General features: G+C 44.4%; 8 protein-coding genes across 9 annotated transcripts in view; 3 read left to right on the top strand and 5 right to left on the bottom strand.

Annotated features, from left to right (window-relative positions):
- ttc7a (tetratricopeptide repeat domain 7A) overlaps positions 1-35,643 on the bottom strand; it is a 44,583-nt gene extending 8,940 nt beyond the window's left edge. The window contains exons 1-20 of the mRNA XM_070915867.1: positions 35,587-35,643; positions 34,428-34,614; positions 31,170-31,333; positions 30,809-30,977; positions 27,138-27,268; positions 26,642-26,766; positions 25,693-25,771; positions 25,115-25,284; positions 21,582-21,645; positions 21,249-21,386; positions 18,977-19,060; positions 17,885-17,989; positions 14,959-15,076; positions 14,570-14,627; positions 14,317-14,389; positions 14,054-14,214; positions 7,550-7,666; positions 6,730-6,842; positions 6,147-6,281; positions 2,834-3,036 (exon numbers count right to left, since the gene is read on the bottom strand). Coding sequence (XP_070771968.1) covers positions 2,834-3,036; positions 6,147-6,281; positions 6,730-6,842; positions 7,550-7,666; positions 14,054-14,214; positions 14,317-14,389; positions 14,570-14,627; positions 14,959-15,076; positions 17,885-17,989; positions 18,977-19,060; positions 21,249-21,386; positions 21,582-21,645; positions 25,115-25,284; positions 25,693-25,771; positions 26,642-26,766; positions 27,138-27,268; positions 30,809-30,977; positions 31,170-31,333; positions 34,428-34,614; positions 35,587-35,643 — 2,451 coding nt within the window. The remainder of the gene's footprint in view (positions 1-2,833; positions 3,037-6,146; positions 6,282-6,729; positions 6,843-7,549; positions 7,667-14,053; positions 14,215-14,316; positions 14,390-14,569; positions 14,628-14,958; positions 15,077-17,884; positions 17,990-18,976; positions 19,061-21,248; positions 21,387-21,581; positions 21,646-25,114; positions 25,285-25,692; positions 25,772-26,641; positions 26,767-27,137; positions 27,269-30,808; positions 30,978-31,169; positions 31,334-34,427; positions 34,615-35,586) is intronic.
- A 1,331-nt stretch (positions 35,644-36,974) lies between these two features.
- On the top strand, positions 36,975-38,756 carry mcfd2 (multiple coagulation factor deficiency 2, ER cargo receptor complex subunit). Its single transcript, XM_070916345.1, has 3 exons — positions 36,975-37,183; positions 37,381-37,540; positions 38,566-38,756. Exons 1-3 carry the CDS (start codon positions 36,975-36,977, stop codon positions 38,695-38,697), a joined length of 501 nt encoding a protein of 166 aa, XP_070772446.1. The 3' UTR covers positions 38,698-38,756.
- A 1,728-nt stretch (positions 38,757-40,484) lies between these two features.
- Positions 40,485-43,225, bottom strand: prop1 (PROP paired-like homeobox 1). The gene is made up of 3 exons (XM_070916662.1): positions 43,132-43,225; positions 41,990-42,219; positions 40,485-40,859 (listed from the first exon to the last, which is right to left on the bottom strand). Exons 1-3 carry the CDS (start codon positions 43,223-43,225, stop codon positions 40,485-40,487), a joined length of 699 nt encoding a protein of 232 aa, XP_070772763.1.
- Positions 43,226-68,425: 25,200 nt separating this feature from the next.
- Positions 68,426-70,117, bottom strand: socs5b (suppressor of cytokine signaling 5b). Of its 2 annotated transcripts, XM_070916036.1 has the most exons (2): positions 69,140-70,117; positions 68,426-69,079 (listed from the first exon to the last, which is right to left on the bottom strand). In XM_070916036.1, exons 1-2 carry the CDS (start codon positions 70,115-70,117, stop codon positions 68,426-68,428), a joined length of 1,632 nt encoding a protein of 543 aa, XP_070772137.1. The 2 variants fall into 2 exon arrangements, with proteins under 2 accessions (XP_070772137.1, XP_070772136.1); XM_070916035.1 differs by having other exon boundaries at positions 68,426-70,117.
- Positions 70,118-87,049: 16,932 nt separating this feature from the next.
- rhoq (ras homolog family member Q) lies at positions 87,050-99,993 on the bottom strand. Its single transcript, XM_070915940.1, has 5 exons — positions 99,852-99,993; positions 99,432-99,490; positions 91,885-92,049; positions 89,410-89,505; positions 87,050-87,211 (listed from the first exon to the last, which is right to left on the bottom strand). The coding sequence occupies exons 1-5, from the start codon at positions 99,991-99,993 to the stop codon at positions 87,050-87,052; spliced, it is 624 nt and encodes a 207-aa protein (XP_070772041.1).
- A 14,391-nt stretch (positions 99,994-114,384) lies between these two features.
- Positions 114,385-118,505, top strand: tmem254 (transmembrane protein 254). Its single transcript, XM_070916232.1, has 4 exons — positions 114,385-114,493; positions 116,371-116,474; positions 117,233-117,292; positions 117,801-118,505. The coding sequence occupies exons 1-4, from the start codon at positions 114,407-114,409 to the stop codon at positions 117,919-117,921; spliced, it is 372 nt and encodes a 123-aa protein (XP_070772333.1). The 5' UTR covers positions 114,385-114,406; the 3' UTR covers positions 117,922-118,505.
- Positions 118,506-120,857: 2,352 nt separating this feature from the next.
- On the bottom strand, positions 120,858-130,800 carry LOC139294717 (L-threonine ammonia-lyase-like). The gene is made up of 11 exons (XM_070916648.1): positions 130,685-130,800; positions 127,445-127,772; positions 126,933-127,049; positions 125,797-126,038; positions 124,714-124,879; positions 123,297-123,396; positions 123,041-123,116; positions 122,782-122,907; positions 122,224-122,391; positions 122,029-122,086; positions 120,858-120,956 (listed from the first exon to the last, which is right to left on the bottom strand). Exons 1-11 carry the CDS (start codon positions 130,798-130,800, stop codon positions 120,858-120,860), a joined length of 1,596 nt encoding a protein of 531 aa, XP_070772749.1.
- A 4,430-nt stretch (positions 130,801-135,230) lies between these two features.
- Positions 135,231-140,783, top strand: LOC139294681 (placenta-specific protein 9-like). The gene is made up of 3 exons (XM_070916604.1): positions 135,231-135,429; positions 139,892-139,983; positions 140,460-140,783. The coding sequence occupies exons 1-3, from the start codon at positions 135,366-135,368 to the stop codon at positions 140,607-140,609; spliced, it is 306 nt and encodes a 101-aa protein (XP_070772705.1). The 5' UTR covers positions 135,231-135,365; the 3' UTR covers positions 140,610-140,783.
- The last annotated feature ends 2,189 nt before the right edge of the window (positions 140,784-142,972 follow it).

The raw sequence follows: 142,972 nt of genomic DNA, 5'->3' as shown, positions 1-142,972 counted from the left end.
TGCATGGCTTAAAAAAAAATCATCACAATTGTAATAATAATCTGAATAAAATGTTTTCACACTGGTAACGCTCTCTCATAATGATACTGTGTGTCCATAAAAAATAGAAAGAGAATATGAAGAATTTCCCTGTGAGGCACCAGGAAGAGTACATCTTCTTTTAACTGTAGCCCTTATAACTTCAAAAAAAAAAAAAAAAAAAAAAAAAGCTGAAACATATCTTAAGGACATTCAAGGAAAGTACAGTATGTACTGCAGGATAATAGCTCAAGTGTAAGAATATCAACCAAGAATATCATCAGAATTCCCCTTAAGGCAGAGCAGGATAAATGGGCCACTGGCACACAAAGTGTCCACAGCAGATACAGTGTAAAAATAAATGCATGAAGCCAGAGCCACAGAGTAGCAGCAACTGTAGGTTGTATTCTGGCAGGCTGATGCAAGCCAGAAATACGGGCAGAGCTCCAAATAAAATGTCCCACACACTGTCCCACTTAGGCTCCATCATAATGTAAGGACGCAACGATTTACCACACTGCCCCATTAGCATGTCTAATATGTATAATCCACAACATACAGTGTATCTATCTCGCAGCGTTTTTGTATTTGGGTCTATTAGTGCCTACTACAGCGTGTGCCTTAATCCAAGTACATGCACACAGTTCAAGCTCCAAAAAAAAAAAAAAAAAAAAAAAAAAGCACAAATAGTCCACGTGTGCCAAATCCGTGGAAGAAGGCACAAACACAATCATGCCTAAACACACGCACATGTGCACACACTCACACTCAGACTGAGAACACATCTGCCCTGTAAGAGACCCGGAGTAGGACACTGCCAGCTGGCTTTGTGTCAACTTTTCACCCCCTGGGATTGGTTCTTCCACAGGCCAAATATGGAAGAGACACGTACCTCTGTCCCTCTGTCTACCCCAATGGGACTGCACTTCTACATACACACACACACACACACACACACACACACACACACACACACACACACACACACACAAACACACACACACACACACACTAAAGTGCACAGTAGGAGCAAAAGCATTACCCTTATGTGGTCACAAGGTGGCCAGTACTTAAATCAAAGACATATCAACCACCACATCTATGGTCACTATGGGGACCACAGACATTGTGTGTCTGTGTGTGTGAGTGTTGGATTTGAGGAATATCCCTCTCTGGTCTCTTCACCATGACAACAGAGAGAGTTCAAAGGTCAGAGCAGCAGTGGTTAATCCAGTGGATCATCTGGAAGACAGACTGGGAGAGAGACTGAGCGAGGGAGTGGGTGGAGGTGGGCGAGAGAGGATCTTTATAGTGCGGAAGTGAGAGAGAGAGAGAGAGAGAGAGAGAGAGAGAGAGAGAGAGAGAGAGAGAGAGAGGATCTGCTCAGATGAAAGAGATGTGGGGGAGTGATCAGGAGAGAGAGAAAGCCAGTCTCTGAGCAGTATTTGTCATTTGCGGGTTACGGACCAAAGTTGTTTCTATTTTCTGAAATATGAAGTTTGCCCACAACAAAACGAACACGTTTCATAATATGGCTGAGGTGTAGTGTGATAATTAAGACTACAATGATGCTGACACAGTGCAGCACTGCACACGGGAGAAAAGGGGTAATGAATGCGAGCAGGTGCCATCGCTACTGCCAACCTGCGAGCTAATATAGGCAGCGTATAGAAAAGCTCGCTTAATAACTTCTGCTGAATTACACACGGAGAAAACGCACATTTTATCTGCCACCGTCGATGTTTCTTCTCAGAAAGGGGCACACAGTATAGATGTGGCACTAAAACACTCCACAGCCTCTACAGAAGGGATTTGTTCAGTTCCCAAAGAATAATGATTATGAGCAGCTGCTATTGCTACTGCCAGCGAGCGAGCTGATAAAAACACAAATGTCATCAGCTAACATTGTTGTCTTCTCAGGGTATCTGAGGCTAAGCTAGTGCACAGCTTTTGAAAAAAAAAAAAAAAAGGTGTTGCTGTTCAACTCCACCAGCTCGCCCGATTCGGCCTAATGAGGTATTGATCGGATATTGATCACACACTCCAGGATATACATGAATGCTGTGATGAAGAATCACAAGATATTCCACCTGATATTGACTGATATTAACTCCTTTCATTGCAAAGACATTGTTATCTTTATGATTTATTCATGAACCTGTTTAGTTTGTATCGTTCTGTTTAAAATGGGGTCGAGTGTTTTGGTAGTTTCACTAGTCGTCCTCGTCAACAAATGAATATTCTGATGGAGAATATTCAATATTCAAATTTGTGAAAAATTGAACTCCAAGCTATATATATATATATATATATATAAATATATATATATATATATATATCAATTGGTACCATAATGAACATGCCATAACTTTACCAGGACGTTATACCTGTTTATTTAGCTGAAGGTCTGCATGGTTTGTGTGTGTGTGTGTGTGTGTGTGTGTGTGTGTGTGCATGCCTTCGTGTTTCTAATGTCTCTGAAGCCCTGAAACTTTTGCTGTATTTTGATGGCAATGTTTTACTGCCTTCCACATAACAGAGGAATGTCATCGATGTCTTCAGATGTACATACATACAGTGTAATGTAATTTAGTGACCTCACGTGAAGCACTTAAAATGTAAAGCAGTGGATGTGTGTGTGTGCAGTTGTATGTTAGGGTGCGTCTTACGTCAGTGGTAATTCAATAGACTCAAGTAAAGCAGTTAAAATGTGTTAGTGTATCCATGCATGTTGTGTGTGTGTGTGTGTGTGTGTCTGTATGTGCATGTTGGCAGAATGTTACATTAATTCTAATTTCTTCTCACTGTCTCTCACCATGTGCACAAGTATGCGCTCTCCCGTGGGGTGGATGGCCAGGGCCTCGTCATACAGCTGTTTGGCCTCGTCCAGTTGGCCCCGGCGCTCGGCCAGGCGGCCCCGCTGCAGCAGCACGGAGTGAGAGTTGGGGAAGAGCGAGCTGGCCTCGGCTAGGCAGAACTGGGCCTCCTTCAGCCGACCGTCCGCCATGAACAGCTCGCCTGCAGGCGGAGATGAAGAAAGAGGAGGGAGGAAGAAGGTTGAGGTGAGAGGGAACAGGGGATGGGAGGTAGGGAGTTGGATCGGAGGAGAAAGGTGGTTAAAAAAAAGAGGGAGAAATTAAAGGGGAGGTACAGGAGGACAGAGAGCAAGGAAGGAGAGGGGAGGGGAGGGGAGGGGAGTTAAAGGAAGGAAAAGAAGGTGAGAGAATGAGAGAAGAAGGAAAGATGGAGAATCAGGGAAAGAGAGAATGGAGAGAAATGTATTAATCCCATCAGTAACATGTGAGAGCGACAGAGATGACTTAACTGTGAGTTCAGCTGCATCATTTTAAAATGTAAACTGTGCAGCGCTCAAATGCAAACACAAAACACTACGCTTGGATAGACACACACACACACACACACACACACACACACACACACACAGTGTGAAGGAGAGAGTCGGAGCAACGCAGTGCCTGGGAAGTCATGAAAGCCTTGCCTAAATATGGCCATCGCATACTAAAGCTGCCTTCCTCCTTTCTTTGCTGCTGCTGGGAAGATGAGGACAAACCCCAGACACACACACACACACACACACACACACACACACACACACACACACACACACACACACAGAATCACGCCTACAAGCATGTCGTAGTCCAATAAGACTCGGACACAGAGCTGACCAGAGGGCCCACCCCCTGAGGCCGGAGCGGACCAATATCTGGGGCGGGATGCAGACGCAGGGAGCTGTCAATCATTCTCATGAGTGGACGCCGGGTCAACAACCAGAGAAACCCTGAGAAAGAAACTCTCCAGCTCTAAACACTGACAGCACTGTGTGTGTGTGTGTGTGTGTGTGTGTGTGATACAGAGAGAGATAGTGAACTGTGTTGCGCAAATATATCGTACACGCCGTCTGCTCCTGAGCGCCGTGTGAACCCATGTGTGTGCGTTTGGTAGCGGATGTTTTGTTTGTTTACCTGCATCTCATAGATGCACAGATGGGAAATACTTAGTTCATGCGTGCTACCGCTGCGAGATGAAAAAGAGCCATTTCCCAGCCTCGGAGTTCCTTTTCATAGCTTCACTTTGGGGGGAAAAAAAGGCTTCGGTGAACGCTCTCTGGTTACGTAAGGCCCTTTCCTGCTCCTCACCTGAGCTCTCAGAAAAATTAGATCAGTGCATGCATGTATACAGTCCATTTATAGGCATATGTATGCGCGTGTGTATGTAGGTTATGTACAGCGTATCCATTTTAAAAGAGCCCTCTGCATGTTTTTTCCCCTATGTGGCCGATGAGGATGTGAGATTGAGAGAGGAAGTGACCGATGAGAAGAGGAATGCTGGGAAGAGAGAGAGAGAGAGAGAGAGAGAGAGAGAGAGGGGGGATCAGGGGTACAAGTGGCTCAGCCCTGAGTTAGGCGACACACCCGTGGTCTCACACACACACACACACAGTTTTGTTCAGATCAGCAGCGAGCACGTTCTATTTTCTCAGCAGAGTTCAAAGGTCGGACGTAGAAAATAACCTTCAAAATTACAGTAGGCAACAGGGGACGTGACCCTGCGGCCCCTCCGCCCATCCCCATCCTGTATCTCTAACACACTGGTATGCCGGTTGCATCACTGCCTTCACTCGGGTGCTGTATGGATTCCCATTTTCCGTTCTCATGCTCAGGTTGTTTGTGCGGAGCGTCTCTGTGAACTTCCACAGGCAGACTGAGGCTGAAGGGGTGGAAGTAATAGCGGTATGCATCACTGCCATTCTGCCCTTAATAGAGCCGTGGCCACATGTATGCAGGTACAGTGAGCACTGCTACACAAAGTGTGCAGTCTTCAACGGGCCTGAAACAGCTCTACCCACTAAATTGTTGCAAATGTCCTGGTTTACTCTTGTTTGTCAAGGCAGACATAACAGAAAATGGCTGCAGTAATCACATTCAATTATGTAGCTTTACACAATAACAAGGTTACAAATAATATCTGTATATCTACATCCTTTATGTTATGACACGGGGCTTTCCAGCCTTTCATATATAGGCGACCCGAAGTGAATTTCTGTGACTGCAGTGCCCAAAACGTGAAAACATGCGCTCACATTGTACCAATTACGATAGAAACGATATCTCGCTCCCCAGAGAGACTGGAATCCAACTGGGCTTGAAAGCAGGTCAGCAAGTTGTGTAAGACAGACTGCGCATCATAACTCGCCATGAAGTATTGTGCCCATATTCATGGTCCCCAGAGGATGAAGACTACGCACTTTTTGCAAACCCTTGGCTTTTCTTCTAGTGCCATCAGTTGGTCAAAGTTTCCAGGTTGACACATTTGTGCAGACATTCATGGTTCCCAGAGGATGAATCCTAATGACTTTGATGATCCCCTGACTTTTCCTAGCGCCACCATGAGGTTGACATTTGTGGTTTGAGTGAATCGTCTCTATACTCCCCCCCCCCCCCCCCCCCCCATCAATATCTAATTTCTTTCAGTACTTTGGTTTATGATCAAATACCTGCAAAACTTAAGACATTCCCATCGGCCTCAACTGTACTTTGTGTTTGGCGCTAATTAGCAGGTGTTAGCGTGCCAACACCCTAAACTAAGACGGTGAACATGGTGAACATTAGACCTGCTAAAAATCAACATGTCAATGTTGTCACTGTGAGCATGTTAGCATGCTGATGTTAGCATTCAGCTCAAAACACCCCTGTCCTTGAGTTCAGCCTCATACAGCAGCTAGCAGGACTTTTAGTCTTGTTAGATATGTATTGCTGTAGTCTTTCAAATAAAAACCGGAGAATTGGAAATTGTCTGAAATGAATGTCTTTTCCATTCTGCACTTGCCAATGGGATTATAAGTCATAAAGCTTAATAACACTGGGAAACGCAAAACCATGGGATCTGATTACTGTCGAGCGCCAGTTTCTCATAACCAACTCTTTTCGGCTTACAGTCATTAAATACATGGGCAGAGTCTCAAATTAACTACGAATGAGCACACTGTGATTGCATGGTAATTGGCTGACCTGCACCCCAAACAAGAGTGAAAAGAGATTCCCTGTAAAAAACAGTCAAATCCAATTTTTTTTATCCAATTTTAATTGTGTGTGCTACTGTCATACCAGCCTGCAGCCAAATGCGTTCCAGGGTGGTCCAGATGTAGGCGGGTCCCTGGCGACGGCTGGAGCTGATGTCCGACACCTCAGAGAGCGCCGCCTCAAGACGCAGCGCTGCAACTGACGAAGGGCTCAGAGACCCTGTGTAAGGACAAGAAATACCAAATATGATTGCACCTTTCCAAGGGACAGTCGGAGACTAAATCCTGGTTGGCAAAGTGATTACACTGTAACAATGAATACTTTAATATGTTACAGATACTGAATGACGAACACACGGATCCAATGTTTTGTCCCAAATATGTAATAAAAACAGAATTTGCCAGCAGGAAATAATACATTGACAGAAGACAGTCATGCATCCGCTCCCCCAAACTGGTTTGCAGATTGGCAAACATAGTTTTAATCCACAGTAGGTCAAATTCTGGGGGGGGGGGGGTTTGGACTGATTTACGCATTCACCTTTCTCATTGGTGTTTACCCAACACCAGAGAGAAAAGGAGGATGTGTTAACTTAAAACAATCAAATTCAGGATGTTGCAGTCCAAATATGGATACAGTGGCAGTCCCCTATTAGAAAGGCTTTAACCAGTGGAGGCGTCCTGGAAGTCGGGCAGGGTGAGGTGGATGGAGGGTTTCCTGGCTCCAGGGCTGACCTCCGTCCTCTCTGCCATCGGTATGCTGCTGCTGTCATCTGTCTCACTGCGGCACACATCCACACACCAATGAAGACACGCACAGCACAGTGCGAACATAATGAACGAATGCTCATGCAAACGCAAGCATATACGTAACGTTTACTGAGCTTAGAACGATGTGGTCCTAGGAGTTATTCACATCAAACTATTCTTTGACAAGTTATCAACACGTGTGCAGGTTTACTTTTAGATTTATACATCGATGGCCATATTATGTGAAAAATGAAAAGGTTCTATCCCCAAAGCCAATCGCTAACTTGGTTCTATAAGGGTACATCCGTGTAGCCAATCAGTGCTCGGGATGTAAAAAGGAGAACCCATCAACCTCTGCCTCAGTACTGTAACTGACTTTAAAGAAGAACTCCACATTAAATGAAATCCAAACGTAATCATTTTTTCTTTTCGGTGCCGTACATGAACGCATAGATTCTTGTTGGGGTATTCTCTTAATACAGGGTGTTTTTTTCCGATAATATACATATTTTCTGTAAAAAAAAAAACCAAACTCTGTGGCCCCTTTTCAGCCAGTACAAATAAAGATGGGCTCCTCCTCGTGTGATTATGTTACTCTCCACAGGTGACAGCAATTACGGCCATGTGTAAGAATCTTGAGGCGAATTAAGTTTTTTCGCTGCGAGTCTCTAAACATTTTAGTGATGCCACGCTAACTGGAAAAGCAAAGGAGCACAAAGGCACATCTCGCACGCGCACCTGGAGCGACTGACATCGTAGCGGCTTTGCCAGTGCTGCAGCATCTCTTCACAGGTCTGCAGGGCTGCAGCCGGGCCAAAGAGGGCCTCTTCAAGCTTCACCTTTGTGAACAGCAGACTGGAAAGAACACACACATACACACACACACACATTACTCATCTTTGTTTAATCTCACGCTGCCTGTAAAGGGTGTCTGCTGTTTTTGTACCCGTATGGAAAAAAGTAAATTAGCCTACAGGAATGTTTAGTTGGATCCAAACCCAGTCAGACTAGTTCCTATTGTCACTGATCACATTAGCTACAGTATGAACGCACAACATGGTGTTCGCAGAGAAGAAGAACAATTGTAGATTTGCGGCGAGCTTCAAGACTTGCCAGTGTCTACTACTGACATGCATCTAAACCTTCAAACTGGACAGTGGCTGATATCATCCCATGCTACTTACAGTTGCTTATTTAGTTATAAAGATCAAGACGCATGTAAATATGTGTACATGTGCACAGTCATGTCCCGTAAGTGCTCGAGCTTCTGCAGCAGCTGGGTGAGTGCTTAGGACCCATCAACATCTCACTGATGCGTGCGGGCTGAGGCACACATGGATCAATAGAAACAGAGAGGGGGTAAAGATAGTCATCAACAACAAGCTCTAAGAGTGTGTGTACGTGTGTGTGTGTGTCTGTGTGTGTGTGTGTCTGTGTGTGTGTGTGTGTGTGTCTATGTTGCGGTGTGTTCAGAGGTTGATGAGTAGAGACCATAGAGTGTTTCCGCTCGGCCCTTTTAGTTGAAGACAACTGGTTAAGTGATGTGGGAGTCTCTGATGAGAGTGTGCGTGTGTGTGTGTGTCTTTGTGTGTATGTGTGTGTGTGTGTGTGTAGTAATTGCCAGAAGGGGCTCTCAGAGGATGCAGTCTGTCATGGGCATCACTCATCCATGAGTGTGAGGAGAGAGAGAGAGAGAGAGACAGAGAGACTACAGTGTTCGCCACATCTGACGCCCGCCTGCCTAGCTGTCCACTGCCTCCATGTTGTTGAAGGCTTCTCTAGTTATTCTGTACTCTCCTGTCAGAGGGGGTGGATGGGTGGGGGGGGGCAATAGAGGGAAGGAGAAAGGGAAGGATGAAAAAAAATGGACGAAGGGAAGGTGGGAGGGTGAGGATCAATAGCAGAGAGTCAGGGGAGAAAACTCTCGATGAAATGCTCCTTGTTACCGATTCACGGTTCGGTGGACGATTGGGGGAAGGGTGTGTGTGTGTGTGTGTATGTGTGTGTGTGTGGGGAGAAGATGGAGGGATGGTGGAAAAGAAAAAGAATTTTAAGTGTATGTGTGTGGGAGGAAGAGGGTTGGATTTTCTGACGTGCAGATGACAAGTGCTGCCAAGGGACGCTGTGTTAAGGATACGCCTGCCAGTAGGGGTCCACCAGAGTGTGTGTGTGTGTGTGTGTGTGTGTGTGTCTCTAGGCTCCCCATTACCAGTGTGGCAAAACATTTAGAAGGACTGCGATGGTGTAAACCCATCCTAGTGTTGCCAGAAATGTGACAAGGTACAAAGAACTGACTTCTGACTGTACGTACGAGTCTCAAAAAAACATACATATTTGTTTCTGTTTAACACAAATACTGGTCTTATTCACAAATTAATTCCAATCGCTTCAGCTTTGCCGTTCTCTCTCTGTCAGCTGAAGCTCTCCCTGCTGATATTTCACATTAAAGAGCAGCGACTCGTGCCATACCCCTCTCTCTCGCCCATTTCCTGTTCCAATTTTAAATTAAATTCACAAAGGAAGAGAAGAGGCTATCTGTCTTTCTCTTTTTCTTCTGTCCTTTCTTTGAGGCATCACGTGCTTTTCACGTAAACAGCGCATTGTCTTGGATAATGGGGTGTTATTTTATATCTCTCTATTTGTAAGTGGAGCTCTCATTTCTTATCTGCACGTTCGCCTGACGAAGGCCTTGTAGGTCAAAACATTGACATCAACTTTGGGGTTGGATGTGCACCACCCACTTTCTTCACTTTAAAAGTCTACCAAGAAAGGGAGGGATTAAGCCCCTTTTCAAGCCACTGGAAGACTTTTAATGTGAAATATTTGTGTTGAGTTTCATTGACAGTAGCCTGTTTAAACTAAAGCCCTTATTCTCACTGCGAGTGAGGCCACTATTTGAGAATTTACACCCACTTCTTTGCAATTAAGTCACATATGTACACCTACTTGAGCCTTTGCAACATGATTTTACTGTGCGCATCATAGACAGCAATATCAAAGGGATCTAAGTCATCCAAGGATAGAATAGGAGTATTTTCCACCTTGTTATTCACCACTCGATCACAGCCAGTGTTTCCCTCGCAGCTCCAGAAAAGATAGATTTCATCAAGATTACAGCACTCAAAACTACACATCAGATTACAAAGGCTGTCATTTTCCAGCCTCCTGGGAGCGAGCGTGTGCGGAGCGTGGTGCGTTTGAGGACGGACGGCAGCGAGCAGTGCAGCTCAGAGTAAACGCGGTGGCCAGCTAAGAGCGGTGAGTGCCAGCGTAAACGGCATATAAAAATAGCTAATAATGTTCCCTTGAAAAAGTGGTACATCTACAGTATTACTCATGCTGCACTCCCACAGATCAGAGTGTGTATTCTCTCCGGGCACATGGGTGCATGCAGACACACAAGTGCACACACACAAATCATACTCAAGTATATATATATATATATATATATATATATATATATATATATATATATATATATGTATATATGTATATATATATATACAGTCCATGCATAGAGATTAACACACACAAGCCTGTGCAGACATGCTTGCTTTGTGTAGCACAGCATAAGCCAGGCATGCATGTGCACGCTAATACACACACTCGTACTGATGCACACACATGCACGCGCACAAACACACTTGTTCATGCTGCAACATCCCGTTGGATGAATGCAGAATCAAAGGCTGGGATTAATCATTCTCTTTAGTACAAACTGCGAGACCACGATCACTCTCTCTCTCTCTCTCTCTCTCACACACACACAACCCTCCCCCTCTCTCCCTCTCTCCCTCTCTCGCCTCAGCTCTCTCAATCTGTAGCAGAATCCCATTTCACATTGAAATGCATGCCTGTTTACTGGGTGATTAAAATTTCAAAGAAAAGGGAGAAACGGAGACGGAGAGATAAAAAAGATGAGAGGCAAGGAGAGAGAGAGAGAGAGAGAGAGAGAGAGAGGAAGACAGAAGCCGGGGGTAGAGGATGTGGGAGAAGAGGAGGAAGGAGAAATTCAGTGTGCTACAGTGAGCTGACAGTTTGCTGTGGTGCAGAAAAGCAGTGGCTAACAAGAATCACACACATGCATGCACACACACACACACACACACACACACACACACACACACACACACCACAAACACACATGCCAGATTACGATCTTGTGCACACGTACACCCATACCCCCCCACAACACACACACACACACACACACACACACACACACGGCATGTTGCGGCATGCCCAGCACCACGCACGATGCAAGCTTTGATCTCTGATGCTCGCTCACACATCCAAAGCAAATGATATTCAATGAGCTTGTTACTGAGAAAACACCTCCTTTCACCATCTCTCTCTCTCTCTCTCTCTCTCTCCCCCCCCATCTTCCTCTCCGACTCGATCTCTCTTCTCTGACTCGGAGGTCTGCAACTGGGCCTCAGCCTCGACGGGTCCCAAGGGCACTGATACACTCTGGCCTCCGGTTTGGATTCATTTTCATGTGCATGCTGCAGGTTTGAGTTGGGCTCAGGGCTTAAATACTGTTGATAATTAGATGTTATAATCTAAGTACTAACTTCACCATCACAGTTTCACTGGTACATTGTTTGCAGGGCATTCTGATAATCTTGTCCTTTTCTCATTTGGAACATTCTCGCGCGTTTTGGAGACAATCACGTGGCAGTTTTGTCCGATACTTTTGCACAGATGTTGGGTTTAGTGTTTAACATATCCGTTTCAAACTTGCGATTCGGGGGGGGGGGGGGGTGCTCGTTAGACATGGTTAAATAACGCTGTTCTGCACAAATGTTAACTTGAATCTTCGCTGAAGAGTGATTTCCACTTTAATCAAAACCAGACCGCTCCACGTCAAGCCAGCAGCTCCCAGTTTGCCAGCTAGCTGACAATGTTGACTGTGCGTCATGGAGAGTATACAAGGCAGAGCTGTGGTTCAGGGTTTGTAAAAGCTGCATTAATTGCTAATGTGTTAGCGTTAACATTTGCCTATTTACACAAACGGCAGACACGGACCGGCATTAGCATCGATTTAGAGTTGTGCCTCGGGTCTCGCTCTGTTTGGGTGTCCACCAACTCCTGCGGGAAATATCTGGATCCATTATGATTGACTTTAGAGTACGCTTGCAATGTATTCAGCGAGGAGAGATGTTGGCTGATTAAGTTTCCATATTATACACGACACTACATGATGTTTCACAGCTAGTTACTCAATCATTCTGGACAGACTGATAAGGCAGCAGACTGGACCATGTGTTTGTTTACGCCGCTCGCACTCAAGCCGGCGCTCTTACTTTGAGGGAGAGACCGAGGGATGAAAAAAAAATGTTCTTAGCTGCTGGTCCCAGGCCAGTTGGGCCCAAATGAATTGGGCCAGGTCATGCTGGGGCTAACATTTCAGGCCTGTGCAGAACTCCACTGTCTGTATATCATCACTGGCAAGACAGACCGTGCTGCCAAACCAGTACAATTATTTTTAGAAACAGATCAATAAATGTTAGAGGTACAGTTAATGGACATTCAATAAAAAATCATTTGAATCCAGCTGCTCCATTCAGTAAACTACCAGTGTATAGATCTGTATCTCTCTCTCTCTCCCTCTCTCGCTCTCTCTGACTCAATGTCTCTCCACCGCTCCATAACAACAGTTTGGGAACAACAACTGATGCTGCCGGCTCTACCCATATGACCTCATGGTTACCGGGGCGATGGGGATTCCTGGCGCAGAAAGCGATGTGATTGGCTGAGCCCGGAAAAGAGCTCTTAAATGGGTCAAAGCAGTCAAGTGTCTCTACGGTGGATGTGTGTGTGTGTGTGTGTGTGTGTGTGTGTGTGTGTGTGTGAGTGTTTGATTGTGCACAGATTTCATCTTCAACATACAGCACTGATCAGTAAAGCTTGTGTAATTATAAAGCCGTCTTTCCTGCTTCCGCCCACTCTGTCTCTGTGTTTTCTGCTTCCTGCCAGGCTCTCTTTTACATCTCTCTTCCTTCCCTTCGTTATTTCATCAGTTTTCTTGTTTTTCTGCATCTCCTCTCTCTTCCTCTCCCTCCTGATGTATGGATGCACCCCATCTGTCTCTGCTGAGGCCGTGGAGGCCAACACTGACCCCAAATGGCTGCATTATGAAATGCTGTACTGGGCTTTGAAACGGAGAGGAAAACACATCAGAAAGATGATGCAACATGCTTCCATATTACGGTTAGTGTGAAATAACTGGCCTGGATAGGAATGTTATCCGCCTATGATACGATGGAGCGTCATCCACTGCCGTTAATGACTGGATGACTTCCTGTGAGATAATGGGACAATGTTTTGGGACTATATTGCTGCATAACCTGCACTGAAGTTAATTTACTTCTTTGAGTCGTTTCAACATAGACAAGAATACAGTTTGGGGAAAAAAACTGAATCATTTCACCGTCTTTGTAATTATTTTGTTATGAAATTATGACAATTACGACAAGATAATAACATATTACAGCAAAATATTAGCGTGATCATTACACACAAGCCTACATTCCATATCCTTTTCAGTACCTCTGACATATTCTAAAAGCTATTTGATATTATGCAATGATGTAACATATAACATGTATGTGTATATGAGACCTTGGTCAAGGTGTGACACAGAGGTGAAAATGTTGGTGAAATGGTGAATGAATGGTTAAAGATGCCCACCCATATCCAAAAGGTCACAGGTTCAATCCCAAGGTGTCCCAAAGTGAATCACTAAATCCTCCCCCTCCCCCAAAGTGAAGTCAGTTTTTGCTGTTTTAACCTGTTTAGTGTTGAGACAGACGGGTTCATTTTCCTCATGAACTCAGTTCTGTCAGGAGCGCAGCACTCGGCCTCGGGTCAGAGCTGCAATGTTAAAAGGGCATAGGTACCGCAATGCAGGCCTCCACTCCGGCACGTCTAAATAAGGCGTCAAGTGTGTGTGTGTGTGTGTGTGTGTGTGTGTGTGTGTGTGTGTGTGTGCTTGGCCTCCAACACAGTGGAGCTGAGACACCCTATCCCTACGGCGAGGACTAGAGTTAGGACAGGGCCTCGCTGCACCACTCACTGGAGCTACTCTTACACACACACACACACACACACACACACACACATAAAAAAAACACCATACAAAAAGTGCAGCTGTCAATTGGCGCCTTATCCTCAATTCACCACCACTTTCACCAATATTTTCTGCTGCCTGTGTGAGTGGGATGGTATAGTGGGCTTTACTTGAAGTTGCTGGGGTGCTGGCTGAGGGCCAGGCCCAGGGTGTCCACAGCATGACGGTGGTGTTTCTGGGCACTTAGCAGCAGGGTCAGCAGGTGGAGGGAGTGTAAGTCGTCCCCGCGGAGAGATAACGCCGCCTGCAGGGGCTCGATGGCTGCTGACACCTGCCAGACACACACCCATTCTCAGGTGTAACTTACAATCGGCAATATTTTCCAATAATTAATGGCGTACATGTAATATCTTTGCCATTTGTTGGCTTATACCTGGCGTACAAGTGCCAGCTGCAGAGCCAGATACATAGCGATCTGTGAGTCCAGGGGGTCTAATGAATGAGCCCTGGGGAGGAGAGAGAGAGAGAGAGAGAGAGGGACAGCCCTTGTGGTTGGATGGACTGCTAGTATGGCTAAAGACTAAAATGCTACATATATGTATGATGTGAGCAAAAGTACAACAACTGATCAACAGGGAGACGTGCTGAACAGCATGTGACGGAGAATGGAAGAACCGGAAACCTACTTGCTCAAAGCTTGAAGTGCTTTCTTGTTGAATTCATTGCGATCAGCTTTCAGAGTGGCTGGAGAGAGAGGACAGAACCAAAAGTTCACTCGGCGCAGCGTTGCTGTATTTCAGCAGTAAAAGTACATGTTACACAGAATATATGTTCAACTAGTTCTCTCACCTAGATAAAAAAAAAAAAAAAGGCTGTTTCAAAATGACCCTTGACCATACAAAGGAACAGTTTTTACAAGATTAATACCACTCTCGTGTATATGTAGATATGAAGCTATTGCCAGGAGACAGTTAGCTTAGCTTAGCATAAAGAGTGGTAGCAGGCAGAAACAGCGAGCCACTGAACTCAAATTCGCACCGCAAATTTGTCTCTTTGTTGGTTTGTGTGTCCTTACCGTCGGAGGCCTGTAAACTGCAGCAGAGTCCCAGAGCCAGGTAGGCCCTGGGTAGAAATTCTCCGGCTTCTTCGCCCATAGACACCACACTCTGCGACAGAGCCTCGGCCTCCTCGAACTGGACACACACACACACACATAAACACACACTCAGTTAGCCTCTGAAGGGTGTCAGTGTTATATGAAACAAATAAATCTCTTAGGAGCCTTGTGAGGTTCTGTGCCACTTCCCCTCGTACAAACTCTGCAGCACGTAAATATGGCAGGGAATGGAGTATTGATGGCTGAGCCTGGTGTGAGGATAGTTTGAGGACAGTCTGAGTAGATTCAGCTGAAGGACAACGCAGAGTTTGCTGAAGGACACACACACACACACACACACACACACACACACACACACATGCTCGCCCACACACGCAGCAGTAGACTGCAGGCGGTGTGTGGCCGAGCTGAGGTGCTCTGAGACGAGGAAAAAGTGTGTCACTATGCGTGAGGTATGGCTGGTGGTGGGCGGGCAGGCGGGCGGGCAGGTGGGTAGGTGGGTGTATGGGGGGGGGGGGGGTAATGCCTTTGACAGCACGCCAGCGCAACAGCAAGCCAACTGCTCTGACACCCCCCTCCTCCTCCTCCTCTTCCTCCCTTCATCCTCCTCCTCCTCTGCTCTCTCTCTCTCTCTCTCTGTCGCTTTCTCTGAATCCAGTCCTTGCGAGTTCAAAGCCTTGCACACAATAGCCAGTCATTTAAACACACAGCCCGTCCATGCACATCTTAGGAGGATTACATTTTTCTTTTTTCTCTCTCTCCACTGTGAATGTGTGTGAAAGACGAACATGTCGCTGCTGTCGGGCGAAAACCTTGCATCTGCAAAAACTGCTCTTCAGGAATTTATAAAAGCAGCTTTGCTCTCGGAACGCCAATTTGTCATGATGTCATGGGTTTGGAGAGGGTTTCATGGGCCCTAAGACCCTTTACTGATCCATATGCATGTACAGGCGCACTGTGAAAACCTGAAAAAATATTATGAAGTTCGGGTCTGGTCTGTGGGCTAGTGGGCCGAAGCAATGAGCAAAAAAGAAGAAAAAAAAACGTTGCTGGCTAGATAATAGTCCAGGCCGTCCAGTGGAGCTGATGGTGGATAATGGTGGCCCATTTATGTAATGCCCCACTGCACTATGGCCATAGTGTCCCATTGTGATTAAGGCTGTAAGCTCCTTAGTGTCTCCGGCCTGCCATGATCTCCAGCCACTGACAGATGTGCTCTCTCCATTCGCCCCTGTTAGCTCCTCTTTTCTAATCTCTGACCCCTTTCTCTCTCTCTCTCTGTCTAACTCACTCTCTCTCTCCCCCTCCACCCTAAATACCACTGTTGATGTGACTTTCTCCCTCCTGCCCAGATCACGAACAGCAGGACTAACAGCCGAGCTGGCCGGGGCTTCACGTTGATGCGTATCTGCCCGGTGACCCCGGTGTCAATCCCAAAACATTAGCGACACAGTGCGGCTGTGTGATGCGATGAACATTCCATGAGGCCGCCGTCTATGTGGTGCGGAATTCTATGGCGCAACTTCACCTTTTGGCTTATCATCTTACGAGTGTTCGCTGGAGCTCAGGGTGCAGGTCTAACTAAAGGCAAATGAACATGCATGGATTACAAAACTGATCGTAATACTGCGTTCACATGCAGATTTGCGATACCTCATTAGTAACAGATGGAGAATGGATCCTTGCTCCTATGTTTGTAATCCTGTGAAATTTGAACCTTTACATTTATTGCAGTTCGGCTTTGTGACAGGTCCATATTCTACTTTACGTCAGCAACCTTTTTCGCATGTGACCTCAGAGCAGGGGCTGCATTTGAGCCCTTAACACGGATCATGTGCAGCTGATTTTCCCCTCATAGACTTCCATTTGAACCGGCCGAAAGAGGTGGTCCTTAGCCACAGTGGGGCTTTCAGCTAAATGCTAATGTGCTCACAAATGACAATGCAAACATGCTGATGTTTAGCAGTTTACTGCGTTCACCATATCTTAGTTTAGCATGTTAGCATGCTAACATTTAGCATTAGCTCTAAGCACAAAGTACAGCTGAGGCTGCTGGGGATTTTGACCTGATGATGGTGCTAGGTGAAAAAGTCAGAGGATCATCAAAGTTATTGCAATTAACCTGAGGGGGACATGAATGTGTGTGCCAGATTCCACGGGAAGTATTCCAACAGTTGTTGAGATGTTTCAGTCTGGACTGAACGACAGACAGGTAACCGACAGATGCCAACATTGCCATCCATGGAGCCATAGAGCTGCTAGCATGGCTAAAAATGAGCAAATATTAGTTACATTAAATGAACTTTACATTTGTACCACAGTAATCATCTCAGGACCCCTTGTGGGGTTCCTGGCCCTCAGGTTTGGAACCACTGCATTAAGGGTTGATGAACATGACTTGTCGTGAGCAGTTTAAGTAAAGAGGGATTTTTCCTGTCTCAGATCGTTTAATTTGAGGGATTTTTAGAGGGATGAAGAGGCTGAAGTGTCCAAGAAAAAAGCAAAACGTTAGAGAAAAGTCAGAAGTGAACCTAAATTTGTAATGCAGTTTTATCATTTTACGGGGATGTAAACATCTGCTGCTCTGTGTCTACTGTGTCTACCCTCTACATAGACGAGCTAGTCAGAGCAGCAAAAGCCACCACGTGGCTGAGCAGACAAGGAAAAACAGCTCCACCTACAGAAACTCATCCACAGGTATCACAGCAACAAGTATCTCTGGGAAATGTAGAGCAAAAACATCACAGCAAGAGCACTGTCTGTGCATGGATGGCTCGGGCTCACAGGCCTGACCCACCCTGTGTGTGTGTGTGTGTGTGTGTGTGTGTGTGTGTATTTGAGTGTGAGCATGTAATATGTATGTGAACGTTGTGTGTGTATTCACCCAGTGCAGTTCACCAATGCAGACTTTAGCAGCCAATAGGGGCAATGAAGGGTCCTCTGGTCTCATCCTGGCACACTCTTTAAATACAGACACAGCACCGACCCCCTGTAACATAGACACACACACACACACACACACACATGTCACTGACAAATTGTGATTCATGCGCACGAAGCAGCCAGTTATCCTGCAGCCACAGATGACATGGATCGCCTTCAAGCGAGTGTATCAAACACACATCAAACCGTCCTTACACAGCCCTAATAGACCCATTTAGACACACAGTCACTTAATACATGTAGGTCAATCATTAATGGACCACGTGCACGCACACATGCGCTCACACACATGCACACACACACACACATACACACGCCCGGCTGGCCCTAAATAGAAGCGGATCTGACGACACTGAGGCGGGCCCTTCTCCTTCTAGGGAGCAGCCTATTTCTAGAGCTCTCCATTGATCTGCAGTGTCACTTTATCCTGCAACCCAGATCAATTTTTCTGTCACATACATGTACGCACGCACACACACACACACACACACACACACACACACACACACACACTGAGAGACAGAAGGAGAGAGAGAGAGAGGTTTGTAAGCTATTCCAGCTCCTTCTGAGGACTCCCATAGGAAGAATGTCCCGCTTTTTTTACAACAATGTTTCACTTTATTTTGCAGCAAATGAATTCAATAGTACTATATTTCTATTATTAACTATTTTTTTGGAGTGGCAGATGGGGGTGGGGATTGCCATGAAGGACAATACAAACGAGATGGTTTGGGCTAATAAGGTAGTTGAATGCCCTTTTAGCGTATGTTTTTAGGAAGCAATTTGCTTTTGCAATATTTGAAATGTCCAGATGGAGTAGAATTCCACTCATCCGCCGGACGCTTACCTGTGAGTGCTGTTTGTTGCACGTCTGGACGTGAGGGGGAGTCAGGAGCGCGGCAGTGTCCAGGACAGAGGTATGGCAGAAGATGGATGTCTCCTTTGGGTGTGGCGTGGTGTGTGTGTGTGTGTGTATGTGTGTGTGTGTGTGTGTGAGGGTCTGTTGCTGGTATATAAGGAGAAATGAGCTCACCTTCCCGGCCGCCATGAGTGACAGGCCCAGCTGGTGCCAGAGGTGGAACTCGTTGAATGAAAACTTCATGGCTCGCTCCAGACACTGCGAGGAGAGACACACAAATGTGTATTAGTGATAGTGGGAAGCGTGAGTGCAGGTTCAGGCCAAGTAAACAAGAAAGAGATGTGAAACGCATGGAGAAGTCGTGCTCAAACGAACACGAAGCCATTAGGAAGTGAGGAAAGCCAGAGTTTTAATCTCATTTAAATAGTCACTAAAGTGAACGGCCACCCTTCTTGCCTCCATTTTTCTAGCTTGAAATGACTGTCAGTCACCACTCACCACCCACTCAGCACTGTTTCCGTACATAATGATGTGATTGATGTGTGTGTGTGGACGAGCAGAGGATGGCGTGGAGCGCCACTCAGTCACATGTTGCCAGTCATGCAGGAGTGAGCTAAACCGGGAAAAAAAAAGCTCTGCGCCTTAATATTCTGATTAAATAATGTGCAGTCATTAGAAAAGCCGCTGACCATTTGACACGCAGACAAAGGTGTCCTGCTGCGAAGAGCTCAACACATCAACCAGTGTGGGATCTGATTAACTGAGCGAGTGTGGACTACGCAGCTAATTGTACTGCCGAATACACTGCGGGTATTTCCTAAACGATAAAATGAATGAGATAAGCTGAGGATCAGTTAAAGTTACAGTAATGCTTGTAAAGTCTGCTATTATGAAACTGCAACTGTCACTGCTGCCGCTGCTGCTACATACGTAATGGTGCTGACCCTTGTAAACCCTGCTAAATCAGGCCCCCCACACATACCAAATCCCAATTTAACCTCTGGTTAAGGGGTTAACATGCAGAGCTGGAACTGGTTGGGATGCAGGAGACAGAAAAGTGGTGGAAAACAACTCCACATACTCCACATTTACCTGACAGCTATACTACCACTATACTACTTCCTTTGCAGATTCAAATTTTAAAATATAATGCATTTGTAAAGATAAACTACCCACTAGTATACAAATACAAAGAGTCTACACCTTGTTGATATTTCACTCAACAGCAAATATTTCAACCTCAGGGTGGCACTAGATGAAAAGTCAAGGGATCACCAACGTTATTCGGGTGTCATTCACTGGGGACCTCGAATAGCTTCACCAAACTTCATGGCATTAACAGTCTGGACCGAAGCGGTGGGCCGACTGACCGGCACTGCCGTCTCTGGAGCCATGCTGCCAAGTGTATCTAAAATTGTCTCTCTGCCTCCACCAGCTACTTATACATTAATGCATCGGTAATATTAATCCAGTAATCTAACATATATAATAATACATGACTCTGGAAGTACTAGTAGAATGTACTTTTATTAAATACATTTTTGAATGCAGGACTTTTGCCTGTAATGGAATATTCTTACACTGTGGTGTACTTCTTCCATCATTGCCATTAGCTGATTTTATCCTGCAGAGATTTTCAAACCGTTGATTTACAAGCCTCCAGCATTTTCCAATTACACTCTTACAGGGATGTAAAAATGTAAGCAAATGTTGCATAATCTAGCTTTATAATAACACCAATACATACTTGTGTATCCCCCGAGTGACATGTGATGTTAGAATCAGAACTCGCTGCAGACACCGCATGGACTGATTAATGCTTCAGTAAGTCTGTAATCAATCAATGTGAATCTTATTCATCACATCAGAGATGGATGGCACTGACTGGCTGACATCTAATTTTTAATAAATGGCCCATACCGGCCTCATATATCAGCAAACTGATCCACTGGTCCAGGCGGAATTACCTCAGCGCGTGCGAGTGTGTGTGTGGTCCTCCTTATAAGATGACTGATGCTATCTATGAATCAGCCAGACAGGTGGACAAACCTAATTTGAGATGACCCCTCTAACCTCCGCCTCCCCAACCTCCCACATCTGGGGGGGGGGGGGCATAACAGAGGTTAAAATAAAAAAAAAAATTGGAGTAACATAGTGAAAGAAAAAAGGCAGGAAGATGTAGAAAAAGACAGACAGTGAGGGGGGTGCTGAGAGATGGGGAAAGACTGGGAGACAGAGAGAGAAAAAGACACATAATCCCCTTGCTCAAAGTGATAAGGACATTCATTAAAAAGTTTTGGGAAAGGCAAAGCTCTCACTAACACATCTCATCTCTCACTCTTTTGCTCTCCTCCCCTCAGACCTCCAGCATAGAGTGTGTGTGTGTGTGTGTGTGTGTGTGCGTGTGTGTCTCTGTTTATATGTGTGTGTGTGTGTGTCACTACACCTCAGAAAGCATGGCGTACTGCCCCCTCCTGGCCATGCCGATGGTGAGCAGGTCGTAGACGGAGGTGGCATCCTGCAGGCTGGCCTGGCGAGCCTCGGCCTGGTCTGGCAGACGACTGATCACCGCCTCGCCGCTGGCCTGGGCGAACAGGGCGAGGAAGAGGATGAGGAGGGAGGAAGAGGAGGGACACTAAGGAAGGGAAAGACTGACGGTGTTGGCAGTAAAGGAGCGTCTATTTCTTGTTTGTGTTTTGAAAGCAAGAAGGCAGAGAAGGTGGAGTGTGAGGGGAATGCTAGAGCAGGCACAGTGTGTGTGTGTGTGTGTGTGTCTCACCATGGACTCTGTGATGAGCAGCAGCAACACAGCCTCCTCCACCACGTCCTGAGGACAGAAGCAACTGCCAGGACACAGGAAACAGGAAATAGCACCAATAACAGGAAGTCTATCCCTCACACACACACACAGACACACACACATGAGGTAGATTGCCAGATTGCTGGGAGTATCCAGTTTCTGTCTCAATTGTGGTGCTGTAACACAACACGGACCACCATGGGTGTATCACTACACAGCCCTATCTCAAATGTCACACACACACACACACACACACACACACACACACTGGCTCCTTCATTTCTTTCACCTCTACCTCTCCCATCCCTCTCATTCATCACTTTCTTTGCTTCTCCTCCCTCTCTGGTCGGCTCTGTGTCCTATCAAAGGACACATTTACCAGACACCGTCGCGGCCTTTAGAAGAGAGGTAACTGATGACAAAAGCCATGAACAATGCAGCTAGTACAGCTTTTCCTCAGGGTGAAGTCTCCTGTTCCCCCTCTCCTTCTAATCTCAGACATGGATTTAGATCTTCTCTTATGATAGTGTGGGCAGGATTAGTCATGTGGCGGTGACTAAGAATGGCTTGCAGGGGCCTGAGCATCGAGCTCAGGATCCCTGCAAAGAGGGAGATGCAGAAACGAGGCAACAAAACGTTGATACAGTTTAGTGTGCTGACGCAGGTAACCAGTTTGTCATGTCAGGACTGTGAGATGCATTTTCATCGCTTGTGAATATTATGTTACTTTAAGTTATATTATGTCCCTATGTGTTATGTCATGTTAGGCTGTTGTTATGTTTATCATGTCATGTTATGTTGTCATATTATTCTCATGCTGTTACGCTGCAATGTCATATCATGTCATGACATGTCATATCATGTCATTTCATGTTATGTAGTGTAATGTTTTGTCATATCAAATCATGTTACGTTGTTTCATGTCATGTTGTGTCGTGTCATGTTATGTTGTGTTATGTCATGTTATGTCATGTAATGTGTCATATTATGTTATGTTGTGTCATATTATGTCATGTCGTGTCATGTTATGTTGTGTCATGTCGTGTCATGTTATGTTATGTCATGTTATGTCATGTAATGTGTCATATTATGTTATGTCGTGTCATGTTATGTTATGTCATGTAATGTGTCATATTATGTCATGTCGTGTCATGTTATGTTATGTCGTGTCATGTTATGTTATTTTGTGTCATATTTTGCTATTTTATGTCATGTACTGTGTCATATTATGTCATGTAATGTGTCATATCATGTTATGTTGTCATATTCTCATGCTGTTACGCTGCAATGTCATATCATGTCATGACATGTCATATCATGTCATTTCATGTTATGTAGTGTAATGTTTTGTCATGTCAAATCATGTTACGTTGTGTTATGTCATGTAATGTGTCATATTATGTTATGTTGTGTCATATTATGTCATGTCGTGTCATGTTATGTTGTGTCATGTCATGTCATGTTATGTTATGTCATGTAATGTGTCATATTATGTTATGTTGTGTCATATCGTGTCATGTTATGTTGTGTCATGTCGTGTCATGTTATGTTATGTCATGTAATGTGTCATATTATGTCATGTCGTGTCATGTTATGTTTTGTCGTGTCATGTTATGTTATTTTGTGTCATATTTTGCTATGTTATGTCATGTACTGTGTCATATTATGTCATGTAATGTGTCATATTATGTTATGTTGTGTCATATTATGTTGTGTTATGCTGTCATGTTATGTTGTGTCATGTTATGTTATTTTGTGTCATATTTTGCTATGTTATGCTGTTATGTCATGTTATGTCGTGTCATGTTATGTTATGTCATGTCATGTCACAACACATGGTATGACGTGACATGACATGACATAACATAACATGACACGACATAACATGACATAACAGCATAACATAGCAAAATATGACACAAAATAACATAACATGACACAACATAACATGACAGCATAACACAACATAATATCCATGTGTTGTGTCATGTTGTGTGGTGTCATGTTGTTATTTTGTGTCATATTATGTTATGTCACGTTATGTTGTCTCATGTTATGTTGTGTCATGTTATGTTGTATCGTGTCATGTTATGTTATTTTGTGTCATATTTTGCTATGTTATGCTGTTATGTCATGTTATGTCATGTCGTGCCATGTTATGTCGTGTCATGTTATGCCGTGTTATGCTGTTATGTCATGTCATGTAAAGTTATGTTTTGTCCTATTCTGTTATTTTATGTCATATTATGTTTTCCAGTTTCAGCATGAGAAAAGACACAGCTCAGCTGGGTCCAGCTCGTCCAGAACTTTCAGGGGTTTAAAACGCAGCTGCGTGCTAAGTTGCTCGGCCCCACACAGGTGATTAAAGGGTAATTGGTTTTAGCTTTTGAGATTTCTGTTGTCCCAGTTCAGCTGACCATATCACTAACTACCGAGCTAAGAATATAAGAAAACCACTGGAACAATCTTCAGCATGCGCTTTACCATTTATAGTTTAGTTGCAGTCTAAACATTTATTTTCTTATCTAACCTTTATTTATACAGGGTGTGTCGGCTGAGCATACTTGCTCTTCTACATGCTCGTTTAATATAATGCACAGGCTTAAACCTGTCTTAAACCTTAAACCACTGCTTTTGTTTCGTTACACTGTTAGTATTTCGCACAGTATTCTTTGTCAAAGTTGTACTTTAGGCACATGTGCTATAAGGTCTGTCCTTGTCCATTCTTTTTTTTCTGTCACATTTAAGTCCTCTGTGAATCTGTTGTAATAGCCTAAATATGAACCACAATGACGGAGGATACATAATCATGTGTTTGTCGGACCATGATTGAAAAACTCAGTTCATTGACTTATGAACCTATTCACAGGTAATGTAGGTGTGCAGTGTTTGTTTTCCTCTTCTTCATACGAGAACAGTTCCAGACCGCACTGATGAGAGGAGGAGAGGTGTGTGAAATAGTTTGGCATGTGGGCTGTGGGATGCCTCACCTTGAAAGACCCAGTGTAAACAAGTAGCCTATGGGCTCTCTCCAGGAGGGCTCTGTTACCTGACTTTCCCTGTGAAAGTCCTTTTACTTCGTAGAGATGTGGCTCAGATGCACGCCTCCCTGATGATGACTCATGGTCTTTAGCACAAAAAACACTGGGACAAAGAGAATCGGCGGCAACTGCCAAGCGCTACGGTTGTTGGTAGGATAGCATCTCGGACAAAACCTGCATGGGCTGAAAGTGCAACTTTGGCAAAGGAAACCGACGCCTGGAGATAACTGCTGTGGGCACAACAGTGAGTTGACACAATGGGGTGAATCTTGTCAAATCCCCCCCCCCCCCCCCCCCCCCCCCGGGGATCAATAAAGTATTTCTGATTCTGATTCTGAACAAAAAACAATTACAGGAGGCATCACCCTTCTTAAATGCTGAACTTAGGTAAAGCACTGGCACTGTAAGACATGTAGAATGAAACAAAACAAACAGGCAGTGGCATAGGAATGAAACAGAGACAACACAGACCAGTCAGAGCTGTAACGTTGCGGTGGTTTAACAGTGGGATAGATGGCGTCTTTGGAGGCGGCGGCTCCCTCCCTGTGGAGCCAGGCTGACGGAGGGGGGCCCAGCGGGGGCCAGTAGCTGTCCTCGCTCACGGAGCTCAGCAGCACCTCCGCTAGCTTCTTCGCTGCAGACTAAACCACAATGCATTACTGGAATACTGCGAATCCTGGGTCGGTGAGCGTGCAGATGAGAGTAGGTATTAAGTTATAATAATGTACACAGCAACACGATGAGAAACAAAACATTTTCATCCGTCGCCACATCCATCATCTGTACTTCACGTGGAACCAGGGAGATTAGTCCTCAGTGTTCAAAGCAGTGTATCATTATTTTCTCATTATATATTATTATTATTTAATCGCCTGCTGGGTTAACTTGTTTAAAGAGTTAGCAAACAGCTACTGGTCTACTCTAGAATACGCTGATACTCTATAGAATAATAATGAATGCTTGGTAGCTAGCAATGCAAACTGCAGCAACTATTTGTGTGTGTGTGTGTGTTTGTGTGTGTGTGTGTGTGTGTGTGTGAGACACCTCACCTTCCTGAAGCTTTGAGACCCCCGTGACTCCATCACCCTGAGCACCCTACGCAGTTGGTGAGCACCCTGCGCAAGATGACTAACACACACACACACACACACACACAGACAGTAGGCGTATATCAGTGTGATGTATAGGTTGCGAAGGTGTAACACTGAAAAAATAAACATGCAGAAAAAGAAGCCGACAGACAGAAGAGGCCCCGGTGAACAACAGCACCGACGCTGTGACTGGATGCTGCTTCACACAGCCAGACTCACAGCCTGTCGTATAAACAATACAGACGACTGGAGCAATACACCCGGCCGCCGGTGTTTCTAATATTTTGTCCACCTTATTTACATCAGTGATGGCAGAAGTAGAAGTACAACCTCTCAGTATGAAGCTATTCACTGCTGGACTGTATTAGACTGCAATAGTTCCAGCTAGGTGCACCTATTCGACTGGACACAGCCTGTACGTCCCAACGCTTGTTCAAACGCCTCTTTGCTTTTTTTTCTGACTCCCAGAGCAAGACTGACACCTGCTGGTCGCACACGCTCATGTAAACGCATCTCTGCTGCACTGCAGTCAGGTGGCGCCCGGAAGCTTTTCCTTGACTTCTCCTCCTCCTCCTCCTCACTTTCTAAAAGAGGAACTGGGATGAAAAAAGCCCCAAGGTTCCCTCCGTTACAGACCAGCATGAATAAGCAAAGGCCGCAGCCGATGTTATGTGAACGCAGGAAGAGAAGCGATGACTTCCAGTAGGTAATTATATTAAGGCCGAGGGATCAAGGATTAAAGAGGCCATTATATTTGGTAGACTCACCTGACATCTTTTAATTCTTGAAGGTTCTTAAGTCAAAATAATAAAAATATATATCACATTAAACAGAACAGGTGAGTGGTTTACATACACTGTGTGTGTGTGTGTGTGTGTGTGTGTGTGTGTAGGGTTGGTAGACTCACCCCCTCTGCAGCAGACAGAGGTAAGCGCTCTGCAACGCCGCCTGCAGGAAGTAGCCCAGGTCGATGTCCGCAGGTGGAAGGAGCAGACTGGCTTTGGCTGTCTTCGTGTGGGGAGTTGTTACTACCTGAAAACACACGCACAACAACGTTTAAACCTTTATGTAGTCTTAAATGCTTCTGGTTTTTATCTTTGGACTGCCAGTGAAGAAGTACTCAATATGCAGAATGGCCCCCATCATTATTTTATTGGATCATTATTATTGATGCATTAACATGTGAGCAGCAGCAGCACTCGCATGTTACTGAGGTGGAACTGAGTACAACTACTCTACATTCTTTTGTGCAGTTAAATCTGTAGCAAAGCACCATATTTCATAAACTGATCATGTGTTTTATATGTCAAGTCCTAATGTGAAAAGTAACCAGCAACTATAGCTAAATATATAACGTACATACACTTATATATAAGTGGGGGTAGAAGCATGAAGTACTCCACCTTATCGAGCTCCTGCAGGAAGGACAGGGCAGCGTCGCAGGCTCTGAGGAAACAGGACAGACTCTCCTCCTCCCTCTCCGACAGACGGACGCGGGACACCGCAGACACTGTCTGGTGGTCCAGAGAAAGACCTGAAACGCAAAGTGGAGACTGTGGGTATGAAAATAAATGCTGCAGTTGTGTAAACGATAAATAAATAAGATATATCGTCATCACATGCTACTTAAGGGTTTCTTAAACAGCCGTCTTCTTCTAAACTTGATTGTATTCTTAATAATGGGATGGAAAGAATGTATCCAAAACGAATATGGTATTTATAACAAATACATCAGAAAAGACCTCGTTGTTTACATAATTACCTACTAAAGATATTTTTCTTGAGTAGAAGCTGCATATGATGTGTTATGCCCCAGAGAAGACGCATTAGGTGAACGGTGAAATGTCCGTTTTATGTTGTGTGTATGTTATAAGAAGCAAAGGGGGTTGTTTTTTTTTGTTGTTGCACGTTTTGGTTCTGTGACCTTCTGACCTCATTTTGGAAATCTACTATGACATATTACTGAATCCTCATTTGCTTATTGGGTACAAACAGACAAGACAGGTGGAGTTCACATGATAAAACAGATAGTGTCAGACACTGTCATATATACTACCTCACTATTTATTCTTTAAATTTCACAAGTGCAATACATACATGCACATATTATATTATGTATATATATATATATATATATATATACACATACATATACTTTGTTATTGTATATATATATATTTTTTTGTCACTCAAAGATTGTAAATGTATATATTTAATTTTTTAATTTTTATGTATTTATTTGCTACTTTTCTAGTCTTGAATGGGAGCACCGGTAACTTGTGCAATTTCCCCCCCCGGGGATCAATAAAATATTTCTGATACTGATTCTGAGGAGGCTTATTATGTCATCAAAATGTGTTCATTTTTTAGATGAATTTTGATTTCGAAAACATTTGGAGGCTATTTTCAACAGAAACAAAAGAAATAATCTGAAACTTGACATACAGACCGAATAATATTTATAATATTTTTGTACGTGTGTGCATCTGTGTATAGTTTTGTTTTTGTTCTTTACGCTCTTATGGATTCCCTTGCCAGATGGGAATGCTTTGGTTTGGATGGTTCCACGTAGATGTATGAGCCTAGTAAGCTAAATGATGGGTGGGCATTGCACTCTATATGCTGTATGTTTATGATAAAGACAAGGAAAAGAAAAAGAAAGGAAACAAATCACAGACGGAGTGAATGAATGTCTTTAATGAAGTAAAATATTAGTGAAGTAGAGTAGTCGTTTGGGTCGTGTCCATGTTCCCTATATTTACCGCATCGTGACACCTACATTTCTTTCCCCATCACATACAGAGGAAGAAGTGAGCAGGGCAGATCTCGGTCCAGATGCCAGGTCTGATGTTCGTTACTTATTGGTACAAATAAACGGGGCGAGCGGGAACGTTTCTAGACCGCAGGAAGCCTGTGTGCCTCGGGCCAGACGCCAGGCCTAATCAAATAAGCAGACAGCTGCCAACGGACAAGACACCATCGTCCAAATATTCACATCTGACTCCGTTCCCACAGCAATATGCAATATGTACACGCACAAGAAAAACCATGGGAAGGAGCTCCGCAAACCCCCAAAGGATACGATCTGTTTTCTCGTGTAGTTGCGTGTAAGAGTCAACGATCTACTGTAGATGTCTTTCACTGGGCTTCAAAACAATCAAAGGAAATCAGAATCTAACCGTCACTGTAATAAAATTCTCTTCGGTTTCATGAGCATGAGGTCATGTCCGATCATCAGGAAACAGGGAGTGTAATGACATGATGATGATGAGTGTAACAAGGTTATCCAGAGCTCTGAGAACTGTGGACAGTGTAATGTTCGGTGGATGTGACCTTTGACCTTTTAATAACGCTGGAATTCAATGTGTCAAAATAGACACACACACACACACACACACACACACACACACACACACACAAAAACAGACTGTATCTGACTGGAAAAAAAGCTTTTAAAGTGATCCCAAAATAACGAAATAGCATTTTTGGACTTCAGACAGCTTGTGTGCATGTGTGGCTGTGAGTAACCGTACATGCTCCCTTTACATATGACTCACAATCATCAGGTTTTTAAAAGCAGCATCTGCACAGGAATCTGCCAGCTGCAGTAAGTCCGTTCCCTGAAGGGCTTTACGTTGTCGTTTTACTCGGAGTACTTGTTATTACTTAAGGTGTCTTCAGGAGAGGCAGCTAGAGAGAAGGCACAAAGGTCGTTTTTCACATTTCCGCCCGTCGCATCATCAGCGTCATCCACAAGCTGAGGTCAAGGCTCCAACAAACACACACAGAGACTACTGACGTTAACTATCTGTCCAATCGGGCTGATGTTTTCCAGCCGCGTCTCGCATTCATTTCCACAGATTGGATTTCGTCAGGCCGCAACCCCTCCCTACCACTTCCACTTCCACAACCCCCGTACAAGGTCATTGTGATTTTAGGGCTGAAACGACTCTTAGCAACAGGATTAGGAATGGGATCGTCAAGGAAATGTACGCGGGGAGCTGTTCAGTCTTGACTGTGTGGGTTTTTCAGGGCCAGCCCTCGGCGCTGCCTCGGCTTACTTAAGGCCCAGGCTGACAGGTGGGAGATCTGCTGTAAATGTAAAGTGTACAGCACTGTGGGGGATAGTCTGACCCCCCCCCCCCCTTTATACGCACTGTAGACTGTAGAAGTTTGTGGGAGACTGTAATGTATAACTTGAAAGCTTATACTGTCACTGTAACACAATTAGCTTGACTTTCAGTGTTTCTCAATGATATGCAATGTGTATTCTAGGCCTAACAAACATTTGCAGAGCTGATATTTGAATAATGTGAAACCTGCATTGCATGGTATTGTTTATGCTAGTCTTTCTCTCTTTTCTCTCTCTGAAAATTAAAACTTCATTTCCAGTGAAAGCTGCTGCTTCCTGTCTTTGCTACTTTGTGCCCTCTCTTTCCCCAGCATTGGTGTGTGTGTGTGTGTGTGTGTGTGTGTGTGTGCGTGCGTGCGTGTGTGTTTGTTGTTCTGTGACTTTATGATTCACCTTTGAATTACTTATAAACATGTGAACTAAATTTTTGCTGAAAGAAAACAGTGGCAGGATAAAATGATTCCTATTTCTTTAAACCTGCATCAGCTGATTTCTTTTTTTTTTGGCCACTTGGGGGCAGCGAAAACAAGCTGTAAACACAACGCCGACATATTATCGCCTCACGAGTTGATATGGCTACCTTTCACACACAAGTAGTCATGTGATCCATCGTTGATGTAAAGATAGCGATTATAGCAGCTTTAAAGGAAAATAAGGACTTACAGGTTATGACGTATAATCGCAGTTTTGACCATCGATATGCAAACTGGCAAGAAGTGGTCAGACGATCAGACAGGTTGTTTAGCTGGACCAGGAAGTTGGTCCGCAAACAGTGACGAGTATTTCTGACTGACAGTTTGGGTAATAATTTTAACGGTCGCCTTTGTTTTTTCCTCCAGATAAGTACAATGTACAATGAGTACAATGTTTTTATTGCTGCTTGTAATTTTGGAAAAAAACTACAAACCCCCCCCCCAAAAAAAAATTTTTAAAAATACCTACCTTTAATGACAAACGCCTCGGCCAGCAGGCGGAGGTGGTAGGTCGGCTGGTCATCCTGCGTCAGCTCCTCCAGTCCCACCCTGGCACACATCCCCTGGGCGTCCCGGTAGCGACCCTGCACATAGTGCACTTTGGCCATCAGCAGCAGAGCCTCGTTCAAGTATCTGGGCTGGAGGACAAGAGGACATAAACGGTTTGGCAATAACAAAGGAAGAGATTTGTATAAAAAGCTGTCCGTGCTCTGTGCCATAATAGATTCAGTACTTCCTTTATTTGTATGAATGAAGAGAATAAGCTTTAAAGAGGCAGAGAGGAATCTACAAGTATAGGATTGAGCTGAAGGAACCCAGATTACACTGACTGTGAGGCGGCCTCGGCTGAGGATGCTGTTCAGGTGGCCTTTAGCCTTGCTCAGTCTGGGCTGGGTCTTGTCCATCAGAGGCGTGGAGCTCCGTAGCAGGTTTATGTTTTCCTGCAGGCACTCCTCCAGCAGCGCCTCGGCCATCAGCAGCGTCCCGTAGTCATCTGGGGGGCGGGGGGCGGGATCGAATAAAGACAAAAGTGAACTGAGTTTGTTGGAGTAGGTCTGAGCTCAGGGTCGCAGGTCACTTATTTCTGTAGCCAAAGCAAACCTCAGTCGGTCCATTAAAAACAGCATTTCCCACCGGCTCGGGGGAGAGGAGTTCAAAAACGCCGGAGTCCTGAAGTCTATTTAGAAGCTACAGTTTCCATTTCCCTCATCCTCTCCTTAAATAGCCTGAAGATTGTAATCATATGATATGCACTCCACGTCCACCTACACTGAATCCAGATACTCAAGTTTACTCACACTGTAAACCAACTCTGCTCTGACTGAGCCTTCAGTGTCCAGTAGTGAACCTCTAGTTTTTGTGTACACACACGCTCGATTAAAGCCTTCCTGTTTAGCTTTTACAGTCCGCGAGCGTGTGTCTGTGTGTTCCGACGCCAGCTCTGCGAGCGGTGTTTACGTCCCGCTACACTCGACACATTTGCCAGTAGGCTTTATCAGCACAGCCAAGGCCGAACCTGCCAGTGAGGGGAAGGTGAGGGATAAACAGCAGGACGAGTCTCAGCCCATAACTACAGAGAGAGCTATTTAATGATTTCACACAAGCCGGAGCCCAGACTTTGGAGAGAGCCAGTGTTGCAATAAAGTAACCAAGAGGTCTGAGATCAAATCTACCCTTGAGTTCACTCACACTTCGGTTTTCTAAAACATTCTTTCATCTCTGATTCTATCTGTTTCAGTCCATTTGTGACGCGCCGCTGTAATTTCGCCTTGCCACTTCCTCGCTTCTCACAAATTACAGTTGAGCTCCCCAGAGAATAGATGGGGCGAACTTGTTGCTATCGGTGATGAGCTTATTTCTCATCAACTTCTGCAGCTGTTTTTGAGAAAAAGCCGTAAAACCCACAGTACACTTCCTGCTCAGCACAATTTAAAGGTAATTCAGAGGTCCCCTGTGGAGTTGTAGCTGTGGTGGAGGCACAGTCGGTGGAGGTAACGTGAAGAAACGTACGCGCGGGGGTAGGCTGCTAGGCTGGGTAGCTAGTTCCAACATGCAATCTATATAGCTTCTAGTTCAACATAATACAGACGTTTGGCATGAGATGATTTCGAAGACAACACTTCCATCCACTTCGTTTAATACTGACTGGTAGTGTTATAGTTATAATAGTTTATGAAACTGCCTCAACGGCGCTTGAACCGGCCCCATATTAGATAAAGGGTTGTGATTGGCCCGACCTGATTCAGGCTGGATGGAAATCTGTCTGAACGGAGGGGGGGCGCGGGAGGGGGGGGGGGGGCTAACGCATAACGTGAGCTCAATGATTCCACCGGTTCCCAGGCTAACACACAACACATTTCTGAAAAGAAACGCTGGATCCAAACTTACATTTTTGTTTACAAGAAAACTCCACAGGGTGCCCTTAACCTCCTAAGACCTGGCATCCACATGCGTGGACATCACATTTTGGGTTATACCATAATATCACCACATCATGTCAACAGATGATGCTTAATTTTTATACTTATCAGGTCCCAATAAGCCCAAATAGCAAAGAGAAATTAAGATAGAGCTTGGGTCTTAGGAGGTTAAACACATTTGAGTCTAAAAATGCTGGAATCGGCCCATAAAATAGCCGGTTGACCAGTTGATAACAGTTGAGCGTAATTCTCCCCAGGTTGCTAAAAAAAAAAAAAAAAAAAAATTCCCAGAACTGAGGTATGACCTCAGTATCCTAAAATGGCAGCTACTGCTGTGAAATGGTGTCTTTGCCACCACAAACATTTGATTGCTCCCTGTGAGATTGTTGTGAATAGTGGTGCACAATGTCAGCTTTCGGTGACGGTCCTCGCTCTTTGAGTTTGACTCACATCAAATTAGACTGTCACGTTATCCATTTATCCAAAGTACAATACTTCGGACAACAAGAGACCTGAGAATGCAGAGTACCCCAGCAGTGGCTGATTTTTTACAGTTTTACACTACAGTGGATTTTACCACTTCACTTTAATTCCTTATCACTTTGCCCGCCACGACGTTCCTCTCTCTCTTTAATCTCCAAAACCAACTCCAGTGGCCCACCTTGCCGTCCGTGCACACTCATCCTGTCAGATCGGCCAATGTGAGCCGTGCGTGCACACAGCAATACCACATTGATGTTTAACGCTTCAGTGCGTGTGCAGGCAGGGAGAAGCTGCTGGCCTGCGCTATCGGCCAGTCATGGGCACAATAACAGCGGACTTGCGGTCAAGTCACCTAGAACCCGTATTTACTCTGCTATGGTGGGAGGTGGGGGCAGGTGCATTAGCGCCTTGCCGGAGCAATGCTTTATGAGGCACACAATGATAAGTGTGTTTGCATGTGGGTGAAGGCAGGCAGTGAATGGTCCACTGGAAAATCTTGTTTTGCATGAGATACAGCAGGTGGTACTGCCTCTCCTGAGGGCCGTGCAATGCCTTTGATCGCGAGCACACTCTTTCATTGTGTGTGCTGCAAACTTCCTTGTTGTTGGAGCCATCCGGCAGCCCCTCTCTGACCCCTGGTCTGACCCACTGGGACTGATGTAAGCAACTTATTATGTCCTTATTATCTGTGGAATGCATTCGTCGTGGAGACCTTTAAGTACAGTCTGTCCGGTTGAGAGTCCAAAGTCCAACTTGTGTACAAGTGCAACCCATGAACTGCAAAAAAAAAAAAAAAAAAAAACAACCATCCATCCTTGGCCAACACTTTAGATTCTTACCGAGTCTTAGAATCACACTTTTTTTTTTTTTTTTTTTTTACAAATAAGTTCAAGAAATCTGCGAATGGAGATTGGGAACAATCAACTCATTTCAAAGCATGTTTTATCAAGAACTTTCTGTGACACTTCCTCTGGAAACAACTTCCTGAAACTTCCCGACAAACAAGTGGAATTTAAACATCTTTGTGTCAGAATCCTAAACCTGATTATGGAGCCCTGCGAGTTTGTTTTGGACGATTATTATTATTATTATTATTATTATTACTTATTTTTTGCAGTGTGCAGATCAGTGAACCGGTCGGGAGACACCCCAGCCTGTAAACCCTCCCAGGTGTAGGCAACTCACCGTCCTCGTGGAAGCGCGCAGCCTGCATCTGGTCGATGATCGCCGGCATCTTGTCCCACTGGCACTCGGCCCGGTAGCGCTCCAGCTCCGCTTCCAGGCGGACTTGGGTGAAGGAGACCCGGGATGTCATCGCGGCTCTGTCCCGGTGGTGACTGTACTCCCCGGACACGATGGGAGTAACTGCGGACTACCAGGAGAAATAAATGTGTAATCTTTGAGTGCGGAGGGGTGGGGTGGGTGTGTGCGTGTGTGTGCGTGCGTGTGTGTGTGTGTGTGTGTGTGTGTGGGGGGGGGGGGGGGGGGTTACTACAAGCGCACAAGGTCATCAAACAAAAATCCAGAGCGCGAAAGTAAATATACACGTGGGAATATGTTTCATTGTTTGGATGTTCTTGTTACTATGGAAACTAATTCTTTCATTTGTAATATAATCTAGTGTTCAGTAGCCACTCAATCTTCATTAAACAAGGGAGATACCGAGAAATTACTTTTCAACATGAACCCCTTTTAACTTGTTATTTCTTTACTGTCATCTTGCAGTAAGATTTTTTTTTTTGCCTTTCTTGAAATGAGTGTGGCATTTTTTTGTTGTTGAGAGGGCTTGATCTGAAGCTGTCGGAAGTAAAAGGAAGCGTGCCCTCCTCCGAGCAGCCACGTCCTTAATCTTTTCCCCGTTAACACTTTAACTGGATCAGGTGAGGGCTTAGGAAGCGGCGATGCGAAGAAAGCCGCAGCAAAGTGTGCAGCCCATAAAGGTGCGTGCATGGGTGCTGTTTTCTTCTTTTAATGGTGTTCATTTCATTAATGAGTTCACTGGGGAAAACAAACTAACAAACAAAAACAAAAAAAAAAAATCAATTTGTAATTGCTTGGCTTGCTCCCTGATCTGGGTTCAGCAGCATTGGCGGGCTGACCCCGGCTGACCTCCTGGCTCAGTTACAAAAGAATACATCTGCCAGCTATTGCACTGTGACATGTCATCTGCACCGCGTCGAGCAACGGGGTGTGTACACACCAAGGGACGCGCTAGGCAGAGAAAACTAACATCTTCTACATGTATCCTATCAACCACAGCACACGGTGGGAGGGGGGGAGGTCACTGACTACTGAGGGGTTTTACTGAGAGTCTATGTCAGCTACTTTAGGACATTAAAACAACCTCGAGCCTCCTGAACAGAGATTTAGCGGCGTCATTCTCTCTCTGGAAACTTGACATTTGCTTGACACAAGTCGGCGCCTCTCCTTCCCCTCAGTACACTCCTCCACACGGCGCGCTCCGGAGCAGTGTCCAGCTCTCAGCTGAGCGCCCCCCCACCCCCCACCAAGCTGACGTATTGACACCGCCAACTCAGAGGTGTTTTTTCTATGCCAAGATAGGTAACGTCGTGAACTACTTTGTCCGCTGGAAAGTGCCGTATGTAAAGTGCTCACATATTACAACGCGAGAATGCCAATATTTTGTCAAATAACCCAAACGTTAGCTTGCGTCGGTATGTGTCAGTATATATGAAACCGGAAGCATGCATTTGTTAACTACTTAAATACATTTCTATGTGTTATAACGTTGACTGCATCAACGTCTTACTTTAAGCTTAAACATTATGTTGGAACATATAATAAACGTATCGTAAAATTGTAATTCTGTCGTGAGCAGCTAAAAGTAACAATGTAGTCTGTCTAGCGGGATTCTACTGAATACGGACGTTGGTGCAGTGAGTTCTCTCGCTTCAGTTGTATACTCTCCGATAGCCCTGACCAATCACAATGAGCTGTCGTGTCCAAGCGGGGCTACGGCAAGCCACTTGGTCCTCAAACGCTGTGACTAATCATTGTTGCCAGCCAACTAAGAAAACAACATAACTGTCCACGGAGTCTAGCGGAGATACGACTTATTCTCAAGTAAGTATTAAAATGGCCTTTTTTAACTAATGACGCCATTGGACGTGTTGCGCGGTTTGTGGACTAAACTAAGGCCGTGGCATTTTAACGCAGACCTGAAATGAAGCTTCATGTTAGCAATATCAACGTTGCTGACAGCCTTTTTTTTTTTTGCTAACGTTCATGTTGCACCTGAATTTGTGGTCTTGGTTATGTAACCTCATAGTACCTACAGCATGTGGCTCCATCGGGTATTCTCACAGCTATGTAGCCCATTGTTTTCCTGTGGTAACTGGTTAAAGTTACCTCTCAACAACGCATTCGTATGACTTTGAATGTATCTACACAATTTTTAGTTACAGCCGTGACTGAGAGGCCAGCTCTTTAAAATGTATCTAAAAGTGATTTGGCTCTAATAAGGCGTCAATAGGGAAAACAGCAAGATGAGCTCCCTATGATTAAGAATCCATAAATTGGGGTATTTAGTGACAAACTGGGATATATGAATGAAAAGTGAGGGGGGAAACTGAATTACTGAATGTTGAAAACAAATATGCACAATTGGTGTATAAACAGGATACGCTAAATGTGATATCCACTATAGATGCATTGAATGCAGCGCATTAAAGTCTTCATTTCACTTGCTTTTCTGTCTGTGTGCCCAGCAGCATGAGTCGCGGCAGGTGTAGTGTGCAGTGGGGGGGTCTGCTCCTCCTCCTGTCCTCCTCTCTGCTGTGTGTTCAGTCTCAGGTGGATCCACACCAACACCAGCAGCAGCAGCAGCAGCAGCAGCAGCAGCCCCCGGCCGTGGAGAGCGCAGCTCACATATCCGGCCACGGTCACGGCCGCCTGGACAAGAACATGGTCCAGGACAAAGAGTGAGTGATGTCTCCACAGTCAACGCATGTTCTCCACCGGTACTGTAGATGAGCGATCCAGCGCTTATCTGCACAGAATGGCGAACTTTGGACACAGTCGGCTGCAGCAAAAGCAGCACACAAACACACACACACACACACACACACACTCTGTGAAGTCGCGGGCGGTGGTGTTTGACTCCTCTTTTGTCTTCCAGCCACATCATGGAGCATTTAGAGGGAGTGATAGACAAACCAGAGAAAGACATGACTCCCCAGGAGCTTCAGCTGCACTACTTCAAGATGCATGATTACGATGGCAACAACCTGCTGGATGGGCTGGAGCTAGCCACAGCTATCACACACGTACACAGAGAGGTAGGTATATATATGTGTGTGTGTGTGTGTGTGTGTGTGTGTGTGTGCGCGTATCTGTTCTTGCCCTCTAAGGTGTGAACCACCAGGGATCTGCCACAAATAAGTTGCTTTTACTACCCTGGAGAACACATTTTAGTGGTTACTTTATTGTAATTTATTTTTAAACATCCCCCAGTGACCCTCCCATCATGGAATCTCGCTCTCCAAAACCCTGTTTGCTTTAAATTACTCCGGTTGGTTCCCAGCAGTTGGGATTCATTTGTTCTGAAGAGTCTCAAATTTGTGAAAGTGAAAGATTTCAGCCCTTTGCTAGATGTCACGCCCCAAGTTAACCCCTTGAGTCAGTGTGCTCGATCCCCTTTGTCTGAAAACTCCACACCTTTCTTTCTCCCCCAAAAGGAACATTTCATGACGGCAGCAACTCACTTCATTAAGAGTGGCCCTCTGTTCTTAAAGCTGCGGGAAATTGAAAAGGAAGCACTGAAGCAGTTAACTCATTTCCAGTTGGAGCTGTACTTTTAGTTTGCCAGGTTTTTAAGACCTAAAACACATCACACGCAGATTTAATGAAAACCACTGCACAAGTGGTGAGCGACAGTTCTGACGTAGGGTCACACATTACAAACTGCACTCCGTTCCAATGTCTTTCTCCCTATTTGTGCGAACCAAAGCCTCACGACCTCTTTTTTTTTTTTACAGATTAAACTCCGAGCAGCACTCGTGTAGTGGCCACACAGCAGATTTCATGTAGTGCTGAATGCTGATCCGAGACGCATCGCAAATATCGAGCATGTTTAATCTTGCGGTATTGTGTCCCGAGGCAGGGAACAGGACAGCGGGTGTGGATTCTGTCCGGCCCCGCTGGGCCTTTCACAAAGCGGGAGGCCCCTGATGAGTTGTCATAGTGACACAGTTTTTATATGAACAGTGTAGCGTCAATGTCCCAGTGAATAGTGTCCTGTTGTCGTTGTTACACATGCACAATACACCTCCTTGAAAGTTTCCCCGTCTCGCTTCCTCCCCAGGAGAGAGGAGAGAACAGCCAGCCGATGAAAGAGGAGGACCTTATGACCCTCATCGATGACGTCCTGAGGGACGATGACAAAAACAATGACGGCTACATAGATTACGCAGAGTTTGCCAAATCGCTGGAGTAGGACGTCACCGGAGCACTGACGTTCTCTCATGTCCACGACAGCAACAGCAAGGAACCTGCAGAGACGAGAAGTCAAGCTGAGAAGCTGCCGCCAAGCTGTCGTTCAATCTCTCCATCAGGGTTATTGGTCATTTAGGACGTTTTGGAAATTGCTGTACTCTCTAAGCTTGTCAGAAGAGGGAAACTAAATGCCCCCCCCCCCCCCTTTTCTTTTTTTTTTTTTTTTTTAGCTTGACACTGGTGTATGCTTACACAGTGGCATTTCTGCACCTTCTGCTTTTGTAGGTTCCTTGCAGTCATACCATTTGTGAAGGGTCAGTTCACCCTGTGTCACGTCCCAAACAAAATTCACCTCCGCTGTATTGCCGTGGTAGCAGAGACCAAATGATTGAATCCGTTTCGCTCGCTGTCTGTGATGAGGAGGAGACAAACCGCTCGCTCTCATCACATTAGAAAGTGGCCTTGACTTTGCTCAGACGTACAGCATATAGCCGTGACGTAATGTGTGTGTGTGTGTGTGTGTGTGTTTGTGTGTACAGAGTAGAAAACCTTTGCTGAACTGATGAGGTGACTTTGGAGTTTATTTTGGAGGGGAGCTCAAGGTTACAGGCAGAACAACACGACATTGAATGCAGCATGGTGGCTTGTCAGCGCCTACATGCCTGCTGAAGATGGCCACAGTCCCTGCGAGCCAGTCACCGCCATCTTCACTGTGGTCCGTCAGCCAGCAGATACTTGACATATATGTAACGTCGGAGTGAATGTACAGCAGCTCCACACTGCTGATTCTTCATCACTGGATAAGCTAGACTCTAAGCACACTGGGTGACGCCGCGGCCGCTGCACTCGTTCAAGGCTCAGTTTCATGGGGCTTTGCAGGAAAGCACTTTTATAAACCATTGAACACAACACACGTTTGCTTCAAATCATCAGCTGCCTTTAAAACAGATGTGGATCAAACATGTCAGGTCTCTCTCGCTGTGTGTGTGTGTGTGTGTGTGTGTCCAATCCATGTGTGATTCCTTGTAAAGTATGATTTCGTATGGATGAACTCTATATTTTTGCCATCCAGTGTTGATTCTCCGATCATTTCAGGTTATTTAAACAACCGAGAGCATAACAGACGCAACCGTGTTGTCTCTGGAATGTGAAATATTAAAAACTGTAATCTACAGACTTGGATTTGTGATGTTTTTTGTGTGTGTGTGTGTGTGTGTGGTTTTTTTTTTAAAGAATAGTAGTGTGGAGTCCCACCACATTGCATTCATGAAATCACATTTAAAACGCTCTGCAAAAAAAAGGTTTAAAATGTTTATTTGTTAGATGTGCTCGAAGGTTTTTAGACAACCAGGTTTCATCTTCAGTCCTGTAAATGCTCCAGAAATTGTGTAGATCAACATTTCACAGTACAACACACAACACAGCAGATACAAAACCCCAAGACGTGAACTAAACTGCAGTGAAGACCCACCCACCGTGCACTCAATATTGGCAGTGGATGTTGAAGACGTGAAAAAGTATCAAAAAGAGGCGCTTTTGTGAACTCTTCAGTGCAGATTTCAAAACAGAAAACTGTGTGGGGAAAGTTAGCGCTCAAAGTTCCCACAGTGTGTATGACACTGAAGTTACTTTTCCAGCCAAAATCAGGGCCTGAAGCACTTTAAACTCGAAATGTGTGTTTGTGTACTCACAGTGTGGTGGAGGAAAAGGAGCATGCATGCAGCTGAACAGAGATTAAAAATAATTAGCATGTAACATTTGACTTTTAAAGATGGCCTCTGTCACTTCTTAGCTCCAGGGAGAGGCCGGGTCCAGGGGCTGCATGGAGGCCAGTGAGAACATGGGCGAGGTGAGGTTGCCCCTCAGCGGGCTGTACCAGTCTTCATGCTGCCGCTGGGCGGCCGGCGGTGGTGGTGGGACGCTGGGGCAGGGGCACTGGCTGACCGGACCCAGGTGGCGGGAGTACGCCCCAGAGTGCAGCACGGGGGAGAGGCGGGGGATGTGGCCCACGGGCGGGGCGTAGTACTGTCGAGCCATGCCGGGCGGCTGGACGTGCAAGCCCCCCAGCAGCGCCCTGTGGCCAGGCATCACACCCACTGGGAGAGCTTTCTGCGAGGCCCGCTCCTGCTTCCGCTGTTTGGCTCTTCTGTTCTGAAACCAAACCTGCTGGGACAAGGACAGGTTAGAGATGAGGACAGGTTAGAGATGAGGACAGGTTAGAGACAGGGACAGGTTAGAGGCAGGGACAGGTTAGAGGCAGGGACAGGTTAGAGATGAGGACAGGTTAGAGACAGGGACAGGTTAGAGGCAGGGCCAGGGTAGAGACAAGGACAGGTTAGAGGCAGGGACAGGGCAGAGACAAGGACAGGTTAGAGACAGGGACAGGTTAGAGGCAGGGACAGGGCAGAGACAAGGACAGGTTAGAGACAGGGACAGGTTAGAGGCAGGGACAGGGCAGAGACAAGGACAGGTTAGAGGCAGGGACAGGGCAGAGACAAGGACAGGTTAGAGGCAGGGACAGGGCAGAGGCAAGGACAGGTTAGAGACAGGGACAGGTTAGAGGCAGGGACAGGTTAGAGACGAGGACAGGTTAGAGACAGGGACAGGTTAGAGGCAGGGACAGGTTAGAGATGAGGACAGGTAAGAGACAGGGACAGGGTAGAGACAAGGACAGGTTAGAGACAGGGACAGGTTAGAGATGAGGACAGGTTAGAGACGAGGACAGGTTAGAGGCAGGGACAGGTTAGAGATGAGGACAGGTTAGAGACAGGGACAGGGTAGAGACAGGGACAGGTTAGAGGCAGGGACAGGGCAGAGACAAGGACAGGTTAGAGACAGGGACAGGTTAGAGGCAGGGACAGGGCAGAGACAAGGACAGGTTAGAGACAGGGACAGGGTAGAGACAGGGACAGGTTAGAGACAGGGACAGGTTAGAGACGAGGACAGGTTAGAGACAGGGACAGGGTAGAGACAAGGACAGGTTAGAGGCGAGGACAGGTCAAGACAAAGGATGGCATCGTGTTGCCTGGTGTGTTAACATTTTCTGGGGCCTTTTCATTGGACAGTAAATGCAACATGCAGACTACACTGTTTGAAAACGAACATCTATCTGTTTTATTGCACTACAGTCATTCGTTTTGTGTCCCATGAGGTTATGGGGCTGATTGAAAATGGACTCCTCAGTTGCACTTTCTCTAAATGTGATGAATGAATAATAACAAACAGTGCTGACAGTCCCTGGGAGGCAGAAATCACACTTCTTTGATTTCCGAGTGGTTTGAAGAGCGTCCCACCTGTATGCGAGCCTCGTTGAGCTTGGTGATGCGGGCCAGCTCCTCTCTGTAGTAGATGTCAGGATACTGATTTTGTCCAAAGGCCACTTCCAGCTGCTCCAGCTGCTTGTGGCTGAAGGTGGTGCGGTGGCGCCTCCTGGCCGGGGAGGGGTAGGCCCTGCTCCGCCTGCCGAGGCCGGCGGTCATGGAGGTCTCGCACAACGACCCCTTCCTCACCGACACTCCTATATCTGTTTTCAGGAGGAGGAAAAAAGAGTTTGAGGCTTTGCGAGGATGCCGAAAAAACACAACAACCAATTCTCCAGCTCCTGTTTCTTGACCTCCTCGGCGTGATACAAAAAAAAAAAAAAAAAAAAAGCCTAAACTTGTAAGGGCGCATTTCGCCGATGACTGTCTCAACAAAGAGGGATTACACTGACTTTCTGGTTCCCACTGCCATCAGGCAACCTGAGAGCCGCAGAGCTTTAGCTGCTAAAGACAAGCTCGTGAGAAAAAGATACCAGAAACTGGGGGATTTGACCAAGATTATTACCACAGTCACTGACAAAGTGACTAATCTGACTAAATGGTGGTCTGAGCTGACCTTGCCTGCTCACATCGTGGAGGAGGCTGATTTGAGGATGGGTATTAAAATTGTGTTCTTACTGACAAAGAGTCTTTTTGCTTGATTTACCGGGGAAAACACATTTTGAAATTAGATAAATTAGCGAAACTAAGCACTGAACACTGTTAGCGAAGTAGACATTTTATTTTGCTAACTGACAACTCTGTGACTAATGCACTACAAGGATCAGGCCAATAGGAAGTACAGTTGTTTTTAAGGGTTCAGGGACCTTTAAAAGGTTCAAGGTTCAAGGAATCATTTTTGCTGGCATTTAATGTCGCAACCCAACACTGGTAAATTGAACAGTTTAGAAGTTAAAGAAACTCCGTATGTTTTTAATTCTGAAAATATCATTCATCTAAAAAGCCTCCATCATGCAACCCTCTAACTCTCTATCGGTCGAATGGCACACAATGAAAATAGCAACATTAAAAGTGATAATACCACATAACGCTAATAAATACACTAGGAGGACAAATGACAACATTAAAACAAATGTAATAACGAATATATAGACTAATATATCATATTGACTCACCTGCGCTGGAGCTGACAGTAGCCATGTCAGAGTAAACCTCTGCACAGTCCTGGTGGCTCCTCGCTGCGTCTCCTGCTGCCTTCACCTGGGCCATCACTGCAGCTCTGCTCACTGACAGGACCATCTGCACCGGGACCATCTGACCCCCCCCCCCCACACACACACACAACATGCCCATGTCCCACCCACCTGGTCTACCTTTACCTGCATGAGTGAGGCTACTGGGACCTACATACATTCCCATGGTTCTTACACATGTTCTTTTTTCTTCTTCTTCATGTTGTGTTGATATTAGATAGAATTCTACTGTCTGATAAGATGTAACTATCTTTTTGGTGTACCCACCTCCCTTTATTCCCTGTTTCTGCCTTAGTGGATATCCTACATTGAAATACCAAGAAAGGGGAACCAAACCTGCTGCTTTCAGACTAAGCCGGGGGTATACACACAGCAGCACATTTACCTGGACACGTTTATGAAGCATTGGGGTGTGTCCCGTACCTTAGTTTTATCCATGTTCCATATAAAAATGGATAATGTCCTATACAACAACAACAACAACAAGACTTTCTCTGTTTTAATCAGAGATGCAGATACTCAAAACTTGTATGTTCCATTGTTTTTGTTGTTACTTTAAAAGAGACAGATTTGCATCCGCTGTCCCTGAAATTCAGCTTAAAAGCAACAAATGAATAAAAAGGATTTAGGCTAAAAAATAAAAACTTAACTAGACAAAGCGGCCTGTAGGATGTATGTGTCTGTGTATATATACGGTACATTTTGCTGAAAACACTTTTAGTTGCAATGGAGTATTTTCGCACGAGGGCCTGATCAGCCTACTCCTTGCACCACTGTCTGTACGCGTCTCCGTTTGCATTGACACATGGGTGTAGAGCAGACGTGTGTGTGTGAGAGTGTGTATGTTGTGTTCGCAAACACGCACGTGACCATAAACATAATAACCGAGGGATAACTTGGTCTTTGCGTTGGATATTTTTTAATCAGTTTATAGATTTCTCTTTCTGGTGAGATGCAACTGCCTGTGTGGCCACCAGGTGGCTCTGTTACGCCAGGCTGTGTCACAGAGACAAAACTGGGAACTGCATGACAGAGCCTTGCATGTGCAAAGGGAAGAATCCTCATCAGTCTGTATTTTAACAAAGGGGGTGAGTGTGGAAACCACCCAGCTGAGCCCCCCCTGCCCCCCCCAAGTCTTACACCCACACACACACACAGCCCCTCTCAGGTTGGTTTCCTCATTTGGTGCCCTGCGTCTTGACTGACAGGGGCACCCCGTCGGCTGGATCAACTCAGCTGAACTCCTGCGTAACCTCCCGGGACCCCAGCTGCTCTCAGCACTTCCCATAATGCTAAGCTCATCCCAGGGCCAACGCAGAGAGAGGAATGACCCTCTCACTCGGCGTTGGACGCTAGGAAGAGACCCACTAATGTCACGCTCAGCACTGAGTCATGACGGGGCACCGAGGAAGGCAGGCCACATAGTTGGAGAGCAGCAGCTGGCTTTTTTATCAGGGCTCAAACAAGACAGTCATTCATCATGGACTATATTTGTTGAACAATGCTATTTGCTTGAGTGTCTGTGTGTGTGTGTGTGTGTGTGTGTGTGTGTGTGTGTGTGTGTATATCCATTTAGCGGCAGTAATGTGTACATGGAAAACTGCACGTGTTGGGCACATGCAGCTTATGCAAGGAGGCCAGCTTCTAGATCAGATTAGTATGTCTTATAGTAGTGTGTGTTTGATAGTGCTGAATTCTGAGTAGCCCCTCTCCTCATTTGACCCGAGCGATACGTGTGACTCCCAAGAACCAGTACATGAGCAGTTCAGGCTGGAAATGTGTCACACTGATACTGTAGGTTGCCCCCCCCCCCCCCCCCCCCCCCCCCCGCCCCCCTTCCCACCTCGGTCCAGTATCCTCGCCAGAGTGTGTGTAGCAGACAAAATGCAGTGATTGAATGACCCGCTGTGGAGGCAGTCCTGCAGGAGCCTCTTTTACATATCAGTTCTCTGGTAGGGTTTGCAAATGACGAGATTGAACCAACTTTCCTGTAGGTTCCTTGAGAAGAGTCCCTGGCCTTGTTCTGGCCGCTCCACGCAGCAACATCTAATTTGATTCGCTGTGACACGTCGTGTGCGAGGGCCAAGTCCTGTGTGTCCTGGAAGAGCTTCCATCTTTCCTGCATTGTGTGTGTGTGTGTGTGTGTGTGTTTTATTTGTGCTGCCAAGTCCTCCACGGATCCCACATTCAGCTCACATGTTTCCTGTCCCAGACAACGATCCAGCCTACCTCCACTTCTCTCCCTAATAAACACTATATATGGCAAAAGTCTTCATATTCACATTCATTTTCAGTATAAAGGTTTGGAGGAGCCTGAAGTGATCTCATCTCACTGGGAACATTTTGCACTTGCTTGGAGAGAAAAAAACAAAACAAGGGTGGGTAAATGTATAGAATTTTTATATCTCAAAATCAAGACCACACTTTTCACACGAAGCCCAGACTTCCTGTCTCAAAGAGGATGTTACCATATGTCTTCTTCTTTTGTCCCAGATGTCGGTCCATAGGAATTTGGTTGAAGGCATAAGATGAACATTTGCCATAAGAGTAGTGGAACTAGGAAGTAGGAATTTTTGGATTGGTGGCTGAGTAAAAGACGTCTCTGCCGTTGAATGATTCTACTTTGTGCCATAAAGCAGCTTCTCCTGTGAGAACCTAGTGGCACAATAGAATGCAGCTGTGTGTCACAGCAACCCCCCTGTCTCAAAATGTACCTGGTAATCATATGTGGCACACCGTTCGGTCGTTGTGGAGACACATCAGCCTGGACCAAAGTGACGGATCGACAGACAGGCATTGCTAGCGTGGTGAGATGTTGAGAGATATCCAACAGGCCACTCCAAAAATCTGGGTTGAGATCTGGTGATTGTATGCTACACCATTCACATATCTTCCATACTTTGCGTCGAAGCGCTGCGTTCCTCCAATCATTCGTTCAGGCGTCGCCCCCATTTGTACAACCCTCACACTCACCCTTTCGACTGCGCTCGGTTTCCATAAACTGCAAATGCCGGTTTCTTTAATTGGTATCGCACAAATTAGGATCGACAACTCGTTTGCCCGGGCTCTTTACACCTTCACTGCCTTTAAAAATCCCTGCTTTATCAGCTGCAGGGGAGTAGAGGATCCTCAGTGGGCTTTACTTTGGAACATTCAAGAACAGTGGACTGCACTGAGTTGCGCATTACGGTGCAATACGTGGGGAAAGGGAGTGAAGGCAACACAGTCATGCTACGTCGTACACGCAGGTGCAGATATTCAGGAATTACAGTCGTGTTTGCTGCACCATCTGACTTCTTTTCATAGGAAAGTACAATAAACATACAGTGTTTTGTCGTCGGCGACGCGAATAAGTCATTAGAGGTCACAGGTTTGATCAGTGCAGCAAGTCGGTGTGTCTTGCTGAAGGTCTTATTGAGCTCTGCACTAATATCTGCCCGCGCGTTGCAATGCAATCTCTGAGTAAGGGTCAGTTGAATGTTAAAATTTTGTAGATACAGATCAAGAACTTTGGCGGGAAGAAACTTCCATATCTCAGTTTCACTTTCTGTCTCGCACACGTACACAGTGCACACATGCCCACACCATTTGATACAGCACATACAACCCCACCTCCCTTACAATGTACCCGTAAGAAAATAACATGCAAGTCATATTACACCGGGTGCCCAGTTTCAAACATCATGCACACACACACACACACACATATGTGCCCGGGGTGTACACAGGCCTCTGTGTGGTTGTGGCCGTGTCCAGTATGGACACATAGAGGAAATTCTTCCCTCCCAATTTCCCGGGACTGAACTGGGAGTGACCTGGTTGGCAGACACACAGCCCCGATGGAAGGAATGTAACTCAACTCCCCCCGCCTCACCCTCAGCAACCCCCCCCTCATCCATCCAGCAGTCTGCTGGCCCAGCTGTGTGAGGACAGAGACAGAAGCATACAGTACTGCAGGACGAGAAGGATGTCTTTTATCTCCATACTTTGGTGAATATTCACCTTCGAGGAGTCTGGCGTTCGTTGTGTAAAAGATTCGTCACTGAAGCACCAACAGACTGATACATATGGGTTTTTTTCTTTTTCTTGTGCAACTCAGAAAGTACTTCCAGTCCCACCAAAAACAATAACCATAAGAGCAGCAACAACTGAAAGAGGAACAACAGAGAAAAAAGCAGCAACGAGAGCTGAAAAAGTGAAAACAGAGACGGTGACAACAAAAGGCAAGAAAAGAAACGGCGAAAATACGGAGAAACAAAAGCCACCACATAATCGTTCATAACTCCTAACACCAATAAACAACAACAGGAATAGCATGTTAAGTTTAGCACTGAGCTCACAACGGAGCCTATGTTAATGTTGGAGCCTAATGTCGCAATCACATCAAATGAAAGTTACCGTGTAAAACACTTGACTTGTAAATCACATCATCATCCAAGTGGTAATTACGAGTGGAAAAAGAGTGGGGAAACATATCAAATGCAGATGCTTCCAGGGCTCGCTGAATACTTCGGCGAGTATGAAAGTATGGTGCGACTCCATACTCCATACTGAGACACTTCATGTCGGGTGTTTCCTTTAGTTTATCACCCCTCTGCAGCTTTAATTAGCTCTAAACTAGGTACCAATGTCCCCATTTGAGGACACTTTTTCTACCAACACATGACCAACTATCCATGACGTGTGTTACCCCCCCCCCCCCCCCGTCACGTTCCAGCTCCGTCACGGCTGCCGAAGATGATCCACTGCATTTCTACCTGCTGCGCCAATGTCAACAGGTCATGTGTAGCATAGCTCGTGTCTCTGAGCCTGCAATTAACTCGGGAATGGATATTCAATGGATAATCAGATTTATTGACAAGTTGAAAGATGTACCAATCAATCATTTTATATATTCAATGCATCAAATGACTGACGTGTGGTCACTCGTAGCGACGAACCCCCCAATGAATTATCCCCGCAGTTCCCCTCAGCTCGATGGATCGCCTTTCAGCTTCATGTTTTGCTTTTATGGCCCACAACTTTACTGTTTTGGTTCACTCTCACGGCTCTCATCAGCGTCTTTTCCAGCTGTTTTCTGAGAAAAAACAAAAAGCCCCTCTGATAAACCCACTAAAGAGCCAGATATTTCCCACGGGGGTTGGTGGAGGCGTAAACAGAGCGGAAACAGGAGTGAATATTGAGCTTAGTGGCCAGAAACACGACATTCCGAAAAAGAAATGTTAAAGGTCCTAAAAAATGTTTTTCTCAATCAGCTGCTGTGACGGGATCCTTCAAACAATTCCCTGCAAAAGTTTGAAAAGCCACAAGATTTCTGAAGTTCTTTTTTCCTCTGAGCTCTCCTTTCAAGTTTGAAGTGGGCTGATATGAAGATATTGAGGTAACAACATGGCCTCTCTCTTTGGCACCACCCTCAGGACAAACCTTTTTCAGTCTTTTTTGCCTCCCAAGTGGATTCTAAGTCTAGTTATGTCTCAGTTTTGTTTTCTGATCTTTACGGCTTCGCACATGAAATTGTCTTTACTTTCCATTTTATTCAGGCCGATTTACAGTTTGTTACACTTGGATAATACACGTGGTTCCTGAAGCAAAGTACGGCTGTTCATCTCAATACAGCTACAACCTGAATCATTCCCTTACCATACGTCTGTCTGTCTGTCTGTCTGTCTGTCTGACCACTGGGCCAGTCTGCAGGGTGAAGTGGGAACCACTGTGCCCATTATGACTCAGCAGATGGTGCAGCGTGCAGCACCACCCTCTCAGGGCCCATGTGCCTGCAGCAGTACTCTGTGTTCCCTAAAGACATTTAACTCAACTAGGCCGTCATATTAGCCTGCGCTGTGGGAATCTCATCTTTCCCAGCTACGGATATAAAGCCAAGAACGGCAGGTTAGTACAGGACGGGTTGTCCCGGACACCGCAAAGACGGCCCGTTCTATTCTGTGAAAACGAAGCACTTCTTGACTGTAGCTTTAAAAGTAATTCTACGAATAAACGTTTGCTGTTTCTGTCGCACTTCCATGAAAACGTCAACTTTGTTGTAGAGTGATTGAGATAATGGTGGCGTGTGGCATCTTGCCCTGCGTGAGGTTTTCGAGGTTCAGCTGTTTTGGCAGGGAGGGCCAGTGGATTTGCAGAGCTGCTGTCTGGATGCCTCCTCCTGCTCCAGACTCCCTTGGTGGTGTCCTCTTCCCCCCCCCCCCTCCCGCCCCACCTCTGACACGGGCCTCCTGTGGTCCTCAAAGGCACTCCCCAAACTCAAGCATGGTACTCGATGCTCAACCCTGCTCCTTAACCAGAATCTGCTTATATCAAATTATCTGATATTATATGACTGATTTGCAGGATATTATTACTTAGTTGCTGTTATAATTTGTTATTGTTTGCTAAGCCTTAGCTACAGTTTCTACACCTGTCAGGCCTTTCCTTGCCTCTCAAAATCCATAGTCACTTTTGAAATAATGGGTTCTTGATTTCAGACATAGGTACCACAAGCAGGGGTCTCATTTCCACCTGGCGTCTGCCGATTTTGCTGACCGAAATGAAGTGAACATAAGACTCAGAAAACCTCCTACAGTACCTACAAATGACCACTGTAGGTACTAAGCTAGTTAGCATTTGCAGAGCAGATAAACAATGTCCTGCACTTTTGCTCTTGTAATTTGGGTTTTGTAAAGACAAAAAAAAAACGATGGCTGAGCTAAATGAATCATTAAAAAGTCATCAAATACAAGATCACGTTGGACTCTCTGCATCCTCAATAACATTCCGTCACAGCCCTCCGGTTATGTCTTTTTTCGCTTGCGCAACCTTGTTTATGAGCATCTATTTGCACTGATTGTTAAGCACTTCCTCTTGTGCAACGGCTCGCTTTTCGTGGCGGGGTGTGTCAGCGTCTCGTAAAAAAGCCGCTCGCTGCCTCTCCTGCATGTCTGTACTGCACTCTTGCCGTTACATCCACCGTCATCTGCGCTAAGCCCTACTCTTATCCCCCCCCAGCAGCCTGCGCTACCCTCGCAGAGCAGGCGCCCGTTCATCACCAGCCAATCGCATGCTGTAAGGACACATGCGCACATACTGATACTCATGTAGACATGCGTGCTCCCCGACTTAACGCACATGTAGGCTATATTTTCTCATGTGCGCTCTCTCAACTCAGATCAGCGCTTGCATTCACACCGTATGACCTCGAGACTGGTATAGGGTTTCTACTGCTATTACAGTGCATATTGTAGTCTCGTCTGCAGGCTATTCTTAGCACCGCTATGAGTGAAAACATGAGGAGGAAAGCTGGAAGGTTTTTAAAGGCTGTCGGTCAGATATATACGCTGCGTGCTTCGGCCAATCGTCGACTTAAATGTCTGACGCACCAGGGCGGGAATATTCTCGCGCCGTGTTATTCTGTTTCCTATTCGTGTTTTTTTTTGTCAAAGAAGTTGAGGGTTTGCAGCTTCAAAGGCAGATATAACTTTGTCGCTCGGAAAAGTAGCAGATCTGGAAGTGTGCAGTATGAGAGGAATTGGCCATTACCAAGCTGGGACACCCATTAATGCCATTTATTTGACCCTGTATCAAAACTGACGGCAAACCGTGCCACTATTCAACTTGCAACTCTTGTTCTGCCAGAGGAGAACCATATAAAACTGAATGCCGCTGGATAGCCTCTAGCATTCTGGACTCAATTTGATTCCCAATTTGACCACCCAATGCGCGGTGAACTAATTCAAAGCAGCTTTGCGATTGGTCAGCAGTATGCATTCACCATAGTTGAACTGGACATGAAAGCAATCCTCCAGCTCCGTTCAAATGATTGAATCTGGCGTGAAATATTGCCGTCATAAATACCGGTGTGATGGGTCCTAAATATAATCTGCTGCCCCCACGTAGCATGCAGCTACTGTGCGTGTTTGGCGTTCACGTGAGAAAACAACGATCACTTGCAATCACATCAAGTAGGGCTGGATATCGAAACTTCAGTACTTTAGTTACCAACCAAACTTCTGTCTGTAGAAACCGAGAACCCAAAACTTGTCAAGCACTGAAAGTTGGTGTCTCTGATTGGATGTTTCTGCAAATTCTGAGGCAAATAAACAGGTAAAAAAAAAAGGGTTTGTACGAAACTTTAAATACATTCATCCTTGTTTGATACGTGATGCTTAAATTTTTATTGCTGTATTGTTATCACCCTCTACCTTGCAGCGGTAGGTCACAATCTAAAGTTCACACGAGCTTCCTGACCTAATCATTGTGTGAGCATGCAGCGTGCCTATACGTCTATCTGCAGCATGCCTCTCCTCCCCTGAGTTTGTGGAGGTTTCTCATGGTGCCAGCAGCGGCCACGCCCGAACAGCTGGAACGAGGACAGAAGCACACAGCTGGGAGGGAGGGAGAGAGAGAGAGAGACCGGTGTCAATGCAGCTCGACGCTGCCAACCCCACCAGCAGGAAGACGGGGAGAGGGACTAGAAAACAACGAGTTGAGTAGCTGAAAATGCAGCGTAAATGCCCTGTGCGACTGAGTGTGCACTTTAACAGGAGATTTGAGGGCACATTACAAGTGATTCAGAATAGTTATGGCATAAAAAAAAAAAAAAAAGCCTCAGTGTATGCGCGAGTGTGTGCGTGAACGGGAACAATGCGGCCATTTATGAGGTGAATACCGCAAGTCTTTAACAAGGGCCCTTAACATATTAAGCATGTGACCCGCTTGAGCTCAGAGAACGTCTCGTAACAAAAACCCCCGGCTCACCCGAAAAGATATGTATCTTTTTTTTGTGTGTCTTTGTCCACGTACAGCTAATACAATCAAAAACAAAAACAAAAAGTTCCTAACATGTGTTCCAGGACATGTGATTCAGGCAAACTTAATTACCCCATGCAAAAGGGTCTCATTAACATTACACCAGATCTCGGCGTAATGCTAGTGGCATATAGGGGTTAAGTGTGTGTGAAGGGGTGGGAGCAGCCCGCGACCTCTGACCCGCGGAGTACGGAGCCGGGCCCGCCTTTGCCCCATTGAGGCCGTGATGTCACCCCCGAGTACAGAACAGGCAGTGCTGGAGAAGGAGCCCTGAAAAAAGAACTGAGAAACACGGTCCAGCAGAATAATTATATGAGAGAGGGAGTGAATCAGGAAATAGCTTTTGGTTTGGGAAACTCAAGAGTTTGAGGGAGCGCTGCCATGTGCTAAATGAAAACAGGATTTGAAAAAAAAGAAAAGGGGGGGGTGGGGGGCAAGAGAGGAGAGAGAACGCCAAAGCAGCCAAAATGTGCTCTTTTTTTTCATGCAGAGGGGTGGCAGGGTATCCAGTGGTCAGCGAGGAGAATATCCCTCCACCTCCCCTCCTTTATCCCCCTCTTCCTCTAACACTTTTCTCTACAAGACTCCCCCCTTTCCAGCAACCTCTCCCGCCCTCCTCCTCTTCTTCGCTCTCCCGTTCTTCGTTGGCTGGCAGGCTCTCGGCTCTTTCCTCTTTACTCACACATTTTAATGGGTATCTTCCCAATCACGTTTTTTATTGCAGGAAATTTCAGCACACCACATTGCGTGAGCCGAAGGAGTGCTCCATTCTTAGCTCGGCACCGCTGAGTGCCAGGGTGTGTTGAGCTTGCCAGTGTGTATGCATGTGTGTGTGTGTGTGTGTGTGTGTGTGTGTGTGTGTGTATGTGAGTGAGGGTTTAGGAAAGGGGGAGGTGAACTGGAGTGGCGTTAGTGTCAGTTTGATGCCAGCATTACACCCTCCTCCTCCCCCTCCTCCTCCTCCTCCTCCTCCTCCTCCTCTTGGTAACAATAGTGAAGTCAGGGAAAGAGGTGGTGGAAGCCATTGCGAAAAAAGGCCCCAAATAAAACGCATGTTGTCCTCCGTGAGTCAGTGCACTGTGGCATAACTTCACAGGAATTTTACTCAGAAACCCCCCTCACCCCGCCCATCCCCATCACCAACACCCAACCTCTGACTCCATTTGCGAGAGCTTCAACTCCTCACCTCTCCCTCTCCTCTCCTCACTTTATTTTTTCCCCTGGCAGCCACCTGGGTTTTTCTCTGAAAAGAAGGCCGTGGTTTTGGGCCTGCGATTTAATTGAAATAATATTTGCTGTACTCCGCTGCCTCCCCGGCTCTATTCTCCCTTAACAACGGGCATTATTTTTAGCCTCTGCGCTGGGTTCTGTCATTTCCTGTTGCAGGGCTCGCTGCGCACTCTTGACCACAAGCAGGCTCAAACACTCTGCGCTTTGCTTCCACCGTCACACCATTCCTCGCACACCCGAGCGCAGCAGGCCCCCGGTGAGCTGTCCGCATCTTCTTCACGCGACATCCACTGCAGATTACCCAAAAGACACTTAGGGCTGTGATTCACCACTGCAGTTAATTTACAGCTGACATCTAGAATCCACTTGTCAAGCGAGCGAAAAAAAAAGCTGGTTAAATAATTTCACATGTTCCTAATGCGAATCAGCATTTCAGCCAAACAAAGAAACACTGTTTTGATTACTTTGACAAAGAATTTGACTTTCCTCTACGAACCATTTAATTTTTCCTTGACAAACAAATTACACTCAGTCCCCTTTGCCGTCATGTTTTTTTTTGTTTTGTTTTCTGTTTTTTTTTTTTTTTTACAGCCGTTTCAGATTCAGAACCAGCTTCATAAATGTGCAGAAATCTATCATGGCACTGTTGCAGAGATGTCATTCGTGGTGTATACTACGCTGCGCCCATATGGCACAAAGACGCGAGGACCTCACATGCAGTGCAAAGACACAGTGCAAGACAAAGTTTGGACAGTAGACTATACAGATCTCTCTACAAATATACATTCAACAGGCTGTGTGTGTTCAAGCAGTGTGTCTCACAGCATGGCGGCAGCTGCAGAGGTGCAGCGACTGACCTGTGCACTGATCCATCAGATCATCAGGGGCCGAACGCAATACAGTGGGGCTACACCTGAAGTGTACTGTATACATGGTTATGTTATAATACTTGTGACAGAGAACAATGTGGGGAGAGCTGGAGCAGCTCATCCAAATTAATGTTCTCCACTCCACTTATCTGATTCCTTCAATTTAAGGTCATTTCAGTATTTTTAAAACCTGGGCCCTATTTCTATTTTTACATATTTTGGGGTCTAAATGAGTAATAGGTACAAGTTTTGGAATTGGTCCAGTGGATAAAGAGTAAGTCTCACTCAAGGAAAGGTCTCACTCTGAAATCTCGCGAGAGATGAGGGATGACTTACTCTATGTCGATCTCCTTTCCATAATGTTGTCAGAACAATCTGAGCCTGTCACTGGCAAAAACAGGCACTTTTAGTGGTCGTATTTCTATTTGGGGGTAAAAGTGTGAGACTGCCCATAATGTCTGTAATTACCCTGCATTGCACAGGAAAACTGTAAGTATGCACAATTATGGTAAGTCCGGAAGGTCAAATTTGAACCATGAAGTCGGTCTGTAAGCTGTGATGGATGTTTACAAAGGACAGTTTGGGTAATAATGGTACTGTTAGCCACCAAATTAGCTTGTTTGGCTAATTTGGAGCCCATTTATTCCTACTGAAGATGCACACATACAAATAACACAAATATATCATTTCATGCTAAAAAAAAAAGAGGGCTAAATGATTTCGATAAACAGCTGGCAGCTGTTGTTTTTCGCTAACATTACTCAAACAGGAGGAAACAGTGCATTTATTGGGGACTAATTTCAGTGGTGGATTAATACACATTTGGTCATCTAGTGAGTATTTGGGGCAGCAGGACGGTGAATGTGGGACTGAGTCAAAGTAAACTACAGTGTGTGTGTTCATGGTAATGTAGGAACATCACCCAGTGCGACAGTGTGGCTCATGTGTTTTTAATGGTGACTCTGGCACAGAGGAATAAGATATACCAGTCTTTGGATACACAGACAATACTTAGTTAGTAGGATGAATTCATTGATAATAAGAAAAAGTTTAGAATATCACCAGACTTATTCTTTAATTTCTTGCCCCATTGGACTTAGCAGTAGCAATGTCCACATGTTCCCAAATTTCAGAAATTACAGTAACTTGGGGAGTACCGAGTTATTATTAGGAATAACAACAATGCCATTATAACCATGGGCAAAACTGCAAAAATAAGACCCAATGGCAATAACACAGAATTATCCCTAAAATTTTCAAGCTCGAGAGAAACAACATGACGCCTGGAAAGTTCTTTACAACATTGAACAAAGCGAATGTTTGAGTCAGATTACTTTGGAAAAGTTGTGACCAGAGGCCACAGGTTCAGACCCGCGGAAGCCCTTGAGCATGTTATTCAACCAGCAACAGCTCCAGCGGAGTTGCTCAATGACCTGTGGTTGTTTTGGGCAGCTCCCATGCAGGATGAGAAACCGAGCTTTGCTGAGAAAAGAGCAGGGAGCTCCAAGAACCTTTTCTAGTGAAGCAAGGATTACAAGAAACAGAAGCTAAAATTACTTAAACATTTCCAGCGAACTATTGCCACGCTTGATAATAAAGGTTCTGTCTAAAGCAAAAGTGCTGAATGTGGTCTACAGGACATCCTGGTAGAGGCCGTCGGTTGGAGGCCAATTGTCTTGAAAACAAACAGCATTTAGAGAATTTGGATGAGAATGAGGTGCATGTTGTAGAGAAGGGCATAGAGCATAAAACTGCAGTTACGCACAGTGCTTGACTTAAAGTAATGTAAACATTCCTTTACAACCTCCCTTCAACATCTATAGTATGTCAAAGACCATTCAACACCTCAGAAGCTCATATACTATGTTTACATCCCCGGAGCAGAGTTACATGTGTCATAGTTGCCAGACAAAATAAAACATGTCAGCAGCATGTAAACAGCAGATGGGGACTTGGGACCAGATCTGCCAGAGAAAATATGTCAACACGTTAACAAAACAAGTGAACCCTCCACAACCTGGGTGGGTTGTGGTCGTATAGCTGGTGCCTGGTGGTGTGACAACAGCTGTGTGAGTCACTGGGAAACAGAGAGAGGGGCCAGTGTGACAGTTAAGTGCTAAGTCCCCCCAGCTCGTCCTAGAAGAGACCCTGGGGCCTGGATGAAAAGCCTCTGGACTCCTTTGTGGTCACCCTTAGCTGATTACTCTTCTGGGAAAGCCGGCTCGGAGAGGAAACCGCCAAACAGTCTCGTTTCTCACTGTCTTGTCTGTCTTGACCCCCCCCCCCACCCGGTTCTCTTTTTCTTTCTTCTTTCTTGAACTTGCTTTTCATTGTTCAGGACACAGGACACTCACAGGGTTTTGTTTTTCGCATTGCATCAGTGTGGTTACACTTATTAACTGATGATTAATTACTTTCCAGCACTGCCACATAATTCAGGCTTTGAATGCCAGGGCCACTTGGTTATTCTGTTGGTTTTAAAGCTGCTCTAGTCAATGTTTTCATATAATGAGTCAGTTGACGGTGAGTAATGTGAAAGGTATCGACGAAGCCACAGACAATTATCTGACTCTGTAGTTCCCCTCAGCTCTACAGAGCTTTTTTTTTTTAGCATCTTTCAGCTCATTGTTTTGGATTTTACGGCCCCCAACTTTACCGTTTTGGTTCACTCTCGCCAGCTCTGATAAACCCAGTGCACACTGCCAGCTCCAACAGCAGGTTAGCGACTAGCCGGTGAACATAGTGGAGCATTTAGCAGCTAAAGAGCCAGATATTTCCCTCAGGAGTTGGAGGGAATCAAAACTGAGCTAAAAGGAGAGTGAACATTGGACTGACTTTCAGACAGGCGTCCAGAAACACGACTCCAAATGAATTCTAATGTTGCTTCATGTCTGCTGAATGTGTAAATACGCAGCTGCTTGCGAATACGTTCTCCCTATCAACTTTATGTCAGTGTTGTGTTTACAGCTTGTTGCGCTGCGCGAGAATGGTCAAAATGGTAAAAGTCAATCATTGCAGGTTTAAACCGCTTGCGAATGGTAAAGGCTGCTAGCATGGCCTTAAACTCAAGGTCTCAGTATGCTTCAAGCAAACTAGGTTGTATGATGCTGGTTGTTGGACCATGTCTGAAGGCAAACGTACTTATACCCGTTTCAAATGTCCGTACTTGAAGGTGGGCCGAAACACCTGCAGCCATGGCTCCCTCTTGGCTGCATCCCATTCTATCTTTTGTTTGTAGTCTTGATGTGATGAAGGGTGCAAATGAGGATAGTTTTACGTGGTTATGTGAGAAATCAAAGCAACAGAGCTTGAGAGAGAAGTGCAAGCACTCACACCTCGTGGGCGTGCTTGTCGGATTTTGTTTGATTTGGAAAGTTACACTTCCGATGCGGCTGCAGCAGAATACGCCATCAGAAATGGGGGTTTAGGTGCTGTTACACGATCCATCAAGCATGCTGAGGCCTGTAGTCTTGTTTCAAACTCCAGATAGGTGGGGCGCAGCCGAGATCCAGAGAGGTTTAATTAACATTTAAAACTCAATTTAACTTATTTTGCTGCATGTCAGAAGTCATGTGACATCTCTGAATCAACCCAACATGGTAAACTGCCGCTCACAATGTTGCTTTGCAACTGTAATTTGACCCCCAGGCAGGCGGCAAAACTGTCTACTACTATGCATTTTTATGTTTTACTTTAGTCGACCAGTTAACACAAAAGCAGGAACAGCCCCAGTTGGTTTTTCAAAATCTACTGCAGAACCTAATACTCAGTGGATTGGAGCAGTTTATTCATAATTCAATTAATTAAAGAGCGACCAGTATTCCCAAAGCCAATGGCCCAGGCAGTACCCCGCCATAAGAAAATACAGCTCCACCACATATCCCATAGCTCTACCACAAGGCCTATCTGAACCCATCGCTCGCCTGTCCTGCTGCCTCCATAATGGTGCACCCGCCACCACAGAGGCCATAGCTCCAGCTCCAGGCCCCATAGCTCCTCCACCACACTGCCCCTGCCTGCACGGGGAATGAGGGATTAAATATAATGCTTGCATGTCAAGTCTGCGACGCAAGAGAGGGAGCGAGGAGGAAGGAATTTGTCAGAACTCCATAAACACATACATGGATTCGGCTCCCGATGCCAGCGCTCCGAGCTCCGAGAACTTTCCGGAGGCTCGCGGAGCGACGGGGAGGCCCGAGGGTGAGAGTAAGCAGGGCTGCTGAATGAGCCCAGGGTTTACGCAGAGGCCAGCCAAGCAGCAATGATACACTGCGCTGGAGGAGAAGGACACGGCGGAATGGGAGAGAAGAAAAGTGGTGGAAATGCGAGCAGAGGACCAGAAAGAAACGGAAAGAAGAGGATAGATAGGACATGGTACTCTCCTGCATTCTGAACTGGGTATGTTCAGAATCAAAACATTCCCCTAATATGTATGTATCTACATATATACATGCATATAGGAAGAGACTGAGATAGAATCAGGGAGGGAGACGGTAATGGAGAAAGAGTGAAGGGGGGGGGGGGGGCAGAGGAATTAACAGGACATGCCCACTGAAATTTTCCAGCGTCTCTGCCAGAGAACAACAACAAAAAAAAGAGGTCAGTCCAGATGCCGTTCACTGACTGTTCACATGTGGTCCAACTTCTCTGGAGCAGAGGGGGGTGGGGGGGGGTGGAGGGATTGACGAAGAAAAGGGGTGTCGAAGAAGGAGGAGTGGGGGGATATAAATGGGGGTTTGGCTTTAATCAGATTATGTGAGGCAGAACCTGGACTTCATTTGGCTAGCAGATGTTGGACAGGTGGGGAGTCAAGCTTTCCAGGAGGTCCAAAGGGGGCAGAGGTCACGAAGGTGAATCTGCCACTTACTGTAACCTGTTCAGAGGCTTTCGTGATAGCAGCTGCGTCAGATCCAGTCAGAGCTGAGTTATTGAACAATAAATGTGACAAGCAGTAAGGCAAGACAAAGCTGGAAAGCGGACTGATGGATCTTTGAGCCCCTGTACTGTAGCTGCCTCCAGATGATTGTGCGATTGGCCGTGTTGCTCTTGGCTCGGGCCGGGTGGAAGAGGAGCAGCCTCCAGGCCCGGCCCTCCTCGGCCCTCTCAGCCACTTGGAGGTGAGCTCCGCGGTGGGTGTAAAATACAGTCGGGCGGATATATTTCTGCAATGAAATACGGATGCGAGCCTTGTGTGAGCACGCGCCTGTCCGCGTACGTGCGTTCCGCGCGAGGTTAACCGGAGGTCAACGCTCACTTTGCCGCCACAGACTTGCAGCTCTCCAACGCCGGGGGGGGGGAGGGAAGCAGCAGCAGTGTCTCTCTGGCCCGTCCCTCTCCCTGCGCTCTTCCTCCTCATCCTCTTCTTCCTGCCGGTGTTACTGTGGTTCGCGTGCAGATAACACGCATGGGAGCCATGTGGTGTGTATCTGCGTTGAGCTCCGGGCTTAGCACTGCGGGAGTTTGGGAGAAATGTGGGCTCGGAGCACGAGAAGTGAAGGAAATGAAAAGCCTTCACAAGTGAGACGGGAGTCAGAGGAGAAAATGCAACAGGAGGAAACTTTCCCCCACACGCTGCCAATGACTTCAGAAAATGGGGCTGTAAAACGGGCCTCGCAGGTATTACTGGTATAGTAAACACTAGAAATACGACATAATACTGACCTCGTTACCAAATATGTTGCCACTTAAAGAAATAGTTTGGCATATTTGGGAAATGCGCTTATTTGCTTTCTTGCTGAGAGTTAGATGAGGAGATCAGTACCACTCTACATGAAGCTTTAGATGCCTACCAGCACCTTGAAACTCTCACTAACTCTCACCCCTCTCTTAATACTTTTGTGCAACCTGTATGAAACCCTGCAAACCCCCCCCCCCCCCCCCTCCACGTGTAAATTATTGCGCTTCAGAGACACTGGTAGGTGGATTTTGTTATCTGAGAGCCAGGCTAGATGTTTCCCCTTGTTTCCTGTCTTTGTGCTAAGCTAAGCTAACCGGCTGCTGGTTCCAGCTTTTTTATAAGAGGGTCAAAGGGGCATGCCTCGGCTCCACTGGCTTCTGTAACTCACTGACATTTCTCATAAATCATCCTCTTCTTCTTGGAGCCGGAAGCGGCCGCTGAAAACTCAAACTCCAGTCTTTGTGCTAAGCTAAGCTAAAAGGCTGCTGGCTGTAGCTTCATATTCAGCGGTATCGACCTTCTCATCTAAACTCTCGGCAAGAAAGCAAGCGCATTTTTCCAAAATGTCCAACTATTGCTGTAATAACTGCAGCATTTGACATTCATGAAATATTTCACTGCGCCAAAACGCCGTGCACTCTCCCACACAAAAGAATAAAGCACGGCAGGCACACTGCATCCGAGGCCACTTGCACGGAATCAGGCTCCTTAAGTGTGTTGAATGAGTGTGTCTCAACCAAATAAGCACTGAATTTTTGTGTGAACCCTCATTATCAAATGACATAAAAACACACAATAACGTTCTTGGCAAGGAGCAACACACACACACACACACACACTTTTATCTTGATAGCAGTATGATAGTTCTCACCCTTGACTGTGTCTTTTGATGCTGCTGCCAACAACAACCGCTTATTGCAGCTCAATGTGCCAAACAGAGATAGAGCGGAGCGTACAGCGGAGGCCGGCACACCGGCCCGATAAGGAGGCGTCTCAGACAGCGAGAGAGAGAGACTGGGCCACGCTGAGATGAAATCTGGAGGGTTCGGCCTGCTGATAATCTGACAAGACCTTCATCATCCTCCTCCTCCTCCACATCCAACTCTAAGATTCCACAACTTATTGCTGGAGAGTTATTGCTTTGGTTTCTGTTGTGGTTTTTTGGCCAGAGAGTTGAGAGCATGGAGCGTACTTCAGTAAGTTTATATGAGTTTGTCACTCCGTTTTGTTGGTTTCGTGTCCTCTGTTTGAGCCCACAGAAAGTTTCCTGCCCTGTATGGTAGCTTACCCTTGCCCTCACCCTCCTCCCGGGTGAGCGTCAATTATTCATAAGCCTTGGGTAGCTAACTTGAAACCGATAACCCACATGCTATTTATACTTCATTTGAAATGAACAAATACTTAACTGTGAAGTTCCGGGCAGCTTGGTCGTGTCTGCCTGCGTAGCTGCTGCTGGGCTTACAGCCTACAGCTGAGGGGGCAGCTGGGAGGAATTGGGGGGGGGGGGGGGGGGGTCATCTGTCTATTGGGGAGAAAGGCTGTGCACTATAGGTGAGACTACAAGGCAGGACTCATGAGATATTGTACCACCTGTAACTACATACTTCTCCATTTGCTATACTGTTGGTTACTGATGCAAAGCCTCAGTTTGTCCATCGGAATCACGCAATTCAATTCAAATTTGGACCTAAAACAACTTCATTTGTAGACAGAAATAAATAGAAGAACAAGGAAGAACATTTATTTCAATTTTAGTACTTTTTACCCATTTGCAGTTGTTTTTTTAAAGGCTTTAAAATCGCAGGCAGTGGAGTAGTGCGTCCCATGGCCCCCCATTCAGGCAGGAGGCACGGTATCATCCAGAGATCCACGTTCCCAGTGAGACCTGCAGTCCAGGGATTCAACTTGTAACAACCACTGTACATAGACTTTTATTTTGGTAGCTGTAGTTAAGCGGGCTCATAGCTTGAAAGCCACGACTCAGACCTGCAGCAGCGTGTTTTGCGCTGACTTTGCATCGTCTTTTTTTAATTTTAGCTGCAGAATGAGTGTGAGCGTGTGTATAACGACCCATTGCTAAATGCTTGTTAAGGTCACACTTCAGAGGACATTCATTGGATTATTTGTGAAATTTAGGTAACTTTTAAGAAAATCCTTTTGGTATTTAAATTGAAAACCTCATATGTGTGGTTTCAGATTCAGATTTTAAAAGAGGTAAAAGTACTTTATGACATTATGGTTTCACTGTATTGACAGTATGTTGTATTGTGTCATGTTTGATTTTATGAACTTAAATTGCTTTTTTGTAAATGGCCAAAGGGAACAGAAGTTTGTTATTGCATCAACGTTTCACTGCCACGAGCCAATAAAATGATGATTTAAGTGCGATGTTATCAACATGTTAGGTGGGGGGCGAATGCACTGGCTGGAGAGGTGCAGTGCAGAAAAAGATATTTGGTATGTACTGAATGCTCAGCCTTTGGTTTCAGTGATCCACCACCATTGTCTCCTGAACATTAACTGAAATAAAACCCCCCCCACATGTCACCCTAAACTCTGACCAATTCCCACCCTGACTCACTGCAAGGACAGGGTGCACTACGGCACGATAAAGAAAAAAGAAAAACATACTCAGTATTATATCATGGGCCAGTGTGGATTACACTTAACAGTTTTATTTGGAATATTAAGACAATGAAGCATAAGCCAAGCACCAAGAGTGACAGCTACAAGTGTCGCATCATACGGCTCTTAAAAATGAACAGGTTATACTGGAAAACGACTGTTTTTTTTTTTCATATTTGAATGGTGAAGCAGATACACAGAGCAGACAGTGAAATGTGAACATGATTATGCCATTTACACGCTCCAAATCCTACCTGACAGCAGAAGAAAAAAAGAAACAGAAAAGAAAAGAAAAGAAAAAAAAAAAAAAAAAAGCGAGGAAAAGCAGAAGAAAATAGAACAGCGATATTCGTCTGACGACAGCTTGGTCAGCCTGTGGCAGTGGCTGCGGCCCGGGATTTAAAAAGGGCTCTTGTGATTGGTCAGAACGAATGAGGCAGTCTGGGAACACGGCGCTGCTGCAGAGTGACAACCATTAGTTCCCATCATTGTCAAGTCCTGTTGCCTCGGCACCCACATCCACACAGCAACCAATGTGCACATACAGCATTAAAGTGACAGAGGATTGCAACCATTGTTACACTACACTCCATTGCATATTAGGGAGAAGTAATAATGAAAAATAATAATTCTTTCATACATCTTTTTCTGTTTGCATATAGCACTTAACCCAGCGTTCTAAAATATATATGGGAACATGAAAGAAAAAATGTTTAAAATATCTGTTTGTCCTCTAAGAGCTGAAACCATGAGTCGTACCGAGGGGGGGGGGGGGGTCCTTTATTCAGGGGTGTTGCTGTAGTTTTATGGGACAGCTAGCGACACAACCAGCCTGTCTCTCATCCAGACCAGACTCAGTGGTTTCTTGCCACGAACGAGGCTCTCATAGTGCAGCTACATAGTGTCATGGGCAACATAAGGTCAAAATAGTTCCATTCACGGCATTTTGATTTTCTTATGAACATAATATACACGTAAACACCCATCTTTGCTTTCCCTTTTCCGGGGGGGGGTTAACACAGAAAGGTGGTGCTGGCTAAATGTGGTCCATGTTTACGCATCCCTGGCTTAGGGTGGGGGGTGGTGGGAGGGTGTGTGGATATGTGTCAATACCTGGGGTAGTGCAGGTGTCAGAAGGTGTGATAGCAAGTGTGTGCAAATTTTACGTGTGTTCCAGGCAGTCAATGCACCACAGAAGAATAAAACGTCTTTTCATCAGGCTCTTACTACAGAACTCCATCATTCATCATACATACAATGTTTTCTTTTTCTACTAAATCTACAGGTTATATGGCAAACATGTGCTACGGTTAATGTCAGATATTTCCCATGGGGAAAACTGGGTTGAGAGGGTCCGGGGACTCTCCTTGCAATGGGCCTGCCTGAGAATAAGGGGCGGGGGGGAGGGGGGGGGCAGAGAGGCATTGTTCATAGGAGTCACTGTCATCGCCCCTCACAGTCGACTCTGCATTCCCCTCCACTGGAACCCTCCATGTGGCTCTGTCCATACACTAATATACTCCCACACAGCACACACGCATGCACAGCATCGTCTGCAGCATGGCGGCGAATACGACTCCATCGACACAGCTTACAACGCCTGAATATAATTGAAATATTTTAGGACCGCCGGATTTCTCTTAACACTCACACAAGTCTCGCCATCTTGAGCTAAAACACAAACAGTGTTGTCCAGACATATTTGGACAGTAGGACATTTTCAGATGTTTTGGCTCTGTAGTGCAGCATATTGACGATGAAACAATGACTATTATAAAAGGTTAAAGTGCTAACTCTCAGCTTTTAGTATGTTTGAGTGTTCAAATCCATACTGGATGGATTAGAGTGGGAATTGTAGCTCTTTTCATATGCAATCACTCAATTTTAGGCAAAAGCAGGTGAACAATGATCTGTAACATACAGACCAGGCAACCAATCAGGGCCAAGTCACCTGACCTCAGTCCAACTGAGGATGTTTTACTTTCTTAAGACCAGACTGCAGGAAAGAAAAATGCCAAAACAAGCAAGAATAAAGATGCCAGCAAGCCTCACAGAACACCACCATAGACAAAGTGGCTGCTCATATGTGTATGCTGTTCAACCAACTACTAAATAAGACTTAAGCTTGTTAAAATTGTACACTTTCTAAAAGTGGGGGCCTTTGAACAAAAGATTGTTAAGTTGTCACTAAGCCAAACTTTCAAATCCAATATGCTGGAGTAAAGAGCCAACACAACGAAAAAAACATGTCACGGTCCTAATACTTGCAGACTGCACTGTAGAACACAAATACACAATTAAAGTGCTATTTACTTCAACAAATCCCTCGCCCTCTCTGTGAGCACGCCGTTGCCACAACAGGAAGCCAGGGCTCTCAGTGAGCCAGCTCCATCTCTCCTCCTCCTCCTCCTCCTTAGCTTCAGCCTAACAGGGTTGGATAGAGAGTGGAGGGTCGGACAAACGGGCCTTAGTTCACTCTGCACCACAGTCACCTCCACATCAGCACGGTGATGTTAGGGATGTGGCCAGATGGAGAGAGAGAGCAGTTGGATATAATAATAAAAAAAGAAAAAAAAAAGAAAAAAGGCCTCCCTCAGCCACACAGCAGCCATAAAGGCAACACAGAGCGGCCCTTTTAGTACCCAGTAAATTTATATCCCAACATGGTAAAATTAGCCTGTGATTAGTGCCTGCAAGTGGGGTGGGGCACTGTAAGGAGTGGTGCGCTATTGCTTGGCAGTAGCATGATAGACAGGTGACAGTGAGCAAGATCGTATGAGGTGTGTGGGTTTTCAAATAGACACACATTACTTCTCTTTGACTGTGTGGATGTTAAAAATCCTGAAACATAAACGTGCGCATACAAGCAGCTCATATGTCAACCTCACCCCCTCCCTCCCTCCCTGCTTAACACTCACTCCTGGCACTAACACATATAGGTGATTAACATGCGGTATTCAAGCTTTCTGAGAACAAAGTGCCGGGCAGTGGAAAATGTCTGGGACTTTTATGTGAGGAAATGTTCGGTAAATTCTCATCAATTCTGAGTGCAGTACAGATATAAAAATTCAACCCTTATACCTACACCAATTATCTTTTACCAGCTGCATAAAAAGTGTCTTGTTGCCTGCCTGACACCGCCTGGTTCTCCCCTATGAATATATTAACAAAGAAGAGCAGTCCAATATACTGTAGTATGGAGCCAACTTTCTCTTGTTTGTAAATCTGAAATATAATTTAGCTTAATCTTAATTGCATTAATAAACTTCAGCCTACTAGGTATTACACATAGCTGTGTGCGAGAGCTTTGGTCACAGACTCAGATATTCAAGGGCAAAGAAACACACGACATTTGTTCAGGATTCATCCTAACTGATGAGCACTACAATGACCTTTGACGGGCTGATAGACACATGATACACACAAACTAAAACGTGAACTAGTTTGAGAACTTTTCCAGTGATCATGATCTCATGCGTGTTTCAGCTTTAATATTTTAGTTTTACACATTACCTGTGTGTGTGTGTGTGTGTGTGTGTGGGGGGGGGGGGTCACCTACAATGTTAATAACATTTATGTTAGAAATTGTTTTCTCTAAATGCCTTAAGGGAACCACTCTGCTACTCTCCACCCATCTCAACCTCCCACAGTCATTTGGACACGTGTTCTATTAAAAGTTCAACTAATTTAATTAAAAAGCCAGGTAATGTGTATTTACTACGAAGGGTTAGAACAAACAGTGTTGCTAATGAATTAGTTGAAACACTGTTGCTGATGGCGAACTTGGGCCAACTCATCAGAAGTCGGATTATTCAGATCAAAATGCTCACAGTGAAGAGTTAACCTCCGCACCCTCTCATTAGGATCTGTATGTCAAGTTGCAGACTGCATGTGAGGGCTGCTTTGATAACTTGCACTGAAATGTGTTACAGCAGGGCTGGCATTGGACCCACTAACAACCTAATACTACCATACAGGCCATAATGTGGCGAGAGACTAATGCATGCAGTGAATGAGAACAGATGTAACGAATGTACAACTTATTTCAATAATCTGTCATAGCTTAACCAACGTAGCACCACTAAAATTGTATCCATTACAAAAACTTTGATGTGCACCATAAGTAAGTGAGCTTGGAGCTCATGCACCTCTTCATTGTTATTCTCGTCAGTCTCATTTGATGGCATCCGAGAGGACCGGGTTGAAGCACCTCCTGCTCCAGGTTTGGACTACAAAGCAACTGATTATGGAACAAGATGGATGGTTCTCTAAAAAGGCACATAGGTTACACTTATTTTCTCTTCACAATGACACACACAACAGAAATGACCGGCTAGCCAGCAGTGTTTTTGTCCCAAGTCACACAACTGAAATCATTCAAATTACACCTCTTACAGATATGCCGACCTCTCCAGAGTTAAGTGTGGCCTGCACATGTTATAACTATGACTATAAATGCAACGGGAAATTACGGGATTTGCTGGGGTTGAGACTTTATAGTAATATGTTGTAAACATACAACTCCCAAGAAAAGGCTACATCACCGCTACCTCTTTCCATTGGTAACACAGTTCATAAAAACAGCTCAACACATTTTAACATGGTTTCATAAAAGAAATATAAATTATGGAGGAAAAGGGTACTGCAGTCTCATCGTGGGAGTTGTAGTTCACAATTTTAAAATGAGCAGATTCTTGTTGAGTCTTTGAAGTATAATGTGAGGTTAGCTATCCTCCCCATTCATGATCTTTGACTTCTGACTCTTTAGTTAAAAGGGACACTGGCACTGCCAATTTTCATCATTTGTCTTCACCTACCACTTGTCACAAGTGCCCTCAAGCATAAGACTTGTTAGCATTTCTTAATGTAGCCAAAGTGCAAAGCTATCTGCACCAATGGTAAAAGTGTCTGGTGAAAAGAAAAAAAACAAACTAACTAGGATACACAGGGTTGAAGGTTTCTGTATGCCAGATGCCACCAAAAGATGCTAACTGAAGGAAACAGGTGTAAACACTATAAAGCCATAACACAATTCGATAAAGACACCAGGCTGCTCAAATGTTACTCTAGGAGCTAAGTTTCATACAGGAAGAAATTACCGGTGTGCATATATGCACAACAGTGTGCGCAGAGCTGAAGTGCCTGTGGCCAGTGAAGAAGTAACGGACTGCTGTGACAACTGTAACAATGGAAAGAATTGTCAGAATATTTCCTTACAATCTGTCCCTCCTGTTTTGAAAGCAATGTCGCACAGTGAGAATAAAGTTTAGCTTGCTCACTAAATCATTCCCCATTACTGCTTGAGAAGAAACTATAGCACTTCATTTCCCTGATGTGCCGTCCTGAACTCTATGGACCCTCTCAGAATCTGTCCCCGCCTCTGGCTTAGCTGATGCTCATGCGTGCAAAGAGATGGCAAAGGATGTGCCTTACGGAGCTCTATCCATGGGACAAGCTCTGACTGCAATATACCAATAGCACCTCCAGAAGCCCTCTCAACCCACACACACCTTAAAAACCCTCTTGGGAAGGTGCTCCACAAGGTGCTTTGACAACCTAAGGAAGAAAAAAAAAAATAGGGAAAGCACAAAGTGAACTGTACAATGAAGCCATGTGGGCCTAAATAGCAAATCGGGATGAACAAGGGAGGCATGCAGGCAGGTCTACAGGCAGGGTGATGTTGTGAGATCAGGCAGACTTTTAGCACAAAGCAGGAGAGAAAAGACACAAAAGCATTGATATTTGTGCCTCCCCTCCCTGTCAAAACAACCTGTTCAACACAAAAACATGTGCTTGCCAGACAGCGTTATACTGAATATAATCATATGTATTTTCTGTGATGTAAGTAATAACTAAACCAAAGATTAGAATGAATCTTGTATAGCTTGTTACATTTAAATTCCATCCCCCACCAGAAAGAGAGCCATGTCAGTATAGCCTCTAATTGGCTGATGAGGAATTTCTCAAGTTCTGTAATCCTCCTGCAGTGTGTGTACAGGCAATGGAGAAGCCCACCCTATTTGACCTTGAGTGGCGGTTCCCTCTCCAGCCAGCGAACTCGTACTTTCTGTTTATAGTGATACTCCTTGAGGAAGTCCTGCAGGGCAGGGGGAAGCGGCAGAGAGCCTATACCATCGTAAGTGGTCCAGCGGCAGATGGCGGCTCGTGCCAGGTGCTGCAGGCCAAAAGGAAAGGTCCGATGGAGAGGTGCTGTAAGCAGCGGTTCAAAAAACATGCAGGCGCTGGGGTCCTTGTAGTGCTCCAGCAGTCCTGTGACGGTGGAAGAGTGGAAAACACAAGGGTCATGAGCATCAAAGCTGAAGTTGTGGTTCCACTGCTCGATGCGGGCGTGCAGTGAGCGGTTGTAACGGCGGAAGCTAACGGAGAAGAGGTAGTCCTCTTGGGCTGAGTCGCGCAGCAGGAAGGTGCCCTCTGGCCGTCCATCCAGCAACGCCTCAGCCTCGTAGCGGTCCATCACACCCCAGTAGCAGGGCAGAGCTGTGATCTGCAAAAGGTCCGGCACCAGGCAGTGGATGTAGTCTATCTGGGTGTGAACCTTCCAGGGCCCAGGTTGCTGCCGGCTCAGGTGACCTTCCCCAGAGGCGTGCCTCTGCTTGGGCCTCCTGGCCTGCAGACAAAGGGTGGTCGAATCCTCCTCAGAGTCACAGTCCTGGGCTGGTGCAGCAGCCCCCAACACCTGCCCACAGGCCCCTGATGATCCAGCGCCCACTGAGCTGCCGGCTCCTGAGGCCCGGCCTTCCCCAGAGGCCTCTCCCATGCCAGGAGCCATCTTTGGTCCCAGTTTATAGAGAGAGGAGCCCGGCACTGAGGCCTCCAGGGTGTGGATCTGTGCATTAGGTGGTGGGTCCACACCTTCCTCGATGCTAAGTCTGCGGCGCTCACGCAGACGTTCCTCCTCATCCTCAGGAGAGGGGTGGGCTGGGTCAAAGGCATCCAGAAGGGCAGTGGAGGAATGCGGGCTGACCGGTGCTGTGTGTTGCTTGATCAAGTGCCACTTGTGAGCTAGGTCTGAGCCTGGTGGGAAGGGACAGGTCTCCAGCATGAGCTCTGTCAGGTGAATCTTTCGTTTGGAGGTTACAGGGTTCTTAGATGAGCGGGAGCGTCTGCGAGCGGGTAGGGGTAAGCACAGCCCTACTGTATCACTAAGTCGCTGGCGCAAAGACCGAGCATTCAGACTGCGTCCTCCAGATACAGAGTCGCTCATCTCCTGGATGGAGCTGACTCCATAACGTCTGTCCCTACGGTTCCCGCTCCCCCGTAAGCGCCCGGACCGCCTATCTGCCTCCAGAGAGCTCTGCGTTTTGGTGGAACACGAGTGTTTTTTCTTGCCCCCCCACGGAGCATGACGGGAATAGGAGTCCCTCCGGGCCAGTGGAACACCCCCTGATCCCCCCCGCACATCCTCAGTGTCCTTGTCGATAGTGATCTCTACTATCTGAGGGATGTCTGACACACAGTTATGATGGCGGCGTCCTGCTGTTACCATCGGCACTGGCAGGAGGCTCCGTGATGGGCTGGAGGCTCCTGATGCCTGAGCCTCACCTGAGCTGCCACCTTGGCCAAGATCCACCACACAGTGGACGGCATCGGCCTCAACCCTGCTTTCACTGGGAACTGAACTGTTGTTGTGAAAGAGTGTCTGACATTTGTTCTTCAGGTTGCTCCACATGTTGCACACTTTCTTCATCAATAGGAGCCCCTGGGACCTGAAGATAACGGGAGATAAAACTGATTAAGACACAGGTGGAGAAATCTCGCAACAGCAATGGCGCCCACATTTAACACCGAGGTACAGGCTACATAAAGAATGTCCTACATTTAAATTCCCCAGACTACTGTGTATCCAGTAATTAATTAGACATGGTGACAGTATAACGGGGCCAAAGTGTCTGAGAGGTGGGTGAGCTTGAGCAGTTGGAACAGCAGAGTTAGGAGTTGCCAGGCAGACATGCAGGGACACAAGGCCACAGCTATAAATGAACCCAGGATCTGCTCACAGCTGATCTGCTGGTATGTACTGTATTACAGAGCCAGTCTAGACCTGACCAAAAACTTTCCCTGTAACAGCAGCAGACAGGGCACATGTACATGCACATACACACTCACATATGCCGCTGATTTATCGCTCTACAGAATTTGACAGGGATTTGGAAGTTGTAGCACCATACTGCGTTTAAATTATGCAAACTTAACAGCGAGTCACCACAGATAGGTGGTCTGCAAAACCTTGAAGGATCCCATAATGCAGCATTTCCTTCCCTGTTTCACACACACTGTTTCTCGAATGTCTTTCTTTGGGTACATCTTTTGGTGTCAGTGAGACACTTGAATAACTTGCCACTATGTAAAATATCCAAAACCAAATACTTCTGCAAGTTTTTTAGCTCTTTATTTCTAAAAGTGAATTACAACACTGGTTGGACATTTATCACTTGAACAGGTTTTATTCCATTCTTAATCGACGTTGAAGGAAACATGACATATACTGTAAATGATAACATTATCCAACACTGACTTTATCCATGAGTACAAGCTGCATCACACAGTACTTATAAAGAACATGGACTCCAATTATGCAAGTTCTTGTTGAAAATTTCAATCCCTAACCTTGTTAGCATTAATTGCATGTGCTATATTCTAAGATGCCGGCACATAACGGAGGATGTTAGTCCCCCTGTAGCTAGTCTTCCTCCCAATTCTTTTCCTTTCTATTTGCTTGTGGGCTAAAAACGGCGATCCAACTACCAGGCATCATGACGACCTGCGTGCAGAGAGAAGTTTGTCTCTTAGTATACGGTATTGATAAAGACACTATGGATTTGCACAGTCAGCTGTGATAGACAAGGGTTCTGTGATGCACAGGAAACCAGACTGGTCTTCAGCTCATGACTGATTAAGTTGATTTGCTGAGGGAAGTTCCAAGGCCATCACAAACAGACTCTTGACGTCAGTGTCATCCTCCTCATTGACTTGCTTTGTACTCGCACAAGATGACAACGACTCTCCACTTGACAGTCATTAGATGTTTGCGATACATTTGCCCACAAAACAGCCTGCAATAAATTTGTAGCTATGACAAAAAACTCTTATTCACACAGCTAAGCTACATCACCAAATGTGAAATGACTCATTTGCTGTGGTTTATTTCCTAATCTGTGTTCCCTGTGCATCCGCACAATAGGCCTGAGTAAGTGTTGTGCATTGTCTGGTCTGTTGGACGTCTGTCTTCCTTTCATTCTCTTAACGGGTAACACCAGTACAAAAATCCACAGCAACTGACCATATACTCCTAATCTGATCACCACTGGCATGAGACAGAGCTCCAGTGATAAACTAGACATGATGTATAAACAAACTATATCAACACCAAATGCCAATTCAGCAGACTCATAATTGTTAAGAATAATTGTGCATTTAATCGTAGTAACATCTGTACGGTGTAAAACTACATTTAAAAATATGCTGCGTGCGAATTACAATCACTAAACTTGTTTTGAAATGATCATTTCAAAGCTATGTTTAAAACTTCATCTGTTATAAAACAATGACGCCTATGTTACCACTGCAGCTCACACACTCAGAATAATCCTTAGCAAGTTGTTCAGTGCTGCCAGCTGTGGCCAGGAGTTATTTTGCAACTAGATTTGATAACAAAATTATCAACATTTTTGATGCATCTGAATTTGATTTTCATACTTTCTTCTAAAATATGGCCACATTCATAATATCATGATAATTTCTATCAAGTATGAAAAATGTCAGATGAATGTACTTATATTTTAAATGTTCCTAATTCTAGATGGTGAGCATTGCTGATGGTATGCCGAATCTAATCTTCAAGACCTACAACATTTGGCAAAAACGCGTTTGCAATGATGCTATGTCGCCGGAGATCTTTAGTAACAAAACTTGTGAGACCTATATATCAATTGGGTTTATCATTATGTTTCTATTATTGTAGTGTTAAGTAAAATAATGACATTTTCTTGCAATCTTAGCATGCACAATTAAACAATTTAATTTACAATTTAAATACCAAAACACAAAATAATTACGTGAATGACATGATGCAGTCACTCAAGATTGCTATTCCTGTTTCCGCAAATCTTTACACATGTGGCCTTACTGAATTCAAAAGATCTTTATTTCCCTTTTTTATATTAGGGTTATGTTTTTGTTTTTTTTTAAGAATGTCAAAAATCATTGTACACTGTGACCCATAGATGAATAAAAAAAAATTGTGGGATACTGAGCAGTAGCCACTGTGAACTGGCTAGATAAAGCACAACAGGTAAGAGGAGCTGACACCAGTTTGGGTGAACTCAAACCTGCAACACGTCATCAAGGTAAGCAACACCTTTCATTGTGCCATTCATTTATTGTATGGAAAACCACTGGCACTGTGCCCACACCACAGTCTCTGATTATAGTTTCTCACGTTATGGCAAGTACCCACACTGTATGGAACTTTCCGGGAATGCACAAATAATGTTGCACCAAGTGAGTGCCTCTTGAATAAGCTAATCCTTAACTACAGCTGCAACGATTCATCAATGAATCGATTAGTCAATTGAAAGAAAATGAACCGCCAAATATTTTGAAAATGTGAAAAAATGTGCCGTTTTTCTTGGTCTTACATGATAGTAAACAGAATATTTTAGGGTTTTGAACTGTGGTCACACACAACATCCGTTTTCACTGTTACCATTACTTGTAAACTCCTAAATAATCACTCAGACAGTCTGAGTTTACATTTATGTTATTTATAAAACTGTATATAAACCGATACAGACCTTCTGTAGACGGCTCAAGTATCAGCCAGACATGACTGATGCACGATAAATAATGCTTCTTAGTCATTGTAATTATGTGTAATAATATAATTTCATAAACCATTTATAACAATATAACTACAATCTGCTAAACTAAAATTAAAATAGTGCATCTCTACTTACAATACCACACGATGCATATTAACTGCAGTGTTACATCAGTTATTTAAGTATGATTTATGTATGGTGGCTCAATAGCACACAAATCGTCTCGACAATTCCTTCTAAAATCCTTTGGGCTAAAACTTAAACAGGCTATCAAAGGTTTAATCAAAGGAGAAACATTGCTCAAAATGTACTTGAACTATCTGTCCAGCCAATTTGATTTTAGAAAGCAAAACGTGCAAACAACCATCTCTCAAAAGGACAAAGTTTTTGTTGGCGCACAAAATCTTACACAGCCACAACTTCAATTTGCAAGCATTTGTCTTGATTCTGTAGTTGTATGGCCAACATATAAACTAAAACTGCCTGTTCACACCCTGCTGTCTTCCCTCCAAGATGAACTGGAATTGTGAGGCTAATGTTATATCAGCTTCATCTTGAGAAGCTGGATTTTCCATCCGGGTTGGTGTGTTTTATCCCTTAGCTTGCTAAGCCTGCTTCAAAAAAACAAAACAATGAAAAGTTCCAGTGACCAAGACACATGGCTAAAAAAGGGGCCAGACTCTCCAAAACTTTGTTAATTGTGCCTATGTGTGATTAAAACACATATAAAACTGTAGTCTGACTGTTGCCACAATTTCATAACAAACCCATTACGTATAGGCATTAATGGAAGTCCCAAAACTGGAAAAGACATGCTACCCTTATCAGCCACACACATTACAAAAAATAAAACATGTATTTGTTAGTCTGTTCATTTCAGCCATGTTCACTTTGACACATATAGATGGCTTCACTGTAAACTGATAATAAATGGCAAGCATTCAGAAGTTTAACCTGACAGAATGCTGTGCCGTGAAAACAAGCATTTCTGAATTACTACAAATGTGGATGACCACTGAGAACCACAAACTCTTCCAGTGTGTGCCACAATGTTAGTTAGCTAATCTGCCCTGTGTCCTCATTAGCATGGCTCCATTCTTATTAGACATCAAAGCAACTCTTGGAGCTATCCAAAACAGACAGCGCTAATTGTATTCTAGTAATCAGACTTTTAACAGCAAAGCACTAAAAAGGAACAGGCAACCATGTAGTTATAATCAAGTTTAAATCTTACTCTAATCATTTCTAAACAAATATATATATGTCTACAGCAGGACAACCAAAGCTCTGCCATATCGCAGATTTATGCCTAGAATTATCTCTGCTCTGCTAATTCGAGATTGATTATTTCAACAAACAAAATCGTCCAATATAATTCTCTATGACTGTCGCCATTGATAACAATGGCCTCAGCAATAGTGCAACCCAGTCCACAACCATTTAAAGCCGCCCTGAAACAGAACTGGGCTACTTCTGCTCTCTAGCAGCCCAACACACCCATTCTCCTGGGATCATACTGATCTAAGAGAGGGCTGGAGAGAGGACAAGATTAAGGGAGGACGCCTTCTCTGCTCAGACCAGACCGGAGTTAATGAGATATTTGCAGCGTCCTGCATTCTGAAAGATATGTGTGATGGCAGAAAGCCATGCAGGGTCTGTAAATGACTGATAAATCACACTGCTTCTTCCTATCATTTTAATCTGAAGAAATAAAACTTTTAATAGAAAGGCTGATGTGGCAATCCATTCAGGTACCCCCTCCACAAAAAAAAAAAAAGGTGCAGAATTTATTTTTAGCTGAGAATAAACCTTTCAAATAAAAACAGAATATGCACAGTTAAACATGTTCCTGCAACTTGATATTGCATTGTTGTTCAGCAGTGCATCAACACAGTGTTTGCATAATAATTAGTCTGCCATTGTGTAGCTTTGTTGGTAGTTTGCACTGAGTAATTAATTCAAAAACATTCACGTCAGGCAGAAAAATAAGTAACTAACATTAGTCAAGCCAAATTAACTGGGGGGGAAAAAATACCTAAACTTGTATTTTAAGACAAACGCTCTGTAGAGTTCATGCTAACTACCTTAAGTTATACCTATAATACCAAAACTGCCCTCGTTTGAATATGATCTTGTTATACAGATTAACGTGGACAGTAAAGTGTCGTTATACTAACGTCAGCTACCTTGACACATTATAGCTATGTTTTACCACTAATGTCAATAGAAGACACGCAACTATCGAGCTATAACGTTATTATAGCTGGTATATAGAAATGGTTGGAAGGCCTTTAGGTTTTGGAGGCCCCACTTCTCCCTGGTCCCAGCCAAGTTAGCGGACTTGCTAACTATACACCGCTAAATGTGGCTCCAGGCACGAATGTAATGTTAACCAAGATGGCTTGGTGACTACAGTCAGATGTATCATATTTTACAGAAATACAGATTAAACTGCTTGGCAACATATATAGCTTACATGTAGGCTGCTTAGCTAACTAGCGGTCCGGGCTTACGAGATGAAAATGTCAAAAATGCTAACTGTTAGCATTCCCTAGAGTGGGTGTTTCTAGCGTTTTAGTTAGCGTTGGCTAGCCAGGAAGCTAGCGGGGTTAGCGTGTTAGCTTGTGAAAAATCGACACAAAAAATGACACAAATAAACCAAGAGGTGCTGTGTTGCTTCAGGATGCTGAGTAGTCAAATGTGACAAGCTTGACAAGTAATAGGTTGTTTCTAGAAATCATATCTTACCCGTGTGCCTCTTGAAAGCCCTATTCAAAAGCTCTCTTTGTCTGCAAAAAACGGCTATTAAGAGAAGTCAGGCATATATCCCCCTTGCGGACCACGGTGTCGGATGAAAGCACTAAAGGTACTTGGACACTTGATGGTATCATCCCGAATATTTTAAAACGACTTATTTAAATACTGTTCAAAAAAGATTTAAAAAGCTAAATGATTCTTTAAGTGCCGCGAAACCCCGTTCTTCATCATGGTGGGGGTCTTCTTTTTCTGCCGTGGTCGCTGCCGCTTCTAGCAGCCAATATGACAGCGGTCTCAGCAGACAGAGAGCCGGAGAGGCGGACGGTGTTCAGCGTGAGCAGACCGACTGACAGTGAATCAGTCCAATGGAGTAAAAGGAAAAGAGGGCCATTTCCGACGGAGCACGCGGATAGGGAATGCCCCGGAGCTGGCTCCGAGTGATGGGCGTCTAGTGTCACCAATGAACGGGGAGAGGAGGACGAGGCTCTCCACTGGCAGCTACTTGGAAACGTGGAGAGGTGAAGGGATGCTGGTGGCGTTCAGGCCGGGCCGGACTCACCGACTCGCTGATGTCATCCAGGTATGAAGGCCAGCAGCAGGGGCCTCGCATCAGCCTCGCGAGTGAGGGGAACCCCGGAACAAAAGAGGAGCAGTTTTATTTCACAAACATCTTATTCTCTGGAGATTCAAAAGTTGTATAAGAATAATTACGATAATCATTTTACTTTCTCTCTCTCTCTCTCTCCAAAACTCTGTGGCCCCTGAAAGCTCCAGGCTCACTGTTTGTAGTTTTGATTGGGTTGCACCATTGATGCACAATATGCTTCAACCACGGCAAATTCCTTGTAATGTATGTTACTTGGCAATAAATAGTTTCTGATTCTGATTCTGACATGCACAATGTTTCATATTTCCAAAATGATTTGTATTTAATCACATTACCTCACAGCAAACGTGGGGCCAGGTACACACAGTGGGGTTTAGATGGGACCCAGTAGCTAATTGCTTCAGGGCCCCCACCCCCGAGCATGATCATACCTGTAAACTTTCCTGGCAATGTCAAGGAAATTTTAGAATACAGAACAAAGTCATTTATCTTTACACAAAGTAAACAATACATGTATTTATTTGTGGAAATGGCATGATGGTAAAAGCTAGTGTCCCCCTAAATGAAATCTAGTCAAACACTTCACACTTAAGGCCCCAAGTGCTGTAGAATTAGATTTGGCATTATGTAGCCCAGACCAGTGGATATGTGTCATAGCTTGTACCAAAGTAAACCTTAGAACAATCAAAACGTCTCAAAGGAGCATTCATAGTCACTCGCACCCACACATGAGGTCATCTCCTGGAGTCGGCTCATTCACGAGCACATGATGCGAGGCGCAATGGGAAGTGGAAGTGGTGTGAGTAATGTAGTAGTGAGCTGGAGCTATGGTTGAGTTCAGGGGGAAATCACCGGCGGTCCGAAAACGTTAGCTTTTACATCTCCGAGATGCTGATCTAGTTTGTGCTCCTGAAAGGAAATGAAAGACAATTGCATTAGCGCCGATTCTTCTGCCAGTGGTGATTCACACTATTTTACTGGAGATCTCCTACCAGGCCTGTGCTGTGTCATCTGCAAGCAATCCGCAATGAGGACATGATAACTTACTACTGTGTCCCGGGCGAATGAGTGTGATGCACTTGGCTCTGAAAGAGAGAGGTCTGATGAGAATACCATAGTCTCACATCAGCTCTGCTATAAATGATGAAACGTGTCTTTCACTAAACAGAACAAAGTGTCCCAGGCTCCACTCTGGTCGATAATAATAATAAGGAGTGTCTACATTTTTATAATGTTAGACTACTTGCACATAGTTGGTTCTACTAGGATCTCATTTTGAAAGTTTCAGGTGAGGTGTCAATCACTGCTTAAAGTGCTTTAAGTGTATAGTAACCTTTAATTTATTGCAGCAAGCTACTCGTCTGACATCCAAATAAACAAGAATAAATCATCAGTGCTGCGGACAGATAATGTTTTGGGCATGGGTAGTCCCGCAGTGCAGAAATAGATTTGGATGCAGATCAGTCGTGGTTGTATTGAATAGTATTAGAGTTAGTATTTCATTTCTTTGTAAAGGGATTAAGAAAAGTACATGCGGATCATTTTGTGTGGCGTGCAGGTCATATTTCATATTCAAATCATTATTTAACTTACGTCTACGTACCCGTACCTCAAAAGTGTACTTATACAGTACAGCAAATGTTGTGGTGGTCTGGTGGTTCATGTCAAAAGAAATGATGGCAACCGTTTAGCTAATTATGTTGGATTACAGTTGGATCAAGGTATTGTTTGGTCCAAGGTCTCTACATCTCTACATCCCCTAAAACTGAAGGTACAAAATAACTGAATAACTGACAGTTTATTTAACCTTGTAATTACTATTTTAATTCGTATTATCTCATCACCTTTTGCTTTTTAATCTGAACTCATCCTGAATTATTGTAAGAGTGTTGCTCATAGTCAGTTTGCCCATTTGTTTCCCGGCTATGAGAGATAATGCATATATCCAGTCTTTTTAATCAGGGAGGCAGTGTATTGTAATAGTCACTCATTTTGTTGCTCGGTTTGGATATCAGAATTACATTGGTGATATTATTCAGTAGTTACGGTAGAAGATATATTCAGAGGACATTTAAAGAAAGACATTATTCAAATACAAGACGCGTTCACAGATATGTTCTGTTTTGAATGTATTGTATGAATCTTGACGTACAGGATCTAGGAGTTGTTCTTGTAGACAGAGGCAAGGTTGCCATCTTGTGGCAGCAGGGTGGAAACAACGCATCAACAGGCAAATTGCATTTACTGATCACTGGTAAGTGTCTCAAAACCCGTTGTTGTAATTATCATTAATATCTTCATACTGGTCATCAGGTATAATTTTATCCAGTACTGTTGCAGTGTTTTTGTGATCTAAACACTGGGCGATTGTCGTCAGTGATATACAGTTCGCCTACAGAGCCAACAGGTCTGTAGACGACGCCATCAACCTGGCTCTACACTTCATCCTCCAGCACCTGGACTCCGCAGGATCCTATGCCAGGATCCTGTTTGTGGACTTCAGCTCTGCCTTCAACACCATCGTCCCGGCTCTTCTTCAGGACAAGCTCTCCCAGCTGAACGTGCCTGACCCCACCTGCAGGTGGATCACAGATTTCCTGTCTGACAGGAAGCAGCACGTGAAGCTGGGGAAACACGTCTCAGACTCGCGGACGATCAGCACCGGCTCCCCTCAAGGCTGCGTTCTTTCTCCACTACTCTTCTCCCTGTACACCAACAGCTGCACCTCCAGTCACCAGTCCGTCAAGCTCCTGAAGTTCGCGGACGACACCACCCTCATCGGACTCATCTCTGGAGAGGATGAGTCTGCCTACAGGTGGGAGATTGACCACCTGGTGACCTGGTGCAACAGCAACAACCTGGAGCTTAACGCTTCAAAGACAGTGGAGATGGTTGTTGACTTTAGGAAGAGCGCAGCCCCACCCGCCCCCATCACCCTGTGTGACTCTCCAGTGGACACTGTGGAGTCCTTCCGTTTCCTGGGCTCCATCATCAGCCAGGACCTCCGGTGGGAGCTGAACATCAGCTCCCTCATCAAGAAAGCCCAACAGAGGATGTACTTCCTGAGGCAGCTGAGGAAGTTTAACCTGCCACAAAAAATGCTGGTTCACTTCTACACCGCCATCATAGAGTCCATCCTCACCTCCTCCATCACCGTCTGGTACGCTGCTGCCTCCACCAAGGACAGACGCAGACTGCAGCGTATCATCCGCTCTGCAGAGAGGGTGATCGGCTGCAACCTTCCATCTCTTCAGGACCTGTACTCCTCCAGGACCCTGAGGAGAGCAGGGAAGATCGCTGCTGACCCCTCCCACCCCGGACACCATCTGTTCGACCCCCTCCCCTCTGGCAGGAGGCTGCGGTCCATCAGGACCAAAACCTCCCGCCACAAAAACAGTTTCTTCCCCTCTGCAGTCAACCTGACAAACTCTCACTGACACCCCCCCGAACACTACCGCAAGCTATACGTTATATTAACGTACATCACCCCTGTCCCCACTGCGTTACATTAACGCAACCACCCCCTACTGGACACTTTATCTGGACACTTTACTTTACTTTATTCTGGTCACTGCACTGTTGTTATTTATCTTATCTTATTTTTATTTTTATTCTTATTGTTATTTTAGCTTTTATATTCTACTTATTTGTTATCAAAACAATAGCACCTTCAGACCACAGCAAATTCCTTGTAATGTATGTTACTTGGCAATAAACAGTTTCTGATTCTGATTCTGATTCTGATTCTGACAGTAACATATAGGTCCTTTCACAAGTATGTCTGTGCTTTTAAAAGTGTGCCTTTAAAAATCAGTACAGATTGTGAACAACCAGACAATGTTTGTAGAATTGGCAAACACAAGAGTGAGAAAGCAGATCAAGAAAAATGAGTAAGTGTTGAGGACTCAAAAGGACACGGTAGCTTCCAACATTAGCAGGAGAGAGAGAAAAAATGAAATGAACTACAGTCTCCCAACTCTACCCACAGGAAATCACAGTCAGTGCAGCACCTCATGCATTTGGGTTGAAGGCCAGAGGGAAGTCACTGGAGGAAGGCGCATGACAACAGCCTGGAGCCTGGAAAAAAAGCCCCGCAAAAGACTCCAAAAGTACTAAAGATTCTGTGGTCTGATACATCAAAACATGTGTTAGGCCCTGCTTGGCCCTTAATATAGAACAGAAAGCTATATGGTATGTGCAAAATGGGATTTCTGTCGGTGTAAATGACAGCTAAGCTACTTAATTAAAGATTCCTTTGTCAGTTTCCCATTTGTATCCCTACATCTCTCACAGGCGTACAGTGTGTCTGATGGCACAATTAACACCAGGCAAATAATAGACCACAATGACAGCGTCAATGCATTATTAGGTTATTTTGTTATGTTTATGGCTTTTTATGATTGTCCCAATTTATTTTTTATAGATTTTCCCTTCCAGTAGAAGTACCTTTTAAATAAGCAAATATAGTACATGCATGAGCAGAATTTACTGGATTTACTTTATTTAGTCGTGGCAGCATTGTGACGGTCAGCACACCAGCCCTTAATGGTGCCTTCACGGTCATGCCTCTCAAGATAAAATCATGAAAACTTGGTCTCCTTTTTAAGTGTGATGAATGTACTGTACATGCACCCAGACGTGATGTGCGTAGACACCAGATCCCCTTTGAAGCACAAGACAGTCAGCAGGGCGAGGTTTGATCTCGTGCTGAATAGGATGCATAATCTGAATTTGATGCACTGGCTTTCACCACCTGAGGCTAAAGACTGGACAGCCAAGTAACACGCAGTCACATCAAGCAAGTAAAGTCGACATTAATTATCAGGTAAGCTTGTCCCGGTCCGGTGAGCCTACTTTCTCCAGTGTTGCTCCAGTGAGTCTTTATTGATTCCAGTACCACAAATCTCAACATTACAGCATACAGTGTAGCTTGTAATATCGAATGTTTCTGATCAACCTCTAGATTGTGGATTGCTTTGTCATTGTTCTACAGTCAGCTTAATCTAATTTTTTAAATTCAAAGGCTGGTTTAGCCATTTTCTTTTCATTTACATGCTAAATATATGACATTCTGACATGAAGTCACACGCTTAAAGTTTAGAGTTAGAGTTCAGAAATGCCAGATATACGCATGGAATACTTTTTGCAGTAAGTGATTCGGTTAATCAGTTTAAGAGGGAGGCAATAGGAGGGTTACACAATTCTTTGGACACACTTATTTCATTTATTCATTCATTTCTACGCTGAGAAGTGAGGGACCTAAACATCAAAAAGGAAAGAAAGTTGTTAGAGAAAGAAAAAATGAGAAACTTCTTTGAAAAGTGAGTAACTGAATGTTTCTCGTCCACGGCACACGAAGTCTCAGGTATGGTTGAAAGCAAAGCAAATGTTTTGACCAGAAAACAAAACTACATACACGCATAAGATGAACGGGAACACAGCAGTCATCAGTGCGGGCCGCCATGCAAGCAGCCACGGCTTTGAATGGACTGATAGCCACGGTGTGTTTTATGAGGAGATACTGGAATCAATATGCTGGACCAATGTGTACAACCTCACCACCACGGGATGCTGGCGGATTCCCTTTGAGTGTTGTCGTCTGGTTCAGTGTGACCGCACTGACACACACAGTGCTGTAACGACTGGGACTGGTGTTATCGCTTATTGGAGGCTAATGTTAATTATATGACATTATCCTGTGAGGTGTTTCCAACACTGTCCAGTGAGGACAGACTAAATATTAGAAACACCTCTCAGTATAATACAAAACAGCTGTCGTTACTTTACCAATCAAGTTATGTGTGTTTAGTTCAGTCATTTATGTTTCCTGTTTTATTTTGTTACTTTACTCTCCTCTCAGGCAGTTTCACCTGCCCCTCATTGTCCCCACCTTACTTCTGGTTCAACATTAATGCATGAGTAATAACAATATAACAATGTACTATATGAAAGAAAGAAAGAGAGAAAGAAAATCTTAGGTGTACTATATACACTCACAGGGGCCATTTCTCTGCATTGAGTAATTTTACTTTTGATACTTGAAGTACATTCCCTTATTATTTTTTTTACAGCGTGGTATTGGTACTTTTACTTAAGAAAACAATTTGAATACTTCCTCCAGCAGTTTATGTGATATCATGCCTAATTTATTGGTTTATTTGGTCAAATGAACCAGAAAACAAAGACTTTCCCAGCATTGGGATGATCTGTGTGCATAGGTCTCTCATACAGCTCCTCTAGTGTGTGTATAAGACATATAAGACATGCATGTAATAGTGACTGGGGTTGATTATTTACACTGTCACAGGATCAGTTGGTGCTTGGCATCATTTGTAATGGTGTTTTTCATGTTGATTAGATGCCTCTGTGGGGGAGCTGCAGGGTTATTGTCACTATCCAAGCTCTTTGTCGGCCTGAACAGTTGGACTGGGACAGTCTCAGGGATGTATGAGCATCTTGATTTAAACACAGATAAAGTGTGCAATGCTGCTGCATTTGGCCTGCCCAATAAACGCAGGTAGGTCAGGTATTACAGGATTTTCTCTTCAAACACAGTTTCTCAGGGGGGCGGGGGAGCTCGGAGAGAACACTGAGCGGGAGGGGCTTTTAAGCACACCGTTACGCGCAGCCAAAGCCATGCAGTTCTTTACTAAGGGCCACCGGGAGACGACCCAAGGTGAGTGTGCATGGAGGATACATATTTTTGCATGACAAAAATGCAGACATGTCCTAATGTCCTATTAATGTTGTTTTTGTAAAAGCGAGTTGAGGACGTGTGTCACATGTTTATCCTGATTTGCTCCAACAAGCGAGAAGCTATAACTGTCATTTCATCTTTGTTTCGTTGTCAGGCTCACATAGCATACCTCCCCAACAAGAGAGTGGTTGGTCTGTTGACAATAGACATACATACACACACACACCCAAAACAAAACACAAAAACCCACTTTAATTTTCTTCTACTCTGACAGGATTGTTGAGATCTTCAGCAGGAGGCTTCAAGGTAAAATCCGTGTGATTCCAGTCTTCTATGTCAGTCTTTCCTGACTTTAAAAAACAACAACAACAACAACAAAAAGAAAACATGCAACACTCTAGGATCTCATGTGTGCTGTAGCTAATTAGCTCTGTAAGACATTTGAAGTCTCGGATACAAGGAATTCATCTAAAACGGCACTGGAATATGAAGTCTGTTAATATGACGTAATGGATAGAACGTGCTTCAGGAACACTTCGCAATGTAACTATAAAGAGTTATCTTAAAAATTGACATGAAAGGAGGTTATTTTTCCTTTATTCTTAATTGAAACATAATCTTTCTGTTATTCCAGAATATGAATATACATTTTTACAGACAATATGTTGCTAAACTGGATGTTTGAATTAAACTGTGAAACAAGGGCATTAACCCCCAATAGTAACAGTGTATGTCCAATAGTGGACATACCTCTCCTATGGGAAACTATACAGCAGAGTAAGAGTTGTGTGCCTGTTGAAGTGCTCTCATATCAGAGTAAAACGCAGTAAGGCGAGGGATATTCTATCCCAAAAAGTAGCCAGCAAGTGGCGCTCATGCTACAGAGATCAACACAACTCATCCTTGTGCAGACTGAGTAGTGGCATAAAGAGTAAATCAATGAAATGTCACCAACTTCAAGGGGCTGAAAATAAAAAGGAGACTTTCTTCACAAAGCGTATCAAAGCATACTTAATGAACGTTTGAGTGTATTAATCCGAACCCGCCTCCGTTTAATTCTGTTGACCTGCTTATCAAGTCAACCCAGTGATGTCTGACCCATGATGAACATGAGCGCCCTTAGTTCCAGGAACAAACACGGCAGAAAGTTAATTTCACAAATGCGTTCCACAGCAACATGTGACGCTCTCCAAGTTAAACCCTCCAAGCCGGTTTATTAACACAGTAAACACATTTATTGAGAAGAGAGGAGCATCAATGGGAGAATGCATTGGTGGCTGCGGCACTTAGGTCCTGGATCCTGAGGGTGGACCTTCACACAATGAAAGAAAGCAAAACTGTCCGCGAGAGGGAAGGCTGTTCACCTTGCAGCCCACTCTGCTGCTCGAAGAGACGGTTTATACAACGCAGGCTGAGACAGAGAGGAGAAGCACCGTTTACATTAAAGCTTTAATCAATCAACATATCTGACTCTGAACAGAAAATGAACAGAAGTCATTTTGCAAGAGTTGGCACCTTTGATTAATATCTTTAAAAAAAGAAAAAGTTAGAAAAAGCCAAGAGGAGCTGATATTTTGAATGTTTGGCTTGCGAGAAAAGTTCAGTCACAACCTCACGTTATTACCTACAGTATTATAGTCATGTAGGCTTGACACCTTTGTTGCATACAATTATTTTGGGGGGGGTTCATAGATATTTAAACTATTCTCTAAATCCTGGTAAACGTCACATATTATCTCAATTTCGATCTGAAATGTTGAAGAATGTGTCTTTAACACACAGATCAAGGAATTCTTATGGGGTAACCTGTTTCTACAGTGTTGCTAAAAATTGGTGTATGGGTGGGGGTCAAACTAATGTTGTTTCCATACATTATATAAAACCCTTCACAGCTGTCATGTGAGGACCTCATGACCTCGAATTTGGAAATAATTTTGATTCAAACTCTATTGACTGGGTTGCACCAGCTATTCGTAAATCCATCACTAAGTTATGTCCTTTTTAAGTTCTTAGCGACCACTTGCTAGTTTCAAATCACTGATTTACTAAATTGGGTTGCGCCATTAAAACGGAAGAAATGTCTTGGCGGGTAAAGGGAAAACTAGGGAACATCTGTAGAAAGTCACAGTAATAGCATCCATGGCTGAAACATAACTTCCAAAAATAACCGTTTTAGGGGGCCAGGTGATATATTAAACTTAAGCGTTGATACTTGTAAATGTATAGCAATATTTAGTAACAACTGGTGCAACCCGTTGAAATTTAGTGATGTGTAAATCTCACGTTGAAACTTGGTCAAGTTTGAACTTGCGAACAGCTGGTGCTAACAGCTACAAACCCGCCATTTTGACTCGGTGTCTTTCCCCTACATCATGAAAAGCTAATATTTGTAAGTATTTTAGAGACTTGATGGTCTATGATTGTGCGTGGTAAGATGGTGTGCTATTCTCATACAGTGTGCATCTTCTGTGCTTCTATGAGCCTTTTGTGTTTGGTGGAGTGACAGTGTTTAAAAGCAGAGGAATGTGCTTTGCTGTGCCAGGAAATGAAGCGAGGCGCTGACTGTGCTTCATGTTGTGCATTAGATGTACAGTATTGGGTCACCTTAGCCATGATGAAAGTGTGCATTTGATTATTTGGACACTGGATATGAATCAAGAGTTTCATTTCTAAAATGAGATCCCTCTTCTTCTTCTTCTTCTTCTTCTCTCCTCTAAACCTTCTTAAAGGTGATGAAAGGATAACACGTTATTGCAGGATAACAAAATGAAAACAAAAAAAGTTTCAGTTGACAAAATAATATTTGCACTACACTAGATCATCTCTATTTTAGAGATATAGAATCATAAACTCTGGATAATATATATTTTAAAATGGATAATAGACCTCTTCCGTTCCTGATGAAGACCTCAGCCCCGGTACTAACTTGCAGTATGTTTTGGCATGCCACACTGGAAAATAATGGGCTTTTCATAAGGCAAAAACAAGACTCTCAAACCTTAAAATAATACAGTTCAAGGTCCAAAATGTGTTGACTGAAGAGTATTTCACTCATTTGTGTTATCTCCCACACAACGCAAAGCACCTCGTGTGGTTTAATTTGCAGGTCCTCAGTTGACAAATAATTGGAGACAGACTTTGTGGGCCAGAAGATTCTTTGTAGCACAAGTTTTACATTGAAAAAAACAACTGGGCCCTTGTGTCCAGAAATACGTTCTGGCCACTGTCACAGTGTCACTTAAGTCAGTCTCTCATTATTTACCAGCTGCAGGTTTTCTCTCCTGATTTGGACATCTGCTCTTATCATTGAGAAATTCACGAATCAATAAACTAGCTTCCAAAAGGCATAGCAACAATATGAACTCATTAAAATGTAGCATTTCTCTTGAAACTGAAAGACTGTCTTTTTGTGTTTTTTTTTTGTATGACAGCTTATGACAATTTTGTACAGGAAAAATGATTAAAAATGGTTATAAAAGAAGGTACTTTTGAGGCAAAGAGTCTTTATGAAGAAGAGACTGACTTGGGTTTTGTGCTCCTTTGGTAGTCAACTGCATCCTCAACCCGTGTTGGACAGCAGGAGAGAGTTATGGCCTTTCAAGAGCCCTGCAGCTTAAAAGTAGCTCTTGTTTTGTCCTTTTCAGTCCCCTCTTTTGTGCATTTTTCTTTTGTCTGTCTTTTGCCTTCAGTCTGGGTTTGGTTTACGGTTGGTTGCTGAAGGATCTCCGTGTTTATGTATCACGTGATCAGGCAGCAGTTGATGCAGCGGGGTCCCAGTCTTCTCTTCAGAGCTCCCTTCTTTTTCTTGGGAGTCAGGATTGCAATGATGGCCTCGTCGAACACCGTCTTCAGGCCCTTCTGGGTCAAAGCTGAACATTCCACGTAGCAACATGCCCCAATCTGATGAGAAGAAAAGAAAGGACGGACCGTCAGTCAAAAAATATAATATGACATGATGTCAACTAGCAAGCTATTGTATTTAAAGTGAAAGGATTGTCTTTCTTGCTGAGAGTTATACGAGAAGATTGATACCACTCATGTCTGGACGGTAAATGTGAAGAGGGAGCCGGCAGCCTATTAGCTTAGCTTAGCATAAAGACCAGTCCTATCAGCAACACTAAAGCTTACCAATTAACACCTCATATCTTGTTTGTTTAATCCATACAAAAACTGAAGTGTAAAAACACATATTTGCCGTTTTACAGGGGGTTACACGTGCTGGACTATTTCTTGTCCGGGAGCTGTTGTCAGGCAACCAACAGAAGCTCCAGGAAGTTACTGATCCCTGCCAAGAAATAGTCAAACAACAGCTTTTGCACTTTGTACGGATTAAACAAATTATATATAATGTGTTAAGTAATGAGCTTTGGAGTTGCTGGTAGGCTCATTTTGTTACCTTTGGACAGAGCCAGGCTAACTGTTTCCTCGCTTCCTGTCTTTATGCTAAGCTAAGCTAATAGGCTGCTGGCTCCTGCTTCACATCTACCGTGCAGAAATGAGAGTGATATCAATCTTCTCATGTAACTCTCGGCAAGAAGGACAATCTATTCCCTTAACTTTAGCTACAATAGCTGCTAGTTGACAATCATATTAAGACGGCTTGCAAATTACTTTGCATTATATACAGTTAGTTTAGAGGACGTTATGGATGACTTGACATTTTTCATCAATCAGATTCATAGCACACAACGCTGTTCTCCACCGCTGAGGAAATGCAACGAAGAGAAGCGGAGGCTCAGGCAGCACCACCGCTAGCTTGGAATACTGAGTGTGTTTCTGTAACCTAATGCTATGATTGTACACGGCCAGCAGTGTAATAATATATCATTTGCTTTGGTTATGGCTGATATTATTGGGTAACTTTAGCTGCTAAGGGTGAGTAGTGAGCAGAGCTAAAATAGTTTTTACGGAGCCTTCTCAACCGCAGAAAAACTAGCCGTTGTTGTGTGTTGTAACGGTACCTGAAATGCCTCTTGTGTATCTGCAGCCAATAAGAATTGACCTTATGTATGCCTATAGATCCTTTTTACATGGTAATCTCATGTCTAAAATAAGCACCCGAGTGAGTCGCTGTTGTGTACAGGTCACGATGGCCATCTTACTGGCTGGGACATTACTTTGACACTTCCAAGATGGTGCAAGTCTGAATTGAAGGGAAAAAAAAACCCTCATACAACAACAATAATCATCAGTCTCCCTCTGTAAACTTTTTTAGCGTACAGATATGACAGTGGTATTGATGTTTTCATCTAACTCTCAGCAAGAACGCAAATAATCATATTTCCTAAAATGTTTTTTTATCATGCAGCAGACATATTTTTTTCATCCAGATTGTTAGGAGTGAGTTCCATCACAACAGTGTTGTTAAACGACCCTCTGGGGTTGCCACGATGCTTATCTCGCGTGACTCGAATGTAATGGTAATACATGTGAGGCTAAAAACAGGGGCCGGTCACATTTCATGATTCAAATCTAGTACATTTATATATATATATATATATATATAAAAAATTTTTTTAAGGATTGCTAATCCTGGCATGGACTTTTATGGAAGACAGGTGATCTACGATGTTGTAGGTAATAATGTCCAAGGTAAAATACTGCTCACATTGAAGGAAATAGCTAGTCATTTCCAAATATCATCAAACTATCTTACATGGACACTTACGGCCTCAGAAAACTTCATGACTCTCACAAGACATGAATCCAATCTAAATCCTATCTTGCGTTGCCAAAACCACATGGATATCAACTTTTAAATCAGTCTAGACTGTAATTTCTGAACGTTGGACTTTTATGGCGCCTGACAGGAGCGATTCATCACAGACCGCATTTGGTATCTACGTCCTTCAGCCTCCAACTCCTCTGGACATCGACGTTGACCCAGAATGTATTCCTGGATTCTGGAGGTCTGATTCCAGGCATTTTACTGAAGAAATGACATTCCTACGGAGACATTCCTGGGTCGAATCAACACACAGGAATCTAACTGGACCTGACAGCTGACTTCTACGACACTGAAAGTGAAAATGTGAGCTTCCACTCTCTTTCACCGGCTACATATTACTTCACTTCTTCAGCAGGACAAACGTACAAACCTCCTTCGCTAGTTTCTGTCCTTGCTCAGTGGGGATGGGCTTCTCCTTCATGTCATTCAGTTTGGCAATGGTCTTGGGGTCATCACGAAGGTCAATCTGTAAGAGATAAGGGACACTTCCTCTGAGCTGAGTCCACACTACTATTAAAATGGATATTGCTTGTTACTAGTTTCTTATTGACTTTCTGTCTGATTTGTCAACATCAAATCAGGCATTACGGCACTTTTCTCCATGCTTCTAAACATATCCAAGAGAGCTAAGCTGCACAACTGTGTGTGTGTGTGTGTGTGTGTGTGTGCGAGCGCGCGCCCGTTTACTCATTTTGAAACAAAGCCATGTTAGCCCACACTTCCTGCTCTTGTGCAAAGCGATTTCACAGCCAACCACAAGGTTCCTCACTCTTCTTTTATTCATTGCAATGCTCCGCACGCGCGACTCATCACCCGCCTCAGTAATAACCAATTATGATTAAATGCATCCACCTGCACAATCTCACTGGGAGCAACCTTCATTAACCCTTGTCTTTACTGGTGTGGTTTGTGGCAGCGTGGCTCACTGTTGTGAAGCTCAAAGGGGACATGTCGGCATCCGGCCGAAGAGCAGCGAGCGACTTATGACGGGAACTGATAAAGGGGCTAGTAAACATCAGCTGACACGAGATAAATCAGACACCCACTCCCTCCTCCTCCTCGTCACCGCTGGGCCTTGGCTGCACTGGCATTTGGTTGCCAGGGAACACGGACCGAAAAAAAAAAAATCACCCACAAGTCAGCGCTCATTTTTAAGAGGACATATGGTATTGGCAATGGGTTTTAAGGCTTAAGAAATAAGCTAATGCTTCGGATTAGTGTCATCTCTTCACATCTACATGAGTTTACTGATGTCTCTATTGAAGATCACAAGACATTAGCCCGGCTTTACCATCTTTACAAGTTAATTGCTGGTTTAAAAATGTCTGATTTAATGATTAGCTTTAAGGCACTGATGTCTTCTGTATCAAGCAACAGACCTTTTAAACCCATATGAGCTCCACACTCAGGTTGGTCCTGGCTGTAGCAAAACTCCTCTTTGCCAAGGCTCAGGTTCAGGGCTCCCAGGATGCATTAAGAGGTGGCTCAATCAGCATTAACATTTTTACATTAACAACGGAAAACATGGCTAGGTATGATTTGAAAAGGTCACGAACTCTCAGAAAAGGACCGCCTGACTCTGCAGTTCCCCTCAGCTCTACAAAACAGCTCTTCTTTCAGCTCGTTGTTTTGATTTTACGGCCCAGAACTTGACAGTTTTTGGTTCAGTCAAACCAATGCAGACATTCAGCAAAAAGAAAAGGAAAGGAAATCTAGTCTCAGATGTACAGTTGGTGAGCTATTACAGACTAGAATGCTAATATCCTCCATCTTTTTCTTTCCTGAACAGGTTTTGTAGGTTTTTCTTTTATGACAGAATAAAACCAAACCAGCCATTTCATCGCTGTTTACTGTCCACTGGGCCTGTTTTAGAATTCTATTGCCACCTTAAATCAGCGGTGGTGCTCATGGTGCTTTTAGATGCGACAGTTCTGGCCCCCGCCCAGTTCATAGTGTAGTTCTCCATCTTGAGTTTTGGCGTGAAAGAATACAGGCTCTGTTGCATGAATGTTTGCTCCAGAAATCTCATTTTTCTCAGAACACGCAGCTTTTATGCTCTCCAAAGTACGTTGTATTACAAGAGAGATGTGGGAATTTATTAATTCTTTTCTCCTCAATGTCAGTTTTGTGTCGCGGGATGGACAACTGGCGCAGTTTGATGTGCATCTTTATTGGCGTCCTTAAGTGACTCATCATGACCTGCGTGGTGTTCTCAGTGGAACCTCAGCGAAGGGAGAGTGACCTTAGCTACGTTCTGGCCTCATTTGGAACTCAACTTTTATTTGTGGCTCTTGTAGGATATTGACAATGTCTGAGAGGACGTCTCGGCATCTGTGACCATGCTGGCTCTATCAAACAGCACTCTGTGGGTGTCAGTGTCAGTGGGCCATACAATAAGAAAGAGCTCTCAACGTTGGCAAAGCAAGGTTGTATTCACATGATAATCCAGATATTAATGTTTGATGTCTTTAATTACATCTATGCACTGAGCGATGGCCTGAAATGGCATGAAAAGAGTGCAGTAATTAAAAGATTTCAAGACAAGACAGTTCTAACCAGAAGAGCTTTTATCAATGTGCAGGAAAACGTATAGTTTTGGACACACATGTTCCTTTGGCACCGCAGCATGGGTGGATTCAATGTACAGTATATTTGACCATGAATTTAACAGATGTAATTGAATGCCTCGTCACTGATTCAAACCAGCTGAATGTGTCTGACGCAGTTTGCAGATGAGACAGATTTTGTTATTGTATCCCAGAATATCCAGGCATGTATATGAATAAAAACCATATAAGCTGAGAGCGAAGTTCCTGTGGAGTGACCAGAGCGTCAGAGCACTAACCTGGGTGCCGATGAGCAGGTAGGGGACACTGGGTGCATACTCCTGCAACTCCGGCACCCATTCTTCACGCACATTCTGGAAGCTGGCAGGGTTAACCACGGAAAAGCAGATGAGGAAGACATCGGTCATGGGGTAGGACAGCGGCCTGAGGCGGTCGTAGTCCTCCTGGAAGAGGATGGGACGGTAATGGTTAACATTCGTGGGTCAGTGGGGGGGACGAGAGGTCAGGATGGTGGGGGTTAAAGGATCAGACATGATTCATTTCCGTTTCTTAACATCTGAGAAATGATTATGCATGAATTATTAAAGTGTAAAAGAAAAAGAGCTCTACACGCAGACACACTTTTACCCCTCACTGGAGCCAGGAGAGCTAACTGTACGCCGTGCTTGGCTATCTCCTTTGTACGAATGATGTGGAATATTATGAGATAGATAGATACGCATGAAAAAAAACTGCACTTGGAATTGAGTTATGAAGAGAAAAGAAGATGACCTTCACATGAGGGCTGCTTTCTCTCGCTGACAGAGACAATTAGGGATTATTTTACATTTGCAATCCTTTAATGCGAGCTGAGCACAAGGCGTCGGCACAAGACACCGAAAACCAGACACACTGCCCTCTCCCATATTTGTGTGGTGTAAATGGCTAATTCACTGGCGCAAGACTGTCCTTTGTGCGCCAGCTCAAGCGCTCCCTTGTCCTCACCAACGATAAACCCTTTTGACAGAGTGTCCGACTTGCGCACACATGACTATTCATGACCCATCTCACTTCTGACGCCACCCATCGGGTAGGGTTTTCTGAAGCTAGCTCGAAGACACAGGCACTCAATGGATCTCCAGTAATTAGATAAGACTCAACCAGACCAACTCGGACCAAGTGAATCAATCTCACTATCTGGACCGGGGAATTTGTTGCCCACATCCCTGAAATCAAAGCAAATTGGACGCAACGTCCCGCTGTGCCAGAGATAGCTGCCATCGGGACAACCGAGCGCTGGCGTGACATGTTTTTCATCCTGATGCCTTCAGCGAGTCCCATTCTCTGCCAGACACACGCGGCACAGTCCAAAACGATCAAACTTTCCTTCTTCTCACACAAAAGCATTAAGGGGAATGGTTATGCAAATGAGCTGAATGCCAGAGGATTCTCCAAACAGCCGTAGGATCAGCCGGGCAAGTGCGTCATCTTCTGTTGCCTGTGTGAGGAATCCAAGATATACTGACTTTATATGAGATCGGAGTAGATGATGAAAACAGCGTGCACATTTTCACGCCTGTGCTCGTATTTGTAGGTGACTCAACTGGAGTGGGTCATGTGGGTATAATTCAGAAAATATACGAGTTGTTCCTGCTCTGCTCTGTTCCAAATGATTACAGTGCAAATTTCAAATCATTCTTAGTGGCTGCTGTTTTTTTAACTTCTTCAGAGTGCCAGAGGGTTGGGGGTTGTTGATTGACGATTGAGTGTCATCTGTGTAACTCAAGTGTGACTGACAGCTTTCCTGACACCATCTGAGCCATGAAGACAAACCATCTGATGCTCCACGCAAGCTGAGACAAACAATAAGGACGATTGGCCGACACCAGGAGATTTATAGTCGTACAGTTTGAAATAAGGTGAAAGTCCAACATAAAGATATAGGGACCTCAAATTGTCTAAAATGATCTGATACACAGGGTGTGTGATATGGATAAAATTAGATAGGCAATAAGATGACATATACAGTGAGGTGATGTAAATTTGTCACAGATCTTGCCATAGACGTGGTGTCTATCCCTTTAATATGTCGGGGTAGTTGGCCATGGTGGGCACTGATGCACATCAATGAGCAGGACCGCTTTATGGATTTTTTACCAGATGATTGCATCAATATGATGAAGTATGACTTGTCCAGCATTTAATTCACTGGATGAGGCAAAAACATTCTTATCTAGTTATTCTATCCATTAACAGTTACTCAATTGATTTTCCATGAAAAAAGGATTATATTGTGGTGTATACGCTGATTGTGATAAAAAAAATGTATATATATATATACATATAGCCTGACAGAGGGTTTTATGTCTATCCCACCCATCAATAAAATATTCTGTCAATGGCATATGTAATGTCCTGATATAGCATCTTTCCTGAAAATTCAATTGAAGCAAACAGCAAACATATTGACGCTGGTGATCTCTTGACTTTTTCCTTTAGTGCCACCGCGAGGTTGGCATTTTTGGTCCTTAGTCTCGACAGCTGGATTGCCATGAAATTTAGTACAGACTTTCATGTTCCTCTCAGGCTGAATTGTAATCACTTTAGTGATCCCTTTAACTTTTGCCAACATCAGGTCAAATCAATTCAATTCAAAAGGCTTTATTCGCATGAAAGGTTTGAGAACAATGTTGCCAAAGCATCAAAATAAAAGTTGTCTAAATATTTGGACAGTACGCTAAAGCACCGCTATGGCTAAAGCACAGCGTCGCAGAGACGCTAGAATGGCTGTAGACTGTTTTTCCTGTCTCGTGTGAAAATGAAAAGCACTGGAAAAAGCTAGTAAGTGGATCTTTAGTTCAGCACATATTGCTTTTGCATCCACACACATCCTGTGCTTTCCTCTGCTCCCATAGATACACTATATCTGCCACATGGGATCGGGTACACTGTGTGTGTTTATGTGCCTCTGTGAGCTCGTGACCTTTGCTTCCCACCCCCCCGTGAGCCACAGACATAAAGGCACACAGTGTGAGTTTACTGTAAACAGGCCCGGAGCTTCTCTGAGACCCATCTCTGCCTCTCGCACTGTTTCCTCAGCACACCCCTGACACATTACCAAAGGCAGCGTGCCTGCTCGCCTCGCAGAGTGTATATAGTGAGACACAGGCAGAGTGTACACTCCTACGTAGCTCCACCGCTCAATCTTAAGTTGAAGATCAGCGCTCGGTCCAGAAATGTTTACACTCATGCTGCTGTCAGGCTGCTCTGGATGAACGTTTCCTCCAGAAGTATGTCATACAGTTTTATTAGCGGGCTGCAGTTCAACAGTTCATGGGTACAGCACTGACACATTGCATAACAGTCTTTCTAAGGTAGTCAGGAGTGTACAGTAAATATTATGATCAGTGGGAAGGCAGGAAAGGGATGACAGAAGTAAAAGGAAGTGAGAGTGGCTTAGTGTGTGCATGATCTATAAGCACTCTCTCCATACATGTCCATACATTTCCATCAGGGCAAGACTCTGTGTCCTCTTTTGGCCAGCGTGTGCGCTCCACTGTGGGGCTCTGTTGACTCAGTGACATATGAGTGCAATGATATCAGTGAGTCATTCCCTCCTCCATCAACCCCCCCCCACCTTTCTCCTTTTTCTACTCATATCGCCTCCTTGGGGCTCTATAAACTGGCGGTGTCAACAGAGTCAGAGACGCCTGATCTAACATGGCCGCCGGGTGGGAACGCAAGCCCAGACACAGACATTTCTATTCACAAAGTTCTGTCTCTGATCTGCAAATCTGCACATTTTGCAGAACTGGCTTTAACCTCAGGGGGGAAAAAAAGGTTTTTATGCTTGTTTCTATTTTACTGGTCCTTTAATGGTGATTAATGACCATGAATCATAGCTTGAGTGCTGATGCACATCTATTCACTGGCAGTGGCACATGAACTGTGCATGCTACAACATAAATTAACCTAAAGACCCTTTATGAATCATTTGAAGGAACTCCTTTTATATACATCCTTTTAACACGGGCCCACCTTTCTTTCCTAAAATGTTACAAAATCAAAATATATTTAAAGAAAGATTTAAAGGGGGTTTCCACGGATTTTACATATAAAGCGTTAGTTTACTCGCTATGTAGGTAAGCTAACCCTCAGCCAGTGAAAACAGCTGTGTAATGTCTTCTGTGACCCTGAAGGAGCTTTGGCACGTCCCTTGTGATGTCTTTTGGGGTTGTCTCAGCTCCAGCTTGGATACTACAAAACTGTTGGAGGATAAGGCTCTATGAATTGACCCTACCAACAAGTATTGTCTGGGTAGCTACAGCCATACTCCTTCAATACCATGAACACACACTGTAGTTTATTTGGACTCAATCCCACATTCACCGCCCTGCTGAAAGAAATACTTAGAAGAGGGCCACATGTGTATAAATCTGCAGCAGAAAATAGTACCCAACAAATGCACAATTGACCCTTGTATGAGTAATGTTAATGTATATTTTGCAATTACATATGGCAGAATACCATTTGGTTCCAGGTCTGCTGTGTGCCACTTAGTTTGTGGTAAATTTGATTAAGTACATTTCACTCAGGAATATGCACAATAACGATGATATCAACTGAAATAAGAAAGGCGTTAAAATGTTTATATTGTGTTTTTGGTACATATTACCAAACAAACGTGCAATAACTTCAAAATAATTCCCACAAACTTAAACTGGAGCCTTTGACCTCTGGCCCCCTGAGGATCTGGGGCCCTGGGGCATTTGCACGGTTTGAATTACTGTTGGTAATTCCTTCAGTATTTCACCTTGGGCTCTTGGACAGAGTGACGTAAGAAAGAGTGGTGGGCGCCCCCCCCTTACAAGAGAACAGCAAGTCGTAGGGCTACTCTAAAGTGTCAAATCCCAAGTTGAAAGTGTGAGCTGAGGCGCATCTACAGTATTCCTGTTTCTCTGTGTCGAAGCAGCTGAGTGGTGACAGGCTCCCAGCTGGGCAAAACCATTTCCAGTACCCCCACCCCCAACCCTCATCCCAATCCCCAAGTGCCTCCCTCCCACCCCTGCGTATGAGGGTCACTAGGCCACTTGGCGTTGCTGAGTCAGAAAAGACTCATCAGACTGTACTAAACAGTCAGGAGAGAGGGGGTAATGGGTGAAGTGAAGTGGTAAAAGTGATTACAGGATGTGCAGTTGAGTGTGAAAACATTTGAAGGGCTGATTAAATGAGGAACAGTCCAACAACAAAGTAGGGGGTTAATAGGGCAGCAGAACACGGATCCCACAGGGTCGCAACTCCTGGGTTCCTCTCCCTAAAGCGTTTCCATGGGTACCACAGCACTTAGCATCCACTTCCTGTTTCCTCCTCCTTCTCAGGCAGCAATGCTAGATTTTCTTGAGTGCAGCAGCAGCAGCGGGAGAAGGAATGAATAAGTAAAGACTCTCCCCTCTGTTCCCTCGTCACATTCAGCAAAACAGACTTCGCAGACCTTCCATATGGAATAATTCAATAGGTAGCGGCTGGGTTGGGGGGGGGGGGGTATGTGGCAGAGCGCAGACAATAGCAGGCAGAGAGGTAGTATCAACAGCAGACAGAGCAGAGCGGCACTCAACTCAATGCCGAGCCGTGATTATGAGGCCCTGACATGACACACACCGACGTGGCAGCGTGGAAAATCGCATCCGATGAGGGCATACATCTGTAAGGCTGCTGATACCCTCGTGGAACAGCAAAGCATTGTGGGAGCTCCAGCCGTGCCGGAAATATAAACATTACGGGGAGCTTGAAGCTAATCGAACATGTGTAGCAGAGGCCAGAGGTGGAGATGATGAAGGGAGAGTTTTAAATTGGAGAGAGAGAGAGGAAAATGAAACTGAGAGGACTGAGTTTATCCACTTTCTGAGTAATTCCTCCTCCTCCTATTTGCCCCCCCCCCCCATCTGTCTCTCTTCCTCTTTCTGTCTTCCTTTCACTCTCTCTCTCTCTCTCTCTCTCTTTCTTTGGGGCGCCGGGTCTTTGATCAGACGTTGAAGCTATAAACATTACCAGCTGGCCTTGTGCTCCACATGAAGAGGTCAGCAGAGTCGAGGGGCGGACGGGGGCGCGTTTTGAAGAGCAGTAATTCTACTCTCGGTGGGCCGGCAGCACCCACGGCAGACATCTGGGGGAACTTCTCCATTTCAGAGACACTCTGAATCAGCTAAAAACAAACCCTCCTCTGACACACACACACACACACACACACACACCCTATCAAACACGCCAGAATAGACAATAAGGTTGTGTTCCTCTTTTTACAACCGAGTAGTAACACTTCTACCATCTGTTTTCTCGAGGCACAAATATAACGCAGCCACAGGTAGCTGTCTGGGTGGGGAAGACGGAGGGAGGGTGGCTGTGATTTGCTATTCCCAGATTTGTGCTTTTTGCATTCATGAATGAACAGAACAGAGAAATTGGCTGAACGTTCCCCCGCTTGACCTTCCTTCTTTCCCATGAACGGATCGGATTTCAGATTGTGACTCATTCCGGCTTCACACAGTTAAATCCGGCCCTGAGGAAAGCGTTAACTATTCAACATTTGACTTGTGTGTACAGTTTTAGGTGGCTGGGATGACAGGGGGTTAAAGGTCTTGGGGCAGAGAATGGGTGCACCACCGTTGGCAAGTCTCGCAGTATAGCTGAAGGGAGTCCAAACTTAAAGGCGCCCTGTGGAGTTCCTCGTAAACAAACAAAAGTTGTGTTTATATTCAGTGTTTCTCGCCCAAACACATTGTGTGTATGCGCACTGCTGCCAGTACTGTATACCGGCCGAATAACGTGAAAACCAGCCCCTCACGCCGATCACATGCGCGATACAAAGAAATCGGGGGGGGGGGGGGGCCCACTTGTAAAAACATTGCTCCATGGCACTTCTAGTGGTCAAAAACTCCACGGGGTACCCTTAATACTTCTGCTTTTAAAATATGCCCTCTAATATGTGTGTATTAATGATTTATAAATGGTTTCATGTCCAATCCACGGCTGCAACTAACAATTATTTTCACTGTCAATTAGTCTTTGAAACTTTTTCACAACAGTTCATGGATGATCAAACTTGTTGCGGATTAATTTGTGTCAACTAACCGATTACTTGACTAATGATTTCAGCTCTAGTCTGATCATCTAAGTTATCATACAGACCAAATACAGTATTTTTTTGCCCTCAAACTTAAGTCTTTCCTGGTGGCAAATAATGCAGGTCTTTTCCCGTATCTTGTGCTGATGCCCTCAATGAGCCTGTGTCTGTCGCGTGTGTTCACATGGCTTCCTCAGTCTTTGTGTCTTTGTGTGTGTGTGTGTGTGTGTGTGTGTACACTGGCTCTTCTGCTGAGTGGAAACATTATTGTGTGTGTGTGTGTGTGTGTGTGTGTGTGTATAGGCCAGCACATTTTCAGTACAGTTTTAACTCCTGCCCACTGAATGGCACATTGTAAAGAAAAAGCCCAGGCATTAGGCAGCCCTATTAACAAACCTGTGACATCACTACTGGACATAGGAGCCCTGTTCTCCGCATAATAGAACTATTGAAACCCCCTTCACTCCCATCACTGTCCATGGCACACCAGACTCTGGCAGTAAACCCCATGTGCGAAAGCCGTCACCTGTTGCAGCTTAGTGTCTGGCCTGAATATGAAGCCCGTGGGCGTGTTGGAAGCACCGCCGGACAGTTATTGGTCCCAGGAGCACACGGGGAGGCCGGGATAGAGATAGAGTGAGAGACAGGGAGAGTACATGCGAGTGTGTGTGTGTGTCCTTGACATGCTTGGCACCGGGCCAGAGGGGGGGGGGAAATAAACTGTACCTGGCCAGCTGTGTCGTACAGTCCCAACAAGTACTGCTTTCCACCAACGTTGACACTCACTGCAAGAAAATGACAAAGAGCAGTTGAGAGGAGGAAGGAGAGAGGGTGAGGGGGGGGGGGCAGAGAGGGAGGGAGGGAGGGAAGGAGGAGGGGGGGCTCAGGGTCCCCAGCCCCTCTCTGCTGTGAAGGAGGCAAACAAGTGGTTTTGATTATAGCAACAGATGCAAGCCAATGCAGTTGGAGAAAGAGTGGCAGAGGAAGCAGAGAATTCACTCTTATTAGATTTTAATCTGAGAAACGAAACAAAACACAGAGCGGCAGCAGTTCGGCAGGTCATGACGTTATAATTAGACGCTCATAATAATATTATTAATAATAATAATAATAATAATAATAATAATAGGGAGACTGTATTCCTACCTGCATAATGATCAAAGACTGTGGGCACATACTCCTCTGGAAAGGCGTCATTGGCATAGCTCATCAGAAGACACGTTTTGCCCACCGCACCGTCTCCGACCACGACGCATTTTAACATGATGGTGCCGGTTCCGTTAGCCATGATCCCGACCTTACCATCATCACCATCGGCGGCCCCCCGACGCCCTGTTGTCCTGACCTCCTCCTCCCTCTGCTGCTGCTGCTGCTGCTGCTGGGCGGTGATGGTCCCCGCGCGGCGGGCATCACCAGCGTCGGAGGCGGACTGCGCGGCGCACCAAGTCGGACTGGAACCGCATCTTTCCTCCCTTCCTCCCCACCACCGGCTGAGGGTACTCCCAGATTTGGCCGTGAAGGAGTTCTCTTTTTCCACGGCAAACAAAATGAACACGTCTCCTCAGTCCTAATAGGTCTTAAACGCCCCCCCCCACGCCCCTCCTCCTTAACTAAGAAACGATCTGTCTTTTCTCCGAGAAGCCACTCCGTGCCGCTGCCTGCTGCTCCGTCGTGCCCGCTCCCCGGTGAGCCCCACGCCTGAGCTCTCGCTGCCTGGCGCACTGTGCCGCTGGTGGACAAGGTGGGTGCGCTCGCTCGCTGGAGAGGCGGGGCTTGGATTTGAAACCAAGGGGCTCTGGATAAAGTGCACTCCGCCTGGTGGGGACGTGTGGACCAAGGACTTAAAGAAATGACATCATAAACATTTGGAAGATTATACACATAAACACATACATCATTTCAGTCCATGTAGAGACTAACAGGAGTATTAGAGGGAAATAAACAACAATATCCTGAAGTACTCATCGTCATAAACTGGCCAATGAGTGGGACCAGCACACACAACATAGTGCTCTATGGGACTTTTAGCCTTTTCTGATACTGGTACAGTGTTCAACAGCATACATACAATAAGTCCATACAGCAATATCCTATAGGAGCATATTAAAAGCGTGGCAGCGACATCATCTTAAGCCCACTGTAAGTATCACTCAGTCCCAAAATAAAGACGATATCATATTGATTTCCCTTGGGCTAGACGTGCATCTGTCCTCCCGTACAGTCCAGCACAACATGTAAGAATATACCCACCTGCACCGAAGCGCTGTAACTCAAGTCTAACTCTCAAGTCATAAACATCCAGGCTCTAAATTTAGGGAAGTCTCTGTCTGCTTTTCACATGACTTTGTGGTTGAGGAGATGAATAGACGATCCACTCATACTGTGCTACCGTGTGTGTGTGTGTGTGTGTGTGTGTGTGCGGGTGTGTGTGTGTGTGGGATGGTTGGGATATGTGAGATGGGCACAGCTCGCTGCAGATGGAGACGCCACAGGAGGAGGTATGTGTTTGTGAAAGAAGGAGGGGAGATACAGAGATTTGACCTCTGTGGTGCAGTTGGCCAGGTGTGGGCTGTCTCCTTGAATTAGTGCACTCATAACCGTCTTAGTAAAGCACGTCTCTCTACAAATGGAACACAATGAGCATGTACACACACACACACACACACACACACACACACGCATATCATTTTTCCTTCTCTCTTAATCTCTCCGATCTCCAGGCCAAATGTTCCTGAAGTGTGGGCCTGGAACTCCAGGGGTCCCAAAGTAAGACAACGAATGACAGCATTTAACAGGAATGAGTCAGCTTGTTAATACATCCTCTTTTACATTTGGATCACACAGCTGTCTGACTCAGTAAGATGTATTGATAACAACTTGATGTATGATGTTACACGTTTCACTGAAATACAAACTGCATGATAACGAACTGAGTCACAGCTGACAGGAAACTGGGCGTCCTCTCATTACTGATAACTGATTCTGTGGAAGAAGTAAAAAAAAAGAAACCAGTTACAGCAAATGAGGACTTATCAAAAATACTAAAACAACAGCAGCTGAATTTACACACAATACAACTTGACACATTTAGAAAGTTAAATAAAATGCCATAAAAGCTATTAACATACATTTTTACGCATGCTGAATGCTGCTGTTAATTCAATCACATTTTGCTTCTCTTTTTCACCCCTGCTCTCCGTTTCCTGGTTGAAACTCAGCTCTGTGTCCCTCTACAGGCCGGTCTCTTGGTTGACGGTCCCTAGACGGATGTGAGCCGCCCAATCAGCTGCAGGGGGCGGGGCCGAGGATTCGCCTGCTATCATCACATTTGACAGCTGCTGCAGCAGCTCACATGACCAAACAACAATTACCTCATACATGTAGTACTCCTGCTGAAGGTGTTGCATCGGAGACACCGCTCCCTGCACCGGGCTGGGCGGGCCAGCAACAAGGGGGCCCTCAGCTGAAGTGGACAAAACTCTGATGGATGCAGCTCACACTGACAGCCTACTGTCAGACTCCTACCACCAATCACTATGACATCACTCCCATAGTGGGGTGTTGTTAGAATAAAATGGTTTGTAAGCAATCAGTGGTGATGAACATCCCCGCAGACAGAGACTTTATCTGTAATACTGTTTGACTGCCCGTCATAACATGCACATATGTTTGATACTTTTCCCTCTTACTCTGGTGTATACCATGAATCTGTGTCAGTGTCAACCACTACATGCGGTGTTTGACGTTTGGCACGTCCATCACTGTGGCCATGCTGTGTAAAAAAGGCATTATGCAAACATAAAGAGCTTCACTTTAAATTCTAGGTCTAATGTCAAAGTTATATATCGGTTCCGTATTTGATATCCCTGTGGAATCGTCCTGCTTTTGTCATCTGATGTGAAGATGCATCCACAGGAAATGTATCGAGGAGTGTGATAGAGGAATGCCTCTCTTTTGTCAGTTTTGCACTAAAATATGTTTTCCAGTATTCAGACGTTACGTTATATTTCTACAGGGATTTATAGTGTATCTATGTTGGTTAACGCAAAGGGACTTATGAGACACCAAAAATACAGTTGCAGTGGGGAAACTTCTTACATATAATAGTACAGTTCAAAGAAAGAACGTTGACTCCGTGCCAAGCTCAAGTTTTAAGCCCAAATGGAAGTTTTTAGCTGTCCGCATGGCTCCAGGGATGGCACCGCCTTACTCCAGACTGAAATATCTCAACATCCATGAGATGGATTGGCGCAAATCCTGGTGCAGACATTCGTGGTCCCCAGAGGGTTAATCCTGATGACTTTGGTGATCCCCTGACTTTTTTTCCTCTAGCGCCACCACGAGGCTGACATTTGTGGTTGAGAGTGAAATATCTCGACAGCTGTCGGACGGATTGCCGTACAATTCGGCGCAGACATTCATGGTCTTCATGAACTACAGTGATCCCCTGACTTTTCATCCTAGCGCCATCATCGGGTCAAATTGTCGGTATTATCTACCCGACAGCTTGGTATTCTTTCCCGTGAGCTTTTGCAGCCTCCCATACCTGCTTGCATGGCTCTTAGTCTTGTTAATGAAGAACATTTTACAGGAAAGTGCAGGTTTGGTTCATCATTAAACAATGAGCAATAAACCGTGAAATGGGCTTTGTCTTCGACTTCACCTAAATCACATAACAAACAAAGCCTTTTCTCTTCAGGGAGACCATTACACCTACCTGTTTCTCGTGAATGTACCGAAACGTACCTGTGCTGTGTGAACACAGAGATCTTTACCTTTTTGTTAAATTGTGTCTCACATGAGGCTTTAATGAGATAATATGGTTATACTTGTGATCCTATATTTTATGTTGTTGTTTTTTTAATCTCCCTGTGTTAACACTGTAAGTTGACACAGTGTGATATAGTATATCTGTGGTCCTTAATAATGAGTTTCTGATGTCACCTTACCCAGCATGGTTTTTTTTTTTTATCTCCTAGCTAGGACAACAATATTCCCATTATATTCTTGTAGGGAGTTATCCATGTAAAACTATAAACCCAATTATTTTTAAGGCGATTTTTTTGAAGGGCACACATTGTGTTCATGCAGTGTACCAGCTCTATTAGCTTGTATAGTGTAGGTTAGCGCTGGCAGGTACCAGAAGACGCTGCTGCCCGGAGTTCATTAGTGAGCGGCTGACCTTATTTCCCACGTGGATGACATTTAATATCAAATGTCTATTTCTGTATGAAGCTAAGTTTGAAGGTGGAGGCTTCAATAACACATATATATATATATATATATATATATATATATATATATATATATATATATATATATATATATATTCGTCTGCAGCATTCTGCATCTCAGCATATTCGCCTCTCAACAACAAATGTAAACACAAGACATGTCGGCTCACTTGGTGTATTCCTAACAGAGACAGTGATGTTTGAATGGATAATGAAATTGTGTTTATGTGTATTTTATGCACACTGAGTGGATTTGAATGAAAATAAACATATTCAATGCTATAGTATTACATCAGGATATCTGCAGAGGACTGCAGCCTGGCCAGCAAGTGGTTTGCTGCTCTATTTTTGGAAAGGCAAACAAATGCAAGAGCTCCTCACTCCCATGTCTCCTATCCAGTTTCCAGATACTATCGGCTAGATCGTATAGTACGTGCGTATGAGCATGCGGGCAGACGCGCACACACACACACACACACACACACACACACACACACACACACACTTCCTCCCTGTCACTGACCAACATCAATCACAGTCTGGACGTGCAGACTGAGGAAGAGGCGGTAGACAGAGAGAGTGGCGCAGTGCAATCGCAAAGCGCTCAGATGAGCTCCTAAATTAGAGCACGTGGCCGGCCTGGACACCCTGGGAGGGTTTGGTTAAATTACAGGCCATATTTTTAGTGAAGGCCAGGCTTCATCCCTGGAACTGCCGGCAGCTGAGGACCATCACTCACACGCCTGTCTGCCCCCAGTTTGTTCAAGACTAGAGTTGTTAACACTTGTGTGTGTGTGTGTGTGTGTGTGTGTGGGTGTGAGTTTGGTGAGCAGGAGTTAAATGAGACCATTTCTTAGAAATGCTGTACTGTTTTATTGCTTTGTGTGTGTTTCAGAATGTGTGTATACTTGCATGTAATTACAAATAATAATTCGCCCTGCGCCCTGGCTAAGTTCAGTCATTCTTTGGACCGTGTGTGTGTGTGTGTGTGTGTGTGTGTGTGTTATAGAGAGAGAGAGAGAGAGACAAGCTAACAGGCAGAACATATGTATGTATATCATCAGGAGAATGTGGGCCATGTCAGACATGTTGGGCATGGCAAAACGTCACTAGACACCTCCAACCACACACACACACACACACACACACACACACACACACACACACACACAAAACCCTCATCACATGAAATACTCAGCTGATTACAAGTGGACGACAACATGTCTGGAAGTAGGCTAACCCACGAAACACATGATAAACCTCATGATGTACGCTACATGTTGAATGCTGGATTTGCCGTAATTGAGAGGCGATTTCGAGGAAATGTTTCCATCCAAGGTCAAGATGAGGAGACACAGGCGAAACCGTTCTACCGCAGACAGAGACAGCTGATTAGCACCATAAATGTTTCTTTCAAGCACGCATAAAGGGGAAGGTCCCATTTACACGACATCTGAAGGTCTGATGGATAATAATGTTTCTCACGGTTGACTCGTACACTTATTCAGTGCGGGAGCTGTCAAAGGATCACATAATGACAGCCATTACATATTTCCAAAGTGAATGTGAAGGCATGTCAATACTAGAAATGATTGCCTCTAATGTGACATAATGGGGATGACCTTTTAGACACACACTGTTGAATGGATAACGGTGAAATCTGGCACAGATACTCACAGTCCCTAATGACTTTACTGATCCCCCTAACTTTTCATCTAGCGCCATCATCCGTTCAAAATGTCCAATACTGCACTCACATCAACCTTAGCTGTAATTCTGGCACTAAGATGGTGAACATGGTAAACAGTATACCTGCTAAACATCAGCGTGTCAGAGCAGCTGGCATCTATAGCCTACAGCAACTGAATGTTCGGCCACCAATTGTTTGGCCCACACACCCAGCAAACCCGCAGCAAAGTGGGCATTCATTGGGAGTCGTCTTTGTCTCCCCCTGATGAACGTAAGTCCAATATTCACTCTTCTTTCAGCTCTGTTTCAGTCTCCACCACCTTCTGAGGGAAACATCTGCTTTCTAAATGCTCCCGCTGTATTCACCAGGTAGTAAAATCAGTCAGTCTGAGTCTGAGTTTTTAGAGCTTTTTTTTTTTTTCAGCTGCCTGCTCCGCTCCCCCCCCCCCCCAAAAAAAGCTGAAGCAGATGAGACCGGAGAGAGTGAACCAAAACAGTGAGGTTAAGAGCTGAGCTGCAGAGTCGGGTGATAATTCTCTGCGAGTTTGTTATTAACAACAAGTCGACTCCTTAAATGAATATCCTCTTAATAGAGAGGCTGCTGCTGCATTTACAGATATAGATAGTACCCCCCCCCCCCCCCCCCCCCCCCCGTTACTTTGTAGTATTTTGAGCTTTCGAGCAGCCTTCAAAAGGGCTTTGCTAGATTCTATATGCCCCAGACGTTTCAAATGATAAGACTTCATGAAATGACAGCTGAAATAGGCTGAGTTCATTGGGAGGTTTCCATCTCACAACCAGAATGTTTTGCTGCTATTAATCCTGCCAACAAAACTCTGCTCTAAAAATAGGTTTAGGGTCGATTCATCCTTTAGTAACAAGATTTGTGGAAGACAGGGTACAGAACTATTTCATATGTCAGAGAGGATGGCAGCAACTTGAGCCAAAGAGGAACACATGTGCATGTAAGACGCATTTTTCGAAAAAAAAAAAAAATGTCAGTTATTGGCAGCTTAAGTCCGTGAAATGACTGATATCACTGTTAGTTCTTGGAAATTCCTAATCAATCAAATTCTCCAGTATTGTTTACGCTCAGCTGTCTGCATCTTGTTTATTGAGCATCATGTGCTGGTGAACACCTGCCCAACAGACGTCAGACGCCAACAGTCTGTGACATTTCCTCTGCTGATCTATCTTTAGTGAGCGCAGGAGGCTGAAGAACCACCTTCCCTCCTGCATCTGTTGTGTGTGTTTTTTTTTCTGGGGACAGGAAGCCACGCCAGACACTAACAAAAGGACAGCACCCTTCCTCTCATCTTGAGGATGAAGGCAGGAGGCCAAAACAGTCCAAACAACAAAAGCACATTTCACTGTTGTGGGAAACAGTGTCAAAGCCTCAGTCTAACATCCTGTGTACTATCTTGGGCTTTTTCCATTTCATGTTTGATAAAGAAATACGTGTTGGGGTCGTCAGGTCAGGGGAAAAGCGGGGCTGATACACGCAGGAGGCTGTTGGCAGATGGTAAAAAGATGAGATTTCTGTCATCTTTAACCCTCGGTACCTGACGGGGGTCTGACTGAGGTTCAGTAAAAAGCCAGTGGCCCTTTCTACAAGTGCAAATATTGAAATAAAGCACTACAAAATAGTTTGTGGAGCCCTGGTTGTGGCAAAATGTAGTAAAAGGTATCAGACAAGTAAAATATGTGTGTGTGTATGTGTATGTGTGTGTGTGTGTGTGTCTTCTGACATCAGTGGAACAATCAAGAGGACTGTTGCGAGCTAGCATAACTGAAAACAAAACACTGGACTGTATAAAAAAAGTGGACGTAGCCACCGTGACGTCACCCATTGTTTTGTTGAGTTCCGTTCCGAAGCCTCAAGTTTAACATTTTGGCCGTCAACATTTTTTTTGGAACCAGAAGTGACCATATTTGGATGAGAGGGTGGAGCTGGGGATCTGAGACCCCTGAAGGCAATATGCACGCCCACCTATACCGGCAACCTGGCTGCACCTGGCTCCCGGCTACACCGTGCAAAGTAGCTTCTGACAAAGTTAACTTGCAAATGTACGTAAAAGTAAAAAAATGAACAGCGGACTCCTAGAACGCCTCTATCCTGACAGGTTGCCATGGTAGCAACTTCTCCATCGCAAAGTAGCCATGCCCTAAAGCACACCCTGCTTTATCGTCTATTTTCCTCTAAATGGGGCCAAAATTTACTAAATGAACATCTTGCTGTATTGGAGAAGACTTGAAACTTGCAATTGAGACCATAAACAAATGTTTACTGAGGTAATAATCAGAGAGAAGCAGGGTCATTTTCTCATGGACTTCTATACAATGTGACTGCTTTTTGCAACAAGTGCTGGCCATTAGAAAGAATGCAGGTTTAAGGCATTGGCTTCACTTTTCAGACCCTGAGGCAACTGAAACTACACCAGCGAGTACACGCAATGTTAATCATTCATATACTGTATTGTATTCTGCTGTAGCATCACTGTGTAAACTCTCGTGACAGTAGCTAAAGTAGCTTGTGTAATTAACCCCCGGGGATCAATAAAGTATTTCTCATTCAGATTCTGATTCTGATCAAAGCATTTTAGCCGGCAAGCTAAAGCTAACAAGGTTAGCTGGCTAACACTACTTGGAAGTTGACATACACCATCGTCTTCATCAAGAACTACAATTTATTTGGGTCTATAGCGTTTTGTCAGGGTCAGGGCTTCATAAATGTCAAATCTCAACATATGAAACCCCTAAAATGCTTTTGCTCATGGGGAAAAAAAAACATTCTGATGGCCATTGTTTCAGATCTAAACTATGTACTGTGAAAGTTTCTGTTTATATGAAAAGAGATAAAAGTGCCAAAGGTTTTCTGTCATTTCATCCTGGGCGAAGAGGAGAAGAAAAGGCCTTCATTTTAAACCTCGTATTCCCACAGAAAGAGGTTTAGGTCGGAAAGAAATCTGTCCCTCTTATCCGTCTCCCAACTCACAGGCACCATCTGCTGGTTGTAAGTGCCTCGCCTACTTTTTCTCCCAGCTGCACAGCAAATCTGTCACATCTGGATGCCAGAGGAATTCATGTAACGGATCTAGCTCTCTTGTCATTAACAGAGCCAAATCTTACTGGTTGTAAATTCACCGAAAGTAAATTCTTGGATAACAAAACAAAGAAAAAACGATTTCATGGTTATTACTCGTGATTTATTTGTATAAAAGTGCAGAAAATTATAAATAGTGGTTATAAATAGTGAATAAATGAATAAATACATTAACCTAAAGAAACTGTAGTCAATATGGAATAAATAGAAATAATGTAGGATTGTAGGATTTTTGTAAACATGGATCCCATTTCCAACAGTTCCGCAGAGTTTTTGGACTTCTTATATGTACACATCTCAGAAGCAATAGAAAAATGACTCAAGTCAAAATAATACGTATGATTTCTAATTGTCCATCATAAATCCTTATCACAGAGTCATTAGCAGAAAGCCATTTTATCCCCAGTAGCATGACTGTCCAGTCCCTCTCCTCCCAACCAGTCCTCATCCAGCTCCCCCAGAATCTCCTGCAGGGACAGCTCAGGTAGGGGGGCGTGCTGGACCAGCGTTGCATGTCCAGACTCCCCGCAGCCTTCCAGAGCAGCCCCGCTCCACGAATCCTCCAGCTGCGAGTAGTGACCTTCTGGTGGTGGGCTGTTCTCCAGACCGGCATCCCAGTATCCAGAGTCAGGGGTGTCTGGAGTTGAGGAGTGGGAGGTGGAGCAGGGCATGTACATCTGCTGCTCTGCTGATCCTGGATACATGAACGCTGCCTGGTTTCTCATCTCCAGGGGAGAGTGGCACCACAGAGGCGGGACCGGGGAGGTTTGGCTGCCTGGCTGGGACCAGAAGCCCCTCAATGGTGGACTGGAGCTGCTCCCCAACGCCCTGCTCTGTTGGAGCCCATACGTGGGGCCATAGTGCCCATGCTCCTCAATGGTGGAGTAGACTGAAGGACACTGTCCATAGTAGCAGGCTTCATCCATCTCCTCCTTCACTGGGGTTGGGTAAGCCGGTGGAGGGCACTGAGGCGGCAGATGGACCGAGCCAACCTGCGGGCCCCTGCTTGCTACAGCGTGAGGGGGGGGTGGAGCATCGTGGACCGGGCTATCAGACTGCCACAGTGCTTTCTTGGCTCCTTTGCACTTCAGGGTGCGAGCTCTTCTGTTCTGAAACCACACCTGGACAGGAAAGAAAGAAGAAAAGGAGCTTAGATTCGATTCAGGACAGATAAACAACACATTCTGTTCTGTTAATCATTTTCTGGGCTAACAGGCACCAGTGGATTCGGGGGAGAGCAGATCTAGTAGAGTTGTCAGCTGTCAGAGCCTGTTGCACAGTCTATCTGTCAGCTCAAACACGATCCTGATAAAAACAGCTTGTGTCATCTTTAAAGATAAAGAAATAAAGTGATAGAGTGATAGCAGTATCTACAATTCTATGCAGGATGCATTTGAAAACAGAGCCTTTTTGTGATAAGAAAAAAGCCTTACAACACAACTATACATCTTTGTGTGTGTGTTTGTGCCTACTGTATGTGCTCATGTGAAAAGCATGCATGTGTGTATTTAATCTTGGAATGACACCAGTTTCCAATTCCCCACAAATAAAGATATTTCCAAAACATATCTGAACTGACAATTTCACCCTAAACAACTCATTTGTTCATCATATCTCTTCCCCGGATTTAAGGATTTTGCTGTATGAGGTAGCCCGGGCGACTGTGTACCTGGATGCGTGACTCCGGCAGGCCCGTGGTCTGGGACAGGCTCTCTCTGAGGCTGATGCCGGGGTACGGGTCGGTCTCGAAGGTGGCTCGCAGGAGCTCCACATGTTCTTTGGAGAAGCTGGTCCTCTTCCTGCGACTGGCGCTGCGAGAGGAGCCGCCGCTGGAGGCCACGGCCCGGGCATCATCTGAGGGGAGGAGGAGAGAGCAGGTTCCACATCAGACAGGATCCATAAGAGTTCTTCTTTTCTTATTTCTTCATATGTTTTTGTTACTCAACACGCTAGCTTCTGCAGTAAAGCATCACTAATTTGATGTAAAGATACAGAATGTTGAACGTGGAAAGTGACACATATAATTAACTGCCTAGCCTTTTCTGTTTGCTGTCTAAACTAATATATACAGTGATATAGTGAAAGTGATGCTGTATTCCACCTTACCAACTCATTTCTGGTTATTATTTCTACTATTTCTACTGCCACACCGTTTTTTTCACTGGTTAAACCAAACTTGGATCTAATATTTGCTAATTCTTGAAGAGGTTTCAGCCCATTGGTGCAGTACAGCCCATTCACCAGGCACGTTAAACAAACACTGAACTACATTTTATCCAGTGCTAGATCATACAGTTTACAAAAACTAAAACAAGGCTGCAGATCATGAATAAATAAAGCAAGCCAACTCCCTTTAAAGATTAGAAAGCATTCCTTACCATTGCCGGAGTCCTTCCACATAGCAGCAGTTAAACAAATGGAGCTCTGGAAAGAGATGGATTCCTAATGGACTTCTGAAGTGACAGAGTTCAGTATGACAGTGTGCTCCTTCACAGAGAATCTCTGACTGTGTCTCCTGCTTGTGTCAGGGTACCTTTTATATTGATCACCTCAGACCCCAGAAGGCCATGGTAGTGTTGTTTGGGGTGGGGTGTCGTTTTACTTTGAGGATGGGTGGTTAACAGGAGTACTCTGACCAGAGTAGCCCTTCAACCAACCCCCTCCCTTACCCCCGTTATCACCTAATCCCTATCATAGTGGTGGCAAGGTCAATGGCAAATATGACACACTGCAGAATGAGACAAAAGAAAGTCCCTCTGTGATTGTCAGCCTCATCGATACCACTTAAATTAAAGACGACAACATGTGATTGCTTGTGTTTTTGGGGTGCTTTGTGCTGCTGAATATGTGACATATCAAATAATATACATACAAAGCGAGACAGAAGGCAGATGGTAATGACAGACAGAAATGATTTATTGTATCTTTCTCATCCATGATTTGTCTTTTTTTTGCCACTATCTTAATGAATGTGTGCTGGGGTTTTGTGGTGGTTAACAAGTGTGTATATTGGAAATGTATATTATGCATACAAATACATATTCTGCCAGTATTTTTCACGGCACAGATGCTCTGATGATGTGAAATTCTTAATATTTCAGGGGTACCTTTCAATTCAAATTTGGCTACTGGGAGTCATCTGATTAGTGTTAAGCACAAACACGGGCGGCTTTGCAAACCGTTACAAACACTGATCAACTGACAATAGCCTTGAAGAAATGTTTAACTCACAGACCTTAGCAAGATGCAAAACGGCATTCTGAGCTGGAACCTATCAGCGGCTCCTGTTTTCCTTTCATATGCGGAGCAGCTCCCTGCTATCACGGGAGGGGAAAGACAAAGGTGGGTAATTATTCAGTGATGAATTGGACAGTTACACGGCGGCCTCGTTACACTGAATAGGTGCATCAAAGTGGCAAGCTTGTCAAATTGTTTAACATGTCCAGGCCTTGACCGAGTCGTATGCAGGTGCTGTCACCTTTAACCTCAATATGTCAAGTCTGTCTTCTGTGCTCTGACATGCTGCTGGAGAACAGCCATGTAATCACTTAAATGAATTACCATGTTTCATATATATTTACACATGCATTACGTGTCTCCTCCGATGCTTATTCACTTACAGTCTTGACCTTTGACCCTTTTGCTGTTGCATGTAATGCTTCTCCAAGCATCAGCTGTATGTCAAATGCAGTGAAAATGTAAATGCTAACATACTGAATCTAAAGTCAAATAGTACAAAAGGGCAAAGTGCAGAAACGGATTTACTGTATTTGTAGGTGTATTAGAAAAACAATGCAGCTTGAAGTCTACCGGAGTTATCTAATGCAACAAAACAGGCCAGGGGCATTTCTTTTTATCTTTATCTGGACAACTTGCAGAATCAATGTCTCCATGTGTGGAGACGGCTCCTGAAAGTCCCACCAACTCTCTCTCTATGCTCTGTCCAAATCCTATCAGACGTTTTGCACAACGCTCTGCACTACTGTCGAAGCTGCCAAACTCGCTGATGTGAAATTGTGTGATTTAAATGACTTCTGGATATTCATATTATAAAAACAAACTCGTACCATGTATTTCAGTATCTAAATTGAGTCTGACCAGTAATAAAATGGGAAAGAGTCTTATCAATAAACCATTTCAGCAGATTAAACACTTGCTAGGCCCAAGTTTACATACAGTGATCAAGTGATTAAAGATAAACAAACACTGGTTCAGCATATGGGCTATTCAGCTAATGCAAAATCACTATAAAGAGCTCTGTTTAGTTTGATCCTGCCACTGTAGAGATCTGTATATTTAAAAAAGCAAAAAAAAAAAAGTCACCTGATCAGCTTATCTCTTCATGTAAATTTCCAAAGCATAATCCCCCAAACAGGAAGACTGCTGCGCTGCCAGTGCATGGCTGTGAACCACAGGGATGCAGATACAAATACATCGCCGTTTGGAAGCAATGCTGTAGCTTGATTAAGCTGCACTTGGATGGGGTGTCATTTTCATGTTTGCCGTTTGTTGGGGACGTGCATTTGAAATACAACTATAATAATTTGTCACTTTTCAATCAGGTAGTGGTGGAAAATCATTACAAGGTGAGAGCAAGGTATGTCCCCTTTAAACTGATAATATGAAACAAAGAATTATTCTGCTATTACCCTTGGCATTTGGTCATTTTAATAATAGTTAATAATAGTTTGCTTCTGTGTAGCAGGAGACATGATTAAAACACTCAAATATTAGAAATAAAATAAAATAAATGTAGTAAGGCCTCAGGTAACAGTATAAAATACACATATATATTATATAATCTTAATTTTATTAAGAGCATCCTCTCCAAATCCAATATCTTGATGTTTTTGTTCATGCAGCTGCATTCCTCCTTATCCAAAATTAGATTCTTGTCATTGTTTATGTAGGAGCAGTCAAAACACTATAGGGGTTGAAAGTCTGCTGTTTTTATTATTCATTTTTTAATAAATAAATGAAGCGTTGGACACTGGTCCAATATAATTTCTGTCCTAAATTGCAGCATTTCTGGCAATTCACAGGTCTTCAGTGGGGCAACAGGACAAAGTATTTAAAAGACAGGGGTCTGTTACTTAATGCATCTCCCCACAAAACAAACAATTAAGTATCAAATGCTTACAAAGGCATTTCGTTCCATCTGTCTGAACATTTTGAAATTGGCGATAGGTTTCTAAAATGACCTTCTGTAAACATTGTATCATGTCCTACAGTATTGAAAAGTGAATGTGTTCTATAGCTATCTGCCTCAACAAATAGGCAAAATAAATACAGAATATTTTCAACAATCTGGCAACTGAAAATATTAGTACATTACGAACTCTTTTAACGTATTTTTAATCTTTTTCCCTTCCCACAAAAACAGCTACATGGTAAAAGCTCAACAAAGAAGCAGCAATGCAATTCAATGTTGTTATTATACTGTATGCTACAGTTTATTGTATATTTTAAATGCATTTATAGCAATAAGAAAACTCAACAGTGGTACTAATTGACAATTTCTTATCAAAGGGTGGTTTATTGTGTATTTTTTTTTTTATCATACTCCCTATGAAAAAAGACAACCACCCTGCCCTGCGGTCCCGTCAGTTTTCCTCTCGTCGCTGTTCTCACACGGTCACATTTGACAGCGGGACGAGCGCAGAACAGCAGCAGCTATGGCTAAAAGTGATGGATGCGATTACTTTAGAAGGACCAGCCTGTTTTGGATTGTCACCGTGACACTGGCGGTGGGATATTTCACGGTAAGTTCATTAAATCAACTATAATCGAAGTGAAATAGAATGAAGACAAGACAAGTGTTTGACATTTATTTCCTCCCGGCGCTGTAAATGCCACCGTGTTGTGTTTCGTAAAGTGGCTTCCGGGGCGCGCAGTAAATTATTCTGAAAATCGCTAACGTTACTGTCGTGAACTCCTGGGAAATTCTGTGACTTATTATTTATTTTATTGTTTTCGCTATAACGCGTTGTACGCCATTTAACACGTTATAATTTGTGAAAATGTTTTCATGTCGGTAAAGCAGCCTTCGAGGTCATTGCCAAGTCACTGTTCTGTTGATAGCTTATCTTATCGGGATTCATTCAGAGCACAGGTCAAACACACTTCTGTGCAAAGTCCATTGGACAAGTTAGTTGTCTACTGTAACTTCGCAGCTAACTCTAGCGTTTGCTAATGTTTGCTCCGGTACCGTCTGTTGTCTTATAGGAGCAAACACCATACAAAATATGAGACCGTTAGTTTAATGTTCCTTTATTCTCTGGCAAATGTTCACATATCGACGATAAACTATTCCCTCAGAAAAAATACACCGCGGGGACAGTGACGTTAAAGCTAAGCTAACGTAACATTAACGGGTAGTCAATAGATATTGGGGTTTCGTTGTAAGCTAGCTAATGCGCTAGTGCTTGGTCAATAAAATGTATGTCGAAATGACAAATTGACAAAGCGTAATTGTGAAATGTCTGCAGGGTTGTCCGCAATGTGTTGCTGTGCTGGGCAGAAAGACAACGTGCAACCTTTTTAAATGAAATTCGGTGTAATTCTCCATACAAATGGTCAAATATCGCGAGGTTCGAGTTAACGTTACATGTACCACAACTTGCCACGTACGTAGTAACGTAGACAGGGAGCTTTCCTGTAGTGAGAAAATGACAAATACACAACAATGGGGATTGGTTATAAGATATGTCATAATCAGTAATAGCTGAAGAAACATAGTTCAGCCTTTAGGTGCGTGTTTGACGTCCAAACCATAAACGAACTGCAGCCTCTGGGCAGTGGGGCCCTTCCAACAATGTCCCTTTGTCATAGTCCACATGGACACATACCTGACATGTCACAGGTGGACAGAAGAGGACAATAGCAGCACGGCACAATGCCACATTATGACATTTAGATTCGTGGTCTGTTGTGTGAGACTTCATACTCACTTCATGTGTTTCTTTATGCTATATTTGGGGTGCTGAGCACATTTTTTTTGAGGGGTATAAAAGTGTAATTAGGCAAAAATAAAGTAAGTAAGTGAGTATGGCTTGAACATAAAGGGTGTACTGATTATTGATTGTTGCAGAACTGATTCTCTGAACTATGTCAAATAAAATTTCAGGGGTACTTCTCACAACAAGGCTGCCCTGTGCCGTACAAACAGCCGTTACACTCATGATCCAAACTGCTGCAAAGAGCCATTCCACTAACATGAAACCTAGCACAATGCGGTTTATTATTGCCACTGTGTATCTTCTAATTAAAACTGCAACTCACTGCCCAAGAGCACACAGATGCTATTTAGTGTCGACCAGCCCTGGACTTCCCGCTATCAGAATCCAAATGGAGCAGCACATCGGGCACCGCAGAGTCTGCTCAAAGGAAAGAACGCCTCTTTAGGTCAGCTGTATGCCATGAAATGCCGTGCCAAATCATTGTACAGTCATCGTCAACATAAACAGTCCTTTGACTTAAATGTGTCTCTGAAATTCGGAGTTGTGCGCTCTGGGTTAAAGAAGGAGTGAGAAGGTCATGAGTTAGATTATTAAACAGCTAACAGAAGACAACTTCTTTGATTACAGCACATGTGTGTGGTTTATATGGGGTTCATGCTGAACCACTCTGTGTTTTGCAGTGCACCGTGTTTGTGCCCGAAAAAATCCCATTTCAGTACCTCGGTCCGTTTGGCAGCTTCTGCAGATACCTTGTGGATAACTATGCTGGCATTATGTACAAAGGGTAAGTGATTATAAGTGATTTGAAATACTGTGCTTCCGGAGAAATATTCCCGTTGATTACTCCCTTATAGTAAATGGGACACACACTGAAATGTGGTAGTTCCCCTGGAAAGCATTGTTACTGTACCTACAGTTTGACCATTCAGAATACAAAAAAACGCTAATTCTCTTGTTCTCACATGCTCATCAGTGACAATCAAATGATGTGCAAAATACCCTCACAAGGCTGGAATACACTGCTTAATCAGCTACTGCCTTAATGTTTTTCCCCATTTGCAGGTCGTTACCAGCACCTCCACTGGTAGAGCACTTTGCTAATTAGCCGTTTAAGTCACATGACTGCTATAGCACCAGTAGAGTATTAAGAGAGCAATCAAAAGCTAATGTTTTGTTGTTGTTTAAGTCATGTGACATACAGGACTGTATGTCTGAGAGTGTTTTCTAAGAAGAAAAGCTAAGCTGGAAGGTGTCATTCAGTCTGTGGTGGTTTGATATATGTGAAGTGGTAGATTTTTTTTTTTTTTTAGGTTGTCATGTGACTCTTCTTAATTCAGCACTCTGCGAAGTGGCTTCAGCGGGCTCATCTTTGTATGAGGAAGAACAAAACGTGGTGTGGCGGTTACACCATGTTCTCAGACCGCACGGCCGTCTGAATTTAGAACTAAAGGCTGTAATTACTTCTCAGGGCTAACGTGTAAAGTATCATTGTTGAATTGAATAGAAGGTCTGCGGAGTTTAACGCATTTCTCTCTGTTACAGGTGGTGGGCCACGCTTGCCATCCATGTTTTTGAGGCCTTTGTTGCGTTGAAGGTGTGCAGGTGAGAATGTCAAGAGCCTCTTTGTCCACTAGATGGTGCTGTAATAACATTTTTACAAACCTCAACTTCCCTTCAGAAATTGGGCCTCCTCAAATGTTTCATATCCAGAAGCCTTAAACACACTATTCACACTATATTTCGGTATAAAAAACATCCAAGAGCTGCCTTTCTCATGTGTTTTTACTTCATGCCTCAACTTGCCATCGGGGACACGTTATTATTATTTTGTGGCAACAATAAATAAGCTGTTCTCGAATGGTATTTGCCCAAATTTGATCTTGTATTTTTATTATACGGAGAGTAAATATAAACCAAAACTTTCCACAAGAGTCTTTGGAAGCACAATCTACATTAGAAACACATTTGTCTGTAGGAATTGAGATTTCAAGGCAAAGTGGCAAATAATACAAAATTGAGGGCCGTGGGGATGAGTAACCACTGTTTGGACACAATGAAACAGCTGTTAGCTTGACCTTTTGTTCCTGGTTTCTTCTCTGTGCTTCTGCAGTAACAAAGGTATCGACAACATGGCCACCCGCTGCCTGTGGTTTGTCCAGACCTTTTTTTTCGGCATGGCCTCCCTCGGCCTGCTCATCAAGTACGACCCCAAGCGCCCCAAACAGCACTGATGCGGGCAGGAGAAGCCCACCGAACAACACTGCATAAGCTGAGTCCCGAAGATCAATCGCTTCCTTGTGCCTTTTCTTCTTCCACTGTTTTTCTCTTTGGTGTGAAGTCCTGCTGAGGGGGCAAGTGGAGGAAGACGGCTGAGCCTTTTCCATGATCCGATTTCTTTCAACGTACAAGTATTGAGGTGAACACTACGTTACAATTTTTCTTACTTAGTTTGTACTACTTCTGGTGATGGACATGCATCTCTGTTTCATTCCATAGATTTTTTATTACCAAATCAAAGAAAGACCAGTTGTACCTTTTTTGTAAATAATAATTTAAAGTTTGTATTGATACTAATATTAACAGAAATGATTCCTTATCAGAGTTATCTTGATGATATTTAGTGCAATACAAGGGGAATTATCTATGAAATCGGTTTTTGTACTATCACGATGTTGACATTCATCCTGGGTGATGGCAGTAGGGATATTTTCTCAGCTGCTGCGATGAACGTAACGTCAGACAGGTTGGCTGCAGATGGTACGCTGCCATCAGCCTCTAAAGTCAAAATAAAGAGAGCTGCTGTATGCATTTGAAATTCCCATTTTCCTTTCTTACACTGAAGTGCTTTTTCAACTTTTTGAAATACTGACTGGAAGATTTTATTTTGTTAACCCTGCAAAATAAAGAGTGACTTACAAACTGCATGAAATGTGTTTTGCTGCATCATTTTTATTCCCCCGACGATGATCAAGATGCTCTGAAACAAAATGAGAAAGAGGCTGCAGAAAGTAAAGCTGTACCGAGGCACAGCAGTGCTTTGAGCTAAATGCTAATGTCAGCACGCAAACAATTTCAATGCTAGCACAATTAGTTTAGCATGTTAGCCTGCTAGCATTTACTAGTTTTTGTTTTGTTTATTGATTTAATTATTCATTTATTCAATTTTTTTCCTTCCTTTTAAATTTTCCTCATGATTTCATGCTGTGTGTTCATTATGAAAAATTGTTAACAAGGACCGGGAAAAAAAAAAAAAAAATAGCACTGAACACAAAGTATAGCCGTAGCTGTAGTTTTGCAGGTATTTGCTCATAAACCAAAGTGTTGGTCAAACTAAAACTTTGAACTGATGATGGCGCTAGATATAAAAAAAATTAAGAGATCACCAAAGTGATTACTGTTCATCCTGTGGGAACATGAGTATTTGTACCACATTTTGTAGCAATATTATGTTGAAATATTTCAATCAAAACCGCAAATGCCAACCTCATGTTGGTGGTTAGGATTCATCCTCTGAGGACATGAATGTCTACAAAATATCATGCAGATCCATCCAATAGTTGTTGAGATATTTCACTCTGGACCAAAGCAGTGCACCAGCAGACAGACACTGCCATCCCTAGAGCCACGCTGCTAGCTTGGCTAAAAACATGAAAATAACATGAATTCCATTCATCCAATTTAAACCTGTGAAGTAATTTTTTTTTTTTTTTTGGCCACTCTGGAGCAGCAGAAAGAAGCTTTTAGCAAAATGTTAGAAGTGTTGCTAAATGTGATTGACATATCCAGCAGGCACAGAGCAACAAATGGCATTCATTTGAAGTCGTGTTTCAAGAAAACCGACAAATGTAAATCCAATATTCACTCTGTCTCCACCAACTCCTGAGGGAAATGCCTGGCTCTTTAGCTGCTAAATGCTCCACTATGTTCACCAGCTAGTCGCTAGCTCTGTGTGTGTCATTGGGTGCTGGGCGGGTAGTGCACACTGGGTTTTTTTCCAAGCCTTTTCGCTGAAAACAGCTGTCTGCTATGGCTGAAAATGTCACTCATGAGAGCGTTGAAACTGAACCAACAAGTTCAAAACGATATAAAAGCTGCTAAATCTCCCCGTGGAGCTAAGGGGAACTGCACAGCTTGGTGGTAATTCTCTGTGGGTTCATCACTGCTAGTGAGCCATCGTTAATATAAAAATATTGATTATAGCAGCTTTAACAGTTCCAGGAAACCTTAAAGGACGCAACGTTACTCCAACTTGTAACACACACATCTTTTAACACATCTCGCCGTTTAATCACACGCCTCTTGCAGAGGAAGGCGTCACACAGGTAAACAGTGTGACGCTGCCCGAATGAGGCTGAACCAGTAGCACGGGGTCACGATGTCCTCTGCTTATGAACTTAAGAGCATTAGCCCGTCTTAAACAGGCCCGTCTCCACTAGAGCTGTCTCCAGCCATTAATCAGGGGCGGGTGGCGTAGAAACAACTTCCTTTTACATCCCGCCTCACTTTTACTCTTGAGGAATGACACCAACCATCAAGAGAAACGAGGGGTGGGGGGGGTTCTCTCTACCCCTACCCCCACCCCCACCAGCCCAAACATCACAAAACCATCAAAACAGGTCACAGAGTTAGTCAATTTTTATTTGGAGAACACTTAGTTGGATTTGACTCTACTGTCTCGGACAGTATAAATACAGAAATATGTACAACAGTTTAAAAACAACATGGATTGAAAAATGCATCTTTCATGCTGGTGGTGTATACGGAGGTGCATGGTGTGTCCTTCCTTTGCAAAGAGGCCACTAGAGGAGTAAGCCTGCATCTACAGTGTATGATTCATAGTCTGTGATTAATGGTAAACTATAAGAACTATGTTCATCTTCTGAACGCCGCAGCCTAACCGCTTTACTGTAATTACAGGGTGCTATGAGTAGAACAATAGCAGCATAAGCAACAGCAGTAATATGAATAGTATTAGCTCTATAATCTCAAGGCTTTCTGTATACACTTAGGTTTGCTTAACAGCCGTCGTCTTAATGAGATTCCTATAACAGAGTTCATGTATCATAGTAGTGTGTGTTACAGGATGTGTTCGCACGTCATCTCACGTGTCATGAGTGTGTCATTCCCTCCTCTTGTTTCAGCTTTCTAGTTCACGTCGCCGTGGTGATCACCGGTCCAGCCAGCATATAGAGGGGTAGCGCTCACTCAGCGTCTTGCGCAGCTGAGCGCTCTGTGTCTTATCCCTGGTTTCCACCACACACTCGACCTATCAGCACACAGAGATACAGTTAGCCCTCTGACATCACACACACACACATTAGAATTAGGGCAGTGAGCGGGTTGCCAGTTAATTATGCAGCACCTTTCACCTTTTGACACTGCTGGTGAATTAACTGTGCAGTGCCAATTTGTCAGTGTAGACTGCAGAGGCAATAACGCACAACCAGGAGACAATGAGACAATGAGACCGTCCTGCCTGCCTCCAAAGCAGTTTCATGAAGTTAAACGAGATGCAATAAGCCAATTGCTAGAGAGCAACTGGTGTCATGCGTCGTGTTTCCTTACGTTGGAAATCATCTCTCTCCTGTGGCAGCTTTTATTTTCCATTTGTTTCACGGAAAAGATGATTTCAAAGTGAGACTGTATAACTTTAATAATGGTAAATGCTAAAATGTAGCATTACAGCAGTTGCGTAGGGTCATAAAGCAGACTGACTCAGTGCTGTCAGTTACACCTCAGTCTCTAGGTATGTGTCTGTAGTTTGCTAACACTGGCTAACATTAGCCAACATGAGCTGCCGGTCATACCAGACCAAGTAAGGCTGCAGCAGTAAAACCTCTGAGCGTGTTGCATCGAGCGAGGGTGCGTTTTATTGCTTATGAATTCATCACTCGTAACAGAAGGAATGGGTTATTTCCTCTTTCAAAAGTTACATATTCGCACTTTAAAACCTTTTACCAGGCTAAATTATGTTAACACGGCACCTTTCTGGGTTTTATGAATTGTAACTTATATCTGTATCAGTGGTGAATAGATAATTCATTCATGGTGTTTAAATGATTAATAAAGCCGTGAGTTACAAAGGGTGCCGGCGGTAGGAAGTGGTACCAGTGTTTCTTGGAGTGTAAGCGTAGGTCTTCTCCAAATACAGCATAAATACTCTGTACATTTCACTTGATTTGTATTTTTGTCCCTCTTAGTCACTCGATTTTGTCCTGCCAACTCAAAGCCATAAGTTCCATGGCAATGAAGGAAAAGTAGATGAGCGGATTGAAGAGGAGGAGGAGGAGGAGGAGGAGGAAAAAGAAAGAGGCGAAGAGGAGAGATTAGTCGCCTACCTTTGCCTTGAAGAGGTCTGACTTGTCACTTTGTCTCCGATGGCAGACGTCCAACAACCTGGGAGGAGAAAAGACAGAGAGAGCAAAGAATTAAAGGCAGCATCAAGGGACATTAAACCTAAAACAGATTGGACCTCAACGTGAAACAACAGAGAGAAACAACCTTTAAGTGGACGGGGGGGGGGTTGACCCTACCTGACGTCCTCTCTGGACAGGACGTCCAGCAGCTTAGCCATGTCTCCTGGCCACTCTCCCAGCTGCACAGAGAACTTACTGACCCGGTCGTCCAGCACCAGGGCCCGGTCCACACACTGCCTCACCAGCTCCAGCTCCATGTTAGCGCTGCTCACCACAACACCGACCCTACAGCAGAGACACACACACACACACACACACACACACAGAGGGAGTCTTGCTTTATCTGCAGCCAAACGGATTAGCTCTGCTGACATCGCAGAATTGCCCAGATGTCAGCTTTTCAGGCACAAAGAAAAATGTCTCAGCCCTCACAGTTAAGACTACGTTTAAAATGATCCAGAGGGTTTTTACATTGTTACATAAAAAAGAAAACTAGGCCTTTTGGTTCTTCTGTAAACACGAAGAGGAGTGCTTTACTGCAAGATGTTCACCTATTAAAAGCAATAAGTGAATGCTGCCGTCTGTTCCTGACTTCTGACCTCTTGAAAAGGGAGCTCAGAGAATTTCCCCCGTGGGGCTCAGTCAGGTTCAATAACATCAACAAGTCTGACCCACTTTTTGCCTCTCAGTTCCGGTAGCTGTCCGGCCAAGATGGCAGCCAGTCCCATGGCTCCCTCTGTGTCCACGGTGGAGCGTTCAAACTCCTGAAACCTCAGCATCGCCACCAGAGAGTCCTCCTCACTGTGAGGCCGAGGTAGAGGAAGAAAAAAGTCTATTACTTCTTATCCTACGAATTTTAACGCATTTCTTCACACAGTGGAAATCTAATTTCTGAGTAAAACCGTTCAAATGAAGCTTGAAAGTGTAAATGCACCTTACAGAGACGACTTTATCGACTAGTTTCTTTGCCAGCTGGAAGGTGTTAACACCCAGCGAACGCTCCATGAGATCTGGGAACAGACGGGAGATCAACATATGTTCAGTTACTGCTGGTGAGAAATTCAAAAGCCATGTGAGCTTCTAACAGAAGAATGTGCAGGTGATGATGAAGGCAAATCAACGTTTACATGCCGGTTCTGTGCTACATGTCTGGAACCAGAACCAACTGATAACTGTGAACTGAGTTTTACCTCCATAGAGTTTCTTATTGGGGTTGCTGTGTATGATTTTGATTGGACTGTCAGTTTTCAGGGATTGTAGCAGCAGTGGGAAACCTTCTGGTTCAATTCCCTGTTGAAGAAAGTCCACTCAGTTTATAGATGAAACTATTTGTATATTGTCCTCATAACACCACACGTATAAACAAGAGTCTACAGGCACGCTAGCGGCTCTGCGAGGCTGTACTTAGACACAACAGCGCTTTGAGCTAAATGCTGACATCAGCATGCGGACATGCGCACAGTGACAATGCTAACATGCTGACGTTTGCCATGGTCACCATTTTAGTATCGCATGTCAGCGTGCTAACACTTGCTAAAAAAGCACCAAACACAAAGTACAGCTGAGCCTGCTGGGAGTGTCGGGTCTACAGACTGCATTTCAAAATAAAACGGCTGGTGCGGCATCCTGCCCAGTGGAATCAGGATCGAGTCTAGATGGAAACCCTCGATTTGTGAAACTCTCGCACGCAGTTTGGTTAGGTTTAGGTAGCAAAACTACTTGGTTGGGTTCAGGAAAAGTCAACGTTGACTTGGTTTCTGTGTTCTGCGAGACTTTCGCAAATCTAGGGGTTTACCATCCAGACACGACCCTGTGATTACAAGTGCTATATCTTCAATACTAACATTAAGAAAATGTGAAACATTTCTATGATTACGAAGATGAAAACAGGACCATGGAATTGGCTATGGAATTCCGTACCAGGACGTTAGGGTTAGGGTTAGAAATGGAGCGACATTGGCGGAGAGAGCTATCCATCCCTGATTCATTTGTAATCAGAGGACGTGGGTCGCTTCACTGATCACTTTGGATCTCTAAGAGGTGATATAGCTAGCTATTAGGTACTATTATTGTGTTGTTTCGTCTCAGTGTTTGTCGTTAGTATTCTTGAGTCTCATGGAGTGTATGGACGTCGGGTGTTACGTGTCGTGCGTTTTATGCAGCATTTCATAATGTTGACTACTGCGTCAAACTCGGCAGTGAATTTGACTGATTGAGGGATATTTCTTCATGATTGGAAAGAGAAGCACGGGTGCTGTTCTGTTCCTCCACTGTAAACAGAGCTAAAGCTGTCAGAGTTTCAGCTGTGGGCCGATGGTGGAACAAGGGAAAACACTTCAAATGCATTTATCTTGTTAAGGAAATCCGAGCTGCATGGAAAACACACTTGGATCAACACCAGGGAGATGTAGGAGGCGAGCGGCAACCTCGTCTTTGAAGTAAGGGTTTGTGGGAAATGTGACCTCATTTTAAGAGACAAGCACTAACAACACCACTGCTCCGAGACAAGGCGACAAACCATCTACTGTAGTTAGGTTGACAGTGACATACAGATGCTCATACATTCTGCCCCCATCACTAAAAGCTATCCTCTGAGCATCTACTTACTATGACGAGAATTCGCGAGTTGAGGTGTTTGATAGCTGCAGCTGTCCCAGCCAGCAGACCGTACTGTCCAGCTGCAGGAACAACCACTGCATCCAGTTTGGGCACTTGCTCATAGATCTCCATGCCCACAGTGCCCAGTCCTGCCAGGTACGCCGCACTTTCATCTCTGGACATCAGAAAACAGAAACAGGGGAAAAAAAAAAAAAAAAAATAGAATACATCAGGTGCTCCAGAGTGTCCTGATGGACAGCAGACCTCGTAGATTTCTGAAGGTTTCCTTGGTTACACCCTCTCTCATCTTTGTGCCTCCGGTTTCTGTGTGTGCCGTGGCTGTATTTGAACGAAGTGGCTCTTAAGTGTGAGCGCACACCGTTCACTGTTTAAAAAATGTACTTTTCAGTGGAAGAGATTTGAAGTGAGAATTTTGTGAGAATGAATAAATAAATGCAGCCTTGAGCAGCTTACAGCGGGCCGCAGAGGTCTGGTAGGCTCGCTTCTTTCTAACTCCACACCTCCACATTTGTTTTTCGTACTCGCAAGCATCACGTGTCGGCATCACTTGAGGACATTTATCAGACTCTTTGCAGCTCCCTCTGGAGCCACACAAAGCTTTACACAACTTTCTTCACTCATGCTGCAGTACCCCCCAACACCTGGGAACACACTTTGACGTGTGAAATGAAAGTTCCCCTTCCCAAACACATAAAGGGCCTTCCACTGATCACTGCCCACAGTGTTTACAGTTTGCAGTGACAGTGCAGTTTTTCATGGCCGACATTTTGTGTGACCCACTTGTTTCAGTGCGTCGGTTTTTCCTAAATACTGCCAGTGTTGCTGGAGTTTTGGCCCTTTAAGACTCTTTACTTTCTCCATCGCAAGGAGGTGAGGTTATGCCAGAAATCCTACATTTTGACATATCATAACACACAAATCACAGGAGTAATTAATTAATGAATTAATAACACAACAAGTATTTGAGTAAGTTGTAAATAAGCACACATTTTCTTGTTTCTGGTTGCACTACCGACAGACATATTGTGACCTCTGAGAGAAATATTAAAGTGAGCATTAAGTGGGACTGACTCTTCCAGGTAGAGGTATCCGTTCTCTTTGGCCAGGTGGGAGGCGTGGTTCTGGGAGTCGTGACCGGTGCTTCCGTAGGAGATGACCATGGCGCCGTAGTCTCTGTAGATCCTGAGGCGAGGCGAGGAGCAGCATGACGGCATGATGACAAACACGGGGATCTTCAGCTCCACTGCGTGGTGAGCCACGGCCATGGAGAAGTTGCAGTCGGTGGCCACGATCACGCCTTTCCTCTGCTGCTCCTGCAGGCACATGAACACATGTGAACACGATGTGTTCATCAGTGAGCTTCAGAGATGCAGTACTGCTAGGTGGATTTTGGCACCTAAGGACAGAGCCAGTCTAGCCCCCCCCCCCCCCCCCCCCCGTCTCCAGTCTTTATGCTAAGCTAAGCTAACCTTATATTGAACAAACATATATGAGAGTGATATCAATCATCTCATCTAGCTCCCAGAAAGCGAATAAGCAGATTTCCCAAAATGGTAAACTGTTCCTTTAAAAGGCTTTAGAGTAATACACAACAGATGTTACATTACCTCACAAGTACCTCCAGGTGCTAAGTTCCTCTATGATGCACTGAACCAGGAAGACTTCCTTTCGTGTCATGGTTTAGGTTGATTTCTGGCCTTAGCGTACATACACAATAAAATCATCTTCAAATTGGTGATGTGGTACCGCCTCTTTATTTAGCCAGTGTTTCGCAAAGTTTAGACCATAATCCCTGACGCTCCCTGTCACAAAGAAAATCTTTGCATGTCTTTACTGAGGAGGATAAAGAAGTTGGAAGTCATTTGTCTCCATCGGTGTACTCCATCCCCACTTGTCCTCGCCAGAAACTCAAACTTGCTTAAATCTAAAAACTTGAAAGAAAAACCAAACGTTGCTGTTGGTCCATTCTTACCGTTTATATCTCTCAGTTGTCTGAGAGAAATCAGACTCACTTGCTTATAGACGTATGGACACATGCAGAGGGACATACATCCGAGCCACTGTCCATTAAAGCTGCACTCGGACTATTTTTGTCACCACAGGTCAGTAATGGTCAGGTAAGACATGTGTCTGCACGAACACACAGATCGTAGATCACAGTAGCTGTGACCCGACAGGCAGGAAGGGATCATCCTCTCTTGTTTTACCTGTGCGAGGGAGGTGAGCAGGTACAGGACTCCTCTCTCCTTCACAGAGCCGGTGTAGTGCAGGTGCTCCTTCTTCAGGTAGATCTCCATCCCGTACTGTTTGGACAGTCTGGAGTACTGCACACCAGCAAAAAAAAAAAAAAAAAAGAAGCAGCGTTTTAAGGGCAGCTCTATGTTTAATCGTATGTGTGTTCTTACAACAACAAATGCAGTAAAAAAATAATGTCTAAGAATAGAGCAGACATGCAATGGACAAGATAAGTGGTAAACTAGATAATCTGTTACTTAGAGGAGATGCAATAAGATGCAATTAGATCATCGGTTGTTTCGTTCACAAAATATACATCTTATCAAATATTTCTAATTGACAGACGTATATAATAAACCGCGTCAAACCCTTGTCAGAATCCGAACAGAGCTCCTATTATGTCTGTCTAGTGATAGAGATGATGTTTGAGAGGTCAGAGGTCACATCACCTCACACTATGTAAGGTCATGCTATGCTAGTGTACCGTGCAGGGTGTCTTCTGTATCACTGCCTGGATCCTGAAGGCTGCAGCGCTGATGTCCTCAAAGCGGAGGTACTGGGTCTGAGGTCTGGGGACGATCCTGAACTCGCTGACGCGTCTGGTTTTGGGGGGCTCCATGAGCATGATCTCAGGACCCCCAAACCCCTTGGTGTCGTAGACCTTCACATCCCCATTGAGAAGCTCCTCCTCACCAAAGTCCTTCAGCCGCTCTGGTTCAATGAGGGTGGGTCTGCGGCCTGCAGTGCCGTTACTGACCGGGCAGCATTTGTAAGAGCCACCAGGCTGACTGGGGCCCAGACGCAACTCCTCTCTGGGAAAAAAGACAACGGAAAGATGTTTGATTTTCAAATCTGACATCCTGTACTTTTGGAAAATGACTGACTACACAGATTCAAAAAAGTCACAGTTGGTTCATTTGTGGCCAAGAAGCTGAGATTCTAGATTCATTTTGCACTAAGCTGATGTAACATGATGATGGAACTTCCCCAAAACACATGAATGCACCACCCTGGAAGACTTTCCTTTATTATTTGATTTAAAAACGAAATCAATTACATCTAGTAGAGTGTCTCTTGGAACAAAGTCAAATGAAGTGGAGATAAAACTCAAACATACACATACAAATGTGAGGCCTCAATCGGAAATGAACCAGAGTGAGAAAGTGGTGATGTCTGTGTGTGGCCTCCAGCAGACAATATCAGTGAAACTCTTTACTGAAAAGAAGTTTTTGATGCTAAGGTCTAGTGTCATCAGTATACAGGGTTAGAGCAGCAGAAAACCATGATCTGTTATAGCTACCCACCACACACGACCGTGATTCGCCAAATCCAGATTATACGCTGAAACCACAATGCAGACATCACTGTTCGAGCCACCAGTCGTATCAACATTGGAGATTGTTAGAGTGACAATTTTTACAATTTTTGCATTTGCTAGAAAATTCCTGAACTGATCAGATTGAAACGAAACAGACCTCAACCCTGTCATGAAGACAGTGTGCGTGAATGTACCCCTCCCCACACACACACACACACACACACACACACACACACACACCCCGATCCTTCGGTCTAAGATGAATTGATTCACCTTTCACGTCAACCCAGCTTCCACTCACTGTGACAGATTACATCTAGAAGTCAACTTATGATTCATTGGGTCATTCAGCTCCTCTTTTTGGGAGACACACTAACGATTAAAGTGGCAATTTAGGGCCAAAGGCGGGACAGGTTGATTTATAACAGCACAGTGAATGGGCATGGAATATAATCAAACAGTACAATTCACTTAAATAGGCACTGACTCTACCTTCATTTCTCCAATGACCAATCAGACTGGATTGTGGACGTTTCTCTAACCACGTAGTTAATCAGGAGGCCCTTTACACAGTATAAACATAATAATAGGATTACACCCTTTGGAGATTAACCCTGTCGCTTAGCCACTAAAGCAGATCACAAATGGTTAATAGCTAAGTTTGAAACTTTGAGTAAGGTTGTGTAGTGGAGCCATGCCAGTTGTATTCAGATCTTTGGCATAAGCAAAACGCTGTGTGTGTGTTTTTTTTAACCTGCCCAATGGGTTGCTGCACCGCGGTAGTCCAGGTGAGTAAATCAAGAAGAGCAGAATAAAAAAAGAATCCAGTGCATGAAAGTGCTTCAGTGAGCTTTAAGTGTGTCAAAATATCCACCAGGTGGGGCAGTTCTCCAAAACAACCTTCTGAATCTGCCAGCATTCTGCAGAGAACATCCTAGGCTATTTATATCACAATGATCTGCCATAAACAATACCATGACCTTTCACCTCGTCCCCGGGGTCCATTACAGCCCTCTGCCCCACTTATCAGTCACTTTCAGTATGTTATTCAGGCACACTGTGTGCTCTTAACGCGACTGTGACTAGAAAAGTCCAGGGCTTTTTTCCAAGACCTTTGATTAGGGTGCTTTGGTTCAAAAGCAGAGTTCAAAAACACCATCAAAGGGGGAAAAGAGCCACACGGCAGCCAGTAACAAGCCTCAAAAAGCCTCCTCAAAGAGGAGATGAGGAGCCGAGATGGTAGAAAAAGGTTGTTTTAATTCAAAATGGTACAACAAAAAAAGAAAAGTGAGTACAAAGCAAAAAGTGAAGGAGACATTTCAGCCCACCAGGCTTTCATCATTGCACTATCTCAGCTTCTTGATGTCCTTTTAAAGACTAAATGCCCTAACTGGCTGTTTTCCCACTTCCTTTTCCTACTGGAACAATGTTCATTTGGGAAAAGAAAATGTCTCCTAGTACTATATGAGTAATTGTTGACGTTGCAAGTTAGACAACTTTCTTGCATTCTCTGTCTAGTTTGTTTTAGCCTACTTAGGTACCATAAGTAGCACCACAGTGCGTTGATACTCACACCAAAGTACAAAGAGTTTCCTTAGTTAGTCTTTCATGACTGAGGACATCTCTGTCCAACATTGTTCTGATGTATTAAATTCTAACAATCATGGTATTCCATGTTGGCTAAGACAAACACAGAGGAAGTTCCTGCAATTTCTTTATGACCCCAGATATGTTGTCATTTATATATGGCACAAAGCGGTGGCACAGTATTGCACAAGAATTCATGAACAGCCTACCTCCTCGTCCTATGTCACTCTTTGATTTCTTACTTTCTTTCTCTAAATCTGTGAGAATTACCTGGGGACGAAGAGGAGAATAAGGTAGAGGACCAAGCGAAGGAGGAAGTCTACAAGGGCTTGGAAGGTTGGGAGAAGCTCTCCTCTACAAGGAGCAGGAGCTGAGGAAGATGCGGAAGGAGAAGATAGGGAGGAAGAGGCCATTTCTGCTGGGGACCTGGATGGAGCAGGAGAAGTTTTGGGGCAAACCATCTGAGGAGAAAGACGATTGTTGGAAGGGAGATCGTAACACCTTGAATTGGGGATTGCAGCAGCCAAACATGGATTTGGAAGACAAGTGGGTGGTTGTGTTGACTTCCTTTTGTGATTAAGGTGAGGAGGAGGTTGCAGAGGAAGAGATTGGAGATTTGAGGGTTTGTTTGTTAGGGTAGGCTGCAAAGCAAGTGGATGAAGAGGAGAAACGGAAGTAACAGAAGAAAGAGGCTCTGAGGCTGTGAAGGTAGGAGCTATCTCCGAACTCTGGTCAGAGGGTAAATCTGTCACTACGGGGCTGAGCTGGTTAGGGGAGAGGTCTGGAGGATCCGGGGGGCTACGTGTCGTAATTTCCCACCTCTGCCAGAAGGGGTCATTCTCCTCGCTGTCTTTAAGTGCAGGCCTGGGTGAGTACAAACGCTCAAGTCGCTCGCTCAAGTAGCTTGAGTAGAATAACTGGGCAGCAAAGTTCATCCTGGTCGAAGCACTGTCGTCCTACAGTCCAACAAGTCTCTGTATCTGAATCCCTCTCCTCCTCCGGCTGCTGTGGTGTGTCCGAGGGATAAGAGGACACTGACTAGAGCTGCTCCCACGGTGTAACATCCCCTGCCCCAGCTCCCTCCCCCTTTCCCAGCCCAGGGGCTATTTAAGAAGGGATTACCCAGGGACACATGCACGGAGGCTCTGCAGCCTCTCTCCAGTGGCATGGCCACTTCCAGGGCACTATTCCTGGGCCCAGACCGGGATTACTTCCCCTTTCTATGACGTAGTGCTAATCAGACGTCTAAGGAGATAGATGCAGACTTAGGGTTTATCTAGGGAGCAGTGATCTGTAGGCTCAACCACACAGAGGAGACGACTGTGGATGGAGGATCAGGAATGAAAGAAAGTGGGGTGGTTGGTGCCTTAAAGGCTACGGTTGTTTGTGCAGGATCAGAAAATTGTCCCTGCAAAATTTGTGTGAAAAAGAACCATAAGTCACATCTCCATTTTCCATATCTAGAATCCAGGTGCATTGCACTTCACCTCCAACTGCTCTCTATGAGATACATGGAGTGCAACAGTAGATGATTTTCTGTTCAGCTGTCAGTGCTCGCATCCATAGGAAACTGAAGCAGGATGTTGCTGCGGGAGAGCAAGGCCTCCCTGGATAAATCGAACAGTACATATAGTACAACTGTAGAGAGAGACAGGCTGCCAGCCAGACAGATAAGACAGACTTTAGGGAAAGTGGAGAAGAGGTAAATTGGCTGCTGCCAGCACTCAGCAGGCAGTCCAGATCCTATTCAGCTCTGATCGGATGTCCAACGTGTCCCTCAAATTTGAACTGAAGAGAGACAGGGATGCCAGTGTTCACTGGACGTGCTCCTTCTATGCATGCCCCAACTAAGATCACCACAGGAATGTGTATAATCAGAGCTAATCCCTTCAGCAGACATGGCTCAAACAGTATTTGCAGGTAAATCTGAGCGTAGTGAATGTAGTGCAAGATGGGTGGAGTTTGCTGCCTCAGCATAGTGTAGATAATGTCGGTCACTGCTGATACCATTCCACCAGATCTTTTTGACAGCCTGTAAACTGACCTTAAATAAGAATTTGTGTCATAAAATGAAATTAGAATAACCCCTTCTTAAAGACATACAGTCTTTTTCATTGTTTGCTTTATTGGTAAGATAACGTCATTCCTAGCCTAGTAGACATATGCTGAATTTCCAGATCATTTTGCAAAGCTCATACCAGTCCATGGTAAGCAGAAACGCATGGTTAGGGCCTCAGTATGCCTGTGCCTTTTGGATAGTCGGATGACTGTGTCTGAAATCCCCTCCCCCTACACCTCTCTGACGTCAGAATTGGTGGGGCTGCGTCTGACAATTTCTGCTCCTTTCCAAAACCAATAACCTGACAAGCACGCCCACTTCATGCAGCAATTGGCCAAGTTTGTGGAGGTGAGAAAGCAAGCTCCCGTTTTGATTATTCACAACTTCCGTCACTTTCTGTGTGTATGAGTGAGTGCAACACCATGAAGGCCTTCGAGCAGAGACTGTGGAAACGCGTGAGCCGCTATTCCCATTATTCCCATTTGTATCCTGATATGACAGCATGTTTTTGGCCCGACATTTGAGTGTAGCCATTTAGAACAAGTATAAACACTTTGCCCCAACATGTGGACATTCATTTCAAGCATACTGAATCCTTTACAATTAGCTTTAGGGGTACTTTTACCAAAGCTCACCCCAGAGAGGCAGTTGGGTCTCTCTGAGGTGTCCAACCATCTCTGGAACTTTACGAAACCAATGAGCTGACATTCACACCCACTTCACACCGTGACTGGTCATCTGTGCTGAGGTGACAAAGGAGCCAGCTAGGGTTTGAACTCTCTCTGCTCTATTTCTGTCACTTTTTCAACAACCAAGTGCAACACTATGAATGTCTTCCAGGACAGACTGTCTGAAAATGTGCTTTTCCCTCCGCCCCCTCGAGTGAGGCCGTTCTATAAACACTTTTGATTTCTGACGTGGTCAGTCTTACGAACTAGTTCTGATCAAGCGCAACTCGACCCCAATGATGGTAAGTTATTGTAAGCAACGGATCCTAACAATACGCAAGTTATATATAGCACCTTCACACATCAAACATATCAACAGTTTTTAGGAGACAGTTATTACCGCATAGAAAATGTCCCAAAGTAATGGACCGTTAAAATGACTGATGAGGATTATAGCTTTGTCCAGACTGTGGAAAGAAACTGGACACAGTTGCTGTATCTACCATGCAGGCAGAAAAGATTTGGTACCAGTCTTCTAAGCTGGCCACATGACAACCTTTCCATAAACTAGGAGTAGTCCTCCCAGGCAAGCTGCTGATAGTTTCTGTAAGTACAGCAAATTGTCAATGGGATTAGGACACAGTCAAGGAAAACCAAAGGTCAACTAATGACTTGTCTTAAAAGCAGAAGGTGGAGCTTTGTTTCTTTTGATGGAGTCACAGACTTCACACACACACACACACACACACACACCTCACCCAAATCAGATTTAGCTCCTTAAAAAGTGTCAGGAAGGCGGTGTATGCCAGGGGCCAGACAGGTACAGAGAGCTGAGCTCACTTCTTGGCAACAACAAGGTTTAGTGAGGTCCATGTTCAGGTGAAGATAACTGTTGGACGGGGGTAAAATGATCAAGACGGAGAGTCTCCTTTATCTTTCCAGGCTTGTGAGAACATTTGGTCATCCTAACGGCCGGCAAGTATGACGCTGAAGAAAACAAACATAGACATATAGACAGCACATAGAGGAGGACTGGACAGAAACAGACGGTGAGAAGATGACCCCGCCTCCGGCAGTCTGTCACCCCACAAATCAGCGTGACGTCGGCCCGACTGGACGCCATGATCCTCTGGCTCCATGCTCACGTAGACGCTTACTACCTGAACGAGGGGTCACAGGGTGAACTTTGACACACATTTACATTTAATACCCTGCTGCTTTAGAATACTCTTTATTAGTGAGTCTCAAGCCATTTCTGCTGCGCACCCACATGATATCATTATTTGTTTGTTCCGTTCTTATGAGAGACAAATACATTTCAAATATATCCTCATTTTGATGATCCATTTTAAGCCCTCTTCATTATCTTGAAAATAAAAAACAAAAAACACACGACAACTTGTCTGCCCACATTTACAGCAATGTGTATCAATGCGCACTGTCCCTCTTAAATAAACCGATGAATAAATAAATGATTGTCATTTTCTGAATAATTTAATAAAATAAATCTGTTAAGTAAAAACTAACATAGTTTTTCTATAAAAATAAAAATAAAAATCGAAATGTGTCGCATTAGAAAAAGATTTCTTTCTTGTGTGACGTTTAGCGTATCAAATTCATTGTGACAGCATGAAATGATTATTCTTTTACTTGTTGTGTCCCTTCAAATGTGATTCTTTCCTCCGCTTTGCCTAAGAGGATATACGAGTTTCCACTGACTTTGGTAAAACTTGAGGATAAATCAATGACCAAAGAAGGTTGTTCATGTGTGAGATACGTACAGCAGCTCTTGGCATATAACTGCTGCTGTTCTTGTGTCCTTGGCCTCTCTCGTGTCAGGTTTGTATCTACTGACACAGATAGAAATGTCTCCGGCTCCCTCCGCTCCTCTCTCCTTCCATCCCTTCACTCACTTTTCCTCCAGTTTTGTTTTCTGCTGCTTATAACCTGTAGATCTGCTTAACGGGCCAGACAGGAGAGCGGAGCACGAGGCCGAAGACAGCCTGGCTTAATGAAGATAACCATGTTTGCTACGTAATAGTCTTGGCTGTGTGTGTGTGTTTGTGTGTGTGTGGGAAGGTGTGTGAGTCACACAGACACACAAACAGAGAGAGAAGTCAATTCAGTGAGAATAACAGGAACCAATCAATGCGATTATAAAGGGCATTCTCTGCTGCAGAATTGATTTTGATTTCTCTGACTTCCTGCTGAACGGAAACACTGACTCGGCAGCCTTGAGTCCTTTTGCTATTTTATAGATTTTATCGAAAAAACACGATACCAAAAATACCAAACAATGAAACAAAAACAAATAAGAGGTTGTCTGCTGCACTCTATTGCTAGAAATTAGCGATCTTAAATGCATCACAGCATTTTCTTACATTTAAGTCGAAAGATGGTGCGTGTAAGACAGTAATATAGTCAATGTGAACATGAAAATGCCAGTGACCACAAACGTAACACAAAACCTGCACAACACATAAAAAGCAAAGTGAGTCAGTGTGTGGCTGAACTGAGATCTGAGTCCCCTCCCCAGTACATCCCACCCGCCCCTTCCCAGATACTGAGCTTTTTGTTCTGTTGTGCTGTTTTCATTAGGAAACTGGGCGCAACCAAGTCAACGAGGGAAAGGATTAGAGAGCAGGAGAGCGAACGCAGGGCAGAGACGGAGAGAGTTCTCACTCTGCTTCGGAATTAGAGGAGATTTGAGCTCCTGCCTTTTCACTAACACACTCTTCACTCTTCGTCCACCAGCTGCTCGCCAGGTTTCACCATGACCCGCTCCTCCACCTCCTCAGTTGGACTCATCCTCCTCCTGATTGGCTACGCTGCAGCAGGTAAGTTGGCTGTAGCTGGGTGTGGTCGGGAGGAGGGAGGGCGGAGGGGGTCACAGGTCAGACGGGAACCGTCGGAAGACACAAAGCTGGGATATCAGCTGAGCAGGTCAGGGTCGAAGGTGCGTTGATTTACTGGAACGGATGATTTACGGATCAGTGCAGTGGAAATACATTTTCTGATGATGTCTGCTTCATGCGTTACGTCTTTGTTGCATGGAGCAATGTGTCTTATATACTTCACAGATGTGCGTAAGTGTGTGTAGATGACGGCTGGATGAACACACATGAAGCTGAACTGACATCATGGGGGCACATGCACATACATTGCCAGCACATCTGTTACTAATTTCGCCGCAGCTCTGGCTACACTGTCGGCATGGTTTCAAACAATCCCTCTTTCCCTCCATCCATCACGTTCACCTGCCTGCTTCTGACCGACGTGCGTAGCTCTGCTTACCAGTTTCACCGAAGTCTCGATGGAAATTCACAAAAATGTGGGCCAATCCTCCGGAGCCAAATCTGTGAGTGACGGCCTCAAGTGTGAATTACACTGACTTCATTGTGCAAGAATGGCCAACTGCAGGAAGCGTACAGCAAAATGAGCACTCACCTTATGCAACAAGCAAGCAGGCGTCCACAGTTACAAACACACAAAGCATTTTGATCTCTTATCATATAAAAGCTTCATTTTACTTTAAATTCAAAATATATAAAGAAGCTGATAACAGTTTGAAGGAGGTTTCATGGCTGGAGGTTCATTATCTCAGAAAAGGGCAGGATGTAGCACTCTGTCGTTATGTGTGAGTCAAACCTTTTTTTTACTCGCAATGGGAACAAGAGGGGAAACACACTCTTTTCAAATGTTAATTTGTTGTTCGCTAAATTCACCGTTACAGTTGAGGTCGAAGCACTTAAGCAGCTGAGATCCGTTGAAGTGAAAGCGCTGAAAGCAGTGGAACTGTCAGTTGAAAAGTGTGAGATGAAAGCAGTTGCAATGTCAGTTAACGTGTGAGCCCTGAACGCCTTCAAAATGTCAGCTGAACCGTAAGCGCTGGAGACAGTTGAAGTGTGGTAGCCATGTAAGCACTAGCAGCAGCTGAAATGCCTCTTGCGGCGTGCGATCAAAGTAGTTGAACTACCAGTCGGAAGTAAAAACCAGTTGATGTGCCATTTTGTGTGCGTGCATGCTGAAAGCAGTCGAAATGAAAGTAAATATCAGCGTCAGTGTCAGTGTCAGTGTCAGTGCATGGTCTGAAAGCAGCTGAAAAGTGTGAGCGTTTAACGCAGCTGAACTGTCAGTGGAAGAGCAAAAAGTGAAGGAAGTTGAGATGTCGAGGGACATTCGCTGTTGCACATCACATGCTGGTATACTGTACACACATCTTAGTACAGGATTTTATTCTTCATTGATCCTGCTTGTAAAGCGCCTTAATGTTTTTTCCGGGGGCGCCTGTCAGGCCAGAGCTTGGTTTGTATCAACTGCACTGACTTCTCAATTTTGCACTCGGCTGAACTCCCTCTCTCCAGTGCACAAACCCACAGAACTAGAAAGAGCGGCGCGCGCGCACACACACACACACACACACACACACACACGGTCATTCACCTTTGTCCTCGGGTGGAGTCAGTGAGTCAGATCATCATATCTGTGTTTGCTGTTTCTGTGGCGCGCTCGGAGTGTTTGGGGGTCACTGTGTGATTTCTCAACATCCTGGAACAGTTCTGACAGGAGGGGGGCGGGGGGGGGGGGGGGTCTTCATGTGAGCTGGACAAAAGCAAAAGCCAACACAAACAAGAACAAATGCCTTCGCGCTGTTTGGAAACACAGACTGTAGCTTATTGCATACAAGGCAGACACTTCTTCCTTTCCATAACAGCGTTCACTGGGAACATCAGCACGTAGCATGTAGCTCTCTGTAGCAAGTTTCCCCCTCCTAAAGAGCACACACTGACACTTAGATGGAAGCACATCTGTGGTTTTGGGGTGGGGGGTGGGGTGGGGGGGGCTTTTTTCCTTCTTTTTTTTTTTTTTTTTACTGATCGGGAAACCAGCAGCACATTCTGTTACAGCTGAACATTGTGGTTGTTTTGAAATGCAACAACAACAACAACAACAACAAAAAAAAGCCCTCCAGATCCTGTGCAGGAAAATCATCTTCATGTCTTTAGCAGACTGGTAATAATAATAACTCATCTGTCACCGTCAAAGCAAAGCAGGCGAAGTTCAGCCAGATCTTCGTGCCCAGGGCGCACCGGGCCAGACATCTGCTTTGTTTCGCTCAGCGAGAAAATCAGATGAGCTTACCGCGCCATCCATCCACCCATGGCTCCGTCTCGGCCTGCCTCCTGCCATGTCGGCATAATGGAGCTTGTAAAAATGTTTCCGTGGGATGTCTCTGTGAAATCAAGGCAGCCTGATGCTAAGGCACGGCCGTACATGAGAGGACAACGTGCAGAATGCGATATGGGAATCATTTCTGGCCGACTCTGCGGGCGCAGCCTTCACTGCTTGAGGAAGACAAGATTTAAAGGGTCAGAGGTGGACTAAATGACGTGATAGGATGGATACTGTTTGCAGCGTGAGATCAGCAGAAAAAAAACGATTCCCGCGTCTACCCCTGTGTTAGCAAAATATGAAACAAATAAGGACATTAAACGCCTGCTCATAAAAGCAAAAAAAAAAAAAAAAAAAACATTTAGTCTTCGTCTTTGTTTTGGTTCATGCCAGATGTGAATATGGTGAAATTAACAGCTGTGAGCTAGAAGAGGCAAACCAGAATAGACCCAGAATGTTTCCCTGAAATGAATATTTCCAAAGGTGTGTACATGTGGAGCTCGGTTTTCCAATAAGGATGGTGAAACACCCAGGAGAGGACCAAATGAGTCATATAGAGCTACAAGACGGTGGGAAGAGGTAGGAATGATTCTGATTATTTAACCCAGAAAGCTTAAAAGTTGAACAATCTCATGGTGCTCAAATATAAGTGTCCAACATGATGGGGGATTTTAACCTCAAGAAAAGCAAAAAAAAAAAAAAGCAGTTAGTATATATATATATATATATATATATATAAAACTATATTAGTATCATAGTATTTTGGCTCACATGAAGGTACCAGCTCATTGCCTGTTGGCTATAAAAGAAACTTCAAGATGGGATCTAAAGTGTTTTTTTTGAGGAGGGGGGGGGGGGGGTTCAAAGAATGAGCTCCTGACTATATTTTTCCAGGAGAAAAGGTGAAAGCACATCCCGTGTTTGGCCATTGGCAAACAGCCAAGGTATGAGAAGAATGATGTTGACAAAACCCACTTTGCCGAGGCAGCCTTAGTATCATTTATGTTCAATAACAACACGCGCACTCTCTCAGGCATATGAGCTGCCCGCATACACTCCAAATGTTTCATCCGAGCAACAGCAACTTGCACCGCCGGCAGCATTCAGCAAATGAATGACAAGTTCTCTCATTTGTAAAGTATAAAAGCCATCAATGGGAGCTTGGCCTGCAGCCACTAAGGAGGTGTTAGAAAATGGAAGCGGAGTCCGGCGAGAGAATGCAAGCTTCCCCTCAAATATGCCGGCTTCAAAGAGAGACGGATAATTGGAAACATAACTGTGCGTGGGGGGGGGGAAAGGCAGCAACAATGTGGCCCTCCCCGCCCCGCCGAAGTGAAATCACACCAAGAGCATTATGGGTTCCCTCAGTGTGCTGAGTGTTGCACAGTTTTCATACTCATTTTAGACTCCACGCGAGCGAGGCTGATCACTCTCCTGCTATTGTGCATAAAATGGAGTGATTGTTTGAATCCAAAAAGTACATTTCTCGTGTTAGATTTGAAGACTTATCACACTGTAATTTAATTTGACTAACGCTAAAATAGACGTTTTCAGTTGTTTATGCCTTGTATTGTAGCACCGAAGACCACCTAAAGGAATAGTTGGACATTTTGCAAAAAGAAACTCATTTGCTTTCTTTCTTAAGAGTTTATTGATGAGAAGATTGATGTCTGCCAAATATGAAGCCACAGCCAGCTGCCAGTTAGATTAGCTTAGCATTAAGAGACGGGCACCTCATCTTTCGCCTCGACTCATTCGTCAAATCACGTGTTTGTTTGTTTGTTGTTTGCAGTCACACACACAAAATGAACACGCAGTAAAGCTCACTAATTAACACATTATTTCTTGTATCTCCTGGCCAGGGAACGTGACGAGGTTTACATCCTTGTATTGCTCCTTTAGTGGGCAACCAGATTTGTTTGGTGTGCGGAATCTGTGTTTTTGGTTTAAATCTTGTGCGCCGCTTTCCTGAATAGATTAGAAACAGGAAATGCTCTTTTTGAAATCAGTCAGTGTCAGCGTATGATCAGCTTTAATGCTTTTTCTTTCCAGTTTTAAACGGATTGTTTGCCATTAGAAGCTTACATCATACGCTGTAAATTCACTATGCATCTTTTATGTTTCCAGGACCTGGGCCCGATCTACGGCCTCGAGCGGTGCGTTCAAGTGCCTGTCAAGAGCACAACAACCTTCACAGCCGCCTGGATGTCGTGGAGAAGGTGCCGTTTCCAAACCCGCCTCACATTCAGCCAGTCAGTGGATTGTAACCATCAGGATTTGGGATGGGGTTTTTTTTTTTTTTTTTTGGTGCTGTCATCTTTAATATTAAATGTCAGCTTTCTCTCCATCTTAGGCTGCCAAAAAAAAAAAATCCTCAGCATTTCCTTTCAAGGATAAGATGTCGACAAAGCTGTGGCTCACTGCCACATCCACAGTCACTTACTGTGCGAAAAAAAACTCCTATTTCTAGAATTTTTCCAAAATGCTGATAACTTACTCCACATTCATCTCATCTGACAAACCCCACAGTTACAGTACTCTGACCTTACCTTACCCGCTGTTTTGGGCAACTGTATTATTCATACGAATAAGCGATTGTATTATTCATGAGTGATTATTCTATTATTCATACTACAACTTATTAATGTATTATTCATGTGTCAACCGCACAACTGTGTCTTCTCCTCTCCTGCAGAAAGTGGAGGACACAGTTGAGAAGTTGGAGGTTGAGCTGGCTGCTCTCCTGGACGCCATTGAAGCCCCAAAGTGGAGCCCCCTGTTGGACAACACAGGAAGGACGGCTGTGGATATCCTGGAAGACCCGGGGCAGAGGGGCCAGTCGTGAACTAACCGCGAATCCATGGAGGAGGGACTCGAGACAGCTCTTGAACTTGGACTTTGAAGGATTGAATCGGTTTCCATGGCTTAAGCGCAAACATTTAAAAAAAAGAAAGAAAAAAAGATGTGTTTGCATATACTGTATCTGTATATCAAAATGAATTCTTTTTATCTTAAACGAGGAGGCACCAGGCCAAGCTTGTTTGCATTATTTACGCCTACTAATCCTGTGACAGCCTCATCTCTTTTCCAGTCATAGACTGAGTCCTAGATTCTTCCCCCTGCAGTCAATAGTGGCACAGCTCATGTTTACAATGCTATTCAAAGAGATGGGTTCGCTTGGGACATCTGCTCAGTCCATTCATACCCCTGCTCTTCATCGCCCCCTACTGCCTGCAGACAGACTGTGCCTTTCATGTAGCGTTTGAGTGGAAATGAGAAAGAAAAAAAAGAAGAGACACTGAATTACTGGAAGGAGATTTATTTCTTTATCAAAGCAGTTAAAGCAGCATCTTTTTAAACACACGGAGCAGTTTCAGTTGGTACAGTAACAAGGCTTTTCACTGATTCCCTGTAAAAATCCTGCAGCAAAAGAACATTATGCAAAATAGGATCACGAGAAGGAAAAGAGTGGCATATTACGTCGCATGACCTTCTTGATTTTTATTTTCTTCAACAGGGCACTGAGTTTCAAACTGTATCCACAGAATTAAGACATCTACAGTACGGTACGCCTCGAAGAGCATCCATCGGGAAACGCTTGAATAGGAGACATGCTGTTGCTGGTCAAACACTAGCACGATGCCTTTTTTGAAACACCTAACGGCATCCAGAACATTAACACATAAAGAGACATGTCGGGAGGGTTTGCAAGCACGGCCCAATTAGGTATGATCACTGATATCTAGGAACAACTGCCAGAACTGTAGATTAGTGTTGTAACTTTGAGAAAAGCTACACTTAACATAAAAATTACACATCCACTTCAGGCCTATGTTGATTCTGATGGCGTGTGGACTGATTTAATGAGTCTTATAAATAACTGAGCTTTCTTTTCCACGAATGGAGACATTCAGTGTTTTAATAATGCAGCAAATTCTGTGTTGGGGTGAAGTGAAAACCTGCCCCAATTCCAAATGTTCTTCCTTCGCTGCACAGACAATAACGCAACACTTAACCCACTACGGAGCATCACACACACACACACAACTGCTGACCTCATTCCACTTATCCAGCAAGGGTACGAGCCGGTATACTTGACCAAAGCATTAAGACAATCTACGGGATGCCAAAAGGTACTGCATATCATCTAAAAATATCATGCCGTCCATATAACACTGATATTATACGATTTTGTACAGTTTAAAGTTCACAAAACTCACTGTCCAGAAACATTAACGCAGGCCAGTTATACTCTGATTTGGACTGTGTCTATAATCAGGTGAGCACTGAGGTATGCTATTACCAAAAGCTTGTACATGCACAAATCAGCCAGTAAGGCTCAAGCTCCAGGCTTTGGCAAAAACAAGCTTATACTGTAAAGGTACATGCAAAAAAAGCACAGGGCTTGAGACTGTTAAATTCATCATATATTTTGGCAGACTTGGAAGATGCCACTTTATATCCCGTTAAAGAAGCTCCTTAATCTAATCATAAATGTATAGAGTTTAAAGAAATGGTTCAACATTTTGGGAAATACGCTTATTTGCTTTCTTTCTTAGAGTGATTGATATAACTAGCAACAACAGCTAGGAGGCGATTAGCCTAGCTTAGCATAAAGACTGGAAGTCGAGGGAAACGGCCGGGAGACACTCGAGGGACCACTGCAACCTACAAGACGAGGGGCACGTGGCCGACGGAGGCAGACAAGCTAGCACTGTTGCTAGCAAGCTAATCTGCTAGCATGTTTACTGGGAGCCAACTACCATTGGTCATAGGGAAATTATTACCAGTGTTGGGCAAGCCTAATGTTAGCGATGCAGCTAAGAACACACAACATGTCAATAAGACAACTTTGGAACATAGGAAGTTGTATTTCTTTGTTGTAGTTTTGGTAGAGGCTAACCGCCTCACCACACCTCCACCCTCTGCACCAAGCTAACGTACTGGTCTGTCAACTTAATGCAAACGGATATGAACCCTCCATCAAACTACCGTGAAGACAGCAAACAAGAGAACTCCTGAATTGTTAAATTACTATTACAATGCTACAATGTACGATTACAATATAGATCTCCATTTACATACATATATACATACAATACATACATATATATATATATAGACATACATATACAATGCTGCTGTATATATTTTTAACTTTTATTTTTCATTTAAATATTGTAAATGTGTATATTTTCTATTTCTTAT

Source organism: Enoplosus armatus, chromosome 12 (assembly GCF_043641665.1).
Source record: "Enoplosus armatus isolate fEnoArm2 chromosome 12, fEnoArm2.hap1, whole genome shotgun sequence".
In the NCBI taxonomy this organism is placed as follows: Eukaryota; Metazoa; Chordata; class Actinopteri; order Centrarchiformes; family Enoplosidae; genus Enoplosus; species Enoplosus armatus.
Note: the sequence above shows the minus strand (reverse complement) of the source record. Positions and strands in the feature narration are given on the sequence as shown.

What these genes read in the sequence shown, in the direction of transcription:
- mcfd2 (XM_070916345.1), top strand. Translation starts at nt 36,975, where the DNA reads ATGAGTCGCGGCAGGTGTAGTGTGCAGTGGGGGGGTCTGCTCCTCCTC. An exon ending in AACATGGTCCAGGACAAAGA is followed by an intron (nt 37,184 to 37,380) that starts GTGAGTGATGTC and finishes TTTGTCTTCCAG; the next exon opens with CCACATCATGGAGCATTTAG. An exon ending in TCACACACGTACACAGAGAG is followed by an intron (nt 37,541 to 38,565) that starts GTAGGTATATAT and finishes CTTCCTCCCCAG; the next exon opens with GAGAGAGGAGAGAACAGCCA.
- prop1 (XM_070916662.1), bottom strand. Translation starts at nt 43,225, where the DNA reads ATGGCCCAGGTGAAGGCAGCAGGAGACGCAGCGAGGAGCCACCAGGAC. An exon ending in TACTGTCAGCTCCAGCGCAG is followed by an intron (nt 42,220 to 43,131) that starts GTGAGTCAATAT and finishes TCCTGAAAACAG; the next exon opens with ATATAGGAGTGTCGGTGAGG. An exon ending in TCAACGAGGCTCGCATACAG is followed by an intron (nt 40,860 to 41,989) that starts GTGGGACGCTCT and finishes TTGTCCCAGCAG; the next exon opens with GTTTGGTTTCAGAACAGAAG.
- socs5b (XM_070916035.1), bottom strand. Translation starts at nt 70,117, where the DNA reads ATGAAGAAAGTGTGCAACATGTGGAGCAACCTGAAGAACAAATGTCAG.
- rhoq (XM_070915940.1), bottom strand. Translation starts at nt 99,993, where the DNA reads ATGGCTAACGGAACCGGCACCATCATGTTAAAATGCGTCGTGGTCGGA. An exon ending in AGTCTTTGATCATTATGCAG is followed by an intron (nt 99,491 to 99,851) that starts GTAGGAATACAG and finishes ATTTTCTTGCAG; the next exon opens with TGAGTGTCAACGTTGGTGGA. An exon ending in GACAGAAACTAGCGAAGGAG is followed by an intron (nt 87,212 to 89,409) that starts GTTTGTACGTTT and finishes TCTTCTCATCAG; the next exon opens with ATTGGGGCATGTTGCTACGT.
- tmem254 (XM_070916232.1), top strand. Translation starts at nt 114,407, where the DNA reads ATGGCTAAAAGTGATGGATGCGATTACTTTAGAAGGACCAGCCTGTTT. An exon ending in TGGCGGTGGGATATTTCACG is followed by an intron (nt 114,494 to 116,370) that starts GTAAGTTCATTA and finishes TGTGTTTTGCAG; the next exon opens with TGCACCGTGTTTGTGCCCGA. An exon ending in GCTGGCATTATGTACAAAGG is followed by an intron (nt 116,475 to 117,232) that starts GTAAGTGATTAT and finishes TCTCTGTTACAG; the next exon opens with GTGGTGGGCCACGCTTGCCA.
- LOC139294717 (XM_070916648.1), bottom strand. Translation starts at nt 130,800, where the DNA reads ATGAACTTTGCTGCCCAGTTATTCTACTCAAGCTACTTGAGCGAGCGA. An exon ending in TGCTCACCTCCCTCGCACAG is followed by an intron (nt 126,039 to 126,932) that starts GTAAAACAAGAG and finishes ATGTGCCTGCAG; the next exon opens with GAGCAGCAGAGGAAAGGCGT. An exon ending in CAATAAGAAACTCTATGGAG is followed by an intron (nt 123,117 to 123,296) that starts GTAAAACTCAGT and finishes GTCTGTTCCCAG; the next exon opens with ATCTCATGGAGCGTTCGCTG.
- LOC139294681 (XM_070916604.1), top strand. Translation starts at nt 135,366, where the DNA reads ATGACCCGCTCCTCCACCTCCTCAGTTGGACTCATCCTCCTCCTGATT. An exon ending in GATTGGCTACGCTGCAGCAG is followed by an intron (nt 135,430 to 139,891) that starts GTAAGTTGGCTG and finishes TTATGTTTCCAG; the next exon opens with GACCTGGGCCCGATCTACGG. An exon ending in GCCTGGATGTCGTGGAGAAG is followed by an intron (nt 139,984 to 140,459) that starts GTGCCGTTTCCA and finishes CCTCTCCTGCAG; the next exon opens with AAAGTGGAGGACACAGTTGA.